This window comes from Asterias rubens, chromosome 10 (assembly GCF_902459465.1).
Source record: "Asterias rubens chromosome 10, eAstRub1.3, whole genome shotgun sequence".
Classification (NCBI taxonomy): Eukaryota; Metazoa; Echinodermata; class Asteroidea; order Forcipulatida; family Asteriidae; genus Asterias; species Asterias rubens.
This window is the reverse complement of record NC_047071.1, coordinates 15,706,245-15,848,222: the sequence shown is the minus strand read 5'-3', so window position 1 is coordinate 15,848,222 and position 141,978 is coordinate 15,706,245. Positions and strand designations below refer to the sequence as shown.

The 141,978-nt window shown below is 38.5% G+C and overlaps 6 protein-coding genes across 8 annotated transcripts; 3 read left to right on the top strand and 3 right to left on the bottom strand.

The window, feature by feature from the left end:
* The first annotated feature begins 4,723 nt into the window (after positions 1-4,723).
* Positions 4,724-34,092, top strand: LOC117295726 (transient receptor potential cation channel subfamily M member 1-like). Its single transcript, XM_033778446.1, has 23 exons — positions 4,724-4,885; positions 7,234-7,313; positions 8,413-8,584; positions 9,080-9,293; positions 12,734-12,858; positions 13,222-13,393; positions 14,295-14,463; positions 15,443-15,566; positions 16,539-16,709; positions 20,492-20,626; positions 21,079-21,129; positions 21,874-22,002; positions 23,074-23,342; positions 23,779-24,007; positions 24,496-24,690; positions 25,383-25,541; positions 25,780-25,908; positions 26,518-26,766; positions 26,981-27,155; positions 27,699-27,825; positions 29,497-29,690; positions 30,288-30,420; positions 31,009-34,092. The coding sequence occupies exons 1-23, from the start codon at positions 4,883-4,885 to the stop codon at positions 32,252-32,254; spliced, it is 4,650 nt and encodes a 1,549-aa protein (XP_033634337.1). The 5' UTR covers positions 4,724-4,882; the 3' UTR covers positions 32,255-34,092.
* A 10,584-nt stretch (positions 34,093-44,676) lies between these two features.
* On the bottom strand, positions 44,677-50,019 carry LOC117295398 (regulator of G-protein signaling 9-binding protein-like). The gene is made up of 7 exons (XM_033778034.1): positions 49,875-50,019; positions 48,816-49,001; positions 48,037-48,203; positions 47,158-47,288; positions 46,353-46,488; positions 45,833-45,980; positions 44,677-45,038 (listed from the first exon to the last, which is right to left on the bottom strand). The coding sequence occupies exons 2-7, from the start codon at positions 48,939-48,941 to the stop codon at positions 44,916-44,918; spliced, it is 831 nt and encodes a 276-aa protein (XP_033633925.1). The 5' UTR covers positions 48,942-49,001; positions 49,875-50,019; the 3' UTR covers positions 44,677-44,915.
* Positions 50,020-51,235: 1,216 nt separating this feature from the next.
* Positions 51,236-64,913, top strand: LOC117295397 (ubiquilin-4-like). Of its 2 annotated transcripts, none has more exons than XM_033778033.1 (13): positions 51,236-51,376; positions 52,683-52,785; positions 54,338-54,387; positions 55,236-55,445; positions 56,136-56,261; positions 56,980-57,108; positions 58,074-58,206; positions 58,779-58,913; positions 59,568-59,713; positions 62,247-62,330; positions 62,746-62,861; positions 63,451-63,751; positions 64,524-64,913. In XM_033778033.1, exons 1-13 carry the CDS (start codon positions 51,269-51,271, stop codon positions 64,662-64,664), a joined length of 1,782 nt encoding a protein of 593 aa, XP_033633924.1. In that variant the 5' UTR covers positions 51,236-51,268; the 3' UTR covers positions 64,665-64,913. The 2 variants fall into 2 exon arrangements, with proteins under 2 accessions (XP_033633924.1, XP_033633923.1); XM_033778032.1 differs by having other exon boundaries at positions 55,230-55,445.
* Positions 64,914-70,651: 5,738 nt separating this feature from the next.
* Positions 70,652-92,909, top strand: LOC117296159 (anoctamin-8-like). 2 transcript variants are annotated; one of them, XM_033779042.1, is made up of 17 exons: positions 70,652-70,832; positions 75,683-76,063; positions 78,621-78,864; positions 79,349-79,487; positions 80,252-80,348; positions 80,870-80,986; positions 81,851-81,978; positions 82,665-82,826; positions 83,483-83,676; positions 83,894-84,044; positions 84,460-84,534; positions 84,878-85,094; positions 85,552-85,652; positions 86,183-86,374; positions 86,982-87,113; positions 87,419-87,529; positions 88,039-92,909. In XM_033779042.1, the coding sequence occupies exons 2-17, from the start codon at positions 76,042-76,044 to the stop codon at positions 88,405-88,407; spliced, it is 2,451 nt and encodes an 816-aa protein (XP_033634933.1). In that variant the 5' UTR covers positions 70,652-70,832; positions 75,683-76,041; the 3' UTR covers positions 88,408-92,909. The 2 variants fall into 2 exon arrangements, with proteins under 2 accessions (XP_033634933.1, XP_033634934.1); XM_033779043.1 differs by lacking the exon at positions 75,683-76,063.
* Positions 92,910-97,391: 4,482 nt separating this feature from the next.
* On the bottom strand, positions 97,392-110,956 carry LOC117296161 (glycine receptor subunit alpha-4-like). The gene is made up of 10 exons (XM_033779044.1): positions 110,687-110,956; positions 106,416-106,543; positions 104,640-104,710; positions 103,373-103,590; positions 102,870-102,952; positions 100,993-101,130; positions 100,455-100,684; positions 98,699-98,830; positions 98,095-98,367; positions 97,392-97,800 (listed from the first exon to the last, which is right to left on the bottom strand). Exons 1-10 carry the CDS (start codon positions 110,737-110,739, stop codon positions 97,564-97,566), a joined length of 1,563 nt encoding a protein of 520 aa, XP_033634935.1. The 5' UTR covers positions 110,740-110,956; the 3' UTR covers positions 97,392-97,563.
* Positions 110,957-131,454: 20,498 nt separating this feature from the next.
* On the bottom strand, positions 131,455-136,845 carry LOC117295695 (metabotropic glutamate receptor 4-like). The gene is made up of 2 exons (XM_033778406.1): positions 134,785-136,845; positions 131,455-132,021 (listed from the first exon to the last, which is right to left on the bottom strand). The coding sequence occupies exons 1-2, from the start codon at positions 136,843-136,845 to the stop codon at positions 131,455-131,457; spliced, it is 2,628 nt and encodes an 875-aa protein (XP_033634297.1).
* Positions 136,846-141,978: the final 5,133 nt, after the last annotated feature.

Here is a 141,978-nt window from a genome sequence, read left to right as displayed (position 1 = left end):
TTTCTTTTATTTGGCAAACAACTTAATCACAAGTTAATTTGTGTTGGTTTAATCCTGCAAATATTAAAAACAAACATAATACTGTTGAATATGGACAATCACTAAATAAATAGCAAATTGCTTACAGTATGAATAATTTACATGTGCGGTTAATTTATATCGAAAATCGTAACCTTTGACATGATCATTTCGTTTCAAAACCATAAATTTCCTTGGAATTATTAAAAAATAAATGCGTCAGTAGATCAGGAAACCTAAACATCTGTGTAACCTTTGTTTTCTTTATTCCACAAGACTGTATATATGGCATAATGCCCATTCTGACTGTGTGCCAAATTCCACGCCTGTAAGTTTATCGCACGATTCCCTCATCCCTTTCTGTTCCACTACTGGACCCAATTTCATGGAGCTGCTTATAAAAGCACAACAGGAAGCTAAGCACAACGTAATTATGCTTACCAGAATTTGGTTACAGCAGCCAAACAGCCATGTCACGTGTACAATCTGTGACTGGTATCCAACTTTATCTGCTAAGCAGAAATTTGTTATTTCGTGCTGAAGCAGCAGGGCTTAATTTCATAAAGCTAATGAGCAGAAAAAACCGCTTAGCATTTCTTCGCAGCCCCAAAAATTATTGGGGCACCAGTTGCAACAATGTAAAAATGTTGGCTGGTAACCAGTTTATGCTTAGCAACAATCATGTTGTGCTTAGCACGTTTATATGCTTACAGGCTTTTTGAAATTGGGCCCGGTCGTTTCCAATCAGACAGCTCACAGCCGCTTCTGAATTTGTGGCTGTGACTCTGGCTAAATCACCACGTTATGCGTTGAGTATAGGCTGACCTTAGCAACAGCCACATCCGCCATTGAGTCAGGGCTTTTACTTTTGACGTTTGATTTTATTCAAACTGGGGTTCAAATAAAGCAGCTTCATAATGTGCGCAGAGTGATGATGAGCCAAAGCCTGAATCCTGGTTGATGAGGCCATTAGTTCGAAAAGACAATAATCTCGTTTTATAGACGTTGGCGGCAGTATTTGGTGTTTAAAGACACTGGACAGTGGGCACTATTGTCAAAGACCAGTCTACTCACTTGGTGTATCTCAACATTATTATGCATAAAATATCAAACCTGTGAAAATTTGAGCTCAATTGGTCGTCGAAGTTGCGAGATAATATCAAAAGAAAAAAGTACCCTTGTCACACGAAGTTATGTGCTTTCAGATGCTTGATTTTGAGACCTCAAAATCTAACTCTGAGGTCTCGAAATCAAATTCGTGGAAAATTACTTCTTTTCCGAAAACTACGTTACTTCAGAGGGAGCCGTTTCAACAGCTCTCCATTACTCGTTACCAAATAATTTTTTATGCCAACAATTATTTTGAGTAATTATCAACAGTGTCCACTGCCTTTAACAGAGACACATTTACTAGCTTTCACTTCACGTAGGCCTATACTTGACTCGTTGCCATAGGGTGGGGGTTCGAATCCAATCATGACCTGAGTGTTCTTTTACACTGGTACTCTAGTGCTTATAATGGGAACAAACCTGCAGCAGCAGAGATGGGTCTTGTGACTGCTGACTTAGCTTGGTGCGTTCAGGTTGGTTTGCAAAGAATGATATAAATGGGCCATTTACCGGGGGGAAATAATCATCATGTGCACCGAGCGTAAAATGGGTTGGTTACCAACGCGCCATAAAACGATACCAAGTGAAATTAGTTTTATTATAAGGAACAAAGCTGTCATGGGATTTTAACAATGGCAACTTAATTACAATAATCTCAAAGCCAATGCTTACAAAGGGTCTGTAGCTGGACAGGTTTAATTGGCCGAGTTTAATTGGTTTCTAATTTTATCAGCTTTGGGTTTTTTTGCAGCTTCATCACAAAGCTTAGAAGCCTGCGTGCCGTGGACGAAACGTGTCGGTCATTTTAACCGCTCTTCGTATTCACACGGTAGTGGATGGTATAATAAGCAGTTTACAATACATCTCCCTATAATACGCAAATGAACTTAAATCCAAACACTATTTGAATTGGAAGAAAGACGAGATGGATAGCAAAGCTTTGTTCTCATTCTGTGTAGTGTTTATTACTTTATCCAATCAGAATTCTTGCTCCTTTCAACCAACAACTGATTTTTTTGGTGCAAAATATCGGGCTCTGCAAGGTTTACTATATCTTAATATATTATGCACAATTTTTTACCCTTTCGGTAATGTTTGTATAAAAGAACAAGCTCCCATTTGGAACAATAATCGGCTTTCGAATATTTTTTTGTAAGGATAAAATGGACGCAATAGCTTTTCAAGGCTTTTATCTGGCTCAATGTTCATACTAATTAAATGCGAAGGCGTTAGTTTTCGACAATAATATCATCATTAATGATGAATAAATACAGTTTCCGTTGTGTTTACTAATTGGTATGAGCTAAATTATTTCATTGGGTCAGACGTCTAATTTAGTTCAGTTGTAATCTCACTGTAACTAAAAACGTTTATAAAAGTATAGTGAAAGTCAACCTCACCACTTTAAAACGGAGATACACTTTTGATCTTGACTTTTGTGTCACAGTCAATTTTTATTTTATTTATTTATGGATGTAGGTCGCGTGTGTTGAGATACAGATCTCAGACCACTTGTAGTTGAAACTTATGAGGGACTTCTGGCTCGAACTTGACCCCAAAAGTAAAGTTCAATAAATGTAAATCAACATGACGCAATTTAAACGCCTTAGATTCAATAGTGTATGTACCGTGCACTGTACAACCCTTTATTGCAAGTATCCTTTATCGTCGTAATAACTTGATATCTTTAAAAACAGTTTTGTGACCCCTTGCATATGACGTCACACACTCGTCCCAAAAGGAGGCAGATCATTGGACGCTAGCCGTTCTTTGTTGTTTGTAAAAACGTGCACCTGACCTCAGCGTAGGCCTACCATAGCGTTTCGCGTGAGGAAAGGAGGTCTATGGATACATAACATAAAGTTATATATCTTTGCGATTTAGAATAATATTCTATATACAGGGTATATATTGGTTTCGATTGATTCCCCCTCATGCCCACTTTCCCCAAAGGAGAGCGCGCGCATGTCATACGTAGTAACTTGGTAAGAGTTCATAAATCAATGCACAACCACCTGCCTGCGCTGCTTTGATCATGAAGTCACATCTCCTTTAATATTGGTGATTGCAAAATCCATTTCTACAATGCCACTTTAATATAACACTTCATTGATTACTCTTGATACCTCTGCCATCCATGATCAAAACGTGTCAAGTCATTTTCCACTCTTTGCATTCATACCACACAAGTATATAAAGCAGTTGCAAACAGCTCTGTCTTTTTCCATTTGAATTATGCCGAGCCCAACCACTTTGTTGAGTTCTGGGTGTGTTCGCTGAGGCGTTTTCACGTGAAGCCATTTTTCTCATTTTAAATCGTAAGTTGTTTTGGTTTTGGTTGAGTAGAAGGATGCGTCTGATGGGGACACACAAAGGAAAATAGTATTGGAAGTCGATAAAAACACAAAGGAAGACGAAAGGTTGAATGGAATAATGAGGACACACGAAGGAAAGGGATTACAATTTTGGGGACACACAAAGGAAAGGGATTAAGATTTTGGGGACACACAAAGGAAGACGAAAGGTTGAATGGAATATTTAACAACAACAACAACAACAACAACAACAACAACAACAACAGCAGCGACAGAACAAAAACACCACCAAAAGAATAGCAAATTGCTTACAGTATAAATAATTTACATGTATAGGCCTACGGTTAATTTATATCGAAAATCGTAAATTTTTGACACGATCATTCGTTTCGAAAACATAAACTTCCTGGGATTTATTTAAACAATAAATGAGTCGGTTGATCAGGAAACCTAAACATCTGTGTATCCTTTGTTTTCTTTATTCCTCTCAAGACTGACATTTAATGGCATAATGCCATTCTTATGTGCCAAATTCCACGCCTGTAATTTTATCTCTCAAAACGCACGATTTCCCTTACCCTTTCTGTTCCACTAATGGACCCAATTCAATGGAGCTGCTTAAACACAAAAAGGAAGCTAACCACAACAAAATTATGCTTTACATCCATGTCACGTGCACAATCTGTGACTGGTTTTTTACTGATTCTGCTAAGCTGAAATTTGTTAAGTGATATTTTTTGCTGAAACAGCTCTATGCAGGTCCCGATTTCATGAAGCTATTATGCAGAAAATGGGGGATGTATTCCGCTTCTTCAAAATGATGGTGGTATAAGAAACATCAATACCGGGTCATACTATGGAACTATACGCAAAAAACATCAAGCATGGAGGAAGAAATATGCGTCAAGTGTGACCTCTAAACCTTGAAGCAACTGACAAAAAGTTTAAAATTATATATATTTTTTTTAAATTAAAGCCATCTTTTTTGGCAGCCATCAAAGTGAAAATACAGATAAATGCAGTATATGTTGTAGAGGGGTTGGGTGGGTTGGGGGGGGGGGGGGGGGGGGGTCAGTGAAATGATATTTGCTGGTACTTTCCTTGACAATCTGCAAGACTAAAGAAACAAACCAAGCCCATTTTGGCGAGAAAACTAATGGAGCGCGGACAACAACAACATTGACACGTTCATGACAAGAGAGGGCGCTCTTCACCATTATCTCTCTCTCGTCGTCGTCCCGTGTGTGTCTTGTGATGATGTGCAAAACACCGGTAAGTTAATCGCAGTCGCAGTCTCAAAACAGTTGATTTTGGTGACAAAATTCCTTTACACAGGACGAACTGTGTAGTGTGGCTGTATAAGAAAAATCATTCCGGATGGCAGATTCTTTTGGTGGTATCGCAGTTGATGTTGTTCTCGGATAATTTGTGGATTCATCATGGTAAGTTTCACGGTTTTGTAACTTCGGTGAAAAGTCATGAAATTCTGATCGTGGTCATCAAAGTGTAGCCTAAATATAATAAAATTAATAGTATCCTCCCCTTACCAGTTTTCACGCTATTATGCCTTTTTCTTTGAATTGGGAAAAAAATAATGATGCCTTGTATCAACCGATGCCCTAATTACATTCTTTTGTTAATATGAAGTATGCAAACATATATTAAAACTTGATGGACATTGAAATGTCCACACTACACACCGATCTTCGATGACTTCAACTGGCCCCTTTTGTTTTGAGTTTTTCCTGTTTTCACGGCAAACAAGAAAGCATGGTTTCACGGTGAAGCCATACATGGAAGAAACATCTGCAGTGACTACAAGTGTTCTTTGAGACTCTGTGTATGACTCTATAGCCAGCAGTTGTCTTCGTTTTATTCAAACTATTTTTTAATGACATTTTAAAATTACCATCGTAATTTGCAAAAAATAGAAAAAATTAACAATTTAATAAAAAGTGTGAATAATCATTGGCTTTCAAATCTGATTTTTATTTATTTTTTTCCCCTTTTTTTCTCTTAAAATTTATAATAAAGCGTACAAATAAACAGTGATAATTGAATCAACAAGCTGATCGTTTAAATACTAATATTAATAACAATATTGATCGGAGGGTTAAAAAAAAAATCTAAATTTTTTTTAGAAAATGATATAAGGCACATGGCTTCTTTAAGCCTCTGTATTTTTTTCCCAGAATGCTCAGCAAAATACTCAGTCACATGATTTGATCATCATGAATTGTGAATTGAAATAGTGTTTGATGAAACTTTTTCGGTGGGCAAATATTTGTATATGGCCTCAACATTATGACATATTTTTGTACCTTGTAGAAATGCCTAAAATACCAAACTTTTTGCATTTACAAGTGCAAATATCCAGTGGAGCCTTACGTGTTTCTAAGTTTTGGTCAAGGGAGAGGAGACTCTTTGCTTGGCAAATAAAACCACACAATTTTTTATCTAGGGACTGTTTACATCGCGCACAGAGATGTAAAAGATTTGCCACGATTTTAGGGACACGTCGAAAACAGGACCTCCTACGATACTAATACTAATAATAGCAATTCAATGTAATAATAATATTGTAATGGATAATATTTAACTTTAGATTAAGACAGTTCTTACTAAAATTATAGTATCATATTTCTATCTTGATCTGGGTATAGGAAGTGGAAATTAAGTATTCTCAATGCGCTAATCTAAGTAAGAGTCAAATGTAAACTAAATGAGAAGAAAAGTAGATGAAAACAATTCCATAAGGTTTATTGCGAATAGCAAAATATCAAGAGAGGGCGCTGTTGAACCCACACAAAGGTATAGGCGTTGCGTGCGCGAGTGGTAGAAACTGCGTAGAAATCGCCCATATTCCTTCCCACAATGCATTGGGTTTCTGAATCGCGATAAACCTTATTTTCAGTTAAATTAGACTTTAATTATATTGGAGGAAAACCCCAGAGAATAGACCAATCCATTAAGCTCCGCCCCTTTACGCATTTACCGGTCACAACCCATTGCACAACCAAAATTTAGGATTGGAACCGGTGTCCGAAAGCCTGGTGGAAGGCGAGACAAGACACCACTACACCATCTTGACCACCCTTTATTTAGTATCGTTATTTTTTAGATTACTACAAGTTTAATGTTTTCCTCATGCTTAGAATTATTCATTTACCCAAACAAATAAATGCAGGGACAGTAAAAAGTAGGAGCATGGAGGTAGAATGGTAAGAATAGGACAATCAAATCATCTGTCAGTCTAAGTAGCAGTATGGTACATGTAGCACGTGCAATAACAAACAAGAGTCACTAAACACTAAAACGGTTAGTCAGGGAAGGCTAATAATCATTTTTACAGGCCTACAATACATTATAGCATCAATCATTCCACCATTGATTCAAAGACTTTATTTAGAGTGAGGCAAAAAAATTACCTTTTTTTAAAATGTCCGCATTTGGCCACCATTTTTTAAGGGATTAATTTGATTTTTTTACTTTTTTTTTCCGGGGGAGGGGAGGTGATTGTTAGCTGAAATACTAAATTATTTTTTACCTTAATTAAAAAGAAAATTCAAGCATACACTTAATTTCTCAAAAGAACTATAAACATGGAACGTAGCGAGCAGCATTGTCATGATTTCGGCACTTTAAGATAATGATTCTGGACAGGTTGGTATAGAATATAATTTGACCTAAGTGTTGACCAGATCATGATGCAAAACTTTAGACGTCTATTTTTTTCAGGTATTAAAATAGCTCACTTCATTCATGGACCTTTTCTCCACTTTCTTTGTAGGCCCACAAAGCGTGGATCGAAAAGAACATCAAGAAAAAGGAATGTGCCAAATTTATAAGTGATCCGTGGGACTTGCAGAGGTAATCATACATTTAAAGATGCTATGTCAGATTTTTGGCCGATTTGACCAAAAAATTTTGATTTAAAAATCGATAGGTATTTTTATGAGGGTCAAGAAAGTTACAAGCTTTCATTTGAGCCATTGCTTGAAAAAGACTTTTTGAAAAGATAACTTCAACATTAAAAATGCTTCTGTAGGATCATACTCCAATACTCCTCAGAAACTCTGTACACGCCAGGTAATTGTCAAAGACCAGTATTCACACTTTGTGTATCCCAACAATATGCATAAAACAACGAACCTGTGAAAATATGGGCTCAATGGGTCTTCAAATTTGCAAGAGAATGAAAGAAAAAACACCTGTGTTGCATTAACTTGTGTGCTTTCAGATGCATAATAAAAGGCTTCAGCTGAAGTCTTTAATTATTTGAATGAGAAATGACCTCTTTCTCAAAATCTATATTACTTCAGAGGGAGCCGTTTCTCACAATGTTTGATACTATCAACACCCCTCCATTCCTCGTTACCAAGTAAGTTTTTATGCTAACAATAGTGTCCAGTGCATTTATAAACCAGATAAGTATGTGGAAAGAAGAAGACAACACGTGATTAAGGAAGGGTCGATATGGTCGTGACACTTGTGCACTGAGCAAGACGCTTCGCTACATTAGGAGACTTTCCAACGCTAGGCGGCAGCAGACATACCGGGTAAATTTCCATTGTTTACGTAGTTCTGAACATGCGCATAATTCTGAGAACAATGGATTTACCCAGTAAGTCTGCTGCCCTCTATCGTCCCAGAAAGTCTCCCATTGCTTCTCTCCACCCAGAGGTAAATGGGTACCTGTGAGGGCAGAGTTGGTTCTTGTAGTTGATAGATTTGTGCGCTACATATTTATTTATTATTATTATTATTATTATTATTATTATTATTATTATTATTATTATTATTATTATTATTATTATTATTATTATTATTATTATTATTATTATTATTATTATTATTATTATTATTATTATTATTATTATTATTATTATTATTATTATTATTATTATTATTATTATTATTATTATTATTATTATATTATGCGGTTTGTGGGTGTTTTTTTTTTGTGAAGGTGCGGTTGTGGTGGTAAGGTAGTCCAGCATTCTCTGCTAAATCAGACGTCCCATGTGAGATCCTCATCAATAAGTAAGGTCTGGGATAGCAACAAGCACACACACCAGCTACCAACCGATGCTTATGGCATTGTGGAATTCCAAGGGGCGGGCCATGGCAACAAGGCAAATGTAAGCAACTTGAAACATAATCTGTACATGATACTTTATGTACGGCACAAAATACAAACGGCCACAGATTTACATTAAACTTACACGGTTTAAAGATAATGATAATACAAAGTTTCCCTTGAAGTATTACTTGCCGAGGGGCTGTAGTTTAGGCCTATAGAGAAATTAATAAAACAATTTCACAAAACATTTTTTTACAGTGAAAAAAACATTTTTTATCATGTACAACGGGTTTACCCGACTCTCTTGAAACAATTGCTCTGTGATTTTTCATCTTTTTTTCTCAAAAACTTGATGAGTAATGAAGCTGTAACTTCTACAGGTATTAAATTACATACATCTTTATTCACAGTCAGTAGGGATTCATGTCATGGCCAGAAACTTAATCTACATTTTTAAGGTATCAGAACCCTTTACCTCTAACGTGAACCAAATTATGTTTTACTGTCGACCTTTGACCTGTCTGGTTCCCATCTCCCCAATCCCACTCTGTAGTACATTCGGCTCAGTGACACCACGGAGCCAGACGTCGTTCTGCAGCTCCTCCAGGGGTGTTGGAACCTAGATCTTCCCAACCTTGTCATCTCCATTCGAGGCGGGCTTCAGAATTTCCAGCTCCAGCCCAAACTTAAACGGGTTCTGTGCAAAGGTCTGAACAAGGCAGCGAGAACAACAGGTGCATGGATCCTGACTGGGGGTACAAACACTGGTAAGGACGTTGAGCTCATCTACTAGATAATATGCACTGGAGAACACGTCTGGTAATTTATAGAAAGGTTTGCGGTAATGAATTGGGGTGGTTCTGAAAAGAACCTTTGGTTTGAACTCGACGTTTCGATCAGTATGCTCTGATCGTCTTCCATGCACCCATCTGGTAATTGTCAAAGACCAGTATTCTCACTTGGTGTATCCCACCATACAGTGTGCATAAAATAACAAACCTGTGAAAATTTTGGCTCAATTGGTCATTGAATTTGATATAGAATAATGAAAGAAACACCCTTGTTGCATTACCTTAAGTGCTTTCAGACAAAATAAAAGGCTTTAGCTAAAGTCTTATTATTTGAGTGAGAAATTACATCTTTCTCAAAAACTACGCTACTTCAGATAGAGCCGTTTCTCACAATGGTTTATACTATCAACAGCTCTCCATTGATCGTTACCAAGTAAAATTGTATGCTTACCATTATTTTTAGTAATTACCAAAAGTGTCCAGTGCCTAAAAAGGTTTTTGATATGCAACATGGTTGCACATTTCTTTAGGGCCTTGTCAAACAAGGCAACTTTTATAGTCAACTTGGGTAACCAACTGCAGTGCATACTACTGGACCACTTTTAAGTAGCACATGAGTGTTACAATCCCTAAGAAAAAAATGTGAACATTCAAACGTGGATCCTCTTCTTGGAGCTTCTTCTTGGAGCCTGCAACTAGTCAATGTAAACTGCCCTGTGTGACATAAAATCAAATGTATAATTTCTTAAAAGACTTGTTTAACAAAGCAAAGCTTAAAGGTCAATCCACCAAGCCACTGGGCTTGAAGACAATCCACCAAGCCGCATGGCTTAAAGTCAATCCACCAAAACACATGGCTTGAAGTCAATCCACCAAAACACATGGCTTGAAGTCAATCCACCAAAACACATGGCTTGAAGTCAATCCACCAAAACACATGGCTTGGAGACAATCCACCCAGCCACATGGCTTGAAGTCATTCCACCAAGCCACATGGCTTGAAGTCAATCCACCGAGCCACAAGGCTTGAACACAATCCACCAAATCACACAGCTTGAAAACAATCCGCCAAGCAGTGGGCTTAGAGACAATCCACCAAGCCACACATGGCTTGAAGTTAACCACCATAACACAAGGCTTAAAGACAATCCACCACGCCACAGAGCTTGAGCACAATCCACCTAAACACAAGACTTGAAGACAATCCACTAAGCCACATGGCTTGAAGACAATCCACCTAAACACAAGGCTTGAAGACAATCCACCATGCCACATGGTTTGAAGTCAATCCATCGAGCCACACAGCTTGAGCACAATCCACCAAGCCACAATGCTTGAAGACAATCCACCTAAACACAAGACTTGAAGACAATCCACTAAGCCACATGGCTTGAAGACAATCCACCTAAACACAAGACTTGAAGACAATCCACTAAGCCACAATGCTTGAAGACAATCCACTTAAAGACAAGGCTTGAAGACAATCCACCAAGCCCAACTGACCAAGCCACAAGGAGTGAAGACAATCCACCTAGCCATATGGCAGGAAGTGAATCCACCAAGCCACATGGCTTGAGGACAATCCACCAAGCCACATGGCTTGAAGTCAATCCATCAAGCCACAGGGCTTGAAGTCAACCCACCTAGCCACATGGCTTGAAGTCAATCCACCAAACCACAACAGCTTGAAGACAATCCACCTAAACACAAGGCTTGAAGACAATCCAGCAAGCCTTGTGGCTTTGTCTTCAAGCTATGCTGCTTAGTGGATTGACTTCAAGCCATGTGGCTTGGTGGATTGTCATCCAGCCATATGGCTTGGTGGATTGTCTTCAAGCCATGGCTAGGTGAATTGGCTTGGTGGATTGTCTTCAAGCCATGTGACTTAGTGAATGGTCTCTATGCCATGTGGCTTTGTCTTCAAGCCATGTGGCTAGGTGAAGTGGCTTGGTGGATTGTCTTCAAGCCTTGTGGCTTGGTGGATTGTCTTCAAGCCATGTGGCTTGGTGAATGGTCTTTGGCTTGGTGAATGGTCTTTAAGCTATGTGGCTTGGTGGATTGTCTTTAAGCTATGTGGCTTGGTGGATTGTCTTCAAGCCATTTGGCTTGGTGGATTGTCTTCAAGCCTTGTGGCTTGGTGGATTGTCTTCAAGCCATGTGACTTAGTGAATGGTCTCTATGCCATGTGGCTTTGTCTTCAAGCCATGTGGCTAGGTGAAGTGGCTTGGTGGATTGTCTTCAAGCCTTGTGGCTTGGTGGATTGTCTTCAAGCCATGTGGCTTGGTGAATGGTCTTTGGCTTGGTGAATGGTCTTTAAGCTATGTGGCTTGGTGGATTGTCTTTAAGCTATGTGGCTTGGTGGATTGTCTTCAAGCCATTTGGCTTGGTGGATTGTCTTCAAGCCTTGTGGCTTGGTGGATTGTCTTCAAGCCATGTGGCTTGGTGGATTGTCATCAAGCCATATGGCTTGGTGGATTGTCTTCAAGCCATGGCTAGGTGAATTGGCTTGGTGGATTGTCTTCAAGCCATGTGACTTAGTGAATGGTCTCTATGCCATGTGGCTTTGTGGTTTGTCTTCAAGCCATGTGGCTAGGTGAAGTGGCTTGGTGGATTGTCTTCAAGCCTTGTGGCTTGGTGGAATGTCTTCAAGCCATGCGGCTTGGTGAATGGTCTTTGGCTTGGTGAATGGTCTTTAAGCTATGTGGCTTGGTTGATTGTCTTTAAGCTATGTGGCTTGGTGGATTGTCTTCAAGCCATTTGGCTTGGTGGATTGTCTTCAAGCCTTGTGGCTTGGTGGATTGTTTTAAAGCCATGTGGCTTGGTGGATTGACTTCAAGCTAGTGGCTTGGTGGATTGTCTGTAAGCCATTTGGCTTGGTGGATTGTCTTCAAGCCTTGTGGCTTTCTGGATTGTCTTCAAGCTGTTGTGGCTTGGCGGCTTGACTGCAAGCCATGTGGCTTGGTGGATTGTCTTCAAGCCATGTGACTTGGTGGGTTGTCTTCAAGCCATGTGGCTCGGTGAATGGTCTTTAAGCCATGTGGCTTGGTGGGTTGTCTTCAAGCCTTGTATCTTGATGGATTGACTTCAAGCCATGTGGCTGGGTGGATTGTCTTCAAGCCATGTGGCTTGGTGAATGGTCTTTAAGCCATGTGGCTTGGTGAACTGTCTTTAAGCCATGTGGCTTGGTGAACTGTCTTCAAGCCATGTGGCTTGGTGGATTGACTTCAAGCCACAAGGCTTGATGGATTGACCTCAAGCCATGTGGTTTGGTGGATTGTCTTCAAGGCATGTGGTTTGGTGGATTATTTCCAAGCCATGTGCCTTGGTGGATTGTCTTCAATTGTTGCTGAATTGTCACTAAGCAATGTTGCTCCATGTAATTTCTTCTAAATCAAGAACCAATGCTCTTTTTATAGGGGTGACATTACATGTCGGAGATGCTCTCAACAATCACTCAGTTAAGATGCGTGGTCGAATCGTCACCATCGGCATCGCACCATGGGGTGTCCTCAACAACAAAGAAAGCCTCATCGGCAAAGATGTGAGTCTGTTAAAAGTTATTTGCATTTAGGCCAAATAAAAACTTGTTTAGTATCCTTTTTTAGAGGCCTCCTCTTTTTTGTTTTAACGGAATTTTTTTTTTTTTTTTAAACAGCCCAGGCGATTTTGAAAAATGAGTCAGGAGGTGATAAAGCCACTAGAACTTGGTTCCGGTGCACTAGATCAATCAGCCAGGACAGGCCACTACCGACAGCAATAATCTATCTAGTTAATCTATCCGTCTCATTTGTCGTCAACCTGGTCTTCTTTTTCCTCTTCTTTGTCGCCACTCCGTTCACGCCTGGAGTTTTCCCTCCACAGTTTATTATCTATTATTCGTGGAATTATTTTCTACATGTTTCAGACCACCCGACCTTACCACTCAGTGTCCTGTCCCATCTCGAAAGGCTTCAAGTTGAACAGTCATCATACACATTTCTTATTGGTCGATAACGGCACGGTCAACCAGTATGGGTGTGAGCTGATCCTCAGACGGAGACTAGAAAAATACATTTCTCAACATCGACATGGAAATTGTAAGTTATTTTGATTTTTTTTTGAAAAATTACTTTTTGTCTTTGGCTTCTTTTTTTCTCCACAAATGTCCCTTGTATAAGTCTGTCTCATTCACCACTTAATTGCTCTTTCTCCCTCTCTCATGTGATTTCGCCTTTTGTGTGTCGCCCTCTTGTGGTTAAACCAGTCCCTTCCCTCACCTTCCTTTCACAGGTTTGTTATTTTGTGCATATGTTTAGATACACCAAAAAGACTGGTCTTTGGCGACTACCAACATTGTCTTAATAGCAACATTGATTAATCCACAAGTAAAGTTGGTGTTAGTATTCTTAAGCCGTGTTCGCATTGGACTAACGTTTTACCGAGACAGTGGTTAACATTCCAAAAGGGGAAACTTACCAGCGTCCGCACTTGGATTATTGACGTGGGTAAACTAACCGACACGATCGGTAAAACACATATCCACTAACTTAAGAAAAACAAAAGAGGGCGCTATAGCAGTGATCTTTGACAGGGTAGCATGACAGCGAGAATGCATTCAGTGCAACCGAGCTTCCGTCCATGTACACAATGCACGATGTACGATGTGTCATCACACAATCACGTGGCTGCAGGTAGATAGGGGACCGGATGTGGCTTTTTACCGGGATGGCTTTTACCCTGATCGCGTTCGCATTGGACTTTTCGGCTCGGTTAAACTAACCTGGTCAATTTAACCGGGCACCTTTGGCTCGGTTAAACTAGCCATTCGGGTCAGGTAAGTTACCTGGGAGGAAAACTTACTGGGCTGATCGCATTGGACTTAAAATGGGTAAGTTACCCATTGGCTTGGTTAGTTTAGCCAAATTAAGTCCAATGCGAACAGGGCTTTAGTGGACAGACATAGACCCTAACTCAAACCTTACTTCCCCCCTTTTTTAGATCGAAGGGTACCGCTTGTGAGTGTCGTCATCGAAGGTGGAGCCTCTACAATCCGCAACATCTTAAATAATGTGACCAGCCGACCTCCAATCCCCGTTGTGGTCTTTGATGGCACAGGAAGAGCGGCCGATATTATTGCGTTCACTCACAAATATGCCTCAGAAGACGGGTATGTACTTAATTGTTTCCGCCCATCCCCCTCCCCCCAAACGGCATCTGTCAAAGTTTGCTCTAAGGAAAAAGTTTTGAAAGTTTGGAAAAGTCTGAAAAAATCAGACAATGGTGGAACCTACTTTTAAGTCACTAGTTATTGGGTTTTTTTGTATGATTTAAGTTATCCAGGTCATGTGATTATTTTGGGAAAAGTTTCTGGGAATACTACCATTACCATTACCAGGGGCCAATTTCATAGAGCTGCTTAAGCAAATATTTTGCTTAAGCACAAAAACAGCTCGCTTATTTTACACATGTAACTGGCCAAAATGTTATGCCATATACATTGATTGTGACTGGTAATTAGCTGTTGTTCACTTAGCATAACAATTGAGTGGAGTCTTGGCCGGTAATCTGATTTTACTAAGCAAGGATTTTTTTGCTTTAAGCAAAATTTTGTGCTTAAGCAGCTCTATGAAATTGGGCCCTGATGTAAACCGAGAACAACACTTTTTAAGATTTAGAAATTGTACCCGATTGATTGGTAAATGGGGTTGTTCAAAATTAGCATTTTCCCAAGTGTTAATTTTGTCCCAAGTTAACCGTTTGTTTTGCATAATTGACATTTTATTCACGACAAATTGATGATGTTATTTTTTTCAAGAATTCCGCTAACAATCAATTTAAAAAGATTTGGTTTCATAGAGTTGTTTTCTTGTTTTCGATACGTGTGAGGCTTTCACGGTCTTTTGTGATTGAGAGTCAGACAGGTGCAACAGAGTCGCACCGAACCATTTTCTTAATTAAGTGCATTAAAAGTTGACGTCTGAAACAGTTAGGAGCAACTACACGCGCTAGAAGTCGAACGCTCGACTGTTACAGTTGTTCGGAACCACCCTAGAGTGCCTTGCTTTCAGGCGTTTATCCTGTCATGACTCGAACCTAACGTAAATCTTCGCCTGTCTGAAACCAAAATAATACCATCTGGTCCACAGTAAGATGGATCCGTCGCTGAGGGAGCAACTTCTTGAGACCATGAAGCACACCTTCCATCTGCGCCAGGAGCAAGTGGAGAAACTCTTTATTGAACTCATGCTGTGCATGAAGAAGAAAGAACTGGTATGTACGTCATTGAGGCTTGGTATTGTCTCTAGTCAGAACTAGGCGAGCAGTCTGTGTTGCGATTCCCATTTGTTTAAAAATAATTATGTTAGAACAAGGAAACATTTACTGGAGGGGGACTTGAAAGTAGGACCTCCGGAACAACAAACCAGCGCCCTACCAACTGAGCTATCCAGCTCTATGTCGGCAGTCTCCCTATTAGTCAATGTCTAATTAACCTTAGCTGCCGTTGGACCTCATTGTGGTGTATTACTTGATAAACGAATTGATGAAAAAAAAACCGCCAAACACATTGTCCAACACTTGACCCTTATTGCGTTGCCCTTGGATGGAACATAGGTCATAGGACCCATGCACTTTAATAAATGCATACAAAAGAACCCAGTGCACTTATTGTTTCGAGGTTTGCGTCTGGGTTTTCTGGTATGGTTGCTGTAGATTGCAGCAAAAAGCAGCACCTAGTAAACGGTTACATGGTGCTATGTATGGGTTTTGTGATGTGAAAAAACCTTGGCATACCTATTAAAGCCATGGGACACTTTTGGTAAACAGTAATGCCCAAGGCCCACACTCTGTGTATCACAACTTCTATTTAAAATAACAAACCTGTGAAAATTTAGGCTCAATCGATCATCGGAGTCGGGAGAAAATAATGGGAAAACCCACCCTTTTTTCTGCACTTTTCGCCATGTCATGACATGTGTTTAAAATAAATCTGTAATTCTTGATACCGAGAAGTGATATTGTTTTTAATGTTTTCTCAAAAAGTAAAGCATTTCATGGAATAATATTTCACGAGAAGTCTTTCACCATTACCTTCTGTAAACCCTGTAAGTTATTTGTAAATCTGTGACCTTTTAATTTTTGTTCTGCTTTAATGAGCCCTTTGAGCAAATAACGAATGTAGTACTATACTAACACACAACCATTGTTTGGTTCTTTGACTTAATTGTCAACACATTTCTACAGATAACATTGTTTTGTTTGAGTGAGGACGATATTGACATCGATGTGGCCATCTTGACTGCTCTGCTGAAGGCTCAAACACGTTCTTACATTGATCAGCTCAGTCTGTGTCTTGCATGGAACAGAGCGGACATCGCCAAGTCCCTCATCTTTGTGCAAGGACGAGACTGGCCGGTGAGTAACTCATAAACTGTACTACTATCTGGACCCAATTTTAGAACGGTGTTTAAAGGCACTGAACACTATTGGTAATTGCTCTAAATAATTGTTAGCATAAAAAATTACTTGGTATTAAGCAAAGGAGAGCTGTTGATTGTAAACATTGTGAGAAATGGCTCCCTCTGAAGTAACAGAGTTTTTGAGAAAGATGTAGTTTCTCACTCAAATATTAAAAGACTTCAGGCCTGAAGCCTTTTTAGGCATCTGAAAGCACACAAATTTGTGCAACAAGCATGTTTTTCTTTCATTATTCTCTTGCAACTTCGATGACCAATTGAGTCAATTTTTTCTCAAGATTTGTTACTTTATGCATATGTTGGGACACACCAAGTGAGAATACTGGTCTTTGACAATTACCAATAGTGTCCAGTGTCTTTAAAATGAGGGTCCTTGATTGGTAATTACTCCTAAAATTAATAATAATAATAATAATAATAATAACAAATTCTTATATAGCGCATTTCACAATAAACCGTATCAATGCGCTTTACATTAGTCCCCTGGTCATTGGGCCAATAAACATCCCTTTAATCTTTCTCAGCTCCCATTAGGGAGTATACAGCCCGAGCTGCCGTGGCGCTCCGAAAGCTTTTCATTCAAAATATCAACCTCTACCCTCGCAGGTACCCATTTATACCTCTGGGTGAAGAGAAGCAATTATAGTAAAGTATCTTGCTCAAGGACACAAGTGTCACAACCGGATTTGAACCCACACTCCGGTGAATTAGCACCAGAACTTGAATTCTATGCTCTTAACCACTCGGCCGTGACACTCTACTGGAATGATTCAACTACACAGGAAGTGACCAATGTTCACTTCCTGTGTAGTTGAATCATTCCAAACGGTTGGTCATTTTACTAATGTTGTGATTCTTGTTATTTATCTATTGTGATTGTTGATTGAGCAATAAACCAGTCGGGCATGACTGGGCAGCATCCTGCGGCCTGGCCATGCGGCAGTCCGTTGTCCACCAGTCCTCTGCGTAGTTGCCTATATATTTTAGCTCTCCAGTAGCGATAGGTCCAACGGTACTCAGCCTTAGATTTAAGTAAGAACCAATATTACAGACCTTACAACACTAAAAAGTGTATGATGATCCACATAGTGTAGGTTTTCCCTGTCATTTCTAGCAAACAAGCAGCCAATTTAAATGGTATGTTATTCTATTTCACAGTTAATTTTAAGCTCCTCAAAATAGTCATTAAATTTCACATAATTGAATTGAACTGAAGTAAAATGGTTTACTAATCAAAAATGTCATCACAGCCAAAGGCCGGATTAAGACAATTTTTACAGAAAACAAATACTTACAATAAGAAAATATAAATTTTACATTTAAATTACAATTAGTGGATAATATGTAATGGATATATAAGATTGAAAGAATGTGTAAGCAATTGTTGTTTTGCAGTGTGCGATTGAAAAAATATAACGATCCAATTAAACAATCCACTAACAGCATTCAAACAGCATTCAAAATTGCAGCAGCTTTCCACAGAAATCTCTGATTGGACTACTCTGCTAAAATAGAATGTCAGTTGCACATATGATAAACTTAATTTAATATCATGCTCCAAATAATGGCACGCGTCAACAAGAAATATTGAATGACAGTTTTAAAGGATTTGGGCACTTTTTGTAACACAAAACACAATGTCCACAGATTGACATTAAACTTACACCGTTTGAAGATAATGATAGTAGAAAGCGTACCTTAAAATATAAGTTGCTGAAGTGCTGTAGTTTTTGAGAAATGAGTAAGACAATGTCATGAAAATACGTTTTTACATGCTAAAATAATTTTTGTCTCATGATCACTGAGACGGAAATAATTTTCACGATAATGTAAATCTGTGGACATTGTGTTTTTTGTCCTAAAAAAAGTACATGGACCCTTTAGGAGGCAAAATTGCTTTAATTCGGATGCATAGAAAGTGATGATTTGTTGTATTTTGTCCATGATAAATTTTGTTATTTATTTTAATTGTATAGTTACCAGTTTTTATTAAATATTGCTTTACGTACAGAAATGTTTCTTCATTTTAATGTGTACTCTACCCAAACCAAGGATATTATTATACCTGAAATGTTTTATAGTTCAAATTCCTTGTGCAAATCTGGAACAAAGTTGGTTTATTTTTAAGCTCCGCCACAGTATTAAAAATCCTTTAAAAAAAAACCTAACAGGACATATTCCCAATATGGGTCAACCCAGGAGGAAATGTATGAAGGGGAAAAGAAAGTCGATAATGAATAATTTTCCTACCTCCGTAGTGACTTTAACCACCTGGTCTTCTCCAGGAAGTCCAAGCTTATTGAATGTTTCTTCTAGCATATTGATCCATCGCAGAGAGTAGGATTGAAGTTTATTCCGGGCTGACTCGAGTGTTGTGATTGCGCTGCACCGAGGCCACTTTCTGTGCGAAGTTGCGTTAAAAAAAAAGGGAAAAAATTTGCTCTGTATTTTAATTCGCTTCTTGTAGGTTATGTTTGTTTACCCCGAGCCCAACTCACATTGCAACCACTTGTCCAAACATTTTAATAAATACAAAATAGTGCTTGAACTCGTAAGTACCCTGCGATCATGTCTTGCACAGTAAATATTTATTTTTCTGTGTGCTGTGTAAAATTCTTCTAATGAAAACATGTGTTGAACTCTAAATGTATCCTGCGATGTCATGCACAATGTTATTTAGAATTTGTGTACTGTCAGAAATTCTGCAAATGCACTTATTTCGCTCCACTTACTACTGGCTATGTCTGTCCCAGATTTTTGCTTTCTACCCCCCCCCCCCTGTTTTTTAAAGTATGTTTTTACAGATCAATGTAAATTGTATAATAATAAATTGTATTAGGGTTTTTTGGCACAGCATGGTTAAGGTATCAATGTATTTTCAGTCTACGGTAAAACCATGTGTTACTTTGCTGTATAGATTTGTTAAAACCCCATCTTGATTCAAAGGTTTGGAAAGTAGAAACATTTAGAAATGCGACAGAAAAAAAACTGAGAATGGGGGGGTTTAAAATCGAGTTGTTTAGTGAAAATACACTGCCACATGTTAGATGAAAATGCTGAATGAAAACAAGTGTTGAGCAAGTGTCCAATGCTAATTTTAGCCCCTTTTAAATGTTATTTATTAGGAAGTTGACAAGATAAAATAAAATACAAAATACAAAATTAACAACAACATCATTTTCTTAAACTTCACCCCCGTTGGCCTGTTTTGGCTTGTTTCTCCATACTGATATTTCCGACAAACGACTCATTAAGCTGGATTGAATCACATAAATTATCTGCACTTTGCATTGTGTTTGCATTCTTGTGTTTACACTTTAAAGGATTTGGGTACCTTTTCAAAATGTCCATAGATTTACATTAAACTTACAGGGTTTGAAGATAATGATAGTGGAAAGCTTCCCTTCAAATATTTCTTACTGAGGTGCTGTAGTTTTTGAGAAATGAGTAAAACAATGTCATGAAAATACGTTTGAAATGCGTACAATAATTTTCGTCTCATGAGACGAAAGTTATTTTCATGAAATTGTTTTACTCATTTCCCAAGAACTAAAACACCTCAGCACATAATATTTTCAGGGAAACTTTCTACTATCATTATCTTCAAACTGTAAGTTAAGTGTAAATCTGTGGACATTGTGTTTTTTGTCCTACAAAATTTACATACACCCTTTAACCGTTTAGATCGTAAAAAAAAATGTGTAATTTTTGTGCTCACAGGAGAACGTTCTTGAGAATATCATGATGGAAGCTCTGATCCAAGACAAGGTTGGCTTTGTGAAATTACTGAAAGATAATGGCGTCAACATGCACCACTTCCTCACCATCGCCAGACTAGAAGAGCTGTATAACACGGTGAGTCCAAAACACAAGTAGGGTGTCGCCATGGCTGAGTGGTTTTTAGAGCATCGAATTCAAGTTCTGGTGGTTAGGTCTTCGGGGTGTGGGATCGACTCCCGGTCATGACACTTTTGTGTCCCTGAGCGAGATGCTTTATTACTATAATTGCTTCTCTTCACCGAGGAGGTATGGATACCTGCGAGGGTAGAGGTTGATATTGTGTATACAAATCCTTTTGAGCACCATGGCAGCCCTGAGCTGTATACTCCCATTAGAGCTGAGAAAGATTAAAGGAATGTTATTGGCCCAATGACCATGTGGAGCGCATTGAGACGGTTATAGTAAAGTATGCTGAATAAGACCTAGTTATTGTTATTGTTATAAATAATAGTCTTTATTCCTGATGCAACGTTGTCATAAAAAAAGTAATAATAATAATATTTAACTTTGTTGTTTGTCATTTTTAGAGGCCAGGTCCGACGACCCTTTTACATCATCTCATCCGGGATATTAAACAGGTGAATAAACAGATTGACAGATATAGTTTATTTGTCTGCATCATCAAAAAATTACAGAAATGTTGCTTTTATTGGCAGAAAATTACATGCAAATGTTAAAACTATGTAGTCAAGATTACATTTACAAACCTAATTGATATTCTTCCTACTCTAGTCTGATTTCTGATTTTGGGCCAATAGAAAAATCCGCAAATTTTTAATTTCATTCCCTTAAAAGTCTAAAATGATGTAATCGTACATGTAGTTCCACTCTTGTACTAAAAACTATATAAAAAAAATCCAACTTGCTTTTCAAAGGCCAAATATCATGCTTGCTACAGTGTATGAAATTACATCTTCTCTATCTGTTTCCATAGAAACAGAACCATTCAACAACAACAAAACTCAGAAGAAACTGCAACTTCAAAATAACAATTTAACAAATATTTGTAATGTGAAGTAAGCAAGGGTTGATAAAAATTACTGACATTAGTAACGCTTCTCAGATTCAGATTTTGAAGGATAAAAACTTACCACAACACTTCGAAGTGAAATGTTTCTCAAAATGTTTTGTTTTACCAAAAGCTGATTTAGGACCAGCCTTTCAAGGGCGCATAGCAGTAAAAATGAATGCCCTTCAAAAATTACGCAGAAAAAGTCTAAGAAAAAGTACACCAGAAATAAAATAAGTAAAGAAGAAATCACAGCCTTATTGACAACAAAGGTGCATGAACACCATAATATACTTTCCCTTTACAACAACAGGTGCAATACATTCAGAGGTACACGTTATATGACGTTGGATTAGCAGTGGAGAGTCTGATGGGAGGGACGTACCAGTCGTCCTTCAAAGATCGCAGATTCAAGGCCCTCTATCAGAACACTATCAGAAGGGTAATTATTACTATTTTTATTTGTATTTAATAGTAATTGCATCAGGGATAAAGGATATTAATTTCGGTTTTACCCATATACACCGATGTGTGTTAGCACTGTATACTCAGTACTTACCCGAGCTATGTGAACAAAATCACAGGCGTATTACTCGGGTGAGATTCGAGCCCATGGCCCTAGCAATTCTAGAGCGGTGTCTTACCAACTAGACCACCGAGTTTGCCCGGTAGCTAGAGACAGTTTGAATCCTATATTTTAGCATGGGTTAGCGCAACGATTTAATGATGGAAATTTGCATCAGGGATAAAGAATATTATTAATTATTTTTTCACAAACCTCGGGGGAAGTACTGAGTATACAGTGCTATCACATCGGGGTAAGGGTAAAACCAAAATTAGTGTTATTAAGTATTTGTAAGAATTATTTGTAAAGGGTAGTACCATTAGTGTGAAAACACTCTCCTCCATTGGGGCCCTGTAGAAAACGGGCAATACAAAAGAAAAAGAAGAGAAAAAAAACATTAAAGAACAAACCCCATATAAAGCAACCACTTCTGAACAAAAGCAGAGAAATCAAAGCAAAAACAAAATAGCAACAATAACTATTCAATGACATGGTAAATGCCAATACATAGAAGTGAAAGAAATTAAGGTGGGTTCATTACGCAATATTTCAGGCAAACCATTCCACACAAAAAAGGTTGAAGAAGACTACCTTTAAACTCGTCAAATACCTACAAATTATATCCCAGAAGGATCATTTGTCCACTTATGAGCACTTTTGTCCCAGCAGAAAGAATTGTCTTGTTCCATAAGCGAAGTACTTTTGTTTAATTTTTTTTTTTTTTTTAATGCGCCTTGAGCACCAAGTAGGGTGGATCTGGCACATTTCAAGTCTTATTATTATTAATATTATTATTATTACTTTGAAGTGAAGAGTGTCAAGATTTATTATACTATCCAAAGCTGCTGTACTTGTCACCAATTATGCTTTTATCGCCATTCATTTTCAGAGTTATTACCAAACGCATACAGACCCTTTAAGATGTCAATTTCCATCTATCCTATCCAGGGAATCTCCTTCAACTTCATCACCGATAATATCCAGAATGCCGACAACATCGACAAATTCACCGAGACCTTCAACTACCCCTTCAACGAGCTGTTCGTGTGGGCAGTGTTAATGGGTCGTCACAAAATGGCGCTGTTCATGTGGCAGCAAGACGAGGAGGCGATGGCTAAAGCGTTGGTAGCATGTAAGTTATACAAGGAGCTCGCCAAGACATCGGATGTCATCAATATGGAGATGGAGATCGGGGATAAACTGCGCAAATACTCAGAGTAAGTTGGTAAACTACACTTGGGGACACTGACTGGGAAAAATTTCTTTTGATTTTTTGGGTGATCAAAATAATTCCATGCAGGAAAACTAATCTGTAGCTGGAACATACAATCTGTGCAATGTATCCGACAGTAACGTTTCTCAGATTCAGATTTAGGGGTATAACAAGTAATATCTTTTACCACATTTCTTCAAAGTGAAATGATTCTCAAAATGGTCTATATTATCAATGTCTGTTGTACTTTCAACCAGGAGGCTTTATTGCCATTAATTTCACAAGTGATTACCAAACATCCCTTTCAGGACGCCATAAATAAAAGATGTTTATTATTATTTGTGCTTAAAGGATCTAGCAGGATTTGTTTTTGTTTTAAAACAAGTTTTGCCTCCCCCTAAAGTAGACTCCTCTTCTCTCTTTCTCGTCCACCCCACCAGGGAGTTCCAGCGACTGTCGGTAGATCTCCTAGACCGCTGTTACCATGAGGACGATGACATCACCATACAGCTGATCACCATACAGCTAGACAACTGGAGTAAACACACGTCGTTGAGTCTGGCCGCAGCGGGTCACCATCGAGAGTTTCTGGCCCATCCATGCTGCCAGCGATTACTGAGTGATTTGTGGCTCGGTGGTATGATCACCACAAAATACATTAATCTCAGGGTGAGTTGACTTTTCCATATTTGTCTTAATCCTTTTTTATCAAATAATAAACATTGGTCCATTATTCATAGAGCTGGTCAATCATTAAAAGTAGCCTAAGCATAACAAAATACGCTTTACAGAATGAGGTTACCAGCCAAACTTGTGTCAGAAGTACAATTTGTGACTAGTATCCTGCTCAATTTTGCTTAACAGTGTTGAGCAATATCTTCTACTTGAAGGCCCACAAAGGAAACTAACTGGGTAAAATTTTTAACTGATTTGGAGTTGAACAAAGAAACAACCTCCGGACAACGTGCCGCATTCTCCCAATTGAGCTATGTTGGCTGTCTCCCTTTTTTGTCAATTATCTTTGTCCATCATCAAAGATCTTGTCTTTGTACCACAAATTTCAAATCTCTTCTCCAAGTTATCTTATGTTACAGGTTTGAAAGTCTTTAATATTACTATTAGTGTGGATTTATGTAATCTTTGTTACCAACCTGCAGGTGATCCTAGCGCTGCTCTGCCCTCTGGCCATCTTCTGTGTAGTCAGCTTCAAGACCAAGGAGGAGTTGCAGCTCATGCCCCAGACACTGGAGGAGCACATGCACAACCTGGCGGACCCGGACTCAGAAGATGATGACGCAGGATCTCAAGACTCATTCCGTCACCTACAGGAGGATGAGGAGGACATGATAGGGGTGAGCAAAGAGATTTTTTTGGATGTCATGGCTGAGAGTTTTGTGAGCGTTGGCTGGAAGAAGACGAGCGGCCATCACTGCAAAAACTGGTTATCATCGAACACATTAACGCTATCTGTGTCTCAAATTATAGGGCCGCTTAAGCACAGAATTATATTCAATTTATATGTTGAGTCACAAAAAGTGCGGGTACTGGTCTTTCACAATTAACAATGTTGGCTGAGTGCTTGAAGGCCTTGTCCCCAAATCATAGAGCTGATTAAGCACAAAAAGTAGCTAAGCATAAAGAAATTTATGCCAAACCAACATGTCACTAGTACAATTTGTGACTAGTATCCTGCTCAATATTTTCTGCTTAAAAGCAGCTCTGTGAAATTGGGCCCTAGTCGCTGGGCCATTTATTGTATTCCTTTAACCATCTCAAACTGGGGAACAAGTGTAGAGCCAAGTACGTATAGCGCACTAAGCTGAATCAAACACAAGAACCATCACTGCCCTCACAGGTACCCATTTACCCCTTGGTGAAGAGAAGCAATTAAACTTTATTGCTCAAACACACAGGTGTCATGACCGTGATTCGAACCCACACTCCTTTAAATTGGCCACCAGCTCTTGACTCCGATATTCTAGACCGCTCGTCCATGATACTGCACAACCCTTACAGTGTTTTTTTCGGATAACTCTCCTTTCAGATGCAATCCATTGACGGAAAAAACGTGCAAGCATTCAAGGATGATTCACCCATTGTGAACCCTGACCCCACCATCATACCACGTAGAAAGCAACTCTCGCCGGGCAAGAAGTTGTACGAGTTCTACAGGGCACCAATGACAAAGTTTTGGGCTCATACAGTAAGTACCAGATTTCTCTTTTCTCTTTTTTCTCTTCATGTAATGTACATACTTTCAAGTGATGTTTGAAGCTTTGCATGGTGTGATAAATAATCTAGATACATCCATGTTTAACATCTCTGGAATTTTGCCGTGAGTTTTTTGTAGTCAAATGGTAAAATGCCCTCACCTAGGTAACCTAAAAGGGTGCTGTTTATTGTGAAACATTAACATTGTTCTTAAATCTTTGATCTTTCAGATATTTTTCTTTGGTTTTATGGTGCTGTATAACTACCTTGTACTGGTTAAGCTACCTGTCGCCCCACCAGTTTATGAGTATGTTGTTATCGCTTACATCGTCACCTCAGGCATGGAACACGTCAGAGAGGTAACTTTGAACAATTGAAAAAACAACCACAGGAATTAGCTGTCGTTATTTAGTTTTTGATGAACACTCTGCCAGCACTCTAACCCGAACCCTAACCCTATCTCTAGCACTGACCATTCACAATGTTTCCGTAAGAAATCAAAATAGTAATATTAATGTAAAATTTAAAGCTTTTTATGGTAAGACACTAGTAAATAAAGGCCGTGAAGTCCACAATTCACAAGCCATGGGGTTTTCTAGTAGTACAACCTGTACAAACAAGAAACAAATGCAACCGATGCTAGCTTGTAAAGTGTAGTTCTTTGTGGCAGTCTGTGGTACCACTGCTAGCTGTACAAAACAAAAGAAGCACATGCAGCAATTGCTAGCCAAGAAGGTAACAGTTGTTTCAATTTAGCTCTTGAGTAAAAATCTTTGCCAGTAGACCATAGACAATTTTTTCCATATGAAAAATGTAGTAGTATTAATGTTCATCTTGTTTTTCTTCAAACCCAAACTATTTCAAATTTATCTAGTCAGTTCCCCTTGTGGTCTATTACTTGGTATTTAAAGCTTTGCATGGTAAGCTTCCACCTGACAATAAAATATTTATTGGTTTCTTGGTGTCAGATCCTTGCCTCGGAACCAATCAAGCTCTCCCTGAAGCTGCGAGTCTTCTATTCCTCTTATTGGCACCTCCACGAAGCCCTGGCCATCCTCTTCTTCCTCATCGGAATGGGCTTTAGGTCTGCCTCAACCACCAAGTCAGCCGGGCGGGTTATCTACTGCTGTGTCATCATCATGTGGTATCTCAAAGTGCTGGAGATATTGAGCGTTAACATCTACCTCGGACCATTTGTCAACATGATCGGGAAAATGGTGAGCTTCCTTTTTTTCGTTTTGCGTTGTCCCCCCAAAAAAGGGGTTTGGGTACTTTTTGTAGGACACAAAACTCATTGTCCACAGATTTCAATTAAACTTATACGGTTTGAAGATAATGGTTGTAGAATGTATGCAGTACACTGTGTGTGGGTTAAACGTAAATAATATTCTTGAAATATCTGAAATATCTTCTTGAATACCTGCTGTCCAGATGAGAGACATGTGTTACTTCATCATCCTCCTGATCATATTCCTGATGGGGTTTGGCGTCGTCAGGCAATCCGTTCTTAATCCTAATGAGGACTTCTCCTGGATACTACTCAGGGAGGTCTTCAAGGAGCCATACTTCATGATCTACGGAGAGGTCTACGCTGGCAAGATCAACCGTAAGTCTTCCAGAAATGCTTTGTTAAGACTTCTTGTATTGGTTGTTGTGCATAGTTAGGGTTTGCATACTTAGGACATTCGAGACTGCTCTTTGGTGGAGGTTACGCTTTAGCTGTGTTTGGTAGAGCTTTTTAGCAGACTTGAGTTATACTTGGTAGAATTAACTTGCCAGTCAAACTGACTTGGTGCATATTGCAGGTGTCCAGTTCTAGTCTCATTCTTTAGTAACCCTAAATATTAGCCCAATTTCATAAATCTGTTAAGCAGAAAATGGTGCTTGGCAAATTTTTCTTTTAAGCTGTAAGTAGCAGGGAACTAGCCAAGGACAATATATTTCATATGAAATTTTAGCTGGTAACAACTTTCTGCTTAGCAAGATTTTTCTGCGCTAAGCATTTTTTGTATGCTTAATAGCTTCATGAAATAACCTCTGGCTCTTTTTGTCAGAGCCACCACTTTTTCTTAGAGCACTATATGTATGTACAACCTAGTATGTTGAGTACAAGTGGCATTTGTTTATATTAATCTGTTGTGTTTTACAGCGGAATGCGGGGACGGCGATGACATGACGCCATGCGTGCCAGGTCATTGGACCGTACCTATTGCCATGGCGATATATCTTGTAGTATCCATTATTCTCCTCGTTAGTCTCCTCATAGCAGTATTCAAGTAAGTTAAGACACTCTCTTGCTCTCTATGTGTCGCATTTATAACATCATTGTGCAGTAGTTCTCTACTTGCAGCCCCACAGATTTGCATTTAAAAGAGGGCATCCAGGTTGGCTCAGTGGTTTCTGTCCCTGCCTTTCATCTCATTCTCAGCCTATGGACCCCGGTTTGCATTGTGGATTGGGGTTTTCAGTCCCAACCTGACTGCGTGGGTTTTCCCTAAAGGGCGTTTCCTCCCACGTCTTAAACTGAAATGTCTTCATTGTCTTCTTCACAAAACTTTTTGGTTCAAGTGTTTCCATTGGGATGCTTTGCGCTTTGCTTTGGGGGTGTATACTATTTTTCTCATCCTCTTTCAGTTCGATTATTCATTTTATGTTTGTCAGTTTCATTTGTTTTTGCTGTCATTTCTTCTGTTTTGTATTTGTCAGGCATTTTAAAACAAGCCTTTCTGTTAAATGCCCCCATATTGGTTTGTTTTTATGCCCCCATATTGGTTTGTTTTTATCCATTACTTTAGATTTTGTCATCTTATTTTCAATTTTATTTTTCTTGACCTGTTCTTGACTGTCTTTGACTTAAATTATTGTACTTAATTTGTTATTATTCTCTTTTTGTTCACCAAATGGAAATATATGTTGATTGAATTGAATTTATGTGTAACTTCTAACCTCATTTCTTGCTTCAAAAGTAGTTTTTTGGACAGAAGGATACTTTTTTTAACCATGAGTTTGGAGCAACTGAAAGAGAAGGCCGTGGAATGTCGTCATGATTTAGTAGCGGTCCAGTGCACATGTTTTAGCAAAGATATACAGAGCTTTCTCTGCTGCAGCTCCTAAATTATGGAACACTCTCCCCTCCCAAAATTCAAAATGCTTCTTCCTAATACAAACATTTGAAGACTCAGTTATTCAAATCTATGTAGTAAACCCATTCTGGAGCTTGTCAATTTATATTCTTTGTTTAACTTTCTCATGTTTAATTCTGTTGTTATTGCATATTTTTTGTCAATTTGTAAATCTCTGTATTTTGGTGCTGTTGCCCTGGATTTACTACTTCTACTACTACTACTTCTACTACTACTAATAATAATAATACTAATTATAATAATAATAATAATAATATCAAAGTCTTAGATAGTGCACCTATCTACCAAACAAGGTACTCAAGGCACTGAGTATACACAAACTTTCCGAAAGATAGGTTATTGCAGTGATGAATTCTGAGACCCAATTATGTAGCACCTTATAAGGGTTTACTATAGTCATCAAGGACACCAGCACCATAGCACTTAGAAACCAGGCCACAACGGCCTGTGCATTGTTATAGTGCCTCTTTATGGTTTAGCAATTTTGTATTTCTATTTATTGTAATCTTTGCTTTAATTTACCTATGTATCCCCGTACTGCGGTGGTGCAGATTTATGTATTTTTTTCTGTGCAATTTGTATCAATACTTTAACCTTTTTATGCCACATAATTCAGCTTTATGCTGCCGTTGGTTTTTTAATTAAAAAATGAATGGATGACAAAAATACTATTAAGCGAGGTATATATATATATATATATATATATATACAAATGTTATTTAGTAAACCACTGGTAAATTTTAAATGATGTGTTTTATAACTTGATATTTGACATTTGGAAAACTGCTCTTTTTCCACACTTAGCAATACCTTCAATGCTGTTAATTCCATCGCACGTCAGCTGTGGCAGTTCCAGCGCTACAACGTAACGATGAACTTTGAACAGAAGCCATTTCTTGCCCCACCGCTCATCATCTTTAATCACGTGTACCAGCTCGTTACTTTTGTGTTGTGCCGGTGCAAGAAACCTCGGACCAGTAGCATCGATCAGGGACTCAGTAAGTTGAATAAAAGGGACTTTTCGTTTTCGACGACGGATGGTTCTGCGACGGGTAAGATGACATTTGGCGTCATCTGCGCATGCGTCGGCTTTGAGGATGGTCGTCCCTCAATTTCTACGACAGTACTTTGGATGATTCTTCGTTGTGCTGAAAACGACAACGTTTAGGTGAACAACCGTCGCAGAACCATCCGTCGTCGAAAACGAAAAGTCCCTATTATTAATCATGGTAGTAATAATAATAGTAATCTTAATAATAATCAGCGAGGATCCTCAGAAAGACCATGTATGTCTACGGCAACATGGGTCGTAGCCCGACTTGAGGAGTTGCCTTGCCTGGGTTTTCCCTATTAAGGGTTTTACTCCCACATCAAAAACTGATATTTTTTCGCACTTCTCTACACAGATATAAGGCTGATAGGTTACAGTGCTAGTCACTTTCGAGGGTCCCTTTGTTTTTTCAGAACAAACAAGATTTAAACAAAATTGTTAAAGAAAAAAAGATACCCAAACATAGCTAAAATTTATCATATTGGAATCATTAAACAGCTATGAATGACTTCCTAAACAACTTGTGTTTTCCTTTTTTTTTCAGAACTTTTCCTTCCCCCGGAGGGTGTGGAAAAATTGAGAGATTTTGAGGAAGCGTGTTTGGAATTGTACTTCCGAGAAACAAGGGACAAAGCACAATCATCAAATGATGAGAGGCTGAAGGTAGTTTCTCAAAGGTACTGCTTTTATTTTTTATTTTTTCATTGTAGATGATTAGCAGTTATGACATCATTGTCGATGCCTTAGCTAGTTTTTTTAAAAAAGTTTTTCAAAATAATAAATAATAATAAAAAACATTTAATAGAGCGTCGGTTTCCGCCTATAGAAGGCGCTCATGGCGCTTGAGGAGAGAAAGAAAAATAAGGACTGAGGATTGTGTGAGTATGCTTGTTTGAACAGGTGAAATTACACAGGAAACTGACCGGGTAAATTTAAAAAGATTTGGGGTTGAACGAAGACAAATTTACTAGAGCTGGATTAGAACTAGCGACCTGTGGACTAACGTGCCGACGCTCTACCAACTGAGCTATGTTGGCTGTCTCCCTATTTTGTCTGTATATCGTTGTTCTGGATGCCAGTCAGAAGTCGTACAACTGTTAACTGCTGTGTAGCCAGGGATCACACCCAAGTTTACAGTACAAACTTGGAAGCGGCAGCCAACTGAGCTATCTAGCCCGACCCCCCCCCCCCCCCCACCCCCAAAAAATTGTCAATTTTTTAAATGAATAAATACTATTTCTTTTACCCGTCTGTCATTTCTGCAGAATGGAAGACAATTCAATCCGTCTTGAGGAGATTGTAGAGAAGGAAAACCACACCAAGTTGAGTTTAAGAGCCTTCGATCGTCGCCTGATGCATGTCGAAGAGATGTCCTTCCACACAAGCAGGGCAATCCAAAACATCCAGCAGATGTTGAGCCTTGTCCTGACACAGATGGTGGGTAGTGACACGGAGAGCAGCCCCGAGGCCACCCCAAAGGGGACTCCGACTCAACGGGTCAGACACCTAGCGTTTATTCAGGACAGGGAAGAGACGGCAAAAATCCCCCTTGAAGCGGGATTGACGCCGGATGAGCAGAACAAACCTCTGCCGACAATCCACACCAGTCGGAAACTCGATCACTTCAGGTCCTTTTCAATGGATCGGACTGCAGGGGCTGAGTGGAGAAGTTCAATATTGAAAAGGTCTGGGTCGTTTGCTGAACAGAGTATCGCGAAGACTCAGGTTGAGCGATTGAAACGACCCGCAGTGCTTGAGCAGCTGCAAAGTGCCAAGTCTAAGAAATCAACAGACCCTAAAGCGGAGGGCCTGACTAAGTCGAAGAGCCCCAAGAAATCTAGACTAAGTACATTTGAGCGATATGCCTCAATGGTTGAGCAACAGTCCCCCGTCAGATCGGATGCAGAGCCTATGCCCATCAAGAGACAGGTTGGATTTCAACCTCGACCATCCTCCACAAGTAGTGGCAATCTGTTGGAACCTCGACTCCAATCGCATGACTCAGATAGCAATCTCTCCACGTACAGCTTCACAAGTATGAAGAACTCCCACCGTGACTCCATGCCCCGATCCACCCCGTACATGAGCGCGCCTGTCTACTCGACCATCACCGACCACATCGAGGTTCCCAATTCGCAGCTCAGTAATCGCTGGTCACACCTCGTCAGCGCCAACACCAGCGTTGGATACCTCACTCTAGACGACAACATCACCAGTTTTGACGGCGAAGTTCCGACGTCTCCGCTGGTGTTACCTCAAGGAGTGAACCGTGCGTCCCCGATCTCGGACGCGTCAAGCCACGGGGGTCTCCAGCAGGCTGAGCATCATTGCTTTGAGATGATGGAAGATGTGATGGGAGATGAGAGGGAGACGCAGTTTATCTTGGAGGAGAATGAGGACATCGATGCGGAGGATGAGGACGCTGGCGGAGGAATTGAATTTACTGTCCAGAGTGAAGTGAATATCCTGACCAACAGAATCGGAAACTCCGTAGCAGAAACAGCATTTTAAATATTCATATGCGGATGATAGATCAGTCGGGGCCAATCTCAAAAACTCTTTCAAAAAGGGGAGAATCTTACTGGGAACAAATTTTCAAGTGAACAATTTATAAGCAATGTGTATTACAGGATTTAATGGCTGGTAACTTGTAACTGCTATGCAAGGCTCATCCAGCGGAGAGATAAAATTCATATTTAGGGGGCACAAGGGTGCATTTTTTTTTTTAAGAGGGCTCTTATTCTTTGTGTATAAAGGTCTCAGGAGTTTACTAACTTTAAGAAGCATATCATCGCTAGTCTATCTTCCCTAGAAGGTTGCATTGTGATGGTATCTTAATTTTATTTCTGAGTTGGGGTTGGTTTAAAGACATTGACAATTAAAGATTTTTGTTCTAAAAATCTCGGTTGTTTAGGAATTTATAAAAAGTAGGTATGCCATAATGATTACCAGGCTTTATCTTCTGATTTGTTTTGTATTCGATTGGCAACTTTTCAGCGGACAAGCTTAAGATTTTAGGAGCAAGGGGGGGGGGGTATGTCATGTGGTGAGGAAACTCATGAACCCCCACATCATTTACAAAAGCTATATTGGTCTTTACTATGTTCAACTTACAAGTATATTTTTGTATGAATTAATGCTGCTTTATATCGGAGATGTCAGGGCAGAATTTCATAGTCCTGTCAAACACACAAATGTTTTGGTTGTACTTTTTAAAAGTTTTGCCCAGTCAAGTATTAATTTTAAATACAACTGTTTGGGTTGGAATCTGCCTCTACAGTTTCAGCAAATGAATTTGTTCCATTTTTTTTTTTTTTTTTTTTTGCTCAATGAAATCCGGCACTGTACCATTTCTGGGGGACATTTATAAAAATTTACCTTAAGTTTGGAATACACAATATTTTCCTCTTAACATAAATATTTAATAATATTTAACATTAAACACCACTGCAGCTTCAGTAGTATGGTATTTTAGTCCCACAGTCACTTGCTCATTATTTTATACATCTATTTTAAAATAACACTTGTGGAAATTTAGAGAGTTTATTCACCGACAACATTTGATAAACAATCGCCCTGTGTGTGTTAAACTCCTGTGTGACGTAAATTGTTTTATAATGAAAATCCAAAAAACTACGGAAAAATCAGTGTCCGATTTTGGTGTAATGACAACACCAAGAAGTCTTCCAAAGATTTTGTCCAATCAATTTTTGGTGTGGAAACTTTTCTGTAAAAATCCTCTTCAAAGAATTGAGCAATTTTATCAGACAATAATGTGTCAAGGAGACTGGATCTCCCAAACATTTTGAATTGTTCAACATGGAAGAAAATTACCTTTTTTTCTTGTAAACATTTGATGGAAAATAACTAGGGTTCTAAATTCACACTTACCTAATGAGTGTGAACGTGATGCATGGAAGTGACTTCCAGTTGTTTTAGCTCTTAATACAGAGAAAACCATGTTTAAATTTAACTTGTGATGCCTTCCACTGGTTAAGATTAGGCAGAAAAAGTACTTCTTAAAAAGATTTTTTAATTGACAAGCATGCAGGTAAAACATTTGTTTTGCTTGTTTGGAATGATTCAAGAATACCATGATGCCAACACAGAAGTTCATGAAGTTTGCCTGCTCTCAGAAACTGTCAGATTTTGAGATTGGGAATGTGCCCTTGATCTTGTGTTTTTGACTTTGATTTGTAAAGCATTACATAATGTGTGTGATACAATCTATATAGTAGATCAAACGGGTAATACACTTATGTGGCGTCGAACTCGTATTATTGTAGATGTTAAATTTGTGTCGGGGATAAACAATATTAATTTTGGTTTGACCCATATACACCAATGTGTGTAGCACTGTATACTCAATACTTTCCCGAGTCCTGTGAAGAAAAACAATTGTTTGCAGTACCCACTGCTAAAAAACATGGGATTCGAACTGCCTCTAGCTACCGGGCAATCTCGGTGGTCTAGTTGGTAAGACACTGCTGTAGAATTGCAAAGGTCATGGGTTCGAATCCCACCAGAGTAACATGCCTGTGATTTTCTTCACATGACTCGGAAAAGTACTGAGTATACAATGCTACACACATCGGTGTATATGGGTAAAACCAAAATTAATATTCATAATATTGTACTTGTGAAACAGAAGTGAAATCAGGCTTTGTTCCCCGAGTGTGAGATATGTCATGAATCTTATTTCACTTCCTGGAGATTTGCTTGTGAAATGTGAGGTTGCCATCATAGTGAAGAGAGAAATCCCTTAGAATTACCAAAGGATGTAGAGAGTTTGTAAATCTTGATAAAATGTAACAGCAATTCAGGAGTTTCATGACTGTAAAGTAGCATGGGTAGGAACTAACCTGGGTTTCTGCTGTGGTGCAATATGTGTATGTTTTCTTGTATAGACTAGTGCAGAATGTACTATTATTACGAAGTAGACATCTTAAAAGCCGATATAACTGACTTAGTAAAAGTTAATAGCTAGGGGTACTTTTTACAATTCTTGCTTTTCTTGGCATGGTTGGCTTAAAACTGTTCAAATTGGGGTATTTGCTGTTCTTGAAAAACACAAAATTTGGTCTAAAAAATATCAATGTTGAACTTTTTGATAATTTAATTTGTTTGTAACAATTGTACATAACCATCTTTCGTTTTGGTTATTAATAAGCAATTCCCTGCAAAGCTATGTGGAGAATTTTCGTTTAGCCAATTCCGTTTTTTTTTTAATCACTGAAGGAATGATGCCAACAATATTTTGCCAATAATTGGGAACAAGCACGGTGGTGGTATATGGGCTTCAGTATAATAGCGTGGTTAATGTCAAAGTCTTCATTTAAATCCGCTGGAATGTGTGTGAGGAAATAATATTATATATTTATTCAAAGTGTAAATATACCATTTGTGGGTTTTAATTTTATGGACGTAATTCTCACACAAATGGACGAACATTCCGTATTCATCAGTTTTACAGTTTCAAATCTTTATCTTTGTTTCTTTAATTTGCTTCTGAGGAGTTTTTCACCCCCTCTTCATTTTGTATACCTCATGCTCAAAGTAATAATTATTTTCAACCTATGTGTTATGTTGGGGCCATTTGGAAATTTGTATTTTAATATTTATAGTATCTATAAGTTTTATTCTAATAATAGTACACATGAGAAAGCGTGGACAGGAACTATAACATTGAGTGGAATATTATTTAAAGACACATTTATTTGGGTCATTGCTGAAAGGCCCTTAAAGGATCTGGGTACTTTTTGTAACACAAAACACAATGTTCACAGTTTACATCAAATTTAAACCGTTTGAAGATAAATGATGTAGTTTTTGAGAAATGAGTAAAACTCTTTTCTCAAAAACTACAGCACCTCAGCAAGCAATAATATAGGGAAGCCTTCTAATATCATTATCTTCAAACTGTGTAAGTTTAATGTCAATCCGTGGACATTGTGTTTTGTGTCGTACAAAAGTGTCCAGACCCTTCAATGTTAACTCAGTAGTCGGTGGCATTTAGCTGGTAAGCAGAAAGTATCATATATTTCTCTGCTAACAAATAACGGAACCGGTCAATGTGGTACGGTATTTAGAGTAGTTTTCAAGGCATCTAATTGTATCTGTTTTGTTTAAGGTATGGCATTAGCAATATTTTTGTACAGGTGGCATTTATAACATCATTCAAGTATAACTTTATGATGGTTGATGCTTTGTTATTATTTTTACTTTCAATTTTGAATTCAGGAGGATGATTACTTGCACTTCAAGTAGTACCGTAAACTAAACAGTTATCTTTCTTTGTATTTATTTTCATTTTGTGAATATTTTCCATGGCGATTTATAATACCTTTAGAAGTGGCTACGGCTGGATCAACAGCCGCAGCCGCCAATTCACACACAGCTTGTCTGGCCTTTCCCCCCATCTCTTGTATAAAAAGTTAGCCTGCAATTATTGCCATGTGTTCTTGTTATTTGCTTTTAAAGTGATTGAATGAAATTGCCAAATTTATATCGCCTTCTGTTTTGGCTGGAAGTCAGTATGTAGGTGTACATTGTTTATTGTGAATTGTATTGCTGAGTTTAGTGAGTTACTGGGTGCATGCTGAGTTTAGTAAGTTACTGGGTGCATGCGTTGACTGACTTTGTAATTAGTAATACCTGTTCTGTTATTGGAACCAGAGAACTGCATGTAGTTAGTAACCTATTCTGTTATTGGAACCAGAGAACTGCGTGTAATACCTGTTCTGTTATTGGAACCAGAGAACTGCATGATGTAGTTAGTAACCTATTCTGTTATTGGAACCAGAGAACTGCGTGTAATACCTGTTCTGTTATTGGAACCAGAGAACTGCATGATGTAGTTAGTAACCTATTCTGTTATTGGAACCAGAGAACTGCGTGTAATACCTGTTCTGTTATTGGAACCAGAGAACTGCATGATGTAGTTAGTAATACCTGTTCTGTTATTGGAACCAGAGAACTTCATGATGTAGTTAGTAATACCTGTTCTGTTATTGGAACCAGAGAACTGCGTGTAATACCTGTTCTGTTATTGGAACCAGAGAACTGCATGATGTAGTTAGTAATACCTGTTCTGTTATTGGAACCAGAGAACTTCATGATGTAGTTAGTAATACCTGTTCTGTTATTGGAACCAGAGAACTGCATGATGAAAGTAGTGTAAGAACGATTCTCTTGAGATGATGTTAGAGTGAAACTAAGAAGAAATGGATCTTAAAATATGTGCAATAAGGTACAAATGGTTACTACAAAATCTATAGTTTAAACAGAGTTTAAAAGTTAGTTTAGATTCATTTGTTACAGAATTATTGTATAAGCACAGCTCATAATGTTTGATCATTCTTCCAACGAACAAGAAACAATGGTCCCATATATTATAAGCCATTTGTGATTGCGAGTTGGATTTGAATAAAGTTTTGTACAATGACTTTCTTTGTCATAATCTGAGTTCCTCAGACTAAAGATCGGATAGTTACTATGTCAAATGGTTTGTAAGCTTTTGTATAGCAACATCCACAGAGCAAACCCAGGTACCATTGTGTCGTCTGCATTCATTCAGAATTGTGTATGGGTGTTTGTCATCTCTTATGCAACAGCTTGCCCCACTGTCTCTTTATAGTCTGAGAAATTTGAATTTTAGTGGCAACTTGTGATCAATCACATCATTGTACAAAACAATATCAAATCTACGCAGCAATTGGCTTATTTGGAGACCCAGTTGATTGTCCAACTAGGAAACCTTTACCCGGATAGGAACTGTGGGCTAAGTTCTACAGCAAACTTTTTAAAAGTTTGTTTCTAGTACACAGTTAATTTTTACCACAAGAGTAGTGGCCATAGTTTTACTATCTGTTCCCTCAATGGGAGACTTTCTGGGACGATAGAGGGCAGCAGACTTACCGGGTAAATCCATTGTTCTCAGAATTATGCGCATGTTCAGAACTACGTAAACAATGGGAATTTACCCGGTATGTCTGTTGCCGCCTAGCGTTGGAAAGTCTCCTATTAAACTATCAGTTATGCTAATAAAATACAATGATTATGTAATAACAGTGTGTGTCTTGAATGGAGGTGTGAGTTTGTGTACAAGTGCTTTAAGACCAGTTTGTGCATCTTGTGATAAGCCGTCGTGCCAGTAGCACCAGTTGTTGTGTTCACCGTAGGCCTAGTATGCTAGACCACACACATTGGGTCTTTCTTCATAATTATATTTCATAATTTATAATAATAATATTAGTAAAGGGTTCTTATATCGCACACATGATAGATAGACTAGGAGCTTTGATTAGAGAAGAAATAATGGTTTAGGTGACTTTCAAAGGACAATGTCCAGGGCTCAGTTTCATAAAGTATGTTAACGAACACGTTGCCTTGGATCATTCACGTTGGTCTATAAGAAGCTTTTAAAACCATTAATTGTTATGAAATTGATATGGTTAGAAAGATGTTTCAAAAGTATGCCTCAACCTTTTACTTTGCTAACAAACACAGTTGGCCGTTTTATGGAGTAAAAAAACTTGACTCCACAAAACGTCTTGCCGTGTTACTTCACGACGTATAAGGAAAACCATGCAGTTTCAAGGCATATTTAGATGGATCATTATATTTAAATTTTAGATTATCTTTCTAACCATATGTATTTTATGACAAACGATTTTAAACCCTTTTCATTGACCATCTCGCCCCCGATCCAAGGCAACGTTCCCTTTAACACAACAATATGCCCAGTACAGAAGAATCATGCTTTGAAGCAGAATTTGGTGCCCCACTTTCTTTCTTTTTTGCTTTGTAATGAAATTAAAGGCAGTGTACACTATTGGTAATTGTCAAAGACTAGCCTTCACAGTTGGTGTATCTCAACATATGCATAAAATAACAAACCTGTGAAAATTTGAGCTCAATCAGTCATCGAAGTTGCGAGATAATAATAATGAAAGAAAAATAACCTTTCTCACACGAAGTTGTGTGCGTTTAGATGGTTGATTTCGAGACCTTAAGTTCTAAACTTGAGGTCTCGAAATCAAATTCGTGGAAAATTACTTCTTTCTCGAAAACTATGGCACTTCAGAGGGAGCTGTTTCTCACAATGTTTCATACTATCAACCTCTCCCCATTACTTGTAATCAAGAAAGGTTTTATGATAATAATTATTTTCAGAAATTACCAATAGTGTCCACTGCCTTTCAGCAGCTTTATAAAATTTGGCCCTGTATAACTCTGTGGGAAAATTGTTGTGCTTTCTATGGGCTGAAAATATATTTTATAAACGAGATATCAGGGTTGAGAAAAAACTCCTAATGATTGTTCCTTAAGCATTAAAGACACTGGACACTATTTGTTATTGTCAAAGACAGTCTTCTCACTCGGTGTATCTCAACATATGTATAAAATAACAAACTTGTGAAAATTTGAGCTCAATTGGTTGTCACAGTTGCAATATAATAATGAAAGAAAAAACACCCTTGTCACAGAAAGTTGTGTGTTTTCAAATGTTTGATTTCGAGACCTCGAAATCTGAGGTTTCAAAATCAAATTCGTGGAAAATTACTTCTTTCTTGAAAACTACATTACTTCAGAGGGAGCCATTTCTCACAATGTTTTATACTATCAACCTCTCCCCGTTACTCGGTTACCAAGTAAGGTTTTATGCTATAATTATTTTGAGTAATTACCAATAGTGTCCACTGCCATTAAGACATCTGCTGACGGGCTTTATGAAATTGGGCTAAGTCCAATGCACTGGATGGACAACTCAGCTAAAATAAGTAAAACACTGTTTAGTACATTACTACAATAGAACGCAGATATCTTTAAGACATTTCTATAAACTATTTCCGGTCGCACCAATATGGACATTTCCCACCTGAAATACTATGGATAGTATTAGTACCACAACGAAAAGTATTGATAAATGTCAATGAAAAATGCTGTTAGAATTGCGAAAGGAATTAACAGTTTGCATTTTTCCATCAGAAACTTGACTGACTGCAACATGTGTGTGCTATACTTGCATTGCTGTGCTAGACATGTATTATAATGTATTCAACATACTTATTGATATTGGTTGTAATGAAATATTTTATAGTGTGTCGCTTAACAACCACTCAACGAAATACTTTCAACAAAATATGTAAATAGAGTAATTTTTAGAGTTGTTACTTTTGTTAATAATGGTACGTACTGTATAATCCAGTTGTAAAGAAATTGCCAAAATAATGTCTCGGTGAGTTATTAAGTTTAATTTTGCTATCAGGGTCTTTGTCATCCAAACTACCCTGATTGGGATATTCTTCTTCCATGATTGTAATGTTGTTCTTCCAATGAAGAAATGTCCCCATTTACCGCAAACATTATGTGTGTGACAACCAAAGTAGCCCTACCCTAAATTGGAACCTTCTTCTCCCACTGAGAATATCAGTGTCCCGAAACACTTATGCATGGACCCCTTTACAGATAGGCCGGAAGTTGTGATTTTGATGCATTTCGGGAGAGTTTACGAGTGAGCTATGCACGTTTCATGCGTGACGAACATCCCAAAACATCGCATCCTATCCCAGAATGCATTGTTTTTTCCTATCTGTAAAGGGGTCTATAGACCTTATGCATTGACGTCATCCATGCAGCCGCCATCAAAGAGGTAAACCAGTGACGAAACAATCGAAACGCACAGATTTCTACATGTGACGCACAGGATTGGCCAATGAACTACCTCATCTCTAGGTGAGGGCGCCCTACTGAAATGACATCATGTGCATAAGGTCTATTCTTGACTAGATTCTTCAAGAATGTCCATTAAAACTTCAGTAAAGATGTTAGTTTTACCCACTCCAATATATGGATAACAATTTTGTATGGATGTTTTCATCCATATGTTATTGGAATTCGTAAAATGAACATAAGTTTACTGAAATATTTATGTATGATCAACCAGACTACCCCATTTGGGATCTTCTACCCTGATTAGAACCTTCTTCTCCCATCGGAGATAACAATGTACCGCAATTAGGAAACCTTTATGAAACCAGACTTCTCCAATTGGGATTTACGTGTACCCTGATTCAACCATCTGCTCACAATGAGAATATCAATGGTCCTCAATCGGGGGTTATGGGTGACAATGACACCGATTTTAATTACTTACAAATCTCACCGTTAATAATCAGGTAGTAGTGTATAAACAGGTTATAAAGCGGTAAATTTGTATTTGTATGCAATCATCAGAAGGACTGTACGCTTCGCTTATAAATAAAATTTTATTGAGATGACTATTATACACCCTGTGGCTTCGTGGACATTTTTTTTCTTCAGATATATATTTTCTTCAATCCTGATTGTCTGATATCTTTGACAAATTAACGGATAACCATTTGATTTACATATTTGGTAGCTACTTTCTTTTTTGTGAAGGAATTTCATTTTAGATACTGAGTGAACAATCCATCATCAATAAGTACTTATCGTTAGTTAAAGTGAGTTATTACTGGGACCTGACATCATCTAGCGTTGTACAAACAAGTTGCATATTTTCTTATTTTTTTCTGCCAATGCTCTGAATGAATAAACCTGAATCACAGGGCAGCCATCTTGCAAAAAAATCTTAGGAAAATGTGGAATCTCTGTGTATACTTGTTCAGTGTCCACATGTCCACATTCAGGCTATTTTAAGCAAGATATTTTTGTTTTACAATTACAAACTTGTGCATAACGAAAGTGATATATTAGAAGAAACAACCTTTTTAATTTTAGAGTGACGGTATGTTTAATTTAGGAATCGAAAAACTACAAGTCCTGCTCGTGCACCAATAAGTCTACATTTTGTTATATATTAAATAAATAAATAATCTACTAAATACAAATATCACAGGCACATAGGTTTTTTTAAATATCACATAGCATTGACAGTACTGGAATGAGAACGGAGTTTAAACTAATGGCAATAATTTGTTTATAAATGCAACCGAGTTTTGTAATTGATAAAAATACTTGCCCCCCCCCCCAAAAAAAAAAAAAAATGCTGTGAAAATGATTTGTTTGACTCATTAAAGGAAAGGTACACGTTTGGTAGTTACTCAAACAAATATTAACTTAAAAACCGACTTGGTAACAAGCATTGGAGAGCTGTTGATAGTATAAGACATTGTGGGAAACGACTCCCTCTGAAGTAACGTAGTTTTTGAGAAAGAGGTAATTTCTCACTAAAATAATAAAAGACTTCTAGCTAGAAGTCTTTTATTCCTATATTAAAGCACACAAATTCGTCCAACAAGGGTAGTTTTTCTTTCATCATTTTCTCGCAACTTCGATGACCGGTTTAGCCCAAATTTTCACAGGCTTGTTATTTTATGCTTATGATGGGATACACTAAGTGAGAAGACTGGTCTTTGACAATTACCAAACGTGTCCCTTCCCTTTTTAAACTTTGTTCACTGTGTTGCATCGTGGTTGCATTGAGCAGCAAGTGCTGTCATATTGTCTCCATCAGCACAACAAACTGTTGTCTTGATTCAAGTAATCCATTCACCTCAACAACTCGTGTTTCCATGCAAAGTAAATAGGCCCCTCTATTGACAGCTCGAAACACAACCAACACCGTCGAAGGCAAGCTTCGACGATATGGTGGAACATATTATTTGGTTTTTCGCTTCTGAAGAAAAGCATAGTTTTCTGTTTAAAATGCTGAGACTGTTTTTCAAATCAGGTTCTAAAAACCACTTCTTGAATAAAAGTTATTTTACCCACACAGTTGTTACCCGCAAGCTAATTTCTTACTGCTGTGGTTTCAATTTTTTTCCAAGTTTAGTTGACAATTTAGGCTGATTCATTATGGGTTATTGCTAATAGTTTAAATTCCTTCAAAAAACGTAATTTGTATAAACTAACAATTTATAGACATACCAAGGTATTTCCACTGGATTTACCAGTCAAATATGCTGCCCTTAAGTATTTCTGTAGTCTCATACTGTATGCTTGTTGTACAGCATTGTTTTAGGCAAGTTCACTCCAATCCTCAAACTGGCGAACCTTTCCAGTAAAAACTTCATCAAACGGGTGCTTGAATTTCTGAGAAATTATCCAGAAATTCCCTTTTTCATATTAAATAAAAAGATTGATAAATTGAGTTGCTTTATTTCAATGTGAATTATATACGTCTCCATAAAATAAACCTTGGCTTCTGATTATAACTGGCACCTCCGAACATAGATATTGACAAAATAGGGATGGACCACCACCATTTAGAGCAAGATAGTTAAATTGGTACAGCACCGGCACATTCATCCAAAGGTCACAGGTTCAAATCCCACTCTAGTAATTTTATTTTTGTTTAAAACCCTAATTTCCTCAAAAGAAGTGGAACAGCATTGTTTCACATGAACACATTTCGATCCAAACCTCAAGGCTCAGATTCTAAACCTCACCAGTGAAATATTTGTGCCAACTGGTGCTCAATTTGAAACTTCTGAGGAAAGTTCGCTTTTTGATGAAAAAAGGGTTTTTAAATCTTGTCTTTTAAAAGAATATATACATTGTGTTTACATTAATTCTTCATTTTCATCCAGCTGATGAAACACTTTTCAAGTTATCGATAAAATTGTTGTAGGTCGGTAGGTTTATGAACTGTCAGTTGGTTACAAGAAACATAAATATCAGGCCTTGCTACCAATGCCAAGAAGTAAATATTGCAATTTCTTTGATATTTTTGATCAAGGTGTTTCATTTACTTAAAATTACTATATACTTTACTCTAAATCATGTAATTTTCTCAGTAACCCCCAATAGCACTCAATAAAAGAAGGTCAGTACCCAGATCTCAGACAACGTGTCAAATATCTTGAATGTACGCTCGTCTTAAGTCCAAGCTTTATGTCTTTGCGTGTACTTACCGCACTACTGGTTACTCATACAGTCTGCCGGTATAATGCGTGGAGAATGTTTGTCTGAAATCTGGGTATCCTGAGCAAAAATGACGTATAGATGGATTGCACATGACGTCATTGGCCGCCATCTTTGATGAAACGTGCATGCGTAAAAGGCTATCATTGGCTGAGAGTTGTACGCAGCGCATACATGCGTGCACTTTTCCATTGTTTATCGTCAAAATATGGCGGTCGATGACACTTTGTGCAATCCATCTATTAGTGCAAAGTGCTATTTGAAACAAACAAACAACTGTCTGGAGTTGCATTGGCACTTGAAGATGCTAAATTGAATACTTAAAACAAAAATATACTATTCTATACTTGTTAAATAAATTTTACTATAATTATATACTTAGTAAAATGTCATGATGATTAGCTTTTCACATGTGACCATTAAATGTATTGCACGTAGTCAAGAAATCTATACAATATTTAACAATTGTGTGACAAGAACAAGTACTGATGCAATCCTTTATGTAATTCCACAAACTTGGCCAATTAGGTTTTTTTTTATTAATGGTAATCATTGCCTACAAAGATGGCTGGCTTTACACTGCAGCCATTTTCACACTGTATCCCTGTTGAATACAGTCCTGGGGAGGCCCTTGAACTTTTATTCCCCGAGTGTAACCCGGGGAATGGTAGTGTGAAAAGGGTTTAAAGGAACACGTTGCCTTGGATCAGTCGAGTTGGTCTTTGAAAAGCGTTTGTAACCGTTTGTTATAAAATGCATATGATTAGAAAGATATTTTAAAAGTAGAATATAATGATCCACACAAGTATCACTTGAAATTGCGTGGTTTTTCTTTTACCTCGTCGACTAACACGGTCGGCCATTTATGGGAGTCAAATTTTTGACTCCCATAAATGGTCGACCATGTTATTTCGCAAAGTAAAAGGAAAACCACGCAATTTACAGGCAATTGTGTGTGGATCATTGTATTCTTCTTTTAAAACATCTTTCTAACCATATGCATTTTATAACAAACGGTTACAAACGCTTTTCAAAGACCAACTCGATCGATTCAAGGCAACGTGTTCCTTTAAGTAGCATTTAGTGAGAAATATTGTATAAATGCACTTACAGTATTCCATAGTGATCAATACACACAAAGTTCAGAGCCCAAAAGGCTTGCATTATATAAAAAGACTGAAAATTAAAACACTTTTTTAAGTGTTTATACTTGCCTTCTAGTTGACGGTGAAAAATCGACAATTGCTCATGAAATGAACTTTTTTTAAGGCTTGTCAAACTTGACAAGGCAGACCACCAGAACGATGGTGAAGGCAACCAGGGAAAGGAGAGCGACGGATACCAGGCAGATGCACTTCCGTCTCTGCTGTGGGTCGTACGCCGTCTCCTGTAAGTTGAGTAATGAGAGAGAAATAGTACATCCCATGGAAACTAAACGTCAAGTAGTAAACCACAAGGAAAATTGACTGAGTAGATTTTTTTTTTCTTTTGTGGGGGGGGGGGGGGGTGGGGCGGTGTTGAACACTTTACTGGAGCAAGACTTAAATTTAAACCGTTGAAATTGAATCAATGTTTTCGAAAAATTTCTTTTGAATAAAGAAACATTTTCTGAATTTTATTCTCAGCTTGGTATTCTTCAGTTTTCTTCTCAAGCGGTTCAAAGGGTATTGATTAAAAACATGCAAAGTTTCAAATTACACTTGACTTGGTAAGTTGAGATTTACTATCCAGATTGAATCTCACCTATCGGGTCAAACTCGCACTCCCTTAGTTGTTGTTGTTGGATTTTTTTTATGAGGTATCGTCCAACTCACACGACCGGTCGGCCACTACAAGGTGAGGATTACACTTTACTGATTTGGGCTGTTCACAAGGGGCAAGTTGCCACCTTCTCCAGGGGCAGTGAAACGGGGCTATCCCCTTCGCAGTCCGTAAGGATATAGGCATGGTCATCCACTACGAGCCCAGTTGGTGGAGCAGAATGCACTACCTTCCCAACACTTAAACATGAACAAGCAGATACACATCTCAAAACATATCTATTTCGGAAACCATAGCCTTGAAACTTTTGGTTGTCTTCTGTATAAGCAGAGTTCTTGTTTTTTTGCGCCAGGAGTGTCATCATTGACAGACATGGCGCACTAGAAATGTTCAATATTGTTATTTTTATTATAAACTTACAGTGCCATTAGATGAAGCAATATCACTCAATGATGTCTGTGACTTCTCGTAGTCCAGCTTGTAGTCTAATAAAGGCTCGATCATCCAGGGCTTGATGTCTACACGACGATGCATCTCAGAGATCAGGTTGCGCAGCTGCAAGATGTCTCTAGAAATGCAACCAAACTCACTTTTAATTAACATTGTCACAGAAACTTAGCTCACCCCATATACATTTTGGGGTTTAGTACACCCCTCGAGGGCAAATGGCACCCCCTGGGTGTTCATGAACCCCGTCGCAATGTGCATTAATTGCATAATGTACCATCGCAAGCAAACTACAGGCTGCTCCAAAAAAATGTATAGACCTAACCAGGCTGGTTCACACGCGCTGCGTTTCCACTGCGAACGCAGTGCGCAGAGCCCAAGCCAGAGATGGAGCCCAAGCCAAGGTTTAAGAAAGGCCTCTAGTCACAAAACAAAATTACAGAAATTACCAAAATTCTGATACAAATCAAACTGGCCAATGATTTTCTCTTACCTCTCGAGGTGTCGTAAGTCCTCTCTCTCCAACACCATTCTATCCACAGAGGGTATATCAAGATTCTCTACATTGACTGGGATGTTATCCAACCCTATGGGCTCCATTACACCAGTGTTGATCAGAATATGGGGACCTGCGAAAGGAACATTGAAAGAAAAAGATGTCTCAAGATTTACATCAGTGAACTTTTTGATGAGGGACCGCCTAACATCACAAGGCCGGACGGCCACGTCAAGATGGACTACACTCACTTAGTTTATTTAGGCTGTCGACCCAAATCAATTGTAGCCAAAAGCACGTTGGCACCTACTCCTGGGGCTGAAGCGTGGTCACCCCCTTCACAGTCCATAAGGATCTAAGCATGGGTATCATCCACTTGGAGCTTGACTGGTAGAGCAGAATACACTACCCTCCCAGTTTGTAACGAAGCACTTATGGTTAAACGCCTTGCTCTAAGGGCACAAGTGTCAGGACCAGGATTTAAACCCTCAATCAACTACTGACACCAGAGCTTGGGTTTGGTAAACTAGAACGCTCAGCCATGACACGCCACAAAGGTGTACAGCAACAAGGGTCATTTTTACTAAACAAAAAGACCCAATGGTTACAAAGACCAACAACCAATGTTTAACATATTATTCCCAAAAAAGCATATTCTTTATTGTCGTCATTTAATTGGAAACACTTTTGAACTCATTCTCCACAGAATAACTTCAAATTATCACGACCGAGATTCAAACCCACGACTGTCGGAACTTGAGTTCGGTGCTCAGCCATTAAACACTATAAATGCACTATCTACCTGCATGAATTGGGAATGCCTTCTCCAGCTCCAAGGCCTTCCGCATGTGACCTTCAAAAAGCTCTGCACAGGATAGAAACATATTCCACAGTCTCTCGTAGTCCCCACGCTCCGACTTGAAATCAAAATCCCTGCAGTTGAAAAGATTGAGTAAAACAGACGTCCTTAACACGACTGAGAAACACTGCAGGAGATTTGAATCGAAATTACTCTACAAATTAAATTTAAATCTACAATCACAATCTGCTTCATCCTTACAATCACACTGACAATTCATCTGGGAGATTTTGCCACAGGCATCCCAAACCCAGTCTGTACCTCCCATTGGTATAAGAGGACCACTTATGGAAATGAAAAACCTAGCTAAGACTCTTTCTATGTTCCCTGCATTATTTGGAGATGTCAGGTTGGGGTGTAGCGATATTTGTCTACACCTCCCACCTATAGGGCCTCGTTTCGAATCCCACCGGTGGCACTACATGGATTGGGTTTTCAGTCCCTACCCGACTGCATGGGTTTTCCCTGGAACAACTCTCTGGAGTTTTTCCCCCACATCTAAAAATGAAATTTTCTTCTTTGTCTTCTCTCCAAGAGGTTCTTGGCTAGTGCAATAATTAAGCTCACTTTTGTAAGAGTCCTTGGCTTCACAGCCAGAATAGACCGATCCATTAAGCTCCACCCCATTGCGTATTGGCCAATCACAACGCAACGAAGGTCCGACACTAAGGTCTGACATGCGTGCGCGTATGCTTGGCGCGCGCGGCAGAGTTGTGCAGAAAGGCATTGGAGAGCCCCACGTGTTTTTGCTCACCTGTGCGTCGTGGGCGGAGCTTCTGGATCGGTCTATTAATAAATGAAATGAAATTTAAGCTAACTCACGCCTTGAGGTGTGGGATGAGTGTTTGCTTGCTGCGTCTTGCCAACTCCCCGGCTTTGTGTCTTGTCTTCTTGAGTTCATCGCGAAGGTACTCCGAGTCACTGGAGCCACCGAGGGCTAAGACTAAGTCATGGTATCGAGCCGTCTCTGTGTTGAACTCCTTGACAAGCTGGTATACAAAGCATACACAACAGGAGGAGTTGTTAGGAGATATTTGTAATGGCAGTTATATGCCATTACACAGAAACCATGTCTTATAGTAGTAAAACATCCCATGAAATTTGCCGCAATACTGCATGGCCAAACCAAATCTATTTTGTTGCAGTAACAGGTTTTATCATCGCCTTAAATGTATGGTCATCGATAGGCTTTTGTCAACATAATGCTCATTTATCGTTTGATTGGCCATGCTCTTCGGAGATCTGAGGTGCCTCTCTTGCTACCTTCTTAAATCCACAAAACCAGCCATCTGAACCCTTTCGACAGGGTAGAAGCCTCCGCTGTACCTACATCACAGCTAATAGACGACCTCAATGCCATTGGCCTACAACACGATCAAGCTGTCCAAGCTGCCAGCTAATCAAGCTGCCCTGGATCGGCCTGGATGGCACAGCAGATTTTCTAACATTGGACAAACCCGTCGTCACACTGTCTCGAGCCGAGTTTGGCCCGAGTAGCATCATTAGATCATTGCCCGAGTGGCAATGATCTAACTGTAGCTGTAACTGACGTCGCCGGTCGGACACGGCCTACCTTCAACTAAAAACCCTAAAACACTCACATTTTGACACTCGTCTGTTCCACACAGCTCTATGTCTTCATCGTTGTTCTCTGTGTGCATAGTTGACTGCACTGGTGTACTGCTATGACGGCGAATAACAGTGTCCTCAATGTGTGCATGGACCATTCTGATGAGGACTTCTGAATGTAATCTGAATGGCAGTAAATGTGGACTGAAGGACTGTAGCTGTAGTGTAGAAAGTAATGAGCTAAAATATTATATTTTGTAATCTGTATTAAAAATTAAGAAGTGAAATGGTGGTCAGATGGTCAGATACAGGCAGCACTTGTATTGTAACCCACTATACCGCTTCATCACACTCTGACACAGCAGGAGCCTATTGTAGTTTTACACACATTTAAATTTTTCGAAAGTGTCGACCAATGTCCGACACTTTCGCAAAAATTAAAACGGGATGTTGGATCAACTTTTGTATTCACTTTTTTTGACAGTAAGTTACGTTTTTAGATAACGTAAAAATCTCACGCATAGCTGGCCTCTGGACTTGGCATCTCTGAATCATTGAGGTAAATTAGATACTATATTATTTCATATCGAATGAAAAAGTGGTGGCGCCGTACTGAAACTTTTCCACCTTTTTGGCAAGATATCCACTTCCTGCTGCCAGCCAGTGCCAGTACCACATTCCCACCAACAACCAAACAAACATAAAAATAGCAACAAATCCACATTTTATTTCAAACCATTTCATAAGGTTTATCGCGATTCAGAAACGCAATGCATTGTGGGAAGGAATATGGGGCGGTTTCTATGCAGTTTCTACAACTCACAACGCCTATACCTTTGTGTGGGTTCTCCTGATATTTTGCTATTCACGATGAACCTTATTGTCAAATTTTACAAAAATCATTTTGTAGTCATGTCATCACAACACTCAATCAAAACAACTACACAGTGCACAATACATGGGTATTCCAATACATACATGCCATTGCCAGAACCACAAAACGGTCAACACACCACACCACACAAACCATCCGAGTACTCATCTGTCATCAATCATGATGGAATAAACGCAATGCTTTTTCATATTTTTACCTTTTCTCAGAGGCTGAAAATCATCTCACATGACCCTTAACTGCTTAACTTTCACATGGATTTTTTGTGATCGTTGAATAAGTCTACACATCCATCGTTGTAAAATATTACATGCACATGATTATTCAATATTCATAATAGTGAGTGAAAATTGTGTACATCTGTTGTGTATGTTGCTGTATGTAATGCCATGACATGCGCGTTGTATGTGTGGTGGGTTTTTTAAGGGGGCGGGGGGGGGGTGACTGCTAGTCTTGGTGCCATCCGTTGTTACTACTCAACAGTGAAAAGGAGGGCGCTATTACAGAACACCGTTCGTCGTCGGCGGCGTCGCGCACGTTTTGAGTAATCTTCGTTCGTGAGAGACGAGGGGCGTGTCTCAGTCTAAAGTGGCGGAGCATCAAGAACTCAAGGTGTCCAGTGCAATAATTGTTACTGTGTAAAACCATGGAGGAATGGTAACCCCCCGCCCCCCCCCCAAAAAAAAAAAAATAAATAAATAAATAAAAAAATAAAATACTTGGTGGAAAAAATAGTAGCCTAGTCAAACTTTAAACTGTCCAGCGGGCCGGGCAGTTTTCACAAAATAACTAATTATTGGTCTCAATGTGTATTATACTCATCTGATACTGTTTTAATGTTAAAATAAATAAAACGGCGGGGACCAGAAAAGAAGAGGTCCCGTGGTCGAAAAAAGGTTGTGAGATTTGTTTAGTTGCGAAATCCTGATGGGAGCACACCATTGCCTGGATTTCACTCTTGCTATGAGAGGCGGCCCCATTTTTCAGCTGCAGTGATTTTATCTATATTGAAGTTCTTGAAAATACACTTGAAGTTGAAGCCGTCAAGTTGATTTCTGCCAAAAGAGCTGCATGCACAGAAACATATCTAAAGCCAGCACAACATAAATATCATTTACTCTCCCCAGCTTACCCGACCGAAATAATGTCACATGTACCATTCGTGAGCGTGACTGTTGCTCTAGCTCTATGGGTTTAAAGTGACTATCTTGCTTATTTCTGCTGTTCATGTGTACAGTTAGCGGTTTTTAGTGTAAGGAGAAGGGATCGAATTACTCGCCCCCCCCCCCCCCAAACAAAAAACACTCTTGTAAGTTATATCATGGAGGTAGAATTTTACCTCCTTACCTCCATGGTTATATTGGCTTCTCCCCGTGTTTATCTTCAGTTTGCATACTCCTCAAAATGTGTAGTTTGTGATCATAACTGATTCTAACTTGATAAGTTTTACTTTCTCCATGGTTTTACCATGGAGCAATAACTCCATTAATGGCCTTGCCAAAGAAAAATCTGCCGCAACTTTTACGATGTAAAATGAATATTACCCAGAGTGCAGTGCGCTTTGTACAATGATGTCAGCATGCAACGTTCAAGATGGCGGAAGAAATAGCCATTGAAAGTACAAACCTGATAAATATTATTGTGAAAACAGCTAAAGATAAAGAGACAATCTCCGTGGAAGCAACAGCCACGATAAAAGAGGTAATAATTAACACCATGTGATTTTTTAAAGAATAAATTATGTTCATGAAAGTATGTTATTTTACTGGAAAGTTGACCGTTGACACAAATTTTGCCTATGTTGCCCAAATTACGGACAGTTCAGTAAAGTTACGCAAATTCATTTTATGTTTGCTTACTGAGTTATAACTTAAACTTGATGATCAGTTGTGTAGCACATTTTTGTATGCATGCAATTTTAGTGACAAACAATCAAAGCACATATTGCCAGTCATGCCTGTCTACCTCTGTCTAGTCTGTTGTTGTGGCCCGGTTTGGATGTCAGCAGCAGGGTCTGGCTGGTGCCTGTTTTTTGCACAGTCATTCATGATCACCAGTCACGATAACTTAAAAAAAAAATTAAAAGCCGACAATTAAGTTAGCCAACAACTGATGATGCTGGATAACAACTGATGACACAACATGGTTGTATTAAATGTGATTAAAAAAAACTAATTTTTAAAGAGAAATAAAGCCCTAAAATATATGTAAACAGAGTAATAAATATCCAATTTATTTTTCAATCTGTTGAAAAGAGGTGTTCAAATTCAAATCAATGACAATGTAATGTGCGAAAACTATTTTTTTACCAGGAAGTTTCAAAAATGCTAATTTGTCTTTGGTCCGTAATTTTGACAACCAAAGCAAATGCCATGAGTAACTTTTTAAAGTGTTTGTTTTGTTTAGTATTTACAATAATTTAAACAAGTTTGTGTCGGCAAAGCTACAATGAACTTTGTGATAAATGCCCTGACAGCAGACCAGCCGCCTGTAGTGACCATGTTGCACATTGATGCACAAATGAAACCCACTGTTATGCCCCTAACTGTTATGCCTCATCAATTAACAAATTCAAGTCTGAACTTGAAAATCATTGGAAGCGCCACCCATTGAAATACCGCCCTTATCAATGTGAACCCAATGCAGTAATGAGTAAAGAATGGCACATAAGCTGTAGCTTCAATCAAGCCTCAACACCAAAGTAAAACCAAAGTAAAGTAAATAACTTAAAAAAATGGTACTGCCCAGGAGATTAGTTCCAACAAGTCAATAGACAACATGACAGACCTACAACCAAAAATTTATTCTTATAGTATGCTATTCACTACTTTACTTAAAATCAATTTTAATCGGTCATTATTCAGGAAGAAAAAGCAATAGTGAAATTCAGCACATTTTATTTGTAGAAGGTTGTTAACTTGTTTTTGAACAACTTGAGAACTTTAGCTTGGAAGTTGGAGTTTAACAACATATAATATACATGTATTGTCTTTCTTTTTTCCAAAAGTTTAAGGAGGAGATCTCAAAGAAGTTCAAGTCACCACCGGAGCAACTCTGCTGTATATTTGCCGGGAAAATTCTTAAAGATGGCGACACCTTAGAAACACACTGTAAGAAGATTTTCTCTCAGTCATCTTTTTTGTTCTTTTTATTGCACTTTTATTAAGATGGGGGATAGCGTAATCAGTATTACAACTGGTGACCATGAGTGCCCTGTATGCACAGTTATCAAACAGTAAAAAGCAAACATAGTAAAATACAGAGCAATAAAGACTTGTAATGGGGGGGGGAAAGCTCATTGAACCTTCATCAAGGTGATGCTATGTTGTGTTTAATCAATTCAGCAGGCCTAGGATTCTTTGTGAGGTGATCTTAAAGGAACACGTTGCCTTGGTCTATAAAAAAGCGTTTGTATTCGTTTGTTACAAAATGCATACGATTGGAAAGATGTTTTAAAAGTGGAATACAATGATCCACACAAATTTGCCTCAAAATTGCGTGGTTTTCCATTTACTTTGCGAACTAACATGGTCGGCCATTGAGTCAAAAATTTGACTCCCATAAATGGCCGACCATGTTAGTCAATGAGGTAAAAGGAAAACCGTGCAATTTCGAGGCATGTTTGTGTGGATCATTGTAGTCTACTTTTACAACATCTTTCTACCCATATGCATTTTATAACAAACGGTTACAAACACTTTTCAAAGACCAACTCGACCGATACAAGGCAAGGTATTCCTTTTAGTGTAAAAACTAGCAACCTTTTGAGAAAGTATTCACATATTTTAATAAGCACACTATCTCATGCCAACATTATGTACATTGACAGAGTAATAATATTACATGTAGCTGTATAAGTTTGTAAAGACCTATATGTGCAAGTTGTACCAGCATAAAATTTGTACACTGCAATTAGACAAGTAAAGCTAGTATACATGTACATGTACATACATTGTACATACTTAACTGTATGACTTGCAGTAAATGATTTATCTTGTATCGAGCATCTAGCAAAATGCTACATAAAATTGCTTCTCAAAAAAGTTGCTTCTCAAAAATCAGCATTTGCATCTCAGTGCATTTATTAGCATACACTGTGTTCAAACAAACGTGCAGTCTACATGTAAATGTTTCGCTGTCCACAATTGGTGGCAGAAATAATTTCCTGGACTTGAGGATCTTAGGAAAATTTAAGGGAATTCCAAACCCAAATGGTTTTAAATAGCAGTCAGGTAGTGGTTACCGTTTTTTTGGTTTAGGTATTCTTCTTTTTAAGATGTATTCATTCTAAACTTGACTTCACAAAGTTGGGCATTGTTTTGAAGTGAATCATCTCCATTTAAAAAAAATAGTTATGTGTTGTACATTAAGATTAAGTTATTGTACATCAAAACTAGAATTCCAAGCCAATAATGGTTGGTTTTATGGTATCAGCGGTCATGTAGCATTTATTTGAGGTACTGTACTCTTTCGCCATTTAATGAACTTAGATGTAATAATTCTAAACTTTATTTTATATAATCGGGGCAACATACATGTACAATCCAAGTGAATCATCTCCATTTTAAAAATCTACGGTACATCTAGAATAAATCTAGCCTTCAGCGATGTTTAGTTGATATGTATATTTAGAATGTTTACGATTGTTTGATACTTTTTCAGCAATTAAGGATGGGTTGACTGTGCATCTTGTAATACGGTCTGCAAACAAGGTACGTTGCTAAATCTCCTGTGTTTCCAAATTCTTCAATACAATCTCAACAAATTTCTTTCTTCAAGCGTTTTAGAATTGTTTTTTAGCTTGTCTTAATTAAATACGATATTCAGGGAGAATGCTATATGGAAGTGACAACAACTTCCTGGCAAAATTTTTGTTTTTGAATGTACCATTCTTAATACAAATTAATGATAAGATTAATAAATCTTATAAAGTGCCAACTCGCGCAAGTGTGTAAACATCTGCAATCGGGGACCCTCCTTTGTTCAACTCTTTGTGATGGCAACCGTGGACCCCATTGTATTCCTTTGTGATAGCAACCGTGGACCCATTGTCCCTTTTGTTATAGGTCCCCAGTTTGAATGTGGAAACAAACCCCCTGCCACCCGAGGCTCTTCACTGTATACAAATAAACAAACAACCCCCACCTACCAATCAAACTACACAAAAAGGAATCATGAAGTCTTCTGCACTTCTGAAGTCTTCTGCAAATTTAAATAATAGAAGCAATTCAGTTAAAATTCCAGGCCTTTAATTTCGATCTTGAAAAGGCATAGCAATTTTCCTCTGGTAAGGGACACATCTATGAGGGAAAAGGTAAATTTGTATTGGAAATTTGCAAAGGGTACTACAGTAAAAGCACAGGGCACCATGGCAATTGCTGTGGGTACCGTAAAGCACATGGCACCAAGGCAGTTGCTGTGGGTACCGTAAAGCACATGGCACCAAGGCAGTTGCTGTGGGTACCGTAAAGCACATGGCACCAAGGCAGTTGCTGTGGGTGCTGTGGGTTATTCCAAGGCCTGAAATTCCTTCTTCTTCTTTTTTTTTGGCCAGGCACAGGAGCAAGCGGCCAGTGCAGGTACTGCACCCCCACCATCAACGGCCACCAGTACGCCTACAAGCAATGAGCCCACTAGTGGCTCTAACCCAGCTCCCCCAGGTGGCCAGAGTAACCCCTTCCTGTCTGGGCTAGGTGGGTTGAGTGGTCTCAACAATCTTGGGTTTGGCTCGGCTAACTTCATGGAGACTCAGCAACAGATGCAGCAGCAGGTATGAAAGTATTTACAATATGTTTCTGGGCTCCCATTTCACAAACAGCTTAGATTGATCTTAAGATGTCCTGACATCTCCCCATGCACAAACTAGCATATCGGGCTAATACTGCTGAATTGCGTGCTGATCCGCGCAAATTTTGGCCAATATGCAAAAAAAACATTACTTTTTTTCCAATTTACCCCCTTTTTTCCCCAATTTTTTTTAGGAAAATATCTTTTTGAAATCTGTCTCTTTCTCCTGAAGACAAAAAGACAACTTATTACACCTGCGGTTCTTTTCAGAACCACAACAACTCAAAGGTATTTCATATTCAGGGTGTTACCGCGCTCCTTACAAGATAGGAACAGGATCGTCTTAATCATTAACTCCGGGAAAGATGGGATCTGAAAAATAGTATCTATATGTACTTCAAATTCTGAAAGTTTTTTGCCAACCTCAAATCTCAAATAGAAACGAAGGATTCTCATCAACTCTTTTGGGGAGAAAGTTGATAGACCCTTTCGCTATCAAAATAACAATTGCTTGTCTTTGGAACAGGCATTCCAACCTTGTTTAAGTCCAAACATTTTTATGTGGAATTACATACGGAGAGGAGGATATTAGAGGATTGAGGTCACCTGTAGGCAAAAATGCATATGGAGTAAAAAATTGTAATTGACATCGTTGATTTTGTTCTTAATGCAGCTACTGAGCAACCCTGAAATGATGCAACAAGTACTGAACAACCCCCTGATCCAGAACCTAATGCAGAACCCTGAACTGATGAGACAGATGATAATGGGAAATCCAGAGATGCAGAATCTCATTGAGGTAGGGTACCAGACTGTTCTGGATTAGCGGCTGTGGCTGTTGCTTTTTCTAAAGTTAGCCTATGCTTCAATGCATGGTTATAAAGACGCAGCCGTAGCCGCCAATATGAACCTGGCCCTTGGCTGCTATGCATACGAGCAATGTGTCTTTTAGGAATTATAACTGTACACAGTTATTTACCATTCATACCACAGTAGTAAATGGTTTTGAACGATGTATCAACTTATTTTGAAAAGGTACCAAAAGTGGGAGGGTTATAAACTTCATTTAAACAACAGTTACTCTTAAAGGGTTTTTCTACCTTTTGCAGGTAAATTTGTTGGCAGTGACATATCCCTACTCACTGTGAATGAACATGGTAGGAGTTTCAGCTTCATAAGTCGTCTTTTTTTTTGAGAAAAAAAAGGGAAAATCACGTAACGTTATACATGCTTAAAAATTTGTTCTGAAATTGTTTTACTGGTTTCTTAAAAACTACAGCACCTCAGCAAGAAGTATATTTTAATGGAAGCTTTCTACCATCAAAATCTTAAAACTGTGTCAGGAGGGTTTATTTGGTGTCGTAAAAAAAGTACCCGAACCCTTTAAGTGTGAGCAATAAGTAACTGTTGACATATTCTGAAGACTGACCTAACAGTTTTTTTTTGTCTTCAGAAAGACTCTGCTCGGGTCGAAACGTCAAGTCATTAAACTTTTGTTTGCATTGTCTCCTATACAGCGCAACCCAGAGATCAGTCATGTGTTGAATAATCCAGACTTATTGAGACAGACAATGGACATGGCAAGGAATCCAGCCATGATGCAAGAGATGATGCGCACACAGGACAGAGCACTCAGTAACCTAGAGGTAGGCAAACCTAATGTTCTCCCTAAGATTTCTCAAAAAATGGGCGGCATTTTGGACCCAATTTGGGATGTTTTGACAAAGCATGCTGAGTTGAAATGAAAGGAGGTCTTCAAAACGTTTTCTACTTGGTGTTTATCTTGTGTGGTTTTGTTAATTACTGTGGAATCTGGAGCATTCTAAATGGTTTTATCTTTGTTGTAAAAAATCAAGTATAAGAAGTTGTGCCTATCGACCGTAATGTGAGATGGCACAATGTCTGTTGCTTATCACTGCTCCAAGCATACCGATCTTATCCAAGTCAAAACACCTTGGTGTTAAGTTACTATAGACTGCAGGCCTGGAACTCCATCTTTAAACAAGGTGAAAGGTCATGGCCATTCTCATTTTGCAAAGGGCATTTCCATTGGAGAACCCAAAAGTCAATGGGGAACTTTTGAAGGGCACCAAGGCCAAGACCAAGGGCAACGGCCGTGGGCGGTGTGTAATTCCAGGCCTGATAGTGCAGGATTCAAGAAGATCTCTAACCAAAGATACAAGGTGATAGTTAAAGACACTGGACACTATTGGTAATTGTCAAAGACCAGTCGTCTCACTTGGTGTATCTCGACATATGCATAAAATAATAAACCTGTGAATCTTAGAGCTCAATTGGTCGTGAAAGTTGCGAGATAATAATGAAAGAAAAAGCACCCTTGTCACACGTAGTTTCAGAAGCTTGATTTTGAGACCTCAATATATAATTCCGAGATCTCAAAATTAAATTCGTGGAAAATTACTTCTTTCTCGAAAACTACGAGGTAGCCGTTTCTCAGAACGTTTTATACTATCAACAGCTCCCCATTACTCAGTACCAAGTAAGGTTGTATGCTAATAATTATTTTGAGTAATTACCAATAGTGTCCACTGCCTTTAAAGGGAACTAGCTTCTGTGTAATCATGCATGATTTGTTTTCTTACCCATATAGAGTATCCCTGGCGGTTACAATGCCCTAAGGCGTATGTACACTGATATACAAGAGCCCATGTTGAATGCAGCTCAAGAGCAACTCGGTGGAAATCCCTTCGCTGCTTTATTCAACAATCCTGACAATTCAACAGGTAAGCCTCAATAGATCGTTGAGTCTGTGCCAAAAAACGCCTTCTAAACTTGCACTTGTGTAACATGGGAGTTTGAATTGAAAAGAACAAAAATAGTGTCTTACTTAAAATAGCCCTGATGTACACACAAACTGGTACCCACCAAGATATGACATTTTTGCATGGAGTGCGTTCGTGCCTTACATGGGGACCAGGTATACCACTACTATCACAGTCAAACAGTTTGGTTGTTGAGTTACTGTATGGTTTTGTGCACTAGTAGACTGATCATGTTTAGGTTCAGGCACATTATAGAAATCGGGAGGCAAACAGTTTTAGGGTTGATTTTTTGGGGGCTGGCTGCTAACAACTAGCTGAGTGAAATTTGGGTACATGATGCAAGAACCATGTTTTAAATTTCACTGTGTAAAATTGCCTTTGATGGTGGCCTAGATGCCCCCTCTCAAACATGCCAACAAATGTGAGAGCATCACGCACATCATGACCTAAAACTGTGAACTTCATTTTGTTTCTCAAGATGAAGTCTAGAAGTTCTAATTTTGTGTTTTCATTACTCTCTTTTCACACCTCAGGCCAGCAGGGGCGTGAGAACACACAACCCCTCCCCAATCCCTGGGCGCCCGCCTCAAGACCTGCCGGAACCCCAACAACAGGGTCTACCACAACCCCAACCTCAACAGGTACCACTCCAGGTGTATCAAATCCAGGTATGTATATATTGTATAGCACTGTCCGACGTTGTAGCTTTGTTTGCGTGATTTAAGAACCTGGATTATCCTGAAAAAGCACCAAATCCCATTTTCCTCGAACACTCTCGATCGTATTTTATTATGGTCAATGTTGCTTGCTGCCAAAAGATGCCCTTAGTCTGCAACTGGAGCTTATTTTAGTCCCATTCTTGGCAATTGACCTTATGCATATGACGTCATTTCAGTAGGGCGCCCTCACCTAGAGGTCAAAAGGATGTTGTTCATTGGCCAATCCTGTGCGCCGCGCGTACAAATGTGTGCTTTTCGATAGTTTCGTCACTGTTTTACCTCTAAGATGGCGGCTGGTTTACGCCAATGCAAAAGGTCTATTCAGCTTCTCCGCTGTGAGTAAGATGCTAACTTCCCAAATGATTACCAGTACTTTGAGGTTAACCATTAGCATGGGATTTGTAAATTGAACTTATTCGTAAAGGGGTTTACACGTGCAGCGACGGAACTTCACCAATAACTAGTCAGCAAGACTAGTTAAGTTGGAGAAAATTCTGACTGACTCTCAGGTGGCATTTGGCCAGAGGACCACGGTTCCCAACGTAAACTTGACTATTAGAATCACACCTTAAAAATAAATATTTGTTGATTCTGTCTCTCCAGCCAATGGTATTTTCAACACACCAGGCATGCAAAGCATGATGCAACAGGTGTCCAGCAACCCGCAGTTAGTGCAGAACATGCTTCAGGCACCTTACATGCAATCCATGTTGCAATCTATGGCTCGCAATCCAGAAATGGCAGAACAGGTGGGTAATAATAATAATAATAAAACAGTTTATTCATTCTGATTTGTCAAGAGGGCATCATGACGGGTTGTTTGAACGGATGATATAACACCAGTAAAAAGTGTTGAAACATGGGCGTGACACACGAGCTTGCACCTGTGCTTATAAGACAGTTTCTTCATTCCTATTGGTCGAGAGCAACGGCCGGGACAGTTGTGCCACATAACGCAATATGCGCGACGCGCACAGCAATCTCCTTATAAGGAGTTGTTTACCAGAGGGCCTTACCATTTCATAGCTGGAGGGGTGTTGTGTTGAAGAAATCATTTTAATTTTGTGCATTTATTTTACTTTTTGACCAAAAAGTGTTGATGTTTTTTGACCGGAAAGGTATTTATGAATGGGAATCAAAGTATGTTGAATCGGTTTTCAACTAGTGGTTTAAACCCGCCGAGGCCTGGTTCTTTATAATTTACCTCGACTTCGTCTCGGTAAAATTATCAAGAACCAGGCCTCGGCGGATTTAAACCACTAGTTGAAAACCTTTTCACCACACATTGATTCCCTTAATAATAATCAGGTTTTAAACTTCGCTCTTGAGGGGGCTCAGCCTTTTCCCCTCTGGTAAGGGGCTCAGCCTTTTCCCCTCTGGTAAGGGGCTCAGCCTTTTCCCCTCTGGTAAGGGGCTCAGCCTTTTCCCCCCTGGTAAGGGGCTCAGCCTTTTCCCCTCTGGTAAGGGGCTCAGCCTTTTCCCCTCTGGTAAGGGGCTCAGGCTTTTCCCCTCTGGTTAGGGGCTCAGCCTTTTCCCCTCTGGTAAGGGGCTCAGCCTTTTCCCCTCTGGTAAGGGGTTCAGCCTTTTCCCCTCTGGTAAGGGGCTCAGCCTTTTCCCCTCTGGTAAGGGGCTCAGCCTTTTCCTCTCTGGTAAGGGGCTCAGCCTTTTCCCCTCTGGTAAGGGGCTCAGTCTTTTCCCCTCTGGTAAGGGGCTCAGCCTTTTCCCCTCTGGTAAGGGGCTCAGCCTTTTCCCCTCTGGTAAGGGGCTCAGTCTTTTCCCCTCTGGTAAGGGGCTCAGCCTTTTCCCCTCTGGTAAGGGGCTCAGCCTTTTCCCCCTCTGGTAAGGGGCTCAGCCTTTTCCCCTCTGGTAAGGGGCTCAGCCTTTTCCCCTCTGGTAAGGGGCTCAGCCTTTTCCCCTCTGGTAAGGGGCTCAGCCTTTTCCTCTCTGGTAAGGGGCTCAGCCTTTTCCCCTCTGGTAAGGGGCTCAGCCTTTTCCCCTCTGGTAAGGGGCTCAGCCTTTTCCCCTCTGGTAAGGGGCTCAGCCTTTTCCCCTCTGGTAAGGGGCTCAGGCTTTTCCCCTCTGGTAAGGGGCTCAGCCTTTTCCCCTCTGGTAAGGGGCTTAGCCTTTTCCCCTCTGGTAAGGGGCTTAGCCTTTTCCCCTCTGGTAAGGGGCTTAGCCTTTTCCCCTCTGGTAAGGGGCTTAGCCTTTTCCCCTCTGGTAAGGGGCTCAGCCTTTTCCCCTCTGGTAAGGGGCTCAGCCTTTTCCCCTCTGGTAAGGGGCTCAGCCTTTTCCCCTCTGGTAAGGTGCTCAGCCTTTTCCCCTCTGGTAAGGGGTACTTCTATAAGGAAAAAAGGGAAGTTGGCATTGGAACTTTGCAGAGCAAAAGCACAGGGCACCACGGCAATTGCTGTTGGTGCTGTGAGCTATTTCGAGACCTGTATAACAATGGACATTTATCAGAAAGACACTCCTGGTACATGACAGGATTGCCTTGGTTCACTTTTGGGCAACCCCTAGGCTTCTGTTTGCTTTTTTGTTTTTTTAATATGTGACGCGCTCTGTGAAAATGAGTCAGATGTAGGCAATTTCAGGAATTGAGTTGTATGCATGGCTGGAAAGAACACATCAGCAGCAGTAATTTGGTATGTGTCTAAGCTTTGGGGTGTATCGCGTTGCTGAGTTACTCCCGTTTGAAATTAGCCACTACACCATTTTTTTTTTTAAACGAATTACAAGTAAAATTGTATTTTAAACTACCATTGTGTGCAAAAGGATACAAATTAGACATAAGTATGACAACAAAATTGTTGTATTCATAGCTTTATTGCCTAAAAGTAAGTGTTCTAAAGGTTAACCATGCAACTAAAGATCTTAAAAAGAAATAAAAAGATTTTTATTTTTTTTATTTTATTTATTACATTTTCCACATTAAACTGTCCATAACTTAATATTGCATTGGGCGACATGTGACTCATTTTCACAGAGTGGGTCACATACAGGTATGTCTCTCATTGTTTTCCTAATGTTTTGAAATCCTACATTTTCTGTTATTGTTGCTGTGTGTTTTTGATGTTTTTAAGCCTGAAAGAATAATATAAAATAAAAGTTAATAAATAAATAAAGCCAAGCCAAGCTGGAGAGAGTGTCTAGTAGTCTGAGGTTTAATGGAAGAGCATTCCAAGGCGATGTTCCATATGAAAAATCATCTTTCGAGACATTTTTTAAGCACAACAATAATTTAAAATACCAACTAAACTAACAACAATTCTTTGTTGTGAACAGGCCTTGAGAGCAAGTCCGATGTATGCTGGAAATCCCGAGTTACTGCGACAGATGACCACAATGCTACCGAATTTCCTTCAACAGGTATTTCTTTCAACCTTAAAATAAAATTTAAATCTAAAATCTAAAAAAACAACTTCAGGAACTTGTTTCATAGCACTGCTAACTGCAAAGTTCTGCGCAAGCAGCCCGCAGAATCTTTTTTTTTGTGCAAGATGTTGTAAGTGCAGAGTTCTGTGGTAAGCAGTGTTAAGAAGTAAGGCCCTGGGTAAGCATGAATTTTTGTGCTAAGCTACTATGAAATTGGGCCCAGGTGTCACATTTTGAATCCACACTGTTCCACACTGAGATTTCACACGATTAAAGCAACCATACGTGTTCTTCTCTTATTAAAACATATGGCAGTGTGGCTATTTTTGTTGTGGTAAATTGTGGTGTATTTCCCCCAGTCCCATCAGAACATGTTAGTCAATATGGTGGTTTTATTTGTGTGTTATAGATGGAGAATCCTGAGGTGCGCAATGTAATGACCAATCCAAGGGCCATTCAAGCCATCATGCAGATACAACAAGGCATGCAGGAACTGCAGTCTGTGGCACCAGGCATTGTACCAGGGTAAGTCTGTCTCTAAATTAATGGCTGTGGCTACCTCTACAGCTCTGGCTGTGACTGCGGCTGTTGGTAAGGGTTTTACTTAGGGCGTCCTATAGATGCTGTAATCATGTGACAACCGAGCTGCAGCAGAGGCCATAACCACTACTTCTGAAAAAATAGTTTCACTGTTCATTATTTTAAAAACTTTTTTGTCTTAGGGAAAAAATTGTTTGTATCGCTTACCCGGTTGTGAAAAAAAAGCTGTTAAAATGTCTGGGTGTACTTATTTGTTTTTAGATTTAGTTACGATCTTGTTGAGTAGTGACATGATTATTTATTGTTGAACATGCTAAGAGCGTCTTTTTAGGCAAGTTTGTGTGCATTTTGTCAGCAAAAAATAGTGGAATAATTCATGTTTTGAGGTATGGTGGACACAATACTATGACACTTTTTGGTTTGGGTCTGTATACACCCAAACCAAGCAGTGCACTTCTAAAGTGTCTACCATACCTCAATAAGGCTAAAAGAGACAACTTTGTGCAGTTATTTTTGCTCATATCTGTTGTGGTTATTTGAAAAGATACTGAACTTGTTTTTTTACCATGTACAGACTTAGTGGTGGACTCGGCGCTGGTGGTGTAGGTGCACCTGGCTCAACCACCCCCACGCCCCAAGGAACCACACCCACCGCAGCTCCGACAGACTCAACGAGTAGCACCACTACTACCACGGCTACGGCCAGCACCACGCCCCCTAGCACCACACCCAGCACCACCTCATCGACGACTACTACCCCATCCCAAGGCCCAATGGGAGCACTGGACAGTAACCAGTGGAGTCAGATCATGACGCAGATGCTGGCTAATTTAGGAGGTGGTGGAACCACGCCACAGGGATCCATGACAGCGCAGGTGAGGACAGAGTTTGATGATGTGGTAGTTTTTTAGTTAAACCTGGCGTGTGATTTTTCCTGATTAAATTTTTTTTTCTCATTGGACTATAAAAACTGTTTTTTTATTTTTATTTAATTTTAATAATTGAACTGTTTGTTGGGATTACAATCTACTAAGGATAGCGGCAACACCAATACCATGAAATCTTTAAGAGCTGTGATGGCTCTGAAAAGATTTGGTGGTTTAATAACTCGGCATTTCATTAAGTTCGCTCTGATTGTCTTCAGAGCATACTGATCGACGCATCAAATTCATCTAAACCACCGGTTCTTTTCAGAACTACCACAACTCAAACAGAGACTATAGTGGTGTTACAGCAAACTTCAAATTTATTGGAAACTAGTGGAAGGGAAAATGTACTGTTCCTAAAGCCAATGATATATCATACTTTGAAGTGTGTGTGATAGTCACGTCAGGGTTCTCCCCAGGTTTTTTCAAAACTCTGGGGCAAACTCGACCTAAACTTTGAAAGTTTGGCCAAAAGATACTGAATTAAAACACGGTCTTTGGAATGGTTTTTACTTGGTGTTTATTAAAGCCTTACTATGAAATCTGGAGCACTATTGGTTTGAGATTGTTGTTTTTAGTGAAATTATTTTTGTTTTGCTCATCGGCCAAAATTTCCCTGTCAAGGCATGCAATTCATGCATTTCGGCCTAATATGATTGTTTGTACATGGGGAGAACCATGCATCTTAAGTTTCCTGTGTCTTTATTCTGTTCCTTTGCAGCAACCGCCAGAGGTGCGTTTCCGCCTACAGCTTGAGCAGCTTTCCAACATGGGCTTTGTCGACAGGGCTCGGAATATACAAGCGCTGATTTCAACTGGTGGAGATGTTAATGCAGCCATTGAACGTCTACTGGGATCCTGATTGATAGCATATAGTGTATTAAAGCCAGTGGTCAAAGCATGGTGACTTTGGCCTTTGGTCTTGGTATTGACCTTAACCCGGAGTGACCTTCAGGGAAGTCTGACCAAGATCTTGATGCAAGCAAGTTCAGGGCTTGACTAAAGTTCTTTCAAATATATAAACACAAAGGTGATTACACTTGTATTACACTTGTATTACACTTGTATTACACTTGTATTACACTTGTATTACACTTGTATTACACTTGTATTACACTTGTATTACACTTGTATTACACTTGTATTACACTTGTATTACACTTGTATTACACTTGTACTACACTTGTATTACATTTATATCACACTTGTATTACATGACCAAGAAATCATTTACTGGATAATTTGTATTGATTGACCATGTTGAGGTATGTTACTAACAAAACAACACTTCCACAAAGCAATTTGAGAAAATACTTATAATAATTCTCACTTATCGATCTATGCGGTCAGAGTCATGCAATAAGAATTATCCTGGAGGTCATAAAGGTCAATTCTGGATAAAGGTCAATACCAAAGGTCAAATGATTGTAACATAATATAAGTGAGCGCCTTGTTGGCTTGCATTTTCAAAAAAGAATTACCTGCAAGTGTGTGGGATCACTTGTTTTATGGGGCAATAGATCTTATCTTTAAAAATTCTATAATAAATCATTCTTACCGAGGAAAACAGGAAATGTGGAAAGTATGTATACATGCACCAAACGTCACCAATGGACAGTGAGCTCATTGCAGCCATCTTGGTCATACTCCTGGTAGCCTCTGATTACAAACACATGTAAGTCTCTTAAGGGACCAGGCTTTTTTCCCCTGAAGTAGTGGATATTGCTACAACTGTTGCTAATGGTGTTGCTATAGGACATGTTATACTTTAATGCATGAAAATGCGAAGATCCAGCCGTAGCCAGAGCCATGGCCGCCATTTCGGACGCAGCCTTGCATTGAAGTGTACATGAGAAATACAAGATGGCCGCACTGTGGTCAAGATCTATTGTGTGTCGTGATAAAACCTCGCTCAAATTATTACCTTTTTTGAAAGCGTATTGTAAAGCTTCATGTACATGTGTAAGAGAGTGCTAATAGAAAAAGTTTAAAATGTTAATGTATGTATCTATTGAAACATGTATTAAGTTATGCCTTGCATAGTCAATTAAGTTCACACGTATGCAAGTGTATCCATGACACAAATCCGTAGTTTGTACAATGTACACCATACTCGTGAATCACACATTGGCAAGTTTTGTGTTGATTGTGTAAAGTGGGGGAAAATTACGGGATCGGTATTATTTAATTTTAAGTACGTTTTACATGAGAGCTCTTCAAAAATATACTTCAACTGTTAATCAAAATGGGTTTCTGTAACGTGTATTAGTGTAGGTTTTAGTGTATTAGGGTAGAGTAGTCGTAAACTGTAACCACTTCACATAATACGGACTGAATACAAGCTTTTATTTTCAATGGTTGTTCATGAAATGGTTTATATACAAATGGATCTTCCCCCTTTGTAATTTGACAGCAATATTCTGTCCTTATGGCCCACAGAATTAGGCAAGTTATAGGGTCCTGTGAATTTGGGCTATGGGCCAAATTCCATAATGCCTGTAAGCACAAAAACCTGCTAAGCAAAGAAAAATATTGCTGAACAGAAACAGGTTCGCAGCCAAAATTACATTAAGTTTACATTGTTGTGACTGGTGCCCTACTCAATTTTTGCTTAGCAGAGAAATCTGTCAAGCAGTATTTTCTGCTGAACAGCTATATGAAATTGGGCTCTGATCAAGGGGTATCGATCTAGGCTGATACAGAAGCAATTACTGTCAGACAGTCGCAAGTCTTAAAATGGCTGTGTCGTCATGATCAAAGTAAGCCTGTGGTTGTTCCAAGTTACAGCACGTGTGTCCACGCTTCCAATTTACAGCACGTGTGTCCACGCTCTCCGTAGATATGATACGGAAAGAGGGCGCCCTCTTGCAGTCACTGGGTAAAAGTTCATAATTCCATGTTGAGCCTGCTTTGATCACGATGACAAACCCCTTTAAGGGGGCATGGCATTTTTCTCGGGTAAAGAGCATTTGATAAGAGTCCTAAAACTTTGAATTTGATGAAAGTTATTCTGTAATTTAAATACTTCAAGGTGAGTTGAAAGCTTTACACTTCAAAATCGCGTAACTTTATAAATAAGTGTTAACCATTGGTTATTACCAGATATGACATAACAAATTATTGTATCTTTAAGAATAGATGATTATCAATTGAACTTTAACAAACTTGAGACATGATTCTTTCAATGGGATTTCGTGACTGAGTGGTCTAGGGTTGTGGACTTAAGTCCTGTTACTTACAGACATGGGTTCAAATCCTGGCCTGGTCACTTGTCTCCCTTGAGCAAGGCTCTATATCATAATTTCTTCTCTCCACCCACTAGTACAAATGGGTTTGAACCAGATATGAACATCGCCCTGATGAGCCATATTGGCTTGGGACAGACTTTACTTTACTTACACAGGCTCAGTTTGTGTCCTATCTGATGTTATGTACTCTTTCCCTAGTTTTAATGTGATTTTGCTAGTTTTACCGTCTGTTGTTCGCACTAAGTTGTTATTGTGATGCAATGCAATGAACATTATTTGTCTGATGGTCTCCAAGTGCAAATTATTGTAATAATTGTTTTTTTCTGGGGCGAGGAAGGGGGTTGAAATTAAAATAATCTTAAGAACTTATCAAAAATTGCATAGTCGTCTGCGTTGTATTTTATAAAATCTCTGCTCATATACTAATACTGTGTTATACTTCTCTCTGCTTAGTCGTACCTGGGTTTGTGTTTTTTCTGGAAACTTGCACAAAAACGCTTGATTGTGTTTGCTTTTCAGCACCAAAGGATAAATGGATACCTGCGAGGGCTGAGATAGTCAATGTGCATGAGAAGTAGCAACTTGTTGGCCCATTGGTTGCCAGTGCTGCAAACTTAGACCTCAAGAGTGGGCCCAATCAACAGGGACTTTATTCTGTAGTGCAAGGTGGTTTGATTGTATACAAAAAAACACCAAATAAATTGCCCATTATAAACTTGTGAGAAATGCTCTTATTACAATGCCGTTTCTAAATGCCCTGCAATGCATTCTCATTGTAAACCAAGCTACATGTAGATTTTAAAATCTTAATCAGTCATTTGATTTCAATCATGACTTTGAAATTCAAAATCATAATCGGATAACACACAGCCTACTGTCGTGTGAGGTACTCAAAGTCAGGCATGAAAATAGTTCATTTATATGAAGTATATAGATGCATAAGCTACTACCGAAACTTGTGAAAAAACATTTTGTCTTTGCTCTTGTACAATTTGGGTAGCTGCACCAATTGCTCTTGTGTAGCCATTAAGGGAAAGTACAGGTTTGGTAGTTACTCAAAACAAATATTAACTTAAAAACTGACTTGGTAACGAGCAATGGAGAGCTGTTGGTAGTATAAGACATTGTGGGGAAACGACTCCCTCGGAAGTAACGTAGTTTTTGAGATGGAGGGAATTGCTCACTAAAATAATAAAAGACTTCTAGCTAGAAGTCTTTTATTCTTATCTGAAAGCACACAAATTCGTCCAACAAGGGTGTTTTTCTTTCATCATCTTCTCGCAACTCCGATGACCAATTGAGCTCAAATTTTCACAGGCTTGTTATTTTATGCTTATGAGGGGATACACCAAGTGAGGACACTGGTCTTTGACAATTACCAAATGTGTACCTTCCCTTTAGTAATGATTACCTTTTGCCCACTTATGATTGTGTAAGCTCTAATACAACTAGTGAACTCCAAATCAACCTTTCCTTTTTCTGTAAAATATGGCTGACAAAAACACAATACATTGTATGCATCGTCATAAATCAAACCGTGTTTTACCTTGTGGCATAGAATACTTGGTGATCAGTCTATCAAGCTGAGATGGGGAGAATAATGTTAATATCCAAACGTTTGTTGTGTGACTTCACTTAGATATAATGTAAAAACAAATAAATGGTAACAATAAAAAAGCAAGAAGTAGTGTACTTGTCATTTTTCTAAAATATCAATGCTTTCAAAATATTGAATCTTACATGAGTTTTCACTAAATGTTTGCTGATTTGTCAGTTCATGTTTGCTAATTTGTCAGAACTTTGTCATTTAGCCATGTTCCCTGTATGCCACACTGAAAAGATTGTCTGCATACTAAAAAGGGCCAGACTATTATCAATCCATCTTGTTTCCATCCCCTATTAAAAGCAAAGCATCTTAACCAAAAGTCGTACCGCATGGTGCCATTTGAGTAAGCAAGTGTTCTGTGATAGCAATGGTCATTTTCTGCACTTGCGTATTGTTGCATCAAAAGATCTGCTCACTAAAATGGCGTATATCTTAGACTTGTGGTGCTATACGAAAAAAATTATAAAGTGAGGCTGAGAAAAATGCAGCCTGGCACTTCTTTTTTCTTTATAGACCTCTTGCATATGACATCACAAGCCCCAAAACAGCGCCCTCATTGAGGTCAATGAAGACCATTGGCTGAAACTTCTGCTGAATAGCTCATACATGTGGCACATTTCTAATATTTGACCCAAGCGGTGGCAGCCATTGCAATGTGTCTTTTGCTACTGCCTATGGAAACATCGAATGTAGTGGTAGCACTTAAAAGCTAACTAGTTACACAAAACAACATGAGCTTATACCTAGCAACAACTACAGATGTCATAGCTGTTGCTACGAAACCTCATCAGAAGTTGTTGCTACGAAACCTCATTAGTAGTTGTTGCTACGAAACCTCATGCAGTTTTTTTATGGTAGTTAGTCAGTCTACCTTCCTTGTTTTTTACGAATCAGACAAATGCAGCTATTTTTGCTCTTTGAAAACATGACAACTGCATGGAAAGGATATTTCTTTCTGAACCAAATGAAGTTTAATGTCAAAGTCTACCTTGTGCGATACAATCTTTCTCCGGGATTAGGTTAATTTAAGTTTGTTTTAACAAGGGTGCTGTGTCACTGGAAGTCAGTAAGGCAAATATATTACCACTTATTAATTATACTGTCTTTCCAGAGTTTCTTTGTTTTAAAGTTGATTTATAAGGCACAAGTTATGTTGATATGGTTTGGATTCGTTTCTATTGTTTACTTTTTAGTTCAGTTTGAGTTAATTATAACTATTGCAAGTTTTCCATTAGGTCAACAACCTGATGCAAAATGTTGTTACTAATAACTAGAGAATATGAATGTTTTCTCACTTAAACTAAACTAAATTGTACAATGGTAATAAAAATGTGTTCAGTGCTCACTACATAGGTCAACTTGAATTTGTTTAAAATAAAATGGCTATCATAAACAAAAATACAAAGAGTCACTATTTTTGTTGTGATTTGATGTGTTTTATTTGAATATAGTTCTATTTATCACGCACAAAAAAGGGAGTTATGATGTTCTGTTTTTGTAAGAGTGTATTTTTTATTGTGTAGTTTTATGTTCAAGTAAGTGCACTTTACAGGAGAATAAAGTATTATTTGAAGAAACATTCCTCTAGTGATAAAAAAAGTAGATTTGGTGAACAGTTGGTGAAGGATACAAAATAATGGGATTTATCAAGAACCATGCAGGGAGGAACACATTGAACCTCCCTCCCCCCCCCTACCCCGCCCCACACCAACACCTATTTGAAAAAAAAATATTAATTAAAACGATTTAATTCTATAACAAAGGGCATTGTGTAAAATAAATTTTGGTGTTTAACAGAATAAAATTGCAATTTCTGTGTTCAAAACAAAAATTGTACACGGTAGTTGGCGATCGTACCCGAGCCCTTTAGCTTTTTTTAAGTGATCTACATTATCTATAATTTTATGCGCAATGTGCGCACAATAGAGACGCACGCGAAAAGCCAAGGGCCTCGTAGAGTGACCTTTGACACCATGATGGCCAGACGATTAAATTTAGAGAAATGACACTTTGTCAACATTCCCGTTTTTCCATGATATTTTAGTGCGACCTGCAATGTCTATGTGAGGGCTGTTTTAAGCACCATGTCGAGAACATAGAGGGGGCGGGCATGGTGAGCCAGAAAATTTGAGTTTTGACCTCGAAAAGGGACTAGAAATGAAAGAAGGAATACTCGGTAAGTAGAAACTCCGTTACTTTCTGATTCTGAAGACAACTCGACTTGCTATGATGTACTGCGCCTGCCACTGCGGCCTGACATTTCTTCAAGGTGCTGCTGTGCACACAATTTCAAGTGGACCTTTTATGAAAAACACTTTAATTTGACAATACTACAAGTAATGTAGGACAGGGTTTTTTTCGGTTTAGAATAGCAGCTCAGCTGTCCCCAAATTTAATTTAAATTTAAAAAAACAAAAAACAAAAGTAAACAATATCATAAATTAAAATCAGACATAAAATATAATGGCACCATATTATTATTATTATCGTTTATTCAACAACAACATGATGATTATACATTATATGTTTATAAATAATAGTAAATAATAATTTAATAATAGTAATATTAATATTTTAAAAAGGCTTCTCTTTTGTTTTATTTCTTGACCTTGTATTTTTCAATAAGGTTTATCGCGATTCAGAACCATATATATGCGCTACTTGGGTAGGCATTTGCTTCTGCGGTGTATATTGTGCTTCTGCGGTGTATATCGCATGCACTACATGCGCGCCATTTGCCTATATCTTTGTGATGATTGGTTCACAGCGTCCTCTCTCGATAAACTTTATAGCCTAAAATTGCATTAAGCAACAATGTCGATTCATCTTGGGATGACAACATCCGGATTTAAGATGTAATTTGGATAACTTTCCGTATGGCGCCACCACTTTTTCACTCATTTTTACAAAAAGGGATATATCAATCAGGTAAATTAGATACTATATTATTTCATTTCGAATGAAAAAGTGGTGGCGCCATACGGAAACTTTTCCTCCTTGGAAAACTTTCCGCATGGCACCACCACTTTTTCATTTGATATGCTAATGAATAATATAGTTTCAAATTTACCTCTTAAACTGAGATATCTTTTTTTGTAAAAACGAGTGAAAAAGTGGTGACACCATACCGCTGAAAAATTATCCATTTGTTGGTTAGGGGGAAAAGTTTCCGTATGGCGCCACCACTTTTTCATTCGATATGAAATAATATAGTATCTAATTTACCTCAATGAGATATCCCTTTTTGTAAAAATGAGTGAAAAGGTGGTGGCGCCATACGGAAAGTTATCCCAAACTTAACTTGGCACAACACTTTGATTGACATCATGACTCCTTGTTGAGTCCAAAACCCACAATGGTAAATTAAAAAAATTTACCGAAATTAAAGCATCACTTCACAGGACACATGCAGCAAAGAAATTGGCAATTAGTTAATCAGATCTGTACAGAGAGGGACTAATCTAAAAAGTAACGACTTGATTCCCTTGAAGAATTAAACTATAGTATTGGACCGTGCCCCCCTGCCTGCTGTGTAGGTGTACTGTAGTCATGAGCTATAGCTCCATGGTGGTGTGGTGTAGCTACATAGACAAAAAAGTGTAGAACTCGCAAGAAGTTTGATCAATACACAAAAAACACGCACTATTTATAGTCTAGGCTAGTCTAGGTTAATTGTTATAAGGCAGTGACTGAGTGAGTTGTAGAGTAGAAGTTAGAACTATCTATGCGGTTTCGTAAACCTGCCATTTGATTTTTCGGATAACTTTCCGTATGGCGCCACCACTTTTTCACTCATTTTTACAAAAAGGGATATATCAATCAGGTAAATTAGATACTATATTATTTTATTTCGAATAAAAAAGTGGTGGCGCCATACGGAAACTTTTCCACATCCTTAAATAAATGTTGGAAGGCGTCTTCCTACACGGCATCATGGCCTAGCTGTTACGCGGGTTCAATTTCATAGAGTCCTATACACCTGTGCATGTCGTTGCGATAATGGTAATCCTCCTCTTGACGGCCGACAGTAGGTAGGAAGGAGGGTTACCCAATCACAACTAAGAGTACTACTGCTCTATACTTTTCTGCTACATGTATAGCAAAACTTAGCAGGAAACCAGTCAAATGCAGAATGGTGTTTTGGCTGATTACCTTATAAGTTCAATTTTTTCTGCTTTAAAAAACAAATCTATGAAAATGCGCCCGTAGTCTTTCCCTGGTCAAAAGTTACCAACAGACTACAAGATATTCTGATGGGACTTGTGCTCTTTGCAAAATGAACAGTAGGCCTATAGAATTGCCCTTTCAAAGTAAATTCCAGGTCTGTTACATGCACAAAAAAAACTAGTGACTCAGAATATTAATGACATTCATGTATTGTAAATCATGATTGTTTCTGCCCTGCCGGGTCACATTAAAGGTACTTGTAAAGCCAGGTTCATACTTCCTGCGAATGCAAATGCGATACGAATGTTGACGTCCCAAATTCGCAGTCGACTAACTCGCAGCAGTTCAACTCCACTCAACTCGCTTGTGAATATCAGTGCGAAAGGAGGGTTGTGATGTCAAATTATTAATTATGTCAAGTATTAATCGGGCTTAAGGGTTGGATTAGTAAAGACCCCAAACTTGTTTTGTAATTTTATTTCTATCCAAAAGCAAGCTTGTTTGGCATACGTACTCTGCCAAATTATTTTGTTGAAATAATTATCCCTGTTGATAGAAATAAACACATTTCAATTGAAGAAATTATTCATATAAAAAAAATTCTCATTATTTCTTAGGGTCGGTGTCCATTCTCAAATGCTGCAGTCAGAGATGCGATTGTTACCTTACTGCCCCCTTGCCAAGTGTGGATGGGCTCAACATTCATGCGAAAATACATGGCAATTTTGTTTTTCAGCAATTAGACCCTGTTTTCATTATGTTGGCCTATTCAACTAAAACTATCTACAGTTTTATTGTTCATTGATAGGCCAACACCTTTCTCTATAGAGTTGCCCATTATTATGTTTTTTTTTATATTCAAGCATTATGTTATAAAAATCAAACAATGACTGAACCTGTAAGCCATCATGCAGAATAAAATCACACCTGTGAGTCTGTATTTTTTTCAAGGCTATTGATTTTCCTCCTAGTTTTATTCCAACAGCCACATTTAAAATCCTGCATAAAATGTAAATGTAGGTCCCTGGATAAAAGAAATTTAAAATTTTCAGGGCAATGCAACGTTGCAATTTCCACTGACGACAGCAGTACTTGATCTTTGTTGAGTATTTTCTGCGAGGAATTTGCTGGTAGGATAAATAAGGGCTCTATATGATTGAGTCATAACTAGTTTGCCTTTATTTTATTGCTTGTCTACTGTGGTCTGACATACAATAAAACTGTCGGATGCTGCTGTAGAACAGGTGTTTCATTCCCTTAATGTTGTGTTGCAGAGGACTATTGAAACTGTAAGTTACATAGTATTTTAGAATTATCTATCTAAATCGTTCAACTAACAAAACAACTAGCTGGAGCACTGAGAGACAATGGTGAGCGTTTTTTTTGTGGCAGTTTGGCTGTTACTTGCAGGGATAAGAAATTTCAAACTTTTGTTTGAATTCAGACTCTTTTATGTCTGTCTGAGAAAAATAATGGGCTTCACCATTTATGAAAAAAGCATTAATGTTTTTGGCTATCACTTACATGTAGGATACTTTTTCTAAAAAGCTTGTTAGAAATAGTCATTACTGCTGATCTCCTCAAACTTCGATCAGAGTGTCAGACCTTTTTGTCAGTGATGACGTACCCTTGCAGTTAGTGTTATCAAACCTTCTGAAACATCATTAATTTTACATAGTATTTCTCATGTAAGGTATAACAGGTACTAGCAGGCCTCAATTAACCCAAGGCATCCCCAATATTTTGCCATGGTGCCCTGTGCTTGTGTTGTGGTGCCATTTGAAAAGTTCCAATACAAAGTTAACCTTTTGCTCATAGTGGAAGTGCCCTGTTCTAGAGGAAAACAGCAGTGCTCATTGAAGTGCTTGTTCAAGGCCTGTACTATATGTCTGTTTTTTAACTCCATTAGCTGCCCGTTTCCAGCAAAAAATGTACACTTAGGGCCTAACAACTTTTGTACACTGTATCAACAAATCACGCCACTTTTTTAATTTTATTTCAAGACCGTACAATATATTGAGTAAACTTTCAATGGTAATTGTCATTTGTTGTAAAAGTTCAGTGTATGAAACTATTCCCTGAGATTTGTTTGCCTAAAAAATTGTCACTCCTAAAACTTGATTCCTTAAGTTATGTGTGCAGTTCAAGAATTTAGTAATGCCTACTCCAATGCACTGACCATAAATATTTATGAGGTGTTAATTGAAAACTGCTGTTGATTTTATTGTCAAGTTTCAAAACAGTTAACAATCGACGTCTCTCTTTTTTTTGCTAATTTAATTTGTGTTTTTGTTCTTTTTCTCTTTTTCTTTCCCTCCTCATGTCACTGTGATTCTGATTATTCAATTCTAATCTATGCGACCCTCTCACCATCTTTCTCTCTCACACATCTTTCTCCAACTTTTCCTCTCTTAAATTACACCCAAATCCCTGTTCACTATTGTTTCCATTTCTTGCATTTTTATCCCATCTCATGGTGTTTTCAAACCCTATTTATTTGTGGTGATCAACCTCTTTCATATTAACATTTTGTTTTGTTGATTTACTTTCATAACATTCCACCCAATTTGTGTCAATACCGTCCTGTGTACATCTCACATTTCATCATGTTATTGTGTGTGCACTTCGTGATCGTCACGCCTCATTAAAAAAAATTGTTAATTTCATTGTACATGTACACCGCCATTATGTATTATTTACATCTTTCTGGGCGTCTATTACCTTGGGACTTCATTGCTTTACCCTGGTCATCTCAAATAAACATTGGCACATTGCTTCTCTCTCAAACCCCCCTCTGAAAACCTCATCAATGCCCCCCCCCCCATCATCACCTTGACCCCTGACCTCTTCTATATATAGGTTGCTGATGAGAACGGCCTTAATTGCCCGGTCATTGTACAACGATCCCGTCAGCACTGACGTCATCGACTCATTGTCAAGACTCGCAACCCAAGCCGATATTATTCATACCACTCGCGAGTGACGTGTCCGTGTTTGTGTGTGTGTGTTTGCCTACCAGACTGACACCAGACTTTCCTTCTTGTGCTTGGCTGCCCGCCGCTGTTTCACCAGACAGTATTGTGTATACTGCTGTTTCAAGTTCGTTGCTCTCTAATGTGTTGGCACAGTTAGTTTCTGCATGAAATAGTTACTGACAATCTGGCCTTGTGGCAGCAAGCGGAGAATATATTAATGAAGCATTGTTGTTGGTAACCAGCATGGAGGCCAGAGTTGAACAGGGTACTGTCATTTATTATTTCAACACTGAGTACACACTTTGACATTGCACGTTATTACAACACTTAACTCACATACCGTACATGACTAATGCATGTTTGTACAAACTTTAAGTAGGTGGGAGTGACTGATTACATATTTACATATCACTTCATGCAAAGCTATTAATAAGCACTACTAATGTTTACATTTATCATTAAAAGTGAATAAGAGGCCAATTCGTGGTAGGAAATTGAACTCTTTAATTAAAACCTTTCAAAACTACAGTAAACAAAAATATGCAACCAGCAATCTCCCATAACAGTGGTCTGAAGGCCACCTGCCGGTTCAAATACATGAGGTCCAGTAAAAATTGTTATTTATTTATTTGTTGGTTTTCTTGTGTGTGTTTTGGGGGGTTTTTTTTGTTGGGGGGTGGGGGGGACACAAAACTGCAGGGCTTGTAGTGCACAATTTTTACTGGACCAGAACATTATTATTAAAAGACTCGAATCAAAATGAGAAGAAAAATACACTATCCAAACTCTGCATTTATGATCACCATTCTCCCCAATAGTTTTTTTTATTAATTTTTTTAAACCATCATTTATTGAAAATGCGTGTGCACAATAAAAGTGCAAAGCCATTCAAGTGCAAGAAAAAAACAGACAGACCTTGAGCGTCATAGATACCTATTAGAATCTAAATGTCACTGTGGCATGCCCTTGATCTCTACCAAAGAAACACTGCCTGTAAGAAGGGGATCATACTAAAGTAATTACTTTGATGGCGAGTCTGTGATGCACGACACAGTAATTTGGTCAAACAATTCCACTTTAAATTTTGTAATTTATTTTATCTGACAGCTCATTTGATGAGAAGACAACAATTTGCCCAGAATTTGTTTTTTTACAATATTGATAGTGGAAAGGTAGCTACATTGTATCTCCAAGGTCCCCTTGGGTGGAGAGCTTGAAAGGCACTGGACACCTTTAGCAATTGTCAAAGAGTCTTTGAAGACCAGTATTCTCACTTGGTGTATCCAAACATAACTGCATAAAATAACAAACCTGTGAAAATTTTGACTCAATTGGTCTTCAAAGTTGCAAGAGAATAATGAACAGAAAAAAACCTTGATGCACAAATTTGTGTGGTTTCAGATGCATAATAAAAGGCTTCAGGCATGATGCTATTTGAGTGAGAAATTACCTTTACTCAAAAACTACAAAACTTCAGAGGGAGTGGTTTCTCGCAAATGCTTTTATACTATCAAAAGCTCTCCATTGCTCGTTACTAAGTAAGTTTTTATGCTAACTATTATTTTGAGTAATTACCAATAGTGTCCACTGCCTTTAAGTCAATTTAATCTATCTTGCCCTCCATTTGATTTTAATGGACAAGAAAATTTCACTTCCCAAAAAGAGAGCATCTTTTTTTTGCTCTGAAAAAAACACATAATATGTGGGTGTTTTTCAGAGCCAACACTTCTCCCAAAAGAGATTTAAGGCTAAGTCACACTGCAGCGATAACAAAAACGATAACGATCACGACGCAAAGAGAATGCATTCTATTGGTTGAATTGCTCCACGCAGAATTCACACACGCTCATTCAACCAATAGAATGCGTTCTCTTTGCGCCGTGATTGTTATCATTTTCGTTTATGCTGCAATGAGGGTGTGTGTATTCTGCGTGGAGCAATTCAACCAATAGAATGCGTTCTCTTTGCGTCATGATCGTTATTGTTTTCATTATCCCTGCAGTGTGACTGGGCCTTTACAGCTGTTTTTACCCCAAACTTGACCAATCATAGTGTCTTCCTATCATCCACACCAAGCATAGCTTCAAACAGCTCTCATGATTAGTCAAATGAAGTGGATTTGATGTTGCATTATGATATTCTTCTAAAGCAACTAAGCAATTCAGAAAGACAATCATCGTAAAATTGTTCATTAATAATCTGGTCCTTGACTTATTATCATCAGCAATCGACACAATCATTTTCTAACATAAATATTTTATAACAAAATTACTAATAAATCATTGAGATAAACACCTGCTTCCCATCAACTGCACATGTACACAAATTTCTGTTGAACTTTTTTCAAAACATTTTGAACACTTGGGCCCGACTTAACAGAATCACAAGTTTGATTTGCTTTCTTACAGGGCTAGCTTTAGGCATTTTCTGTACTGAACTTATATGTACCAGTACTAAAGCACAAGTTTTATTACACAACACTAACAGCAATGTTAATTCTGGGCCCAACCTCATAGAGCTGCTTAAGCAGAAAGTAGTGCTGACACAATTTCTGCTAAGCAAAAACAAGCAAGATACCAGTCACATATTATACATGTGTAAGCTGTTTGGGCTGGTAACCTTATTCTGGTAAGCATTATTTGTTCGCGCTTTCTTAGTTACATTTTGTGCTTATCAAAGCAGCTCTATGAAATTGGGCCCAGTTTGCAATGATTCTAAATACACAATGGGCACATTATGACAATTGACTGTATGCAAGGGTTCTTTCACCCCAAATGAACACGTTTTTTTACCATCATCGCACATTTTCTACCTCCTAACAGCTAAGATCTTTGGGAAGAAATTTGCCCGCACCAACAAGTTCATCCACACTAACAAGCTATGGATGCAGACGATCCCAACACGAGACTGCGACGTCCTGATGACCTTCCCAGCCAAGACGGACGATGACACCCTCATGTGGCTGCTGTCTCGATTCCGAGCGAGGACTCCACAGCTTGGGGTACATGTGAGGCACCATGGACACACGGGGGTGTATGGGTTCTACTTGACTGCCACGTATTCACAGTAAGTCATACTTCAAAGCCCAATTCCGTAAAGCTCATAAGCATGAAAACTTGCTTAGCACAACAAACTTGCTTAGCACAAAAAAAATGTTTGCTTAGCAAAAATAGCTTACCAGCCAGAATATCATACAGTTACCATTGCTGTGTCGGGTGCCCTGGTAATTTCTTGCCTAACCAAGCAATTTGCTAAGCAGAATTTTCGTCTTGGCAGCTTTATGAAATTGGGCCCTGGTGGCAGCATATGTACAGTACCAGACTTTTTCAAATCCTAACATCAGGATCGAATAGAACTGTTTTTCTATTACAGGAAAAATAAATTGAGGACCTTTACTTTTTAATACCAAAAGTATTAGAAGATAAAGATATTTATGGCACCTCCAAAACAAGGGCAGCACTCAACAAGCTTCATCCCGCGTAACGCCTTTTTTTTTAATTCACTACTTGTAGTCATCTTACAACCTGTACCGTCTTCTATTTTATTCAAGTTTATTGAAAGGAGGTGAAGAGCTTGGACTGAGAAAACCTTTGAAGGAGGAGTATGGAGGAGGGCTGAAGGAGTTCACATGCGCTGAAGAGAGCATCTTTGAAGGTGTCGACAATGAGAAAGAATTCTTCTCCTCACAGGTATGGTGTAAATTACTACAGATGGTGTCCAAAATGGCTTGATTTCACAGAATATTGAGCTTTTGAAATTACTACAGATGGTGTCCAGAATGGCTTGATTTCACAGAATATTGAGCTTTTGAAATTACTACAGATGGTGTCCAGAATGGCTTGATTTCACAGAATATTGAGCTTTTGAAATTACTACAGATGGTGTCCAGAATGGCTTGATTTTACAGAATATTGAGCTTTTGAAATTACTACAGATGGTGTCCAGAATGGCTTGATTTCACAGAATATTGAGCTTTTGAAATTACTAGAGATGGTGTCCAGAATGGCTTGATTTCACAGAATATTGAGCTTTTGAAATTACTACAGATGGTGTCCAGAATGGCTTGATTTCACAGAATATTGAGCTTTTGAAATTACTAGAGATGGTGTCCAGAATGGCTTGATTTCACAGAATATTGAGCTTTTGAAATTGCTAAGCAGTGTGTGATGTCGCAATACAAATTACAATGGCAATTTACCTGGCAATCTCGGTGGTCTTTCAGGTTTGTTATGTTATGCATACTGTATGTTGAGATACACCAAGTGAGAAAACTGGTGTTTGACAAATTACCAAAATGATCCAGTGCTTGTATCGTAAAAGGCACCATTCCATCACCTACCTGCCGTACACCTGTTATAACTGGTGCTGAAAACTAATAATTGTTGTTGGGTACGATCAAAAATAGTTTGCAAGTAAATGATATTTGTGTCACTTTGTGTGTGGAATATTTCAGCAACGCCAGGCAATCGTGAATCACATGCTGTTGAATCTGCGTGCTGTGGACGGGGACAAGATTGGGAAGGTCAGATTCCATGAAGGACAGGCTATCGGTGAGTCTTGTTGGAAGTTATATGAACATTGTTGGAAGTTATGAACATTGTTGGAAGTTATGAACATTGTTGGAAGTTATAAACATTGTTGGAAGTTATGAACATTGTTGGAAGTTATGAACATTTCTAAATGTTTTTACTATTTATTGCTATTTAATTATTGTAAATCATGTCCAATTTGGCCTGTGGGCCACAAAATGTGATTCTAATAAAAAGATATAAAATGAAATAGCCAGTGATGGAGTAAGTTTTATATGGTTTAATCAGTTAAATTGTTTGTGGTAATGGTGTTACCGCAAACTCTTCTATACCTTATTTCCACCATGCAAAGTTTCAAATCCTACTTGTTTTTTTTATTAATTTTTATTATTATGTAGGAAAAAGTGCATACAATTGGTTGTACATAGGTCTAACACTGATAAACTCTACAGAATTCCAGCAGGTTCCTTTTTTATCTAATCTATTTCATTGTGATTTAAAGATTATCTTATCATGGAAGCTTATTTCTGTTTGTGTTTCAGTTCCTAAGCTGCTTTCCAGGGGGATTGTCTCTCAAGTTCTACCATTGCATAATAGCGATACCCTGAAGAGTCTAAAAACTACTTGGGTCCAAGCGTTTTTTCGTAATCAGCCACTAGGTAATCATATCTCTAATGTATAAATTTGTTTTGCGGTAACACCATATCTTTAAGTCTGTTGAAACTTGAATGAAAGATAGAATCATAGATTAGTAACTACCCCAACAATTGTTTACTCGGTCTGTGTCAGGCCTGGAATTTCATCCTTGAAAGGGCAAGGCCATTTTCATTTTGCAAAGGGCACTTCAATGGGAGACTTTCTGGGACGATAGAGGGCAGCAGACTTACCGGGTAGATCCATTGTTCTCAGAATTATGCGCATGTTCAGAACTACGTAAACAATGGAAATTTACCCGGTATGTCTGCTGCCACCTAGCGTTGGAAAGTCTCCTATTGGACAATCTTTAATGTCAATGGGAAACTTTTGAAGGGGCACCAAGGCCAAGATCAGAGGCATCGGAGGCCATGGTCTCTACGGCCTGTGTGTAATTTCAGGCCTGTTTTGTCTAATAGTGCTTTGTAGAACAAATATCACATGAAATACAGATTGTTTAACTCATTTCTCATAAACTACAACGTTTCAGGCACAAATATGTACATGATGTAGCAAAAATTCCCTCCATGACTGTCTATCTTTATACCACATGTATGTTACTTGTAAACCAGGGAACTTTGTTTTTTGAACCTACATGTATAGCCAACCTAAAGCCCAGATCATACTTCTTATGGATGCGAAGCGAATTTTGACGTCACATGGGTGTTTCACAGCGAATGTTTTGCAGGAGTTGAACACAGTTTAACTGTTGCAAAATATTTGTTGCGAATTTGTGATGTAAAAAATTGTTTGGCATTCGCAGGAAGTATGAATTGGGCTTTAGTCATGGTGTTATACCTTTAGTATTAGTATGGTTTGTTTACTTGTAGATGATATCTGTGAGTATTTTGGAGTGAAGATTGCAATGTACTTTGCTTGGTTGGGACAATACACCAAGGCACTCTTCTTCCCTGCTCTCTTGGGTGCCATTCTGACATTCTACACTACTAGTGATCAGGTATTTCACTTTAATATCACATCTTCTCTTATCTCGCCAATCCTACAATATGTACACTGGCTACCCATAGACTCCTTGCAGAACACCTAATAATGCTGGATTGCTGAGGTTGGCACACGTTTTTGCACACAGAGAATAGGGCCCAATTTTTATTGCTCTGCTTACCGCCAAACTCTGCGCTTATGATCATCATTTTCAGCTTACTCTGCAAGCGAAAAATGCCTAGTAACGTAAAATATGCACACGCATATGCAAAGATACCCTGCTAACCCGTGAAAAATGCCTAGTCAGCGCGGAATTGCCTGCTTCCGTAAGCGCTTATTCTTTGCTTACTTTAAGCAGTGCCATGAAATTCGGCCCTGCTGGCAATAAATGATCTGCCACCATTTGCCTGAGTGAGGGGGCTGGTTTTTGCCTGAACTCACCTAGCCACTTATGGTGATGGGGCCTTTTTTGTCAAAGTTGTTTGACAACCACAAATCTGCTGGACTAAATGGGAGCTGCACAAAAGAAACAGGGAGATCAATTTTCTCTCACCTTGTTCCATTTTGGAAGCCAAAACCTACACCAAAGAATTGACTCCCCAAATAGTGGAAAAGGTAGACACAAAACACACGCGTCATGGGAGTTAAAAACGGTGTATAATGCTCTCTCTTTATTCTTCCATAACATCTTTCTGCATCTAGGCAAGTGAAGATTTCAACTTTGTGATCTTCACGATATTCAACATCATCTGGGCAACGCTGTACCTTGAATCATGGAAGAGGAGAGGGGCGGAGCTAGCTTATCATTGGGGGACGATAGACTCCAAGCATGAGCTCATTGATGATCCAAGACCACTCTATACAGTAAGTCAACTATTGCTCTGTACTCAGTAGTTAATTAACCACTTAATTTTTTAAGAATGTTTTTCCCAAATGAAACCATCAGGAGCTCATTGAGGACCCAGGGCCACTCTATACAATAGGTCAGCTCTAGCTTTGTGCTCAATACATGTAGGTGATAAACCACTCATTGTCGGGGTTTATGAAATATTTCTGTGCTTACCTGCGGGGATTAAGTTTGGGATTTTTTTCTTTTAGAATGTTTTTGACGCAATGAAACCATGACTGAAATAACGTAAAGACAACAAACACAATGGTGATAGGCTTTCAATCTCTTGTAATCCCAGTGTGTCCAACAAAAGGACGAAGGTCTGGGATTGTTGATGAAGGTTCCTTGGAGAAAATGGAAAATATGTGCAGAATCCCAGTACCCTTTGTACCTATTTGTTTTGGAAATAGGAACCTCAATTAATTCTTTTTATCTTCAATAATTCCCACCCAGGGTGACCATCAAGATCAGTCCAGTCTCAGGCTATAATATGGAACCACACTACCCGGCATGAGAAGCAATTATAGTTACACATCTTGCTGAAGGACACAAGTGTCATGACCACACTCTGATGACTATAACCACACCAAACTTGAATTAATACTGATATTTTTCAATAATTTCCACCCAGGGTGATCCTCAGATAAGTCCAGTCTCAGGCTGTATGGAACCCCACTACCCAGCGTGGAAGCGGAACCTATTCCGTTACTTTGTGACCCTTCCCATCATCCTCCTGTGCCTCATCGTGACCTTTGGCATAATGCTGTCCATCTTTGAACTCCAGGAATTCATCAATCGTCAGATAGAGAAGGAAAGATTTACAGGGTACATTTTAATTTTTTATTTTATTTTTATGAAATTTTGGCTGGTAACCAGTGTATGTTAAGCCTGATTTTGCTGTGCTGAGCAAGTTATTTGCTTACAGGCTTAATGAAATTGACATCCATACATGTATCCCCTTTTGGTAGCTTTACCGAGTTCCCTTGTCAGGATGATCATCTATTGCAAACAAAACAAACAAATTTGTTTTCCCTTGATGCAGTTGGGTAGGTGTCCTCCCCAAGATTCTCCTGGCTTTAGTTATCAACGTCTTGGAAGAGATCTATAAGAAGATTGCTCACTGGCTGAACGACAAAGAAAACTACAGACTACAAGCCACATACGAGAATCATCTCATCATTAAACTAGTTGTGGTATGTACGTTGATTTTTTTACGACAGTGACTCAAGTTTTAAAGATATGCCTTGAGTTGCCAAGTGTGTCTTTTTTAATAGACTATTAAATTTTGTACAACATTGCAAAAACGTTGTATCGGAATTTTGCGAAACCGTCACATTATCGCATAAAAATCCTCCATGCAAAAACATTGTGTCTTGTTGCTATTTTGAGTGAGATACATTGTTTTTCGAAACTCCCTCGTATTGTTGGTGCTAAATTTTGAAATTTGTTGATGCGCTTTTGCACTTACATGACGAATCATCCTTGCATAATGCATGTTACTGGTGAACGTATTTGCTTTCCCTTGTCTTTCACTTTGCTCTACATTTTGTGATTTGCTTGATTGCATTAGTTGATTTTGAATTTTTGTTTTAATATCTTTTCTTCCAGGTGCAGTTTATCAATAATTTCCTGGCCTTATTCTACATTGCATTTTATCTAAAAGACATGAAGAGGCTTAAACAGGTAAAAAAAAATTCTTCTTTTCATTTTAAGAGTGATTTTTTAACAAGCATGAACTAGTAAACACCAGTGTTCAATTTTAAAAAGCAAAAATTAGTACGGGACCAGTCACAAACAATACATATTACATGATATTTTACCAAATTGAGATTTGAGTCAACGACCTCCGGATTAGCGTGCCAGCGCTCTACCAACTGCGCTATCTGACCAAATTTTTGCCATCTCCCTGTTTATATTGTAGCTGCTGCGGCTATGGCTTGATCGCCATATTAACATGAGCTGCCAACTTGGATATGGCTTGCAAAAGAGTCAAGTTATATATGATTTAAATTTTTTTTTTTTTTAGACGCTTGCAACAACCATTATAACCAAACAGTTGATCGGTAATCTGAAGGAGTCCATCTTGCCTTATGTCTTGGAGAAACTGAAGGTGTATCAGATGACTTACAAGCTTGTGGAGGAGACTGTGAACATGGATGACGGCACGGAGGAGATAGCCAAGGCAGCAAAGGCTGAACCCGCAGAGGAAGAAGAACCAGTATTGGAAATGGATGACAATCCAGGTGGGAAAGCTGCTAAAAGCTTGCTTAAACTTTGACAGAAGTTCAAGGCAGTTTACAACTGTGTTGTAAATCAATCTTGATTGAACAAATCAATATATACAAAATATCAATAGACAAAGGATAAAGAAAGCACACTTAAGCCAAGGTATTTTATCATGGTGTATACTTACAAACTGTTGTTCTTTGTGAAGACCAGCTGGAGAGGAGAGCCCCTAGACAGGAGCTTTGATTTGTTTTCTGGTTCTCGTTTTTCGCTGGTTCTCTCTCTCTCTCCTTCTTCTGTATTTTAATTGCTCTTGTTGTTTCTTATAATGTTTTTACCAATTTGCATTATTGTAATTTTTATCTGCTCAAGAAAAAACCTTCTCCTTTGTTGAGCCATCTCTCATTTTGATTTTGTCTTGAAAAATCAGGTTTGGTATTACTGAAGTTTTTCTTACATTTGATTAACGCACAGATGCATCTCCTGAGCAAAGGGAGTTATACCATAGTAAGGAGTCAAATGAAAAGTTCACTCTTACTCAGGCGGAGGTAGAGAGCTCCATGAAGACCTATGAGGTGAGCATTGTCTTTGAAAAAGTCAGTGGGTGTGGCTCCATTGAAGTAGTGAATGCTTAGCTTGGGGGCTGTAGCAACATGCAGCCATTTCATCAGATAACTAAGGGTGGTCGGGTTGGTGTACTGGTGTTTTTGCTCACCTACCGTCTCTAGGACTCCAGTTCGAATCATGACGGGGGAACTTTGCGAATTGGGTTTTCAGTCCCTACCTGACTGCGAGGGTTTCCACCAGAATACATCCCTGGGGTTTTCCTCCCACATCTAAAACTGAAACTTCCTTCCTTGTCATTCTCTCCATTGGGTTTTTGGCTGGTATAGTGATTAAGTTCACTTTTCTGACACCTTTTGATTTTACAACCAGAACAAATGAAATAAAAAACAACAACAAATCATCCGGAGAATAAATGTGCAGGTACAACCATTTGTAAATCTCTTTTGAGTAGTGCTGGTTCTGAAAAAGTGGTTGAAAACTCAATGTTTCGATCAGTATGCTCTGATCGTCTTCACTTCAATTCACTTTCTTATTTCAGGACACATTTGAGGACTACCTTGAGATGTTTATCCAATTCGGTTATGTCATCCTCTTCTCATCTGCATTCCCTCTGGCCGCTGTCTGTGCCCTGGTCAACAATGTCATTGAGATACGCAGCGATGCCTTCAAGTTATGCTCCAGTATGCAGAGACCGTTCAGCCAAAGGGTGGAGAACATTGGCACATGGCAGGTTGGTTTACGTTCCTTTTTTGTTGCCATGTCGTGGCCCAATGGTCAAGCACACTCGACTTAAGCCATGATGTTTCTGATCAGCAGAGTGGGGGTTTGAGTCACTGTCTTGACATTTGTGTCCTTAATTATGTTGTCCAGTTGAGTATGCCTCTACCCATTATTACAAAGCATTAGCTTGATGATTATTGTGCAACAGAGTATGAGTGAGTGCCTTTTTAGTCAAACGTTAAACAAAAGACCTCCTATTTGTACAAAAAAATAAATATTTGATTCGCTTGGACCATTCATTAAACTTTTGCAACTCTCTGGGGAGCATGCTACTCCTAGGCCTGTCAAGGGATTATTCCAACACAATACTGTATCAGCCCTCTCAGGTTCCCATTAATGTACCTGGATTTAATAAGAGCAATGATGGTTAAGTGCCTTGCTGAAAGACACTTGTGTCATGACCAGGAATCAAACTCGCTCTCCAATGATTCAGCCATCAGAGCTCAAGTCCCATTCCCAAGGCTGCTCGGCTATGACGCACCACAAGTGTTTATTAGCGACATTTTTTTATTTGAACGAAAGGCTAACTTTACTATTTTTTTCTTTTCTTGTAACAGGATGCGATGGAAGTAATGGGAGTCATAGGAGTTCTAGTCAACTGTGCCTTGCTGGGTACAACGGGGCAAGTTGGAAGGGCCTTCCCTTGGTTATCCACAGCTGGTGTTATTCTTGTCGTAGTGTTTTTGGAGGTATGTTAATTGACAAGTCTGTAGTTAATACCTGTTTACTATAGCAACTTTCCATCAGTTTATTTGATTTTGGGTTGAACAAAGACAAACTCACTATTCTTTGTCTGTCCACGGGCTGATTACTTCAAGCTTTGGCTTATCAAATCAGCCTGCATACTGTTTCCTTTCTTAGCTTTTTTCAAGCCTGTAATCACTCAGTCTATTCAATTAAATTTTACCTTGTAGGCCCTATTTTGTATCACTTTGTTTACATCAGTATGAAAATAAATGTAATTTTGACTCGACCGATTTCATTCAATTTGTAGCACATCATTATTGCTGTCAAGTTTGCTATAGCGTACGCTATTCCTGACATTCCACACTGGGTGTCCATGGAGATGGCTAAACTAGAATTCAACCGCAGAGAAGCTCTCAAGGTGAGTCCGAGATTCATCTACGAGTCACATCTCCGTGTGCCAATAGCAACAATGAATGCTAATCACATAAAGGAAGCAGACTATTCTTCCGTGCTGGCCTTATTTTTGTTTAGCCATTACAAACTGCTTACTAACCAAAAAAAAATTATGGGATGGCCTGATGTTTTGACCCTAGCAGAGTCTTTCTTGAAGGCTAAATGATAACACAAGAAACATGTAGAGGTATAAAGTAAAACATAAGCAGTCGAGTTGAAAAACATGAATAGAGAGAGAGTTATAATGCAACTTATGTTGGAGTCTAATTAATGTTACATTGATTTAAGTTAAACAAAAAAAATGGTAAAGGTTTAATGGATTGAGCCTGGCTCATACTTCCTGTAGATCTGAAGCGAATTTGACAAAGAAAAAGGTAACTGCATACAAAGGCCTTTAATGGGGGCCTCTGAAAGCCAGGGAATTTATCTAGACATTTACATCTTTCTTCCTCTGTTATGTTCTCTTTTCTATAGAAACTTGAGCAGGCCACAATGCAGACACACAAAGAAAACCTGTCCAGAGAGTCGACCATACCAACCACGTCAACTACCGAAACAACGAGGGAGCCCTCTCAAAAGGTGATTGAAAAACCCAATAATCTGCCCACCCCGGCTACATCTAAACCGTCAGTTAAGAAGCAAGATCCAAGCAGGGTGTGGCCCCCGGCGATGGCGGACGTAGCTGCAAATTTTAATGTGTTCTCGGATTTAGAGAAGATACGTAGCCCTCCAACATCACCCTCGGAGCCCGAGACACCCATTTCACCCGCAACGCCCATTTCGCCCTCGGCGCCCATTTTGCCACCGACTCCAAAGTCAGAGGATGAGAAGAAGAAGGATTGATCAAAAGGTCGCTTTTCATACATTTTGGTTTTCTTTGATGGCTTGGTGCATAATTTTTTTAATTGTCTATATTTTTGTGGTGGAAGACAAAGTTTTGGTGTAGGAAGCATAGGCTGCAAAGGTTTTGTATTTTTGTGTGGATCAGATTTTGTTTTATATTAGAAACTTGAGGCCAGTTTCATAAAGCCTGTAATTTTGCCTACTGAGCCTTTATACTTCTTTCTAACTGTAACTGTAAACAAATCAAAAACGTAACCTGAGCTTATGGTTCTTGCTAGCAGATAAGTGACACAACAATGCAAATCCACTGCCTGCATGTGTCGTCAAATTTGGTCGTATATGGAGTTTAGCCTCTCTAGTCAGCATATTTGTAGGCACCTGTCTATTTGTAAACTATCCGCTACGGAGGGGTGTTTCTGAACCTCGGCTCAGGCTGTTGTTTCTACTTAGGCGCGCTCCTTCATCAATTTTTGAAGCAGTTTGCATTCTGCATGGTGCAGCTCTTAGTAAAACCATTTTAGCTATTCTGTTTAATTGACAGTCCATTATCACTAGCTGTACGTTGCAGTCACTTGTCTATTCACGGCCGTCTTGCTTTACCACCCCTGAATTCATCCACTTTTTCGGCCTTCTGTCCACACTTTCAACCCGTCCATTATGATCAATCTGTCCATTTTATCTCTCTTTCTCTATGACTCCATTTATCCAATTTGAGATGAGATAATTAGAAGTGTTTCTTGTGTAGTGTGGTGAAAAAAATAGGCAGATCCAAAGTGTAAGTGTACACATCAAAGTGCAATTTTCTGCTCCCTAAGGTTTTCCGGAAGACGCTCGCTACCTAGGGTATAACGGAAGACATTTGATATATTATTCATAAATACTGTGGAGGGTTTAGATATTCTGATTGGTCCAAACTGGATCACATGGTTATGTTTCACCAGTCTTCACAGATGGTAATAAAAAGAGGAGGTTTTTTAGACCATTTAGACAACACGCTGAGTTCGATGCTCATAGCCATACAAGTGTTTACACATGGGTGCTAATCTGCGTAGGGCCAACACTTGAGTGTCGAACTGGGAACAGATCTTCCGGAATTGACAGGAATTGCATGGTACAAAACTGACAAGTTTTACAGATAGTATTTTCACAAGAAGGTTATAGTAAAAGATAAGCAATTTGGTCTTTTACAGATGTTTTAGACTTGCAGGGTTATGGCCATGCGATAAAAAGATTATCAAATTACACAGCCATGACCTTGCCTCGCTCTTTATTCCCGTAGTAGAAAATAATTGTGCTCTAGCTGCTAGTGTTTCTGAGGCTAAAGGATCTCTTAATCAAGAAATTTGTAGAAACTCTTTGGTCAATTCTGAAAATGTAACGTTCCTGTTATTTTTGCACCCTGGCCGCACCCCTGGCAAAGGGATAGGTTTGGGAGATTGAATGTTATTTTTTTGTGAAGATTTTCTGTCTACCGGAAAACCTCGGAAGGGATATTTTTTGGAAGGGACTTCTATATTAATTACAAAATCATGTTATAGATGTAAATTCATGTAACTCTGTACCACACAATAGTCAATTTTTGCAAGAGCTAATTCTTCTTCACATTTTCTTGAAAGTTTGTATTGCCTTTTTTACCAAAGTGGATGGTATTGTGTTTGGCATTATTGTCAATTGTCAATTTTGAGGGTGCCTTTGATATGAAATTTGAAATTGGAAATGAATTAAGCACAGTAAAGAAATAATGGCGTCATACATTATATAAGTTGCAAAAGTGTTGATGAATTTTGTTGTCTTTAAATGTAATGCCATTTGATGTATAAATCGTTGTATGAAGATTTATCACTTTTTCTAACAACACTTGTCTCTAACTTTTGAAAAATTCAATTCTCATGCTCTTTATTTGAGGAAAGACTAAAATATTTTATAAAAGTAAAGAATATTTGGTGCAATTTAGACGTGCTTGCTGCATTTTCATACTTTCTAATCGTTCATAGCCTTCGTATTTATCATTAATCAGCGATTTCGATTTTATAATGATAATAAGTCTGAAATTTTAGCTTAAGAAATTTAATTTATTTGACAAAATTAAATGTCGTGCAATAGGTAGTAGCCATTTTTCTGTATTAATTTGTTCAATATGGTTATGTTTGGAATGTCTAAATTTGCAAGTATCTTTTTTTCTGAATTGATAGTAGTTTTTTGACTCTCTGTTTAATTGTGTATTAATTTAAAGATATATGTGGTAGTAAAGGTAGTTTTATGATAATTGTTGATTTTTTTGTTACAATTTACCTTTTTTATTTTGATAAACTAAAGAACCCTGGAAATACACAAACCTCTGTGGAGTGGAATTTTAAATATTTGATAGTTTAAAGTTCAGTTTCTGATATTCTTCTGTGAGATTGAGTGCAATTTGTATATAAAATCTTTAAGGATAGACCATATTGGACCTCAAAACCAGTACTGCGCAGATCTAAGTACATATATTGGACATCTTGGTTTTTATTTACTGTACACCAAACTTTATTATAGATGTACCTGTGGGTCACTATTTTTATTTGCACAGAACTAGATATTGAACAGTTGAATCATTCGTTATCTTATTGAACTAGAACAAAAGTATTAGACCTTTGTGTCACTATATTCATATAGTACAGTAATATACACATATCTAAATATTGGACTGTTGAGTCAGTCGCTTTTTTTATTTTATTGGGCAGACCCCTGTGTTCTTTTTTTATAATGTGGACAATTTATAGACTTGTATTTATATTTCAAAGATCTAAATATTGCACTGCTGAGTCAGTTACTGTCTATATATTGGGCAGAACTATAGGACCACTTGGTTCTTTTCTTTTAACCTATCACAAAATTAAGTATTAGACCTGTGAGTCAATATATTCATACTATATATATTTAAATATTGGACCGCTGAATCAGTCTATGTTTGTATTGGGTAAAACTATAGGACCACTTGGTTCTTATTTACTTATAAAAAATTGTAGGTATTAGACCGATGAGTCACTATATATTTCACAGATTTAAATACTGGACTTCTAAGTCAATACTATCTTTATATTGCACGAAACTAAAACCTTATAGGACTTCAGACTCATAATTTTAATGTATATAGTAAGTATAGGATCTCTTAGCCACTATTTTGATATCTCTTAGGTAGGATGCTGCTATTTTTTAGTGCATTATTTATTTCACTCAAATGATGCACCGTTTTCAACAGGGTAAGGAATATATTACTTTGTCACAAAAACAAGTACTATTTCAAGCTAAATATTGATTGAAAGTAAAAGTATTTTTATTGGTTCCTTGACAATCAACTTTTGTTTTACTTTATTTAGAATAAGAGATTTTGTTCTGTTTTGTGTTGTATTTTTTGTAGGTTGAGTTTTAATAGGGTATTCTTTAATCGATGTTTTGTTCTAGCATTTTATTTACCTATGAATTGTCATAATGCTGTTTTTCCAAATGGGGTTTAACGCGTTAAGTTTGTCTATGCTACATGCTACCCAAACTACGCGTTAAATCACTTTGTTTGTAAATTAATTAATTTGTTTAAGTGGAAGCACCTTACTCATGATAACCATTCCCCAATTTCACAAAGCCTGTAAGCAAACAAATCTTGCTAATCACAGAGCTATATCTGGATAACCTTCCATATGGCGCCACCTCTTGTTCACTCATTTTTACAATAAGGGATATCTCATTGAGGTAAATGAGATACTATATTATTTCATATCGAGTGAAAAAGTAGTGGCGCCAAACGGAAACTTTTCCCTGTATCTCCCATAAAGTTCACACTGTTGCAACTGATTCCCAAGTTGGCCCAATTTTTTCTTTTTATCTCCTCAACCTTTCAGACCCAAACTCTTTGCTGAATACTGGTGAGTGTTACATTTTGAGTAGTTACTTCTTTACTCATGGTATAAACTCGTACTCGTATAACGTACATCATCTGGGCCCAATACTATAAAACTTTTCTTTGCTAAGCAAAAATTGAGTGGGGTACCAGTGAAAACAAATGTAAACTGAATGTAATTTTGGCCGGTTGTCCGTTCTGTGCGTAGCAAGTATTCGTGCTTACAGGCTTTATAAAATCTGGCCCTGCTGTGTGAGCATAAACACGATACAGGGGCCCAATTTCATAGAGCAAGTTGCTAAGCACTAGAAATGATGCTTACCAGAATAGGTTCCAAGCTAAATTGACGAGGTGTGTAACTGATATTCTGCTTAGTTTTGCTGAGTGAAATTTTTTAAACAATATTTTCTGCGAGTTTAAATGGCATATTGATATTACTTTGACTGGAGAAATATTAATTGCAAAATATTTTATTATATTAGCCAATTTAGGGCATAGAAAAATGGATTCCGAGTATTCAGTTGTGTCTATGATTCATTTAAATTCATGGGGTAACTGGATCTCATTCATTATCCGTATTTGGCGATTGTTTTAAATAAATATTACGATATTTTGACAGTTTCAGTAACATTTGTTCCCTTTATTTTGTTCTTTCTGTTTAAAAGTACATTCAAGACTAGAGCCGTATCCGAATTAACAGCTACGGCTACGACTGTCGCTAAGTGGGTTGCCAAGAATGTCCTATCCCACTTCAACGCATGATGGCGCGGAAATCTAGCCGTAGCCAATGCTATGGCCGTAATTTGGAAACGGCCATAGGTGCACACCGACGATACTTTAGACCAATGACATCAAGACTCGATCTGTATATAAACGGCTACGGCTGTTGCTAAGTGGGTTGCCAAGAATGTCCTATACTTCAACGCATGGTTACGTGGACATCTAGCCAAAGCTGTAGCCATAATTCGGACACGGCAGAAGTGCACAACCGACGATACTTTAGACCAATGACATCAAGACTCGAATTAACAGCTACGGTTACGACTGTTGCTAAGTGTTTTGCCGAGGATGTCCTATACTTCAACGTATGATGATGTCTAGCCGTAGCCAAAGCTGTAGCCATAAGTCTGACACGGCCATAAGTGCACACCGACGATACTTTAGACCAATGACACTCGCCTGCATTCGCAGTGCGCTTTCTTCGCTTTCCACAAAGTAGTGCCTTGCTCATTCCCGTACACTCATTATTTCCATTAAAATAAATACATCCATAAATTGTTGATCAGTGATAATAAAGCAGTCGTTCTGACTGATTTAGCTTCAAGTCATTGAATTGAATAACTTCAGAAACAGTAATCGTAATGTACCGTGGCGGATGACCACTGTATAATTTGGCTATTTGACCTAGTCACACAAGAAGTTAAATCACTCCGCTGTATCGATCGTCTGCTCATGCATAATATAACAACCACTCCATGTTGTCCAAGTTAACAAATCTAAAATTCTTCACATTTTTGGGTAGCATTCAAAGTTGAATGGGCACCAAAAGACCGGATTGTTACCAACTCAGGGTGGATATAACACAATGCTGATATTTTTGTGGGATGTTTCTGGCACCTCGAGCGGCGTTTTGTGGGAGACTAATTGGCGTAAAACTCTACACAAACTTTGGAGTCGAAGTGGACACATGTTAAATTTCAAACGAAACATTACTGATGTTGTCTGCACTGAATTGTCACCACATTAGCCTTTGATTAACATACTGGTAAGTACTAAACAAAATTTTTTCCAGGTGGTGAAATTTCGAATGAAAGCAAAATGAATATCTGGTCAATAACACTGAAGTGTCACTCTGTAAACAAACCACAACTTGCAGTCTTATCATGTAGGCCTACACTCCCCTGTAGTACTCAATAATAAACCTGATAATATGCCTAACTGTTGAATATTGTATGTAAAACTCAAAACTTGTTTCTTTTACTCGTAAAACCATTACAAATATCCTATGGAACAATGAGCCCAAACCATTTTGATGTACTAATTTGACCCAACAGATGTTTCAAGACCTTTGTTGACATTGACAATACGGAGCGATAGCATTACCTGAGAGTTGGTAGATGACAGAAATATTGGAAAGATTATACACCTACATTCATAAACGGCAAGACCGTAATTCAGTGGTGAGTGCAGATTTATATTTATTCCAGAAATCTTTTGGCCCCATACCTGGCAAATAATTCAGACCAAAATATTCAACATACAGTCGTTGCTAAATTAAATAAAACATATATGCCTATACTGAGTCTTTGGTCATGTTTTTACTCATCTTTTGTTGTGATATTTGAAGAATTTGACAAAAATAATGACAATGTACGAATAATTTAACTTTCAAACGAAACATTACTGATGTTGTCTGCACTGAATTGTCACCACATTAGCCTTTGATTAACATACTGGTAAGTACTAAACAAAATTTTTTCCAGGTGGTGAAATTTCGAATGAAAGCAAAATGAATATCTGGTCAATAACACTGAAGTGTCACTCTGTAAACAAACCACAACTTGCAGTCTTATCATGTAGGCCTACACTCCCCTGTAGTACTCAATAATAAACCTGATAATATGCCTAACTGTTGAATATTGTATGTAAAACTCAAAACTTGTTTCTTTTACTCGTAAAACCATTACAAATATCCTATGGAACAATGAGCCCAAACCATTTTGATGTACTAATTTGACCCAACAGATGTTTCAAGACCTTTGTTGACATTGACAATACGGAGCGATAGCATTACCTGAGAGTTGGTAGATGACAGAAATATTGGAAAGATTATACACCTACATTCATAAACGGCAAGACCGTAATTCAGTGGTGAGTGCAGATTTATATTTATTCCAGAAATCTTTTGGCCCCATACCTGGCAAATAATTCAGACCAAAATATTCAACATACAGTCGTTGCTAAATTAAATAAAACATATATGCCTATACTGAGTCTTTGGTCATGTTTTTACTCATCTTTTGTTGTGATATTTGAAGAATTTGACAAAAATAATGACAATGTACGAATAATTTAACTCTGTCTCGATAGGCCTTATGGCTGATCAGCCCGTCGTGTTAGGTTGGTCTACTAGAATTCATACACCAATCCTCATCCAGAAATTCCTGCGTATTTCTCCACTGGTATGCCAATCACCTGTTCTTTTGAATGCTCTTTTCAACGCACATTTCCTTTGGAAGCCCTCAATAATAGTGAGCATCCTGATCACTTCGAGTCAGTATCTTTTGTGACGAGGGTTGAAAGGTTGTCTACATTTTGTGATTTGTGTTGAACAATGTACTTGTACAATGAATGGCTACGTCTTTTGTGATTGTGTTACAATCATTTGGCTGATGTAATCTGATGTAATCCTTGACAGTGTTTTAAAGGCACTGGAGACGTAGGCTACTCAAAATAATTATTAGCGTAAAAACTTACTTGGTAACAAGCAATGGAGAGCTGTTGATTAAACATTGTGAGAAACGGCTCCCTCCGAATTAACGTAGTTTTCGAGAAAGAAGTATTCCACTAAAATATTTGAGTTTGATTTCGAGACCTCAGAATTAGATTTTGAGGTTTCGAAATCAAGCATCTGAAAGCACACAAATTTGTGTGACAATGGTGTTTTTTTCTCTTCATTATTATCTCGCAACTTCGACGACCAATTGAGTTTACAGGTTTGTTATTTAATGCATAGAGGTGAGAAGACTGGTCTTTGACAATAATACCAAAGGTGTCAAGTGTCTTTAAACAAGATTAACCATATTGGTTGAGTTTTTGTTTCGTGCGTGCTGTGCCTAAACATACCATGTATTATAGAGAGTAAATGACGTTTGAATTATTACCAGACATGAAAAGTGAACACCCGTTTTATTTTGCCGGAAAAGCTGAAAACATGTACAAAGCTGCATTATTTAAGTGAATATTTAATAAAACGCTGAATAAATTAAATGAGTTACAGCGTTCTGTACATGGTTATCACCATTAATCTCGTGTTTAAAATATGCTTTTAACCACTGGCCTAATTTAATCCATATTAATGTTGTGCCTATCTAACAACATTGTTTTTTAGCATGAAAAACAGTTACTTTTTCTCATTATTTAGGCCTATAATGTTCAACCACAAACCTGACTGTGTTATAGTTCCTGAAAATCATAAAGTGTAGGCCTAAAAAAGGAATATTTTGTCAGCAACGCTAATGATGTCTGTTCTAATTCACTGTTTTCTGTGGTTTCTCTCATTAGTATTTAAAATGTATGATATTTGTGAAAATGACAAGTGTTATGTTGCAGTTGCAGCTGTTAATATAAATATTAAGGTAAACTTTAAAGGAGAGTACATAGTTCAAAAGTAAGTATCCCCCCCCCCCCCCACCAAAAAACCCCCAAACAAATCATGGTCCGACTCATTCTACTTAATCGGTGCAAGCGGCTTCAAACTATCCAACATTTTACTGCTTAACCCCGGAATCTGATATTAAACCGTTGGGTTGAAAATGGATTTAGTGTTCATACTTGAAAAGTGAACGCCCGTTATATTTTTCCAGAAAATCTGAAAACATTTACAAAGCTGCATTTAATATTTAAGTGGAAATATAAGTGAGCTGTCGGAAGTTTAGAAACAAATACTTTTTTTTTTGCTTGCAATTAAAGCCCGGTTACGGGAAACTATTGTCAGATAAGGGGGCCTTTATGGTAGAGCCTATGTCTATTTCATGTTCAAATATGATTTTGAACAACGCTACGCACTCAATTATTGTGATATCCAAAATCCATTAAATGTTTTAGGTTCATGTAATTAGGCCCATTTAATAACCTCAACTGTTACGCTCTTCATCTGCGATACTAATAACAAAATACTCTGACTATAAAAAACTAAATGTTAAGCTTCATGTAATTAGGCCCATTTAATAACCTCAACTGTTACGCTCTTCATCTGCGATACTAATAACAAAATACTCTGACTATAAAAAACTAAATGTTAAGCTTCATGTAATTAGGCCCATTTAAAAACCTCAACTGCGCTCTTCATCTGCGATACTAATAACAAAATACTCTGACTATAAAAATCTAAAATGTTAAGCTCGCTCTCTTTAATCGGTGATGTAACCGCCACATCGCTAGCCGTTTACTCCACAAACGGTACAAATTGTATAATTTCCTGGTAATTATTCTCAGGAGTTAATAATCAGTTTCAAAAAAACATTGCTTAATGTATTGGCCTCGAAAACTGTTCTTAAAGTTTAGAATTCGTCGTTTTCCTGGGGAGGGTAGTCAGGTATTGTTATTTCTTGCGAGTAGCCAATCCAGTACCCAAAATTGAAAATAACAAAGGCGAGCGGGAATGCCCACCTACAGAATTTGTCAATCTTGCGGCCTATCTCCCCGTAAGGCTTTAAGTTCCTGGCATCCGCGGTGCAATTACCGCTTACACTAAGTACCCGTGATGCACCACCAAGAGGCTCGCCGTTAACTGTGACCTGATGGGGGAGACAATACAATACAGAAAATTTGTAGTGAGCACAGAAAGTTGCAAACAACTTTGTTTTTAGTAAGAATATGTTACCAGCCAGAAAATACCATTGCTGTGACTGGTACCCCGGTTGTTTCTCGCTTAGTGATCAAGCGTAACAACTTGCTTAGTAAAAATAGCTTACAAGCCAGAATAGCATACAGTAACCGTTGCTGCAACTGGTACATACAAGGTATGACTACCGATAATGACAATTAAAGGACTAGTTTAATTTATCGGTGTATCTTATAAAAACCCTTACCTGGCGCTGATCGCCCATTGAATCCATCTCAAAAAGGGCGTGGTTCACATACACCCCTTTGTCTTCATCTTCTTCTCCTCTCTGCGCACCTGTCTTTGCATCCGCCATAATGGAGTCATTATGTCCGTCATGTGACGTCATTTCATTGAGGGTCCGTTTGCCACGAGTTACTTTTTCCTCAATGGTAAGGACGACGCAGCTCTTCTTTTTATGTGTTGAATTTGGTTGTGCATCTTGAGGAGGTGGTGGAACAACATCTTTTGTCTGTCTTCGCTGTTGAATTAATTACATATTCGTTATTTCGGTCTGGTACCCCACTCAATTTTTCTAAGCAATTAAATGTGTCATGCAGTATTTCCTGATTAAAAGCTTTATGAAATGGGGCTCCGGTCGCCTTTAAAAAGACAAGACCGAACTATCGTGATGCAGGTTATGTACGCCGGACGTTGTTTGTGCATACGTCAAATACCTCATTAGAGGAAAAACCTTTACGTTACACCAGAATAACAGAAAAGGAAGTACTGCTTCAAAGTTTGGAAACCTATATAAATCCATAACAAAATCCCCTCAATTGCATACAAAAAATATGATCAACACCACTTACCTTATATGAACTGAGTCTTTGTTTGATGTTGCATTTGATTGGTTTATGACTGGCGATGAAGTGAACTAAGGCGAACTCTAGCAGGGCTCCTATGACGAACATGAGACAGACGGAGAACCATACATCGATCGCCTATTGATAAACAAACAAAATAATGATTGATCAATCAACCAATCATCCAATCAATCAACCTGTTATATCTATTAATGTAATTTGTTTATGTTTTTGTACATTTTGTATATTTTGTGAATGAATAAAGTGTTTGTTTTGAAACATAAGTCAATCATCCAATCAATCAATCAATCAATAAATCAATACCAATCAATAATCGTGACATTTATAAGGTGCCAATCCAACCGTCGTATATTGCAATACCAAACAGAAACAGTTTTGACATTGGCTATTGAAGGAGATTGTTGGAGATTCTGAGAAAGATGATATCACATTCCTCAATGTACAACAAAATGTTTGAGCGAAAATACGATTTAGAATCACCCATCACTTTTTAACTCCTGAGAAAAGTTTTTTCGTTTGTTTGTGTGTTTTTTGCTTTGTTTGTTGGTGTTTGGAGGCGTTATTTTTCTAAAGCACTGATGACAGATAAGTAACTTTTTCGATGATTGGTCATTCCGTACTCACAATCGTTAACTTGATTGCAACAATTATGGAAAATATCATATTCCAGCAGACCGTTAGACTTCTTTTTTGATTTAAATGTCATTTGAATATATTTATATATTAATACAACTTTAAAATTTTAATGTGTATGTAGTTGCTGTGCACCTCTAGAAAACAGTGTTTTTCTGAGAGGTTTCCCCAGGGTTAAAAAATAAATAAATAGATAAATAAATAGATAAATTTGATGCTGTGACGTTTCAGTAGTGCTATTTTAAGTAAGATGCTTTAAACCTACCACACACACTACGCCAATTATGTTCAGTATTACCATATTACTATGTCAATTAGCCATATACTCAATTATAGCAAGTGGTTCAATTAAAATTATGTAATGTTTATCTAACTGTTCACATAATCAAAAGGTGTCCCGTCTGCCGTTAGTGTACTTATAGGCTAATCAATAACAGAAGAATCGTGTCCATTAATATAGTATACACTGTGTTATTGGAAATATTGATTCATCCCAATGTAATTGTGGTTTCATCTATAAATAACATACATCACATAAACTGCGGGGGCTTGTATGTCTAGGGCCATTCCACTTGACCAGAGCCCTTGGGCAGAATTACAGAAAGCAACTATAGGGGAAAATGGTCGTTTTTTTCTGTGCTTTGGGTTCGAAATAAACAAATAAATAAAATATGACAAACATATAATTTTAAAATTATGCTACAAATGCACTCTGGGCCAAATTGCATAGAGCTGCTTAAGAACAAAGGGGCTAAGCATAACAAAATTGTGCTTACCAGTTTGAGGTTACCAGCTAAACCACCATGTCATATGTACCATTTGTGAATGGTATCCTGCTTATTTCTGCTTAGCAAACCATTTTTAAGAGAGGCTTAAGCAGCTCTCATGAAATTGGGTCCAAAGCCCAATTTCCGCGATAGAGCTGCTTAAGCAGAAATTATTGCTTAACAAATTTTCGCTTAGCAGAAATGAAGAGGATACCAGTCAAAAATTGTACATAGTTTGGCTAGTAACCTTATTCTGTTAAACACAATGTTGTTGTGCTACGCTGTTTTTGTGCGTAAGCAGCTCTCTATATGTGAGGCCCAGGTGTAATGGATGTTTATACCTTGACGTAAGAAACTGGGGGTAGATTTTGCCGAGCTCCATTGGTTGTGGTTATCATGGTGAGCACAGTTGTCACGCCCAGAGCCACTCGGGCCGGGGACCCCTTAATCTCAATCCAGAAAGATACCCATGACATAATAACCATCAGAATACTCGGAATGTAAGTCTGCAGGATGTAGTAGCCAATTTTACGTCCGAAGATTAGTTTAATGCCAATACAAGAGAAATTTCCTGAAGATAGAGAAAACATAGTTCGTTTAGAAATATTGAATCACATTGTAGCGCTGTTGCCTCATGTCTAAAAAGAAAACAAACAATGATTCTTATCGAGCTACGCGGCCAACGTTGCCTTTTCAAAAAAATTGTTAATTTTAATGGCAATTCGTTGAATACTGATTCGCGATTGTAAATTCGCATCGACGGAAATTGTGAATCCGTAATAACAGACTGATCCATAAAAAAACATAATAGACGGGTAGAGGAGGCGGACATTATTTCATGTAAGTGGCGTGATACCGGGCGATATCTTTAGTACCAACCTGTACGGAGTGTCCTTGAGCAGTTGTGTATGTTGCCTCCTTTGAGATCGTACTGCGGTAGTTTCAAATGGTTTGCGTGGTACTCAATCGGCATCTGCATGTCCCATCGGTAGGTCAGATCAGAGTCTGTGTATTCAACTATTGAACACATACATTAACATTGAAATACAAACTTTGATTGTCTGTTTTCCAGAGTTTATTTGGATTTCTTTCTTATTTAGTATTATATTCACGCGGTTAATTTATTTGTAAAAAAAAAAGACAAATCGCAAAAAAAGTTTCACTTCGGTGTTATAAAATCATATTGCACAAAAATCATGGGCATGTGCGGATTTGAGCGTTTAACCGTTTTAGACGAACTGTGGGCCTTATAACACAAAATAAGTCAATGACATAAATTATTGTATAGGGAATTTAAACACTGTGTGAATCATAACAAACGGTTTCAAACGCTTTTCTAATACCAACTTGTCCGATCCAAGGCAACATGTTCCTTTAACTTCTATGTTTTCCACTGTCTAACCAGACGACGACACATCATAATTAAGAAATTTGCAATTAGAAGCCAGACATGACCTTGTCTTGAACAAGGAAGGTATGCCTAATGTCACTTATGGACTGTAAATAAATAACATAGTGGTAGCACTTAAAGACTATGTCATTAGTCTTTAAGTGCTACTCTTCCTTCCTTGTTTATCTAAACTAACTCAGCTAATTTGTAGTTTTTTTGCACTTATGGACTGTAAATAACATAGTGGTAGCACTTAAAGACTATGTCATTAGTCTTTAAGTGCTACTCTTCCTTCCTTGTTTATCTAACTAACTCGGCTAATTTGTATTTTTTTTGTATGACATTGTCTGACAACCGAACTTGATAGACAACATAGACACAATTTTGCAACGATCGTTTGTACAGTTAGATGATGGGCGTTGTTTTATTTTGTCACAACTCATGCACAATCTAATCGATGAGATGTAAGGCATTCTTAAGTAGGACACGGTTTAAATGACACCAAATATCTGCTCTTCAACAAACAGTGACATTTTTTCTTCGAGACTTGATGAAAAATAGTTGCCTTAATGCATTTTGTCGATGACTTAAAGGAAGGTATACGTTTGGTAATCACTTTTTAAAAATTAATGGCAATACCCATGGTTACATGAAGTCCACATCAGCTTTTGATAATAGTATAAATAAGAAACATTTTTAGAGACATTTCATATGTAATGTAATGTGGTTATGTATATCAGTTTGTATGCCCCTTAATTTGAATCTGACGAACGTTACTGCAGAAACGCTTCTCAGATTGTGTTTTTCTATAATAGGACTAATAGTCGTCCTGCATTGACATCGATCGATCCGGATTTTCGGCGATAAAGCGACCACCCTTTGAAATGAAATGTCCATATGTTGGTGTTTTTGTATACATCTACATGTGTGATTAAAACAATCGGACGGTTCCAAAGTTCTTCATCCGATTTCCAAAGGTTTGTCTTCTCCAAACGATTTTTGATGCATACACACTATTCCATTTGGCGTATTGTTTTGTTTAATCATTTCTTGTTCGTGTATTAAATACCCATAAGAAAATTTTAAAAAATATATCAAATTAAAACATAGCATCTTTAAGGTTGTATAAACACGCGACTCAATAAGATGCAAACTCTTTGATTGTATCTCGTGAAAACAAAGGGTCTACAAAGAATGTTTTATCAAGACCTGGATGCGAGGAGGCTTTAAAAAATACGCGGTCGTAACAGCAGATGGTATTTTTACATGAGATCTAAAATGGAATCGAACGGTTTATTTTAAACTCTATACATTCTGTACAAACAATCTCGGAAATATTGAACTTGAAACAATAAAATGAACTCACAGCTCTCCATTTCTATCTCACACGCTTGGCCATCTAATGGAAAGCGATGGAAGTCCATGGAACACGACAGCTGCAAACCAATTCTATATAAAGCACGGATAAAACAAAATATGCCAAATGTAACTAATTAGTATTGCAGTATACCCGATTCGACTAGACCGTCTCTGCTTTATAGGCGTTTTCGAAAACACGGCTAGGGCTTGGGCATTGGCTAGGGCTAAAGCGCACATTGTTCTGACGGAGCCTGTAAGCCCAATCAAACAAACTTATAAGTTTCGATAAGGCTGTCAAGCATCACCACCGCGTAACAGAATTTACGCTCATGGCACCGTTCTAAATAACCCGTCCTAAATCCGCCTTGCATAATCACAAAATTCTCGGAAATTATTTTGATTGGTTGATTTTACATCAGAAATTTGTACTTCTCTAATACCGTTAAGTGGCGCAAAGGGTTCGCATAATTTGTCCTTAATTTCGGGAAGATTTTAAAAACATTATCTGACCTAGAGACATAGAGCACAGTCCCATCGTGGTCTATATCTACGATTCGATTCATAAATGTCACATCTTTGAATTCGGCAATCTTGGCGTTACTGAAGATCAGGTCCGGTAGCCATAGATGAGAAACGTAATGAGACGTAGGTGGTAGAGGGATATCTTTAGAGTGGCGCAGGCGCGGATCACACCAACGCTGCCGGAGGTAGATCGTGACACCGTATTCCTGGAATAAGAGAACAACAGCTGTAAAGCATTTCAACAAAACACCAACTTTGAAGCAGCAAAACATGGTGTCTATTAAGTAAAACGAAGCTGTGTAGGGTGAAGCAAACTTAAAGCAAATCAAGACGAGAAAGCAGACAAATCACAAAGTTCACATTACTCGCTTAAAGTGGTGCTTAGCCATATAAAGCCAGTACTTGCCATTAGCTCTGTCTTTATATCATTCGGTGCAATCGGGCCCTTGAAGATAAAACAATAGTTAGGACCCAATGATTCAGTAGGAGTTACAATAAATATCAGGAAGATGCAAGAATGAATTGGGGGACACCCATAACAAAGTGGGGTTTTAGTGAAACTACGTTCTCCCTTTCCTAAAACGACGCGAGTACAGACATTCAACAATGTTGAATGAGAGAAATGCTACTTGCACTATTATTACAAATCTAAATAAACATTTTCATCATAAACATGCATCAGCGAATTGCTTTATTCTCGATATATTGCGTGTTGAAACAAACCTTTTAAAATGAAACACTTCCTCCTTCATAATCAAAATCTGGACAATGCTACGATGCAACTAATGTTATTGTTTCCATTGGTGTATGTGTTTAGATTAGAAACTTCCCTTTTATATGTAAAGTGCGTATTTAGGAAAGATGTGAACTCAGTAACAGGCTTGTGTTTACATAGCTATACACTTACAGGCTTCGAAGAATGGAATGGAAATTACAAATTACAAAATAAGAATTACAAATTAAAACTACTTTAAATAATATGATGAATTCGCCTCGGGTTAAATAATATTATTTGGATTAATAATTTTACTCTATTATACACATCGGTCTAGTGTCATTTTAAGACTGCTCTAGAATTACAAAGGTCGTGGGTTCGAATCCCATCGAGTAATGATGTTTTCATAGGACTCTAGAAAGTACTATGTGGAGTGCTTTACACACATTGGTAAAGGTGTATAAGTAACACCAATTAATATTACTTTGAATTTACTATATAACACTGAATTTGTTTTTTCTCATTTATTTTGATACCGACCATTAGTTCTTCATGTATGTTGTCGAAACTTGCCAGATAAATGTCTATAGTCACGTTGACGGGACGACCAGCTGTTTGGGAGGAATAAAACAATTAATATAACATCATTACTAGATCCTTCTAAATTATAATGGATCTTCAATAATTTCAGCAATAGAGAAATATCGTTGTGGCGACATTGATTGATGGAAGTTGCAAAGCTAATATCGGACGGATTATAATTAAATTAAATTAAGGACGCTAGGTCCGATTTTATAGTTATTATACACATAATGAATGTTTATGAGTGCAATGGTGCGAATATGTTCATGAGTTGAAAGATGGAATGTTCTATTCAACGAGGCGGAGCCGAGTTGAATGGAACATTCCAGCTTTCAACGAATGAACATATTCGCACCATTGCACGAATGAAAAACATTCATTATTTGTTTTTTATTTAATTGCTTGTCAAGTTTTGCTTTATGTAGCCCTTTGCATAGCCTTTTATAAGCAGGATGCATCTCTGAAAGCACACAATTTTGTGTGTGCAACAAGTGTGTTTTTCTTTATATTTCTCTTGGAAATTCGATGAGCAATTTTCACAGATTATTCTGTGTGTGCATATTATGTGGGAACACACCAAGTGAGAATACTGGGGTGGATTTCACAAAGGTAGTCCTAACTTAGGACTAGTCCTAGGCAATGCTAAGAGATAGGACCTAAGTTAGGACCAGTAACTCATCCTAACTTAGGACTGGTCCTATCTCTTAGCATTGCCTAGGACTAGTCCTATAGACTACCTTTGTGAAATCCACCCCGTCTTTAATAATTGACAGAAGGTGTCCAGTGCATTTAACCCTTGTTGAAATAATGTCTTTTGTTTTTAAATATTACAACTTGCACACAAATTAATGTAAACACATGCAATCTCCCATTAACCCTCTTTTGTTTGTTGGCACTATATATAGCTCCCTTTGATTTTGCACGGACTATCCAACCGGGGACCTTCACCCAAACGGGGACCTTCACCCAAACGGGGACCTTCACCCAAACGGGGACCTTCACCCAAACGGGAACCATTGTTCTCTTTTGTTCACAGGGCCCTTCATTACGCTGGTGAGTTGCCGTATACGTAATGTTAATTGCCCAACTATGGCAAAATATTGTAAACGGAATCCTTTCGTTGACATTATAAAATAGCAAAATAAATTGTGTTTTACAAATACACCGTTGAGTATTGACCACTGTATTTAAGCTCTGTGTGTTTTCCCCGAGTCCTGTACGAAAACAGTGCTCAACACACATTGGTGAATCTGTAAAATACAATATTACTTTTCTCTGATGCAAATTCTAATCAACATATTATTCAATCGAGGAGGAACCTGCTGCTAAAAATAATACTCGAAATGTTTCTATAGTGCAAACTCAATTATGCAAATAAGTCATCTGCTCTATTGCTAAATGACGTGGGCAGTGACGTAACGAAGGGACCACGGGATGCTTGCCCCCCCCCCGTGTTTGAATCTGGACTTTTAAGGTAATTTCTCATTCAACTTCAGCGCATACATTTTGTATGGACAATTAATGGTGTTTTTTTCTTTCATCATTCTTTTGCAACTTCCACGAATAATACAAAATTGAGTCAAAATTTGCACAGATTATTTTATTTTATGCATGTCGGGATACACCAAGTGAGAATACTGGTTTTTGACAATATTACCAAAGGTGTCCAGTGCCTTTAACGACTGTTTTGTAACAATTTGTTGATGTAGACTGAAATAATAAAGTTGTACTTACTGCCAAAGAAAGGCCGTATTTTACGGTCGTATCCTTCCAAAAGATGGTTAAACAATTCCCTCGTCTTATTCTCAAGTTCTATGTTTCGTTCAGGGATAGTACTCTCGAACTCACCCGAACTGGTCCTCCTACAAATAAGACAAATGGATCTTATAAGAAACAATCATTTATTGTTCCTTTACGTTATTCTTACATTTAGAAAAAAAGCACAGACCTGTAGTTCTACCTTTTGCGGGGCAAGACTATTTTGCAAAGAGGGAACTACATGGGAAAATCTTTGTAGTCTGTGTGAGACTTTTGATTGCAAACGAAAGCCAAGACCAAGGCAAAAGTGACCCTGGCCTCTCCCCTTCAGCCATCACATTCAACAACGAAACAGTGCAATACTGTAGTGTCCACCACACCTCAAAAAGGCTAATGTCTTCCGTGTAAGGCCTGGTTAATGTACCTGTGATAAAATTGCAGTAAAAACTGTTAATTGTTTTTCTAGTGGAAACAATTAATGCAAATAACAAAACTGTGTACAGAAAATCACTCAAGTTTGACTGACATTACAGAAGTTTACCGACAAATTCGTTTGTGAAGTTTGGTCTGTACATTACACAAGTTTACCGACAAATTCGTTTGTGAAGTTTGGTCTGTACATTACACAAGTTTACCGACAAATTCGTTTGTGAAGTTTGGTCTGTACATTACACAAGTTTACCGACAAATTCGTTTGTGAAGTTTGGTCTGTACATTACACAAGTTTACCGACAAATTCGTTTGTGAAGTTTGGTCTGTACATTACACAAGTTTACCGACAAATTCGTTTGTGAAGTTTGGTAAACTTGTGTAATGTCAGTCAAACTTGAGTGATTTTTTGTACGCAGTTTTGTTATTCGAATCAGGTCGAGCCTAACATTACAAGCACATGATCATAATTGAAATTCAAATTTGAATATCCAAAATGTTTGTACTGAGGTGAAAAAAACCAGAGATTGAATCAATTTACCGACAAATTTGTAATTTCAATTATGATTATGTGCTTGTAATGTTAGGCTCGACCTGATTCGATATTGTTGTTGTTTGGGGAAATAAAGCAATGCAATGCCAGCTCTTCTTTGAAACTGAAAGATGAACAATTGAATAATATTGAAGCCTTGACGAGCTTTCGAGAAAGCTTCAAGATCACGTTGTGATTGTACAAATTTATATTCCACCGGCAATCTTCTTTGTATTCATTCTTCCAGTAAATCACAAATGCAATTTGAACTGGGGCTCTAGAAAACAAAATGCTGGCTGAATGCAATTATATACGACAACCTCTGGGGAGAAGGTCACATTTTTTTTAAAGACATGATCTTTGATTGGCTCCAGTTCGGAGCTGCGGACAACATAAACTTCATCTTCAAATAGTATAAAACCACTCACGCGTGCATAATCTTAAATTAATGCCATTGAATTGATTTTTAAAACATGCTTCTCCATTCGTTGCAATTCTATGGCTGGAGAAAGCTTTTAAACACTCCTTTGCGGAGAAAAGGCAAATAAATGAGACAATAATAAATAAATAAATTCATAATAATCTTAGCCGTATCAATTAAACTTTTTAAATTGTTTTACTCATCATAATATCGCATGGCGACACCACTATATGGCAAACGTTGTGTTCTTTAAAATTGCTGTATTCTGCCTATTGGGACGCGGTATATACAAACAAATGGGATATCCTCTTTTATAACAGGTAATATCCTATTTTAATAGGTCTGCAGAGGATGGTATATAAAGGATATTATCTTTGGTCTTTTGTTTCACCCACGCACCAATAAGAGAACAAACGAACAGGCGACAATGTCTTTTAAACTGCAGTTTAAATGAACAAGTTGCCTTGGATCGGTCGAGTTGGTCCTTGAAAAACATTTGAAACTGTTTGTTATGAAATGCAAATGGTTAGATAGATAATTTAAAAGTTGAATATAATGATCCACACAAACATGCTCAAAATTGCACGGTTTTCCTTTTCAGTCGCGAAGCAAACACGGTCGGCCATGGCCGACCGTGTTAGTTAGCGACGTAAAAGAAAAACCGTGCAATTTCGAGGCGATTCAAATGACCGACTCCTTTTTCCATTTATAAAGACCTTATTCATTTAGTACATCCCGAACTCTTCAAATTTTGAGATGTGACAGCTCGCTTCAGTAGCTGAGGATCACCCGTTGTTTGAAGAATTGTTTAATGGGCCTTGAGTGGGCTACTACTGTCTTTTCTTCACCATGTCTTGGAAAAGTACTTTTTTGGAAACAGCCGATTTCACGAAGCGCTATTAGGAGTAATCCTATCTTGGGTTAGGACGAGTAACCCGTCTTAACAAAGATTGGGTTCAATGCGAATGGTTCGGACGCGGAAACATTATTTTGAGTAATTACCAATAGTGTCAACTGCCTTTAAAGGCAGTGGACACTTGGTAATTACTCAAAATAACTATTAGCATAAAACCTTTCTTGGTAACGAGTAATGGGGAGACGATGATGGTATAAAACATTGAGAGCAACGGCTCCCTCTCAAGTAATGTAGTTTTCGAGAAAGAAGTAATTTTCCACGAATTTGATTTCGGGACCTCAGATTTAGAATTTGAGGTCTCGAAATCAAGCATCTGAAAGCACACAACTACGTGGGACAATGGTGTTTTTTTCTTTTATTATTGTCTCGCAACTTCGACGACCGGTTGAGCTAAAATGTTCACATGTTTGTTATTTTATGCATATGTTGAAATACACCAACTGTGAAGACTAGTCTTTGACAATTACCTAAAGTGTCCAATGTCTTTAAGTCCTAAGGTTAATCCTAAGGTAGGAAGAGCAGTCCTTTGCCGTCATTGTGTTATCTAGTCATTTGCATCCTCTTCCACTTTTATCCATTCAGTTAGATTAAGTCGTCCCTCAGTTAAGTCGTTATCCATTAAAAAATTGATATTATTCAGTCATATTAGTAGTTTTGATATTTTTATCCATTCAGTTATTTCACTCCAGTTAGTTGTTTCATAATCTAGTTAGTTTTTTCATTTTCTAGTCATGTTATGTCGTTATCCTGTCAGTTATGTCGTTATCCTGTCAGTTTTGTCGTTATCTGCTTTTATCCATTTAGTTATTTCATTATCCATTCAGTTATTTTATTAATCAAGCCAGTTGTGCTTTATTAGCCAGTTAGATATTTCGTTATCCAGACAGTCCTACCAAAACTACAATGGTGCGTCCCAATCGGTGTCATTATGAAAGTTATTCAATTGAGTTAAGAATCATGTATTTACAATAATTTTGTTCGACTGATTTTCTGATTTTAATTATGATATAACCCTTTCACGAATCTGGTTCGTTTTTGGTTTTATGTTTTGGTTTGGTCTTTTTGTTTTGTTCTATGACGTGGAATTGTATATACAAGGAGAAGGACCACACGCGTTAAATGGAGTCACTATTGTAAAGGGATTTTTTGTTTTTTCTATGAAGTGGTTTATCCTTGGAGTATTTTGTGATTAAAAATCCATCCAAAATGAAGCCCTTTGTTTTGATTTGCTATTAATCATATCTAGTAGTACGGGTACGATGGGGAAATTCAATTGATAATGAAAACCGTTATTAGCTGTTGTCATTTAAGCCTATAACCAAAGATGTCTTCCTACAATGTAGCTGCTATTGTAGTTTAATTAGTATCAACAACATTGTTTAGTAACCCACGCACAAATCATGCTTGCATTGAAATATTGGTATGGTAATAATAATAACACTTTATTGATCAATAATGCTCTCATTCCATAAAATGTACACAGGCTATATATGTAACAAAATATTCAATAAATAATAGCATGATAAAAAGGGACATTGATTAAAAAGCTTTAAATAAGAAAATCTCAAAAGAGCGCATTGGTTAAAATGTATTACCAGGATCCACTGATAATACAAGACCGTTTAATACAGGAATAGACTCCCTGTACAAATATAGTTAACAATGTAAAACAACACGGTAAAAAGGCATGGACATTATATAATAGGACAGTGGAAGTATGAAATTATTATAAAAGAGCAACAATAATAGCAATCTGTTAGTAGAAAGCTGTTTTATAATCAGATATAATAGAAATGAAATCTATACCGTGCTTTTCAAAACTAAAAATTATCAAAAGTGCCTTACAATAAAAATGATATAACGATAAACCAAAAATATAATAGTAAACAACCCAATATTTTTTTTTCTTTTTTCATAAATGATGAAAGATAATCACAAGCTGTACTTACCCTATAATACAATAGCAAATGATAGCTATCAATACTACATCTTTAACATTCATGGTGCCAGCGTTACTCAACTTGTTTGGATACGTGGTGATGTAGCAGCAGCACGCCTAAAAGCCCCACCACATGATCGTTCCAATCAGCTCTACTCTCCCATCACTGTAACAATTCAACATCCAAATCGACTGAAAATCTTGGTTTCTTGTTAATGCCTAAGCCAATCCACATTCAATGAGAAGCGGAAAGTGAAACCTATATGTAATCATGCTACCTCCATGATGTAACCAAGGCAAATTGTGCTTCCCATTGTCAACTTAAGTTCGTCATCACCTCGCGAATGACGTCACTTTGTCATTTTTGGTCAGCAGCTGGGGCGCCAGGTTGTGGTAGCGAATTTTGGCCCTTTTCGAATCCACGGCTTAGGCGCTAGATTTGACTCAGGCTAGCTTGGCCCCGCAGTTGTTTTGGCAACTGTGCGTGCTTTGCGTACGCCAGGGCTTCAGACGAGAGGACGGAGCCTGTAGCCGAATCCAAAGCCAGTGCCGTGGTTTCGAGAAGGGCCGTTATATTATATTTTCGTACAATTTGCTTGTATGTGCCCTTCACACGTGTGGATTGCTTGTTTAATTTTCCTGAGGATTGCACTAATTAAAAAGCGGACAAAACGAGACTTATGAGGTGCCACTGTTGTTTACTATAATTATATTATGGTTAATTAACCTGGTTTGGTTGGGACTTGAATTTGGGGCTTGGTGAAAACAGATGAATCCGAGAAAGAAAACAAAAGGGCACTCGGGGTCGATATTTTTTGTTTTGGTCGTGTACTAAAGGCGAAATACATTCATATGCATTTTGCCATCGCTTTGCTTTGGAGAGCGCAGTGGTATTTTATGCGCAATTAAAATTAGGCTGTTTCATAGCCAACAGCCGTCCGAACTATCGCCCTCTCGTGTTGCAACCTTCATTGACTTTAGGGCTGTGATAGTCATAACTCCAATGGTGTTTTGCGTAGCTGATAATAATCTTGAAATCAGACTTGAAATCAATTAATCATATTCGCAGGAGTCATGGAAATCTTTCCCTACAATATTCTGTCCCCCGTATTAACATGGGCTGTAGGAGGAGAATTCACAAGAGGGCGCTAACAGAAGAAGTTTGAACACAGTTCGCCGTATGGGGAACATAAGCTCCGATTGGGGAGCAGAATTTCCTTTCACAACACAACAGTAAGACCATGGAGAGACATGAGCTTGGATCCAAGTCTGTTGTAGTGTTTTTTTTAGCGATACCTGTGTAGCAACCGGTATCATTCAAGCTAGCGCCCTCTTTTGTATCAACATTCAATGGGTTTAGGGTTGTGATAGCCAATAATGCTCCAATGGCGTTTTGCGTAGCTAATCAGCTCTATTTCAGCGGTGATACATTATTATGTGCCAGTGTCATAGGGAAACCAAATTGTTTTGTCCCCCTGGGAAATTACAGGGGCTAGAGGATATGGATTCAAAAGAGGGGGCTATCAGAAGAAACTAATACACAGTTTGACATTCGGGGGGCGGGGGCAGAATCTCCTGCCACACGTACCCTGGATCCGGTTTAAAAACCGACTGGGAAACTCACAGCTTATTAATGGTTAGACTTACAGTGTAAATACCGCAATTAATTAGGGACCGTTGCTAGTTACGTCACTGATGAGTAATGTAGCTCTATCTCTCTTTCAAGAAGAAGGGGTAATCGTCGTTATTATTTTAAAAGAAAATCCGTTCGAATGAATGGGGGAGATTTTGGTACTCTATAGTTGGCAGCAGACTTACCAGGTAAATTACCATTGTTTGCATAGTTCTGAGCAATCGCACAACTCTGAGAAAATACACTGATTACATGGTAAGTCTGCTTCCACCTAGTGTCACTAAAAGTTTCCCATTAGCCAAGGCACAATAAGGGCCACTGTACGCATGCGTGCGATCCAACCAAAAAGATAAGCTAATAAAGTCTCACAAGTTTTCATATCATACTATAGGCATGTCTACGAATATTACAATTCATGATAATGGTAAAAATCAACGTCCTTGTAAATCTACCATTGACGATTGACATACCGATTTTACACAAAGGATTGTGTCAGTGCCCTCTCTTCACAAAATCGCTTACACCGTTGACTGACACCCCTCTAACATAATGGTATGATGGTCCAGTTGAGAATATCATTGCGTATGGGATTACTACGGTTGTACGACGTGGTATAAATAAGACAATGGAAATATCAACGCTTTCTTTTATTCCTATAGTTTTATATGGTCCGATACGGATCTACAGAAAAGTTTAGCAAAGCTTGATGACAGAAATGCAGTACGGCAGAAACATCAGAGAAACAATCATTTGTAAGGAAACCCTTCAGATTTAATCAAGAAAATTCAATTTAGCATTTGGATTTTGCTTCGGTCCAGTAAGGGAGATACCGGTTTGATTTCTATATACCAAATTTCGATGACAACCTTGCGGCTGATAAGTAAGATTTGTAAGGAAACGCTATAGGTTTAATCAACAGAATTCAATTAAGTCTTTGTAGTTTGCTTCTATCAAGTGCAGGAGATATACCGGTTTGCTTTATTATAGCCCACTTTAAGTGTAATACAGTCAGAACGCCCAAATTGCTGCTATACAAAGCCCCTCGCTGCGTGACTTTCCCGTGATTTATCGAAGGCCGCATCTATTTGTGATACATCCCTCACTTTCTGGTCGGGGTAAAACGTGCCTTTGTGAGGGGTTTTCGTGTTTTATTACCAGCCTAAGTTCAGATGGACAAAATAATAATTAAGTAACTTTCACGTATCGGTTTTTGTAGGATAGTGAATTCATGGGTGCGTTAAAAACAAAGTTGGCAATTATGAATTACTCAAACCGGATATCTCATTGTGCTTGTTACCAGAACAAACTTTATTTATAAAAATCAAATATTTAACAAGGAATTAAGATTCACTGCAAAACTTCAATTAATCTTTTTCCCCCCTGATATAACCGGTGATTAAAGGTAGGGCCAAGACTTGCACATGTCTGTTACAGAATCATCAGACTACTTCAAAGCACATGCTGGTAAACACACTTAATCATTAACAATGCTAAATTGACAATGATTGATTGTGGTTTGACACAATATCCGCCCAAACCTTTGGTTGAAAATTAACCAATATTTTGGTTAAACAATCTGTTTCAACTGAAGGTATTCACTTTTTCTCCAAGCAGTCGGATCCTATTTTCTATAAGCAAACAAGTGAGGGCTTCTCCGTATCTCCGCTTTGTCACTGTGTTAAGCCACATGACCCAATTTCAAATAGCTAAGCACAACAACATTATGCTTACCAGAATAAGGTTACCTGTCAAACTGCTGTGTGACATGTACATTCGAACTGGTATCCTGCAAATGTTTGCTGAGCAGAAACTTTGCTAGCAATAATTTCTTCTTAGGCAGCTCTATGAAATTGAGCCAAGGACACCATTATTATTCATATAATAGAGCCGCTTAAGCAGAACCTCAAGCAGTGCTTAACAATGTTTTGCTAAGTAAAAATAAGCAGGACACCAGTCACAGAGTTTACAGCGACATGCTATTTTGGCTGGTGACAACATAGGTAGGCATCATGTTTCGCTACGTTTTGTGCTTAAGCAGCTCTATGAAATTGGGTCAATGTTGAGCGCCTAAATTTTGGCCGACTTCCAGTCTGGCACTTAAACAATCAAGTCTTTCATCCGAAATGTCAGAATAAAAGACTCTATGTTCGAACGTTCTTATAGAAACCCCCCATTGAAGCAAATTGAGAACTATTGAAGCACTCCCTCTTTTAAACGATATGAGTGGAATGGTCAGTAAATTGAAAATTTCCTTGGGTCGCAAATTAATGTTTTCCTTGAGACTCGGCCTACCCTGCGCAGTTTGACTCCATTGAGGAAAAACGTCAACATCATTGCTCAAACATGTTTTGCATTTTTAAGAGATGGGCCAAGGTTAAATGTCACTTTTTAAAGCAATTATTTTGTAAAAATTGAAAAAAAGAGTCCTTGTAAAAATAGAAAAAAAATCGACGTTTCCGGTTAAGTTTGGCCATGGTTTTTAATACATTTCCACTGTGAATTTAGTTAACATCCAATGACGTTACATTTCGAATATAAAACGCCATGTAGAACCTGTCACACTGCTTGCTTAAATTGTGATTGAAATCAAATTGAACTTTAATTTCATTTTATCACTGTTTACAAATAAAACAGATATATAAAGTTGTTTTCCCCTGTGCGCACTTACATAAAAATTCAATGCAAATACAGACACAATTTTTAAAAAAGAACATAAAATGAGGAAAACAATAGCCCAATATTAAGCCCAGCCTTAATGTTGCCCCGAACGTGTAACTTGTACCCAAACGTAGCCCGACCTATATCCCAAAACGTGTACTATACCTGTTAATGCTGTCCCAAAATTTCAAAAAAGTAAATTGGCTTGAACTTATTGTAGCTCCATGATTGCAAATGTAGCCCGACCTAAACGTATCCGCGCCCTAAATGTAGCCCAACCTATTAATGTAGCCTGACCTAAATGTAAACGTAACCCCGACCTAAATATATCCCAAACTTGTACCTATTAATGTAGCCCGACCTAATTGTAGCTCCAAAATTCAAACTTATTGTAGCCCCGCCCCACCCTAAATGTAGCCCCGATCTAAATGTAGCCCAAACTTGTAATGCGGTCCAGGCATTAATTCTCATACTTTAGGTGAATAAATGAAACCGAACGTTATTGCAGCCCAAAACCCAACAAAATTTACATCTGAAGTTGTGATTTAACAATTTAAACCATGAAAACGAAAAACAATGGCACTATTGGTAATTACTCAAACTAATTGTTGGCATACAAACTTAACACGCAATGGAGAGCTGATGATAGTATAGAACATTGGGAGAAACGGCTTTCTCTGAAGTAACGTTGTTTTCGAGAAAGAAGTAATTTTCCACTGAAATCTTTGAATTTGTGGTCCCGAAATCAAGCATCTGAAAGCACATTTCTTGTGGCAAGGGTTTTTTTCTCCATTATTATCTCGCACCTTCGACGACCAATGGGAGACTTTCTGGGACGATAGAGGGCAGCAGACTTACCGGGTAAATCCATTGTTCTCAGAATTGTGCGCATGTTCAGAACTACGTAAACAATGGAAATTTACCCGGTATGTCTGCTGCCGCCTAGCGTTGGAAAGTCTCCTATTGAGATCAATTATTTTGTGCATATGTTGAGATACACAAAAATGAGAAGACTGGTCTTGACAACATAATTATTAAAGGTCCCCATGTCTTTAACATGCATGTCACATATGGTAAGCAAGTTTTTAGCGGTAAGAGTGAAATCACACATGCTAGCAGTTTGCAAGCAATTTGTGACCATCCACCACCAATGGGCTGTAAAGTTGACACTTTTACTGTTATGGGCTCAATGCATTTTTGGAGAGAGTGTGTATTCAGCTTCAAAATGATACAATCCACATTTAAATCAGACTTTTCTTGACGAAGTTATGATTTCTCAAAGCCACCTACTTTTTTATTCAGATTTCTCAAAGATTTCTTGAAAACCCAAACAATTTAATAGGCTCTGCAATGTACAAGTGCAACTTTACAGCCTATTGGTGGTGGATGGTCACATTTGTGAGACAAGACAATAATGAGACCACGAAAGTCATGTTTGGGTTTGTTAAAACGCACAATAGAGATTGGGGTTTTTTTTTGCAAGAACAAATTTTAGGACCGTAACACACACAATATTTTCTCTCTCTGTGTTGATTGGAAGAACAAGGACTAAAAGACAGGCCTTAAGCAAACCTTTGAGGTTCCATTTATGGTAAAAAGGGAGATTTGGAAAAGACATGATAGAATTGGAAGGGAAGAGAGATGGTATTGGAGATATTATTTAATCTAAAGAAGAGGGTGAAAGAAACTTGAGGTGAGAGTCAAATATTGCACTCACTACTTGATGGAAAGCTTATTTTATCAAGTGAATTATAGCGTGTGACATTATTATCTGGCGAGATAGCATGCAAGTTTGCCATTCAATTTAGTTGGACAATCCTCAGGGAAAATGACCTATATGATGTGATGCGACCTTATTTTGTAGTCTTAAGGCACTTTTTAACAAAAAAGAGACCCCTTTGCTGTCTCCTAATTCAATGGACTAATCCAATAGAAACAATATTCTTTGGAGAGAGGAAAAGACCTACTATATTACCTGCCGTGCGTAACCTGTTTACACAAGTAATAACTTTAACAAACTGAAGAAAGTGTCTCCCGGGTGCTTGAATTTGAACGGATTGCAGTTAAAGAATTCAGCAAAATCTTCGTGACTTTGATCCGTTTTTAACACAGAAACTGTTGCAATGAACTTTTTGTAAAGCGTTTGATGTAAAGTTTCAACGGAAACGTATTGGTAAAAGATACCAATTAAAGCCCGGTTCATATACTTCCTGCGAATTCGCGCTATTTGATTTTTAGGCAACTCCTGCAAAACATTCCCAGCGAAAACAGACCTGTGACGCTGTCACGTCTAAATTCGTACAACATTTGCATTTTCGCATGAAGTATGAAACGGGCTTGAGGCTGGCAGTAAACCCTCTTGAACTCGTTGCAAACACAACGATACCAAGTTAACACAGTCACATAACAGTAATCACTGAAAAGGGCCCTTGAAATAAGTGGATTTGGGGTTTTTTGTGTGGTAGGATGGGATTTTTTTTTTTTTTGTGTTCAAAATTCCGAACGGCTTAAATGGAATGGAACCAAACTGTGTTTTCGTCCAAAGCTGAGAGGAGATCCAATAAAATACAGACACAGTCGGCATATTGTATGTATAGCCTACATGCCACTTTCGGGGAAAATACACCGCCGACACAGTCTTTCAAGCTTTTCAACAGAAGTAAATCCAAATTATCCTTCAAACGGGAACCGATGGGAGAACCGACTTGGCATGCCCTGAATTTCCAAGTATGCAAGGTTAAATAACAATGTTCCAGAGAATATGGGGAGTGAAATTGTCAGCAACTTAATGAAGTTACATACAAGCAATTTACTGGCGCCTGTAAGAAGTTCCGACCCACTTGCACATTTCTTTTTCTATGTGATATCTGCCGCCTCTTGTGTCTTTTCTTTCCACTTGGCTGCTTCAGGGACTGCTTCTGTTATATCAGTGGCTGCTTCGGTGAAACAAAACAGAACTATAGAGGCGTTGTCACTGGGTTTTTGTTCTGTCCCTAAAGATTCATCAAACCTCCTGCTCGAGAGAGTATTTTAAGCATTATTTGTTTATCAAGGACTCATCGCATACTTCAAAATTAGAGTGTTGTTTAAAATAAAATACCATGGTCCTTTTAGACCCCGCCAACCCTTAAATACGGCCCATTCCCCCTTAAGACCTCTCCTTCCGTTAAAACCTTTTTAGTTTCACCAAGAGAACATTTCCTACTTGGTGTTTTTCTCATAATCGGCATATCCGTTATTATCCGTTTATGAAACCACAAAGTCTATGACACACAATAGAGACAAAAACACACATGGATATTCCGCGCACTGACATAGTTTTTGAACCGTCTTTTTGAAGGATATACAATAAAACGTTCCAAAAACTAGGTCAGGGGTATAGTTTTTTAAAAGCTTCCATTCCGTATCAAACAAAGACACCTACATCGAACAATACCGTATGGATATGCTTGCTGTGGCTTTTCCACCAAACGTCTCCTTTTACAGAGCAGTGTTTAGTTAGTTGTGCGTCATCCACACGTCACAGACCTTTTTTATGAAACTTTAATTCGTAAAAACTGGAACTGAATTCACATAGTAAAGATATAAAGTTTTTGTTGTATATTTGACGGTTTTGTAAGATGCTGTTGTCAAAGGCACATTGGTAACTTTTCAAAATAATTGTTAGCATAAAAACATATGAGAGCTTTTGACAGTTTAAACCATTGTGAGAAACGGCTCCGTAGTTGTTTAGGCCTGAAGCTTTTGCGTATGCATCTGGAAGCGCACAAATTAATCGTGCGACAAGGGTGTTTTTTCTTTCATTATTCTCTTGCAACTTTGATTTCCAATTGAGTCCAAATTATTTTCAGATTTTGTTATTTTATGCATATGTTGGTAGCCTATACACCAAGTGAGAATACTAGTCTTTCCAAAGATGGCCAGTGCGAAAAAGCTGTGGGCAACAGATAACAGTTTCCCAACGAAGTGCGGGTTTTTTGTGTGTGCAGAATTTAGTGTTCTTATAATATTAATAATTATCTAATAGACTATACTATGTCAATTTTAACAATACTTTTTAAAGAGTTAGCATACATTTCCAATCTAAATGTCTTGCAAACCCGGCCTTTAAAGAATTTTGTTTGGGAGTGATTTGACGTCTCAATGCAGTCATTCCTTTTAGTTTTAGAAGGGTTTATACAAAAAAATGGGGGTTGAACAAAGAATTGACTAGAGTGGGATTCGATGCAACGACCTCCGGATTAATGTGCCGGTGTCGCATGCAATTATTATGTCCTCTATGCAATACTATCCGAGGACATTATTGCATATGCAATAATGTCCGCCGTTGCATATGTAGTTGTGTCCGCCCCGTGCAAAACCGTCCTTGCAGTAAATTAAACGCCCTTGGTCGACGGAACACGTTCGCCATTTTTTTACAGGCTAAGTGTATGTCATGAATGACAAGGGAAATGTTCGGCCGTTGGGTATTCGCTGCAATCATAAAATACGTGAATATTCATGCTGCATACACGTAGGTTCAGTGCATATACACGCTCGCGTTCGCGCGCACATAGTATGTACAGTCTGGAACAGGTCCACCGGGAGGACGGGATTTGCATAGCCCCGGACACGATTGCATATGCAAAAGTGTCGGAGCGGACAGTATTGCATGGCGGACACAATTGCATCGACACCGGCGCTCTACCAACTGAGCTATCTAATATTTTGTCAATATCTTTGTTCGGTGGTGCCAGTCAGAAGCCATACAACCGTTTACTGCCGTGAAGCTAGGGATCACACCCAAATTACGATACAACCTGGGAAGCGGCAGCCAGGGGATCACCTTAAGGGGAGGCGACTTTTTTGTTTCAGATATCAATATAAACCACAATACTCGGGTTTATAAAAGAAAACAGAGAGAGATAGCAGAATTCCAATTAAAAGAAGTATTCCTCATGCTGTTTATACGCGACCGAATCAACATAGAATACTCGATCGTGATTCTCACTCGACAATCTTAAGACTCTGGAGCAATATACTGAAGGTCACAATAACAACATTCTGCTTTTGCAAGAGCTCAGAATTGTGTTTGATTTTCCCTTTTATGAAACTGGGGTGACTCGGGGAGGATAAGTTAACTCGCGTAATACAGATTAAAAGGAACACGTTGCCTTGGATCGGTCGAGTTGGTCTATAAAAAGCGTTTTAACTGTTTGTTATAAAATGCATGGTTAGAAAGATGTTGTAAAAGTAGAATACAATGATCAACACAAACTTGCCCCGAAATTGCACGGTTTTCCTTTTACCCCGTCGACTAAGTCGGCCTGGGAGTCAAATTTTTGACTCCCATAAATGGCCGACCATGTTAGTTCGCAAAGTAAAAGGAAAACCACGCAGTTTCGAGGCAAATCTGTGTGGATCATTGTATTCTACTTTAAAAACATCTTTCCCATCATATGCTTTTTATAACAAACGGTTACAAACGCTTTTAATAGACCAACTCGTCCGATCCAAGGCAACGTGTTCCTTTAAGAAACGGTTGTTGTGAGAAACTTTCAAGTTTGTGGGTCAACGTTTTATGATTTTTTATTGAACAGAAAACTAAGATCCGTACGCTTATAATATCTGACGAGTAAATGAATTTGACATTGAAGCGGTTGCTCAATACTGTGGACGCCAAAGACGTAATTCATTAAGCCATTGTTAGTTAGGGTGGACACGATAGCTCCATATGGTTGCGGATATCTATACATCAACTTCAAGTGCACTCCTATTCATCATTTGTATTTATAAAAAATAAAAATAAAAATATAAAAAACTTTAATTTAAAATTTCACCACATTCATTTCAAAAGGCCTATACAAAATAATAACGAAGCAATTGGAACTTCTTACAATTGGTTGTGCGACTGCATTAAAGACTAGAGACTTTTGGTAATTGTCAAATTAATAAGACCAGGGTCCAATTTCATGGCTCTGCTTACCGCCGAATTATGCGCTTACGATCACGATTCCCCGCTTACGTGCAAGCGCCGAATTTCTGCGCTTGCCTTGTAAGCGTAGAATGCCTAGTAACGTGGAGTACGCACGCGCAGAAGCCCAAATTCGCCTAGTCTGGTCCCCTGCCCAAAGATTCCTTGACGTCTCTTGTTAAAAATCTTAGGTCAGGTATCGCCCACGGTTAAAAATAGAGCATGACGCAACTTGTCAGGGTCGGGGGTCATCTCCAGGGAAACCATGTCTGCACGGTAACCCTCCTCCCAACGGCCGCCAGGCCGGAGGGTTACGAGATTATTTTGATCGTCAATTAATGACAATCTGGTTCAACACGTATAATTTTGACAGCTAGTCACCAGATTTTTTCCAATTTTTACCACTTTTAAAAATCATGAAACTTAATCCTCAATCAATGTCTAATGAACACTCAAGTCAAAACACCTTTGAAAAAACATTTTTGAAGAAAAAGGACAAAAACTTACCAGATCCCTGAGCGATTTCCCAGGTTTATATTTTGAACAACGCTTTATTTAGGCACAACGCCTGCATTGGCAATAACTGGCATAAAAACTCCTGGATCTACGGCCGACAGGTCTAGACTGACATTACGAGTCCGTACCGAACATGAACTATACTGTCCGAATGTTGACGACAACACGTTCGGAACATTTCGGATAACTTCGAAAGAGGAGGAATTCCTCCTTATTGGTCACGTGATTTTGGGTGATACCGGACCCTAAATTCGACAGCCTAGTCGGAGATTTTTGGGTCTGGGAACCAGACTAAAATTCGCCGCTAACCCGTGAAATACGCTTGCCGTAAGCACATAATTCCCTTCTTCCGTAAGCGCCGATTCTGTGCTTACGGTAAGCAGAGCCATGAAATTGGCCCCTGTATTCTCACTGGGTGTATCACAAAATTGTATGCATGGAATAATATTTTGCATGTTTTTTTTTTCATCAACAGATCTCCATTGCACGTTTTCATGCTAACAACTATTTTGAGCAGTTACGAATAATGTCCATTGCCTTAATAACCAATCTTGTTCGTCTATTCGTTTAACTCTGTCAAGGTCTAAAATAATTCAATTCTTTCAATTTAATGGTTAACCATTATTTGACAACATGCACCTGTGCCCTGCTTGTCTCTGAATGAATTATGATTAACATAATTGACAGACAATACTCTCCAAAGACATAGTCATTTTCACACTAAAGGAACATTACAGAATTGGTAAGAAAAAAATCGTGAAGATCACAGATGAACATAAAACTTACACGGTCTAATTATGATGATGTAGAACACATCACTTAAAATATCTCTGTCTAAAATGTTGATGAGAAATAAATAAAACTGAACAGCACAGATGGGAAGAGTCCTATAGCGTAGGGCTAGAGCTGAGCGTGGTTGAACTTTCTTCCTCCATGGTTGAACAAACGTCTTGAGATGCAAACTTTCAACAAATAAACCGAAATAAAGACGTAGGCCTTGTTCATATATTGATAACTTTTAATTATCTTTCATTGTTAACTTTAAACAAATTATTTACATACAAATCTTAATTGCGTTTTTAACAAATTTTTGTGGCTATTTTTAGTTTTTTTTGAGAAGATTTTATTTCATAGAAAAAAAATGATCTTTGTTCCAATCGGAGACTTTGGAACACTCGTTGGCAGCAGACTTAAAAATCAAAGATATAGAATTCTATATGTAGCAGACTTATCAGATAAATTTCAAAAAACATATTTCCACTTCCATGCATAACTTCCGCAGTAATTAGAGATAGACATACAAATTATTAAATAAATATAGAAACCTCTGTGTTACGATGGCCTTGTACACCAAGAACCTTTATTGAATCATGAACTTTAATGAAAATGTAGTTTGTGTATTAAATAGACTGTGCAAATATATTGAAATATCGGACGAAGACTTTATTTTTCCAGTAAATCAAACTTTCTTTTTTTGCTATAAAAACATTATCGAAAAAAAACACAAAAAAAAACGAAGCACTTGCTATAAAATACAATTTCGATATAAACCAAGTTCATCAAAATGATCCCTCTGAAACACAATTAAGAATTGGTACGAGGCAACTTATGTTTAGAAACCCTTTGCAGTTGCCAATAATTATCCGAATTTGTGCGACCATTAATAACATGAATGTTATTTTTTAGAAACCCCACTTAAGTTGCCAATTTCTCTACTCCTATTGGTGGAGAGCGCGTCACATGGGTGTGCATAAACCTTTTGTTTATGACCAGTGTGGCGGTTTCAGACTTCCGCCGTGTTCAGTTTTCCGGGTGACGTAGCCGGAAATTTCGACACGTTGCTCAAACGGTTTTAGCTTTCCGGCGTGTTCAGTTTTCCGGGTGACCTGTCAGATACCGCCGCGAGTACCCTGGCGAGTACTGTAGTTCTCTCAGCAGTGACCCCCAAATTGTTTATATTACGATTCTTTTCTGTGTAGTCACATAATCTCTTGCCCCATCTTTACATGTATTCATGGGTACAACTTTAGGCAGGTCACACTCTGCTTGCATAAAAAACAACTCATACGATCCACGCGTTTGCCGCTAGTTGTACTCGACTCGTGGACGCCGCCATGACAGCTACCGGAGGGTAATGGATGACTCAACACGGCACTAAAAACGGACTACTTTCGCTTGCTGTGCGCAGGCATCGCATGACGTAATGCTACCGTATTTGGTCATTCGGAAAACTGAACACAGCGGAAAGTTGAAACCGCCACACCGGTAACAAATGTTAATTCATGGGCGTGACACGCGACCTTGCACCTGTTCTTATAAGACAGTTTCTTCATTCTTATTGGTCGAGAGCAACGGCTGAAACAGTTGTGCCAAATCACGCGATACGCGCGACGCGCACAACATTCCCTTATAATGAGTTGTTTACGCGAGGGCAGCGGAGGGCTCTGCCATTTCATAGCTGGAGGGGTGTTGTGTTGAAAGCAATCATTTAACAATTATAATGTTTGCATTTATTTTACTTTTTGACCAAAAAGTGATGATGTTTTTGACCGAAAAGGTATTTATGAATGGGAATCAAAGTGTGTTGAATCGGTTTTCAACTAGTGGTTTAAACCCGCCGAAGCCTGGTTCTTTATAATTTACCTCGACTTCGTCTCGGTAAATTATCAAGAACCAGGCCTCGTTGGGATTAAACCACTAGTTGAAAACCTCTTCAGCACACATTGATTCCCTTATTTGTTTCGTGGCTGAATTTGTCTTTATTCAACAAAATAACATTTTTTTTGTATTGCCATAATTTACGTTAAACTAAAGTATTTGAAGAAACAAAATCGTACTTGGTCCCAGAAGTTCGAGTACGCGCGAGACTTGCGCGAGTCTAGGTTTTTCCCCCTTTTTTTCTATGGTTCATTTTCTTGTAATGAAACCAAGTGGGTTTAGTCACTGTAAATCGCAGGAAGTGAGGAAACCTATAAACATGGTTTCTTGCTAGGTGAATCAGAAACGAAAGGGTTAACACCTATAATATTATACTCTTCCATAATTTGGGTTCTTTTCGCGCACTGCCAACCTACACTGCAAAAACTGGGGAGTTAAAATGTACACACCATGTGTGTTGTAACATCTGAAGAGCGACTCAAAATTAACATCTTATTACATGAAAACCACACCGATTTTGTTATTTAAAAGAAAAAAAAGGAAAAAAAAAACATTTTCTGCAAACGACAAATTATTGGTGCTACGTTAACACCCTATTATGTTAATTTCGATTCTTTTTTCGGTATTTATATGTGAAAAGACCCACTGTGTCAGATTTACGCCCAGGTTTTTGCAGAAGTGCTACATTTTAAAAAATTAAAATTGTAGTATAAATAAGACTAAAATAATGTAGACCTTCAACAATAGCAATGGATCAATTGCAAATACTAGGTATATTATAGTGAAACAAATATATTACTGACAACAAGCATATTTACAGCCGGAACAAAAATTACCTGGACGCAAAACTGCTAAGATTTAAAATATTGTAAAATTAAGGAATTATTATAAACTACTTTTTAAATGGTTCGTCAGTACACTTAACATATCACTAAGTAACGCTCAAGACGCTTCACCAGCAGTATTTTCCTGCAAGGTATTGTGGAGTAACGTGATGCCTTTTGTTTTCCTTTACTAGGCTTGGCACCATGATTCACACGGTGCTGTGGCGCAATATACTGACAATCAAACCAGGAACACCGTCTCTTTTAATACGACGGTGAACTGGTTTCTTACGTCACAACACACGACACCAACAGTATACGTCCCATCCGAAGGACGTTTCAATTATGGCCAAGTGTATTGCTTAAGGACACAAGTGTCACGACTTGGACTCAAACAAACCCAGTATTTGCTGACCAGAAACACCGAGCTTGAATCCGGTGCTCTTATCCGCTCGGCCACGACAGTACGACACGCCACTAATGTTTATAAATGACGTCACGTTTAAAACTTCCCTCTTAGAATATCGAAGAAATGACACTTGACACCACCACGAGGTTATAGAGACTCGCAATTGTTTCTTTTTTTTTTATTTATTTAAGGACTCTTTAAGTTGAAATTATTTGTGCATCACAAAACTGATTACGACCTCAGATCCCACACTAAAGTGCGTCCTTCATCCATCTGCGACGAGTGCAGGTGTGCCAAATGAAATCTATTGGTGCTTATCTTCCTTACTCCTCCGGTACTTTAAGAAATCTTAAGTTGTAATTTGTTTGTATATTTTCAGGAAAAAAAGCTTGCCTTGAAAAAAAAATTATTTCGTTCCTGGCACTCAGCGCAAATGTTAAAACCAAATAATCTGCACGTTTTGGGGAGACAAAAACATAGTACCTTGAATTGCTTTGTATTGAAACAATGTCCATTTCATGACTTCTTATCTCCTATCAAAGTTTTTCAATTTAAGACGACATTTATCTTTTTGTGATTTCTTTGTTCCTCTGGATGATAAAACCATTTCCAATTGTGTACAACATAATCTCTAAAAGTAGGCTACTCACATTTTCCATACTAAGATGAAAATCGTATAAATTGTGGAGTTGCGGGGTAGGATTAAATGTGAAACATCCGTTCCGCGGACCTTTTCACATTTGTGCGTGACTCCGTGACTGTTGAGAAAAACGAGAGCAAAAGGGGATTGACTCAAAGCCGTCTGACTGTGTGGTATTGTAATATATCATACGTTCAAAAACGATGGTTGACTGACCATCGCTTCAAAATTATACAAAATTGCATTTTCTTAAAAGGCATTGAACATTATTGGTAATTAATTGAAATAATTGCTGGTTAAAAAGCTTACTTGAAAACGGGCAACGGGGAGCTGTTGATAGTTTAAAAGATTGTGAGAAACAACTCCCTCTGAAGTAACGTTTAGTCTATGAGAAAGAGGTAATTTCTCATTCAAGTATTAAAAGACTTCAAGTCCGAAACCTTTTTTATAGCAGCTGAAAGCACACACTTTTTAGGACCAATTAAATCCAAATTTTCACAGTTGTTATTGTATGTATATGTTGGGACACACCAAGTGAGAATACTGGTCTTTGACAATATTACCAAAGGTGTCCAGTGCCTATAAAATGAAATAACACCTAATATAGCGAAACAGTTTCACTGAATAATTTGTTGCCACATCTTCAAGTGAAGTATAATCTATTAAATTATCTACAGTAACCATTCAAATTACCTCTTTCTCCAATAGTAACTAAAAAACAGTTGTAAACATGTACATGAAAAGGTACCTGAAAAATGTACAGTCTATAACAACACATAATTATCCATAATAAAAACACGGCATTGTTCTGGTATCTCTTAATGTAAAAGAGTGAAAAACCACTCGTTTTGTCCGCCATACTACTCTTGCAAAGAGCCATTGGAGGACAACTCTGTAAGACGGTTACTTTCAAGATGACGGAGTGAAGTTCGTTCCAATATCACCCAAAAAGAGTTGGGTACACAGAATGACTTTCACAAGGGCGAAACTGACACCACTCGGACAAGAGAGTGAATTGTTCACTCTTTTTTCATTAAGGATAGGGTCATACTTTGGTAATGACCCATACAGAAATTGTGTAATTTCTGAGTGTCTGTAAGCCTCTATATAAGCATCCTGCAAATTCATTTCGTCTGAAAAAGGATATAATACAGCAAAAATATATGTATTTATGACATATAGTGCAAGCTCCTGTGTACATTGTTACTAAACGTTGGTTAGAATAAACATGTGTCTCAATACGTACGTGCAGTTTAAAGTGTGTGCGACATCAGTGGTAAACTGACTTAAACGTTACACATAGGCCAAATCATATTTTCGATTTACCTCCACCCCAAAGCTCACACGTTCGTTCAACACAGTCGACAAGGATTTCACACATAGAGCAAGATCGATGAAACTTTTTTCTCTTCAAAATGTATGTAAACCGACGCATTTTTCCACGTCACTTTCATTAGTGCGTTTCTCACAGACTGCATAACTTTACAGTACAAAAACTAGTTTAGTATTCGTGTCAACATTGCCGAATGTATCAAGAACAAAACTAAACGAATTACAAGGCGTGTCATAGCGACGGTTAATAACGAAGCGACCGTGACTACTGTTAGCTAAGGTAAATGTGTGTCAAATGCTGCCCTAATTTCACCTTGCACCATACATATTAAATCAACCTTGCAAATTATACATCGCTACAAATCTTAATAAATCAAAGGTTTGCTAAATAACGGTTACCAACAAAGCAACCACAATAAGTCTTTGTCAAACACTGGCCTATAATTTAACACCTTCCAGCATTCAATGCTTTAACTTTTAAAATCAACCCAGTTGTACCGAGGCTCTAGAAATTATACCGATCTAATAAATAAACAAAAAAGTTCTCCTGTCAGTTGTCCATCACAGGAATGTTACAATGACAAACTGTCACTAAAAGCACGGCTTGCTTTAAAAATTGAATTTGAGTTTTAAAATAGCCCTACATACTGTTGCCAATATTACATAGGCCCTTTACGAACCTACGGCTTCAGCTTTTGACTCGGCTCCAGGCCCCGTTCTCTCGTCTGAAGCCCTGAGCACGGACGCAAAGCACGCGCAATAGGAGACTTTCCAACGCTAGGTGGCAGCAGACATACCGGGTAAATTTCCATTGTTTACGTAGTTCTGAACATGCGCATAATTCTGAGAACCATGGATTTACCCGGTAAGCCTGCTGCCCTCTATCGTCCCAGAAAGTCTCCCATTGCCACAACAGTGCGAGGGCCAGGGTAGCCTGAGCTGAATCTAGAGCCGAAGCCGTGGTTTCGTAATAAGGCTTGATTATGTAAAACATCTAACTCTAAGCCGTCTATACAAGCTTGCTGTTGTGCAGCCTTTCAGTTGTTTTGGAATTATCTCTCACTGTGCGCATTTTTCAATGTCAAGACGGCGGCATCATGGTCATTCATGCTTCCCCATTATATTTAAATCTCAAATAGGCGACAGAAAGTCTTTCGCTTAGAGGGTGATTATATCTCCTCACGTAAAGGCCTGAGTGTCAATTTTCTTTTCTCCTGGAAAATTTCATAATGTGTTTTACAATTCTTTCACAATATTGTGATACACTCTACCCATATTTAATTAAATATGGCATTCTGCACATTCCAATAAAATCAATGACCAATCGACAGAATTACATCCCTACCCAACATTAATAACATTTGTAACTTCTTCTTTGGGGGGTGTTAGCAATGTCCCGATTGGTTTTATTCATGAAAGCAAAGCGAGGCCGCGACACTTTGTCAATGGTCTACGAAAATAAATCGAGTATCAAGAAGCACAAAAAAGAAAGTACAATAGCACAACAAACACACGCGCGCAACCTTAGCGATCTGGTTTGTGGTGCCTTACTATTGTTGTTCTATTATTCCTCTTTCTCAATAATTTCTCTGTGGTATCTCTTAATGTAAAAGAGTGAAAAACCACTCGTTTTGTCCGCCATACTACTCTTGCAAAGAGCCATTGGAGGACAACTCTGAAAGACGGTTACTTTCAAGATGATGGAGTGAAGTTCGTTCCAATATCACCCAAAAAGAGTTGGGTACACAGAATTACTTTCACTCTCATGGGCGAAACTGACACCACTCGGACAAGAGAGTGAATTGTTCACTCTTTTTTCATAAAGGATAGGGTCATACTTTGGTAATGACCCGTATAGAAATTGTGTAATTTCTGAGTGTCTGTAAGCCTCTATATAAAGCATCCTGCAAATTCATTTCGTCTAGAAAAGGATATAATACAGCAAAAATATATATATTTATGACATATAGTGCAAGCTCCTGTGTACATTGTTACTAAACGTTGGTTAGAATAAACATGTGTCTCAATACGTACGTGCAGTTTAAAGTGTGTGCGACATAAGTGGTAAACTGACTTAAACGTTACACATAGGCCAAATCATTTATTTTCGATTTACCTCCAATCCCGGCCATATCTCGTTGGGCCCCCCTGCCCCCTTTCAATGTTGGTTCCATTTGCCGACTGTGTCAATAATGGTTCCATTTGCCGACTGTGTCAATGTTGGTTCCATTTGCCGACTGTGTTCCGAATTACAGTCAACATTGAGCGGGGGCGGGGGAGGGCAAGTGTTTTGAATGTGAATGTGAATGGGAAGTGCACAGGGAACTGTTGTATCAGGAAAGGGTGGCCCAAGCATTTTGGCCGGGAATGTAGAGCCGAAGCCGTGGTTTCGTAATAAGGCTTGATTATGTAAAACATCTAACTCTAAGCCGTCTATACAAGCTTGCTGTTGTGCGGCCTTTCAGTTGTTTTGGAATTATCTCTCACTGTGCGCATTTTTCAATGTCAAGACGGCGGCATCATGGTCATTCATGCTTCCCCATTATATTTAAATCTCAAATAGGCGACAGAAAGTCTTTCGCTTAGAGGGTGATTATATCTCCTCTCGTAAAGGCCTGATTGTCAATTTTCTTTTCTCCTGGAAAATGTCATAATGTGTTTTACAATTCTTTCACAATATTGTGATGATACACTCTACCCATATTTAATTAAATATGGCATTCTGCACATTCCAATAAAATCAATGACCAATCGACAGAATTACATCCCTACCCAACATTAATAACATTTGTAACTTCTTCTTTGGGGGGGTGTTAGCAATGTCCCGATTGGTTTTATTCATGAAAGCAAAGCGAGGCCGCGACACTTTGTCAATGGTCTACGAAAATAAATCGAGCATCAAGAAGCACAATAAAGACAGTACAATAGCACAACAAACACACGCGCGCAACCTTAGCGATCTGGTTTGTGGTGCCTTACTATTGTTGTTCTGTTATTCCTCGTTCTCAATAATTTCTCTGTGGGGTCCAAATTGAACAAAGGACACACATTGTGGTGTCCATTGTTCGGTTGTGTAAAAGACCCCACAAAGGGCTCTCACATAAAGCCCGCAGCTCCGTGTTGCATACACGAATGTGGACATTCCTTTGTTCTACACAGAAGTCAAATCATATTCTTCAACAATTAAAAAAAAAAAATCGTATAGACTTATTTCAAGTCCCTGCATTGTGTGAACCTATTTTGTTCTCAGGTCTACCCTTCGTATGGAACACTTCAGCACTAACTTAAAGGCAGCGGACACTATTGGTAATTGTCAAAGACTAGACTTCACAGTTGGTGTATCTCAACATATGCATAAAGTAATAAACCTGTGAAAATTTGAGCTCAATCGGTCATCGAACTTGCGAGATAATAATGAAAAAAAAAAAAAAAAAACCTAGTCACACGAAGTTGTGTGCGTTTAGATGGTTGATTTCGAGACCTCAAATTCTAAACTTGAGGTCTCGAAATCAAATTCGTGGCCTTCAGAGGGAGCCGTTTCTCACAATGTTTTATACTATCAACCTCTCCCCATTACTCGTTAGCAAGAAAGGTTTTATGCTAATAATTATTGTGAGTAATTACCAATATCCACTGCCTTTAAGTGTGTAAGGACCGGCAACTTTTGTTGTCTCAGATTAGGAAAAACCCTACAAAAGCTTATTCTGCAAACCTCATGAGCTCAGTGTGTAATACATTTTAATAGCATCCATCGTTTGAAGGGAATGTATACGTTTGGTATTTATTGGCAGCACAAACTTGGTTAGAAGTACAGCAGTCTATGATTAATTTGAATCACATTGTTTATTTGAATCTGAGAAACGTTTCTGTCTGATTGTGTCTTCAAATTATGGGCTATTCTTCTTGCGATATCTTATAAACGCTTGCATCTTGGCGATATCTTATAAACCCTTGCATCTTTTGAAATGAAACGTTCACAGATTATTTGTATGGTGTATAGATTATCTACATGGATTGAAACAATCGAACAGTTCCGAAAACCAGATGTATATACATTCCCTTGAAATGCGTTATGAAATTTACCCTGGATATGTGTACGGAACATTGTAGCTTGGTTATGGGTTATCTCGTATATATGCGAATCGTTCCCGAAATTTAAGTTTGTTCTTTGGCGTCTTCCATTTGGCTTGAGCCAGCACCCATAGTTTCAGACGTCGTAGGGTGAACTTTACCCTTCCCGCCCATTATAAACTGGCTCTGCAAAGTGTTCTTTCCAACGCGATTTTGATCCGCTGTATTATTATTTGGCCGCTCCTGGTAACCGCGGACAACCGCGAACAGCTTGGATAGATAGACAAAAATAAGAGTGACATAGCCGTTGATGACGGGGACGAGACCGATCGAGAAAGCTGAAATAATTGCCTTGTCAGCGGTAAGGTACATCGGCAGGGCAGCCACGATCGGAACCAATGTGGTGTAGACGCAGGCTGCGTAAAACCGCGCCTCGTTGAAGTTGCCAGGAACGTTGCGAGCCTTGTAGGCGTAGAAACAACACACTAAGAGAAGGATCAAGTTGTAGCTCATCGACGCCAGGAACCCACTGCCAATGTTGCAGAAGATCTCCAGGGTCCTGGGTTTGTTTTCAGCCTGGGTGGGGTATAGCTCTATTGTGGTGAACCAAGTGCCTGGTGAGACCAGGGCAGATACTATGATGACCACGACCTGCAAGTTATAAAGAATGAACCAAATTTTATTGGGGTCGATTTTACTAACTTTGGTTTGTTTGCACATAATTCGCGATGGATTTCCAAAGAGGTTAAAGTAACAGTTAAGATCAAATAAGCTTCCTTGTCCCACAATTTTAACTTTTTCATTAAGTTTCAACAAATATTTATTGAAAAAAGGCTAAACTAGTTAATTTTTATACACTAGACGTAATGAGTATTTTTGTTGTTTCGATTTTTTTTCAAAGGCATTTTGCTTTTTTCATCAACAAGAATAATATTCTTCGTTTGACGTATTTTCTCGTAGGCCTTGCATACCCTAATCTCATACGATGGACCTTATTTATAATGTATATAACGTAATTACAGTAGGATGACCTCGCCTAGAGGTCAACATGATTTGTTCTGTTTTGAAAAAGACCCCACAATGGCGCTCCCGTAAGCCCATGATAAGCTCTGTAAGTGCAATTTCCTGACGCCCTCATGACAAGAAGCAGGGCCATTTCGAATTAGCAGCGAAAACATCAAAAAATGGTTGCATTGAGGTCGGAATTTTTTTCACAATTTCCTGCGTAGACGATTTTATTTTGTAAACCGGTAGGCCTATACGCTGTTTTGTCCAATACTTGTGACGCAAGAACCTTTGCTTCGCACGAAGCATTCATAGGAAGTATTTACCGGGCTGAATGGCTGAAGGAGGTATCCTTGTGGATCCATAATTATAGGACTCGGTAAAATACTGCTGACCATTGTTAGGAAACACCAACCCAATATTCGTCATCCCAGATATAGGCACCTTCTTATTAAGCGCCCCCCCCCCCTCCCCCCTCCACCCAGCCAGCGCCACAACAACTTTTGGGTGCGTTCGTTTAGCTTCCCCGGTGTGTGTGTGGGGTTTTTTTTCAGGACGAACGTGGGTAAATATCTGCACACGTTCGTCCTGGAAAAAAAAAAACCGCCACACACCGGGGTCGACCCAGGGAAGCTAAACGAACGCAGCAAAATATAGGGCGTGTAAACAATAAAAAGGGAGGTTTACCAAACCTGGAAATTGGAAATAGATTGCTGTCCAGGCAGTCGGCAATTTGTATTGTTTTTCTCCGGCCCAGAATTGTTGCCATTATAAATAGAGATTGTACGGAAAAACATCAATTTGGAAACAGCAGCGAGGATATAACTGCTTGTAAATTAAAATTGTAACGCTATAGGTAAAACATATACCGATCGGTTTTCAGGGGGACAGAAGAGGGTTCAATGTTGTGTTTTTCCCAACCGTTACTTAAGCGTTAGATCTTTTGGCTACGGCTTACGCTATGGCTACGGCTTATGGCTAACATCGTCGTGACTATCGAGTTACATAATTTGAACTGGGTGGATCCTGGGTCGGGTTCGGCATAGGCTTCATTCAAGTCCCGTTCTCGTGCGAGGGGTCCCTATAAGCATGTAGCTTTTGTCGTCCCAGGTTGTTTGGGGGTTTCCGACGTTCAGTCCCATCGACTGAACATGGGATTGGGACTTGAGTCAAGTCTAGGTTCGGCGTAGCGCATGTTGCCACTACATCTTTGCCGATCTTATGTTCTAGTAATACCATTGGTATTGCCCTATTTATGAGAACTTGTATTAGGCTTCCACAGCAGGTATATAAACCTTTTTTAATGAATTGAATTGGCAGACTAATTACTACAAGTGTGTAATCATTATTGTCACAATTAAATTACAACGCGCTAAACCCTTATTTGACTCATGTAAGGCCATGTCCGAATTAGTGGCTACAGCTACGGCTACGGCTATCCGCGGGATAACCATTCGTTGAGGTATAGGACGTCCTCAGCAACAGCCTTAGCCATAGCCGTAGCCGCTACCAAGGTGGGGTTAGTGACAGTGTAAGGGTTTGTAATATTAGAGGGTAGTTTTAGGTTTGGTCCTATAGTTATAGAGTGTCAGGGGTATCCTATTATAGGGTCGGGGTTTGTGTTAGGGTCGGTCCCAGTGTTGGGTTAGGTTTCAGGGTTCGGGTAATGGTGTTGTTATGGTTGATCTATACACAGATACAGAGTATAATACGAAAGTGTAAGGCCGCCAGGGATGACCGTGTTAGGGTTTGGTCCACGGTTGATCTAGGGTTAGAGTTTAGTATAAGGGTTTATCGTAGAGGATTATGGTCAGTGTTGTGGATGATTGTATATATGGTTAGGGTTGGCTCCATGGTTGATCCATGATTAGGGTAATTGTTAGGGTTTAGGTCAGGGCTATTGGATTATCGTAGGATTATGAACATTTAGGGATGTCGGAACATAACTCATTCCATACACACCACGTGTTCTAAACTAGTCTACTAACCTGGGTTATGACAAGCATTGCTAAGATCGCCAACTGCATTGTTGATGAAATAACTCTATTACATACTTTACGATGTCTACGTCTACTAACCATGGGTTCTACTAGTCTACTAACCTGGGTTCTACTACTCTACTAACCTGGGTTATGACAAGCATCGCCAACTGCATTGTTGATGGAATAACTCTATTACATATTGGGTGCGTTCGTTTAGTTTCCCTGGGTCGACCCCGTCGAGTGGCGTTTTTTCTTTCCAGGACGAACGTGTGCAGATAATTACCCACGTTCGTCCTGGAAAACAAAACAGCAACACACCGGGGTAGACCCAGGGCAGCTAAACGAACGCACCCACACTTTCCGAGGTCTACGTCTACTAACCTGGTTTCTACTACTCTACTAACCTGGGTTCTACTACTCTACTAACCTGGGTTATGACAAGCAGTGCTACGATCGTCAACTGCGCTGTTGATCCGGTAAACCGAGGACGTCTTACGGTCTTTGTGCTACTCTCGAAGATCCTGTAGATGCGGTTCACCTTCAGGAGTAGAGGGGCATACATCATTGTAAAGGACAAGACATAGAGACTCTCCCCCAAACCACAGACGACAGCACTGGGCGAGCTGAGGAAGGGGACGATGGCAACGAGGGAGAGTAATATTCCAACGATATTGACGGCACTGAGTTCTCGGCTACTTGCCTTAATCAGGGCATGTTGACGATGTCTGATCATGCCACACGTTGTAAGTCCACAAAGTAGCAGAGCGATACCTATCATTGCAACTAGAACAGCGATTATCGGCGCGTCCAGAGTCACAGTCTTTCCGATTAGTTTGTCACAAACGCTGTAGTCTTTATTTGGCCATTCGTTCTGTGCACACTGGACGCATTTAGTACCGCTGACGATATCGCCCATTCTGCATTCACGGCACCCCCAGCAGCAAGATTTGACCTGGTCTTTCTCGACGACGAACCCGGGTTCACATGCTTCTCGACATTCAGACTTTGGAGTCATATCATGTTCGACGTTCCACTGGATCAAATTTTCGTTGATGTGCAGTCGTTCTTCACCTAAACCAAAATCCCAAACACCAACGTCAACCAGTTTGACCACACCGTTAATGTTTTGTACATTCCATACAGTAAACCTGCCTGGAACGTAGCTATTCTCAAAGTTGAATTCGCCTCTCGTCCCCTGAAACGAGATGCTACTAAGCTGGTCCACAAAAGTTTCCCTAATATGATTTTCAACTAAGCATTCTGTGAATGAGGTATTGCAGAAATCACGAAATGCTTTATCGAGGGAATGTGCAAGCGAAAAAACAGCGTCCATTACAGGAGCAAGCATGGGGTTAAACTCACTGAAACCGTCTTCGCTTGAGGTTTGGCAAATGTCAGTTCCTTGACAAAACTCATCGTACCAAGGGTTGGCATTCGAGCCGTTCAGCGCCAGAGAACGAAAGTGTTCTTCGAACCTCACCAGTTTGGGTTTAAAATATTCAATGAAGAGTGTTCCCTGTGGAAATTCATTGGGTTCAATCTGGTTTCCGAACGAATCTCCCGCCAACCAGGTCCGTATGAGCGGTGGTTGTGCCGACCGAACAGCAGATATTACGGCACGAGTAGTGTCGGCCGATTCGGTTAGCAGCACCACGACATGAGCACGGGGGTTGTCTCTGAGGGTCTTTACCAAATCGTTCAATTCAGTATGGGTGGGATGCCTACTCACCTCCGTCCTGATCAACTTGCACAACTCACTTCGTTCTGACGCCTCATCATAAACCTCACGCTCAAGGTCTAGTATGCTTTGGTCGGACGAGTATATCAGCGCTACATATTCCCATCTGAAGTGAGCCAAGACGTCTACGATACCCTCAGCCCTGTATGTATCGGGGGATATTGTGGCGAAGAAGTATGGGTTTTGGTGTTCTTCGAAGAGCTCCGAACCCGTAGCGCCGTATGTGACATGCGGCGTCTTGAACAGGCCGGCCGTGCTGACGACCACTTCGCAGCTTGAAGTTTCTTCCGTGCCTAAAACACCCATGGCTATTTCAGTCCTGTCTCTGATCCTAGGACCAGGGACAATGCAGTACTTTCCATCTACGGTTGGTTCGGCACCCATGGCAAGAGCGAGTGAACCCCACAGTGCGTACTCGGCCCGAGAGCAGTCATCGTGAATCATAAACCCCAATGTAATGTTGGGTAAAACGGTGTCGTCTTCGTTAATGGTTTTCACAGCAAAGACCATGGCTTCAGTTAGCTGTAGGGCAGATACAGGGCCAAGTTCCCCGCAGTTTTTATCCTCCGGACCGTCTTTATGGAGGGAGAATATACCCCCAATGTAAACATCACCAGAACTGTTATAAACCTTACATACTATTTTTGGTAAACGCGCCGTGTTTGCAACGTGCAGGACGAGCAACGCGACAAGAAAGTGACAGAACATGATCCTCTTTGCGTTCCGGAAAGTCCGATGCCTCCAACCCATAGAGCTATTAGCTCTATGCTCCAACCCCAAGTATTGCGGTCTATACAATACCGCAAAAGTGATCACTGACTGCCAGTAAATATTCACTTCATGAAATTCAATTTGCAAATCGTGGTTGGTGACAATGACGGTCCAGCGCTCGACGCATGTCAAATCAAGTGTTCAGTAACACACACAGCGTGCATAATATAATGGTACGTGATAGAGTTTTTTCCGCGACATCTCAAAAGAACTTCCGTTTGGACACAATTTATATACTTAAAAGCATATGACGCAATTGGCAACTGCCCAAAATAAGCATAAAAACTTACTTGGCAACGAGCAATGGAGAGCTGTTGATAAATAATAAAAGCATCGTGAGAAACGGCTCCCTCTAATGTAGTTGTTGAGAAAGAGATAATTTCCCACTCGAATAAAATAAAAACATTCAGCTGAAGCCTTTTTTTTGCATATGAAAGCACACAAAGTACTGCATCGAGTGTGTTTTTCTTTCATTCTTCTCTTGCAAGTTCGATGACCCAAATTTTGACATGTTAGTTATTTTATACTTATTTTGCAGTGAAAATACTGGTCTTTGACAATTACCAGAGCTTTTAAACGTTTACACAAAGGAAGTATATCAGAATCTGTTTTCATGAAACTGCAGCAGACCTTCATACTAGATTGTCGCTAGTCTATTGTATGATCTTAACTTACTTTTTAACATCTGGGATAATATTACAGTCAATATTTATGGGTTTGGGTAACTGTATGTAATATTGTTAACTCTTTCTATATATAAGTTGTCTTGGACATGTTTAAAACTAGTCAGTTTTTCAACCATACACTTACTTTATTTTGATAAAGAGCTGAATATAAATTAGTTTCCCTTTGTGTCAGTCATCAATAATTGCCATGTAGTTTGCTAATAAAGATTGCAAATGGTTGGAGAGCCAGGATAGATCCAGGAAGTACCCCCTAACTCAGTGGTAGCACACTGAACAGGCAAACTAGATTGTGTTTAGAAGAAAATCGATTGTGGTTTATATCAGTCCATAAATATTGAGCAAGCTGCCCACAGGTGGCTGGTAGATGGGGGTCGTCTCGATAGGCTGTACTTGTTTATCTGCAACCAGACACATTAAAACAGAAAAACAAGAAAATATGAATACTCGACAAACAACATTTTAAAACCTATCACGAGTGAAAAACGATACCATTGTTTTACGTGGTCCTGTGTGCTTTCGTTTAAAGGTCAGTAAACAGTGTAAAACACACACTGGCTTTTAATTTCTGTTCACATAGTTAAGTCGGGGTTTTGTTTTCAAAATAAATACCATTCAGCTGTTGTAAATCCACAAATTGAAGTCAACAGTTATGTACATGTAATAGACATGCATGCAATATCATGGTTACAAACCTGTATAAGTTATTGGTTTGCCCTCGTGCTCTTATGAAGTCCTCATCATCGGCTTGTCTCCGCTAAATTCCATGAAGTCCTTATATCTGCTGGGCCAAAAACCCACGACTAATCAAGATCCAAGATCAAGACCAAGGTCTGCGGAATTTAAACCTGAATAACAAAACAAATTCACAAAAACAAAAATAATTAAGGGTTTACTGTGTAAGTTTGTCATTTCACTTGAATTAAATATAAAGGTACCCTTGTACAACCTACAGTTACCTATGTCCACAATTATTAAAAATTGAAATGCAGGATAAAACAAAAACATTTATAAATTTAATGTGAAAAAATCTTGAGAGCATTAAATGGAATGAATAACTGAAACTGCAATAAAAGTCATATTCATAACGAAGGTAAAGTAACGTCTTAAAACATTATTAACATACCTTTTGGGGGATGTAAAGTGAAGCCATTCCGTGTGTAGTATTAAATCTGTGCACTTTGCAGAACCTATACAAAAATAATTACAAACCAAATTAAACTGTTATGCCTTACCAAATTTAATTTAAAAATGGAATTGAATCATCAAAGGTTTCCACATTTTATCAATGCAATTGAGTGATATTAATGACAAACCTAAGTATTACCAATTTTTTGAACAAGCCAAGCTAATTATAATTATTATCTTTTGATGACAGACTACCGACTAGTTTTCTACTACTGTACACTTTATTACTGTAGGACGGTCCACACTAGAAACTAGTTATTGAAAGGGGGGTTAACTCATGTCATAATCATGTAGGTTCGAATCCCCCAACCAAGCCAACATTAAATTAATTAAACAGGGCAAAATAGAGCTGTCAGTTTCATCAGACGTCATTTATCATATTATTGGCATGATTGGTGAGTCGGTGATTATATTATATTAACTATTAAATATAATATTACTTAAATAATGTATGGACACCAGTACTAGTACTACTAGTTCATAAATATAGAGGAACATCGTGGAGGAAGGGAGTATGGAAACACATACAACAACACTGTCCTGCTGTAATACACTAATAACACAATTATTTTATTGCATGTTTGCTGCCTGCATACCGTATGCAGTAAGTTACAGGTACACAAAATGTACGATGCATGTGTTATGCGTACGAGTCTACGAGTTTTACGACTGTATTATACGAACGAAGGCATATTTCTAATTGCTGGTATTTCTACATTAGGCTGTTTTAATCTTACCACTGAATGAAGTACAATGGTCTATAAATTATGAAGGGTACTTTTACGTTTGTTTCAAGACTTATTTTCACTCGTTAACTTAAAAAGTAAAACAAAACATCGTTCAGTACCTAAATCACCATACATAAGCCTTCCATGTGATCTGTGTGTTGCCAAGCGGACAATGCACATGCGCGCAGCTCTTGTCCCCACGAAGACGAACAAAATGCGCATTTTGCAGCGTGAGGGTTCGATCAGATTTGGGGATGAGTTTAGTTTGTGTCACTTCGTGAAACCGCCGGGTGGGCGCGCGCCGTTTTAACGAAGTGACAGTTATCTTGGTGTCAGTTCGTGAAAACGCAAACAGCGGTTTTCGACATGTAGGCCTATGTTACTAAACGTAAAACCGTTAAATACCATGGCAACACTTGTTTTGACTTTTAAACTCAATGAGAATAAAGATTTCCTTCAACCCTAACGGAATATGTAAAAAAAAAAAAATCCGAAAAGGGTTAATTTTTGACATTCGTGTCACTTCGTGCATGCTTCGTGGATTTTCGTGTGGTAAGCACCGGAAGGTTAGCATGCCTTTTGGTGTGCTTACGGTTAGCAGCGCTATGAAACAGTAAGCAAATTTGCGTGCTTACTGTAGCAGAAACATTTGCTTCAGCCTATTTCACAGGTTAGCAGGCGGCCATATTGCGTGTTTACCGTGATTTTGCATTGTGACGTCATTTATTTTCGTGTGGTAAGCACCGGAAGGTTAGCATGCCTTTTGGTGTGCTTACGGTTAGCAGCGCTATGAAATAGAAATTGCACAGTGAGCACAAAATCGGCCGCTAAGCAGCCCTATGAAATTGGGCCCAGATCGAAGCCTGGAGCCGCATCCAAAGCCAGTTCTTTGCTTGCGGTAAGCAGAGCCATGAAATTTTGCCCATTGATGACGGCGACATCAGGAATGCGCCCATTGCAAAATGAGGATGAGGCCGGCGGCCACGGACGCAAGTATTTTATATATCCGATGATGATGATGATGACGGGTGTTGTCACAATAGATACATAATCAACATTAGAAGTACATGTACATGCAGTCAAGTCACCTGATTTTCTGTTTATTATGCTTAACAAAACAGCAATTTCCCTAATAATATGCTTTTTTTATGGGTTGAAGTTTTCTTAATTAACCACGAAAAATCACTGCGTTCAAACCATAAAACACGAAGAGCTAAAGCCAAGCTCAACATAATGAATGAAGAAGTTAAGGATGGGATGGAAGTGATGGACCGTAATAATTCTTTCAGTTCAGTTTGGAAGGAAGATGCTGCAAGGGAGCCGCCTTTTCCGTCTTTTTTCTTGTCTTTTACCTTTTTGTGAGCTCTATCGCAATTTATTTTTCGCTGTTACTGTTTCGCCTGGGTGAAAAAGTAATCCGACCCGGCGAAAAAGTAATCCGCCCAGTCTCGAAAAAGTAATCCGCTAGGGCTAAAACGTACTACCGCCCAGGCGAAACAGTATAATTCGCCCAAGCGACTTTTATCAGTAATCCACCCGGCCGAGCGAAATGGCTTCGCTTTTTTCCCCTCCTCACCATGTCTTCTAATACTCTTCCGTGTAGGCCTGCTTAACACTAATCTTTAACTTAAAACATATGAGATAGGCCTACCTCTAACCTAGAACCACCAAAAACGTCATCGCCGATGTCAAAAGCTGACACAACACAAACCATTGTTGGTCCGATGTATGAATGTTGGCTGGAGTAATTCGCCTTATTTTTCTTGTAAAGATACAACGATAGGCTATCTTGGCGACGACGAGGGTTAAAAAGGAAAACACATTTGTGTTTTCAAAGTGATGCGTTTAATGGTGGGCCTATAACTAAAATTAGACTTATTTTTGAACGCTTTTGAAATCATGGCAAGTTTCTACTTTTTGAAAGATTGTAACGGCAATTCTTTCCTCGGTACTAACTTTGCTACCTTTCTCCGACTCTTATTTCCTCGATTCGTACTCGGCGCAGCCATCTTGGAATATTATTATGCCAATCAGCATGACGTCATGGCCTGCTGAGCTGTGGGCCCGTAGGGGAGGCGCCAGAATTTGTTTGTTTATCATCGCCGATGTCAAAAGCTGACACAACACAAACCATTGTTGGTCCGATGTATGAATGTTATCTGGAGTTATTCGACTTATTTTTCTTGTAAATATACAACGATAGGCTTTCTTGGCGACGACGAGGGTTAAAAAGAAAAACACATTTGTGTTTTCAAAGTGATGCGGTGGGCCTATAACTAAAATTAGACTTATTTTTGAACGCTTTTGAAATCATGGCAAGTTTCTACTTTTTGAAAGATTGTAACGGCAATTCTTTCCTCGGCACTAATAAAAAAGTTCGGCGAAGTGCAGATTGACATTCCGGGCCGGCTACACTGCAAAAACTGAGGTGTTATAAATTGACACCATGGGGCTTCACATTATATAGATCCCCTAAAAGGGAGGAAAAGTGAAATAATGGTTTTACCCGATTC

What these genes read in the sequence shown, in the direction of transcription:
- LOC117295726 (XM_033778446.1), top strand. An exon ending in TAGAAGAGCTGTATAACACG is followed by an intron (nt 20,627 to 21,078) that starts GTGAGTCCAAAA and finishes TGTCATTTTTAG; the next exon opens with AGGCCAGGTCCGACGACCCT. An exon ending in TAGCATCGATCAGGGACTCA is followed by an intron (nt 29,691 to 30,287) that starts GTAAGTTGAATA and finishes TTTTTTTTTCAG; the next exon opens with AACTTTTCCTTCCCCCGGAG.
- LOC117295398 (XM_033778034.1), bottom strand. Translation starts at nt 48,941, where the DNA reads ATGGTCCATGCACACATTGAGGACACTGTTATTCGCCGTCATAGCAGT. An exon ending in GACTTACGACACCTCGAGAG is followed by an intron (nt 45,981 to 46,352) that starts GTAAGAGAAAAT and finishes TTGCATTTCTAG; the next exon opens with AGACATCTTGCAGCTGCGCA. An exon ending in TTGCTTCATCTAATGGCACT is followed by an intron (nt 45,039 to 45,832) that starts GTAAGTTTATAA and finishes CTCAACTTACAG; the next exon opens with GAGACGGCGTACGACCCACA.
- LOC117295397 (XM_033778032.1), top strand. Translation starts at nt 51,269, where the DNA reads ATGGCGGAAGAAATAGCCATTGAAAGTACAAACCTGATAAATATTATT. An exon ending in AGCAACAGATGCAGCAGCAG is followed by an intron (nt 55,446 to 56,135) that starts GTATGAAAGTAT and finishes TTCTTAATGCAG; the next exon opens with CTACTGAGCAACCCTGAAAT. An exon ending in GCACCAGGCATTGTACCAGG is followed by an intron (nt 62,862 to 63,450) that starts GTAAGTCTGTCT and finishes TACCATGTACAG; the next exon opens with ACTTAGTGGTGGACTCGGCG.
- LOC117296159 (XM_033779042.1), top strand. Translation starts at nt 76,042, where the DNA reads ATGGAGGCCAGAGTTGAACAGG. An exon ending in TTTTCGTAATCAGCCACTAG is followed by an intron (nt 80,987 to 81,850) that starts GTAATCATATCT and finishes GTTTACTTGTAG; the next exon opens with ATGATATCTGTGAGTATTTT. An exon ending in ATCCAAGACCACTCTATACA is followed by an intron (nt 82,827 to 83,482) that starts GTAAGTCAACTA and finishes ATTTCCACCCAG; the next exon opens with GGTGATCCTCAGATAAGTCC.
- LOC117296161 (XM_033779044.1), bottom strand. Translation starts at nt 110,739, where the DNA reads ATGAATGTTAAAGATGTAGTATTGATAGCTATCATTTGCTATTGTATT. An exon ending in AAAGACTCAGTTCATATAAG is followed by an intron (nt 98,368 to 98,698) that starts GTAAGTGGTGTT and finishes TTAATTCAACAG; the next exon opens with CGAAGACAGACAAAAGATGT. An exon ending in CAATGGGCGATCAGCGCCAG is followed by an intron (nt 97,801 to 98,094) that starts GTAAGGGTTTTT and finishes CTCCCCCATCAG; the next exon opens with GTCACAGTTAACGGCGAGCC.
- LOC117295695 (XM_033778406.1), bottom strand. Translation starts at nt 136,845, where the DNA reads ATGGGTTGGAGGCATCGGACTTTCCGGAACGCAAAGAGGATCATGTTC. An exon ending in CACTGCTTGTCATAACCCAG is followed by an intron (nt 132,022 to 134,784) that starts GTTAGTAGAGTA and finishes TATAACTTGCAG; the next exon opens with GTCGTGGTCATCATAGTATC.